The sequence below is a fragment of the Perognathus longimembris genome, chromosome 7 (genome assembly GCF_023159225.1).
Source record: "Perognathus longimembris pacificus isolate PPM17 chromosome 7, ASM2315922v1, whole genome shotgun sequence".
NCBI classification, from domain to species: domain Eukaryota; kingdom Metazoa; phylum Chordata; class Mammalia; order Rodentia; family Heteromyidae; genus Perognathus; species Perognathus longimembris.
This window is the reverse complement of record NC_063167.1, coordinates 61,655,806-61,787,073: the sequence shown is the minus strand read 5'-3', so window position 1 is coordinate 61,787,073 and position 131,268 is coordinate 61,655,806. Positions and strand designations below refer to the sequence as shown.

General features: G+C 38.1%; 4 protein-coding genes across 4 annotated transcripts; 2 read left to right on the top strand and 2 right to left on the bottom strand.

Annotated features, from left to right (window-relative positions):
- Positions 1–24,755: 24,755 nt before the first annotated feature.
- On the top strand, positions 24,756–41,471 carry Ctbs (chitobiase). The gene is made up of 7 exons (XM_048351671.1): positions 24,756–24,923; positions 28,460–28,598; positions 29,043–29,251; positions 31,924–32,095; positions 34,634–34,731; positions 35,045–35,206; positions 40,688–41,471. Exons 1-7 carry the CDS (start codon positions 24,801–24,803, stop codon positions 40,877–40,879), a joined length of 1,095 nt encoding a protein of 364 aa, XP_048207628.1. The 5' UTR covers positions 24,756–24,800; the 3' UTR covers positions 40,880–41,471.
- On the bottom strand, positions 31,765–86,952 carry Spata1 (spermatogenesis associated 1). The gene is made up of 14 exons (XM_048351670.1): positions 86,696–86,952; positions 82,112–82,283; positions 79,723–79,829; positions 77,239–77,356; positions 73,885–73,938; positions 73,566–73,794; positions 71,900–72,011; positions 68,060–68,117; positions 60,661–60,772; positions 59,700–59,825; positions 50,248–50,426; positions 48,229–48,327; positions 43,858–43,945; positions 31,765–32,075 (listed from the first exon to the last, which is right to left on the bottom strand). The coding sequence occupies exons 2-14, from the start codon at positions 82,211–82,213 to the stop codon at positions 32,047–32,049; spliced, it is 1,413 nt and encodes a 470-aa protein (XP_048207627.1). The 5' UTR covers positions 82,214–82,283; positions 86,696–86,952; the 3' UTR covers positions 31,765–32,046.
- Positions 86,953–87,124: 172 nt separating this feature from the next.
- Positions 87,125–93,870, top strand: Gng5 (G protein subunit gamma 5). The gene is made up of 3 exons (XM_048351669.1): positions 87,125–87,305; positions 90,474–90,618; positions 93,650–93,870. The coding sequence occupies exons 1-2, from the start codon at positions 87,225–87,227 to the stop codon at positions 90,597–90,599; spliced, it is 207 nt and encodes a 68-aa protein (XP_048207626.1). The 5' UTR covers positions 87,125–87,224; the 3' UTR covers positions 90,600–90,618; positions 93,650–93,870.
- A 597-nt stretch (positions 93,871–94,467) lies between these two features.
- Positions 94,468–106,727, bottom strand: Rpf1 (ribosome production factor 1 homolog). The gene is made up of 9 exons (XM_048351668.1): positions 106,458–106,727; positions 104,898–104,954; positions 102,835–102,915; positions 101,051–101,146; positions 100,381–100,534; positions 96,362–96,444; positions 95,869–96,050; positions 95,263–95,389; positions 94,468–94,697 (listed from the first exon to the last, which is right to left on the bottom strand). The coding sequence occupies exons 1-9, from the start codon at positions 106,686–106,688 to the stop codon at positions 94,656–94,658; spliced, it is 1,053 nt and encodes a 350-aa protein (XP_048207625.1). The 5' UTR covers positions 106,689–106,727; the 3' UTR covers positions 94,468–94,655.
- Between the last annotated feature and the right edge of the window lie 24,541 nt (positions 106,728–131,268).

Here is a 131,268-nt window from a genome sequence, read left to right as displayed (position 1 = left end):
TTTATTAATGCACTCATCTGTTGTAGGGCATCTGGGCTGTTTCCATAAATTGGTGGTTGTGAATAGTGCAGCTACCAACATGAGTGTGCAAGTGTCTTTACCATATTCTGATTTGTAATGATGTGGGTGGATGCCCAGGAGTGGTATGGCAGGGTCACAGGGAAGTTCTATGCTTAGTTGTTTTTTTTTTTAATATACACATTTATTTAATATAGCTTTTTTATTTTTTAATGTATATTTTATTATTATTATCATTTTTGCCAGTCCTGGGCCTTGGACTCAGGGCCTGAGCACTGTGTCCTGGCTTCTTTTTGCTCAAGGCTAGCACTCTGCCACTTGAGCCACAGCACCACTCCTGGTCATTTTCTGTATATGTGGTGCTGGGGAATTGAACCCAGGGCTTCATGTATATGAGGCGAGCACTCTTTGCCACTAGGCCATATTCCCAGCCCCTATGCTTAGTTTTTTGAGGGACTTCCAAGTCTTCCAGAGTTGCTGAGCTGGTTTACATTGCCACCAAGGCACAGTAGTGTTCCTTTTCCCCCACATCCCCACCAGCATTTGTTCAAGTTCTTGTTATTTGGCCAGTCTGACAGGTGAGTTGGTATCTCAAAGTTGTTTTGATTTGCATTTTCTTTATGGCTAGGGATGTCAAGCATTTCCTCATGTGTCCATTTGCCATTCTTCTGAGAAGTGTCTCACCTGTCACCCCACTACGACAGGAAGCCTAAAATAGGCGGATCACAGTCCATGTGCATGCCTGGGCAGGAAATGAGACCCTGTCTCAAAAATAACCACTGCAAAAATGGCTGAGCAGTAGAGGCCTTGCCTAGCAAGCATAAAGCCCCGAATTCATACCCCAATACTACCCAAAAAATGAAAAGAAGAAAAGGAGTAGGAACACTAGTATTATTTTAACCAGACTAAGCCTAGATAATGGCTGAATTGTGTTGGGAAAATGTCAAGACCTGACTCTGCATTGCTACTGGGATGGTATTCTTTACAGCTGATGGCTGTACTCAGCATTCAGTAAGTACTTGGGGTGGGGGAGGCCAGACATTTCTCCTGGGCAAGCTTGGGAAGCACTGGCAGCCCCAGCTGTGTGGAAGCCTCCCACTGGTGGAGCTTGCAGTCAGTGCAAGGTGGCAGTTAGGCAGAGAACAAGCTTCTGCTGGCAGCTGAAGTCCACAGGCGGCTTTTGACATTTTGACCCTTAGAAGGAGATGCTGATACCGGCTACATGTGACCCAGCAGAAAGCGGAATGCACTCAGCATCTTCATGGGTGTTATTTCCCTTTGTGCAGATGGGTTTTCTTTTTTTTTTTTTGGCCAGTCCTGGGCCTTGGACTCAGGGCCTGAGCACTGTCCCTGGCTTCTTCCCGCTCAAGGCTAGCACTCTGCCACTTGAGCCACAGCGCCGCTTCTGGCCGTTTTCTGTATATGTGGTCCTGGGGAATCGAACCTAGGGCCTCGTGTATCCGAGGCAGGCACTCTTGCCACTAGGCTATATCCCCAGCCCCCAGATGGGTTTTCTATAGGGGATGCAGTGTACAAATTTAGTCACCAAATCTATGTTTTCTGTTACTTTGTAAAAATTAAAGCTACATAAAAATGTCTGGAGCTAAAATGAGAAAAAAAATTAGATTTCACTTAGCTATAGAAATGAAAAACCCAACAAGCTCTATGACTTACAGAAATAGTAAGAAGAAATATGCACATATATACATATACATGCTTAAATTTTTCCTGTGATGTGCACTTCATCAGAATGATAGAGTCAAATTTATTAAAATCAGGAGCATGTTGATTTGAGTTCCAGGCTGTGGTCTCCACCAACGGGGAAGGAAGGGAGGGCAGGGAGAGATGGATTTGGACAGATGTAAGCAGGCAGCTGCTGCTGAACTTGTGTTGAACTCTTGCTCTATACTTCAGAACTAGCTCTTCTCGCAGGCTGGGGACCCGCTGGGAGAACATCCATCACAAAGCCAAGATGACTGTGACCTAGCCTCCACCTGACTGTAGATCATTAGTTTTCGTGCTGTGGACTGTCACCTTTCCATGAGTCACACTGCAGCGGGTAAAATTAAACATGAAATTCCTTTATTTGAAATCAATTTTAATGTGTTTTCTTTAATCCAACATAGACATAGCTGAAGTTACTTCACATAAAATGTGTGTGTACATTTTCTGGAGATACTTGTGATTGAACTCAAGGCATCATACTTGGTTAGACAAGCATGGTTGCTTGAGGTGGTTAGAGCCCTTTTTTGCACAGCAGCTGGCTGAGACCACTAGGGATGTAGCATTGAAGCAGGCAATGCCTGCTTAGTGTTGAAGCTTAGCAGCAGACAATGCCTGCCAGTATTGCAGCATCACTGGCTCGTGCCTGTAAATCTAGCCACTCAGGAGGCTGAGATCTTAGGATCACAATTCAAAGCCTGCCTGAGCAGGACATTCTGAAACATTTATCTCCAATTAACTACCAAAAAGGCAGAAGTGGAAATGTGGCTCAAGTGTTAGAGCACTAGCCATGAGCAAAAAAGCTCAGGAACAGTTCCTAGGCACTGGGTTTAATCCCTAGAACTGGCATGTGCAGGGGCACACATGTATGCACACACACACACACACACACACACAGAGAGAGAGAGAGAGAGAGAGAGGAAAATGTACTGTTAAGGGCTAATTGTTTTCCAGCATTACCTATTAGGGGAATTAGTCCTTCCTCTTGAGTATTAAAGCCCTCAGTATATATTTCAAGCTCTACAGAAGAGAAGCATGAGTTCTGTGAACCTAACAGGCACTAAATAGGCGATGATCATCCTCTGTAAGTCAAGTCTAGTACCAAAGTCAAGGATAGTAGTCTTACAAATGCTTTCTGCATCTGGACACAGCCAAGCACTTAGTTCTGAAATGGAAGAACAAACTGCAGACTGGCAAGTGGTTAGCATTGATCTGGCCAGAGCATACTTTGAATAGACAGGCCCTGAGAGAGAACTACTTTCCTTGTTCTGAAAAACAGACAAGAATGTTTATTTGAAGTGACTCATTTAATGTAGGAGCAGCCCATTAAAGTCATCTGTTTTGAAATTCTACTCTATAAAACTTGTAAAAGGCTTCCAAATACATGTTTCAGCTTTGTCATGACATGTAAAAAGCACTGTTAAATAAAAAATAAAGAATAATGGTCTTTTCCTCCTTTTCCTGAGCACTTAAGAGTCTGAGATTATCTTGGGCTCTATGTTCCCTGCATGGCAAGGCTGGTATGGGATGTAGTAACATCTCAGTGAGGGACAGGTTCCTAAATTGGTTAGGCAGTGAGGAATAGAAGAAGGTGGCTGCAACAAAGGCCCACATGGCGGGGAAACAAAGAAAGGACATAACTCACCTTTCTTCTTCCTGCCTGGGGGCAGCAGATTCTAAGTCTATCACAAGTGCTTGGAACAAATGCAAAAGCAGAAGACAAGACTTCTCACTTTCCTTCTCCAGCTCCAGAATGGAAGGGGTCCAACCAGGCAGGAACTTATGTCCAGTCATAAAGGCCTTTGACAGTGAGTGACCACCGCTTAACAAATCAAACCAGAGGTACATCCATCCTCCAAGAGGAAGAGGACTAGAGACCAAATATCTAGTGGCACCAAGAAGCCTTGGACTTACCCTCCTGAGGTGACTAGGAAATACCACCTCCCCCCCTCCAACTCAGCAAGTCTGAGGATTCTTTTTCTACTTTCAATTCACTTTTAAATAAACTTACTCTGTTTACCTTAAATACTTCCCTGCCTTTATGGTTCCTTTTTTTTTTTTTTTTTTTTTTTTTTTTTGGCCAGTCCTGGGCTTGGACTCAGGGCCTGAGCACTGTCCCTGGCTTCTTTTTGCTCAAGGCTAGCACTCTGCCCCTTGAGCCACAGCGACACTTCTGGCCATTTTCTGTATATGTGGTGCTGGGGAATTGAACCCAGGGCCTCATGTATACGAGGCAAGCACTCTTGCCACTAGGCCATATTCCCAGCCCCTGTGGTTTCTTTTTTGAAACCACCACTTTTAATAATATAAACAGTGGTAGCAAACTATTTTAGGACGATAAAAACATCAATTTTATAGTTGCAAAACATACAAGTTATTTATACCCTTTGGTGGTAACTGTGGGATTGTGTTAGAAATGTATGGAGAGTTTCCCTTTGATCTTATTTTCTCCATTTAAATTCTTCACTTTGAACCTGTCATCTTTCCAAGAAGCATTTAACCACATCTTTGTAGAAGGATTATTTGAATTATGGAGGATGGAAAAATTAGATTAGTAATTATCACTAGTTTGGCAAGGACAAAAATCGAAACAAAGTAGTCTTGGTTCAGAGTATTTCAAGTGGAATTAAAGGATGAACATTGTCCATCAGATCTGACTGAGGCATGTCCACACTGAACATTTGACCTGGGCTAAACATTTGAGGCCAAACCTCAGTTGCCTTGAGCCTAAGTTTTTTTTCTTTTTTTTTTTGCTAGTCCTGGGGCTTTAACTCAGGGCCTGAGCACTGCCCCTGGCTTCTTTTTGCTCAAGGCTAGCACTCTACCATGTGAGCCACAGCGCCACTTCTGGCCGTTTTCTATATATGTGGTGCTGGGGAATCGAACCCAGGGCTTCATGTATGCGAGGCAAGCACTCTTGCCACTAGGCCATATTCCCAGCCCCGAGCCTAAGTTTTTTTTAACCTCCACTGAATTTATGTAAAATTGACCTCTTCAATCAGGAAACTAATTACTTTCTTACAGGAGAGCTTAACTATTTACAACACCAATCATAACTCCGAACAAGTGACTCAATTTCCAATCCCCATTTCTGGCTCATAGTTACAAACACAACTTCAATTTTGCAAAACTGAATAACATTTTGTTTGGGTTTTTTTTGGCCAGTCCTGGGGCTTGGACTCAGGGCCTGAGCACTGTCCCTGGCTTCTTTTTTTGCTCAAGGCTAGCACTCTGCCACTTGAGCCACAGCGCCACTTCTGGCCATTTTCTGTATATGTGGTGCTAGGGAATCGAACCCAGGGCCTCATGTATATGAGGCAGGCACTCTTGCCACTAGGCCATATCCCCAGCCCTGAAGAACATTTTTAAGATTACATTAGTCTTTGTTTTCCCAGTTTGCAATACTAATTAACTCCAAAAAGGTAATTTTCTTTGTGTTCAATTAATTTCATCTTATTCTTTTTTAAATACATGATTTGTTATTATAAAGATGATGTACTGTTTTATAAATCAGGTAATGGGCACATTTCTTTTTGGACAATGTCACCCCTTCTTTCACTCTCTGAGTTTTTTCCCTCCCGTCCCCCCACACAAAGTATTATAATTTATTTTCAGTATAGTGTTTAGTTAGTACCACTGCTGCATTTGTTCATGCTTTGTCTCTCTAATTTCTGTATCCCCTATTAGCCCCCCTCCAAAAAATAGACAGATGAACAAACAAGACAAACAAAAGAGAAAAATTCTCTAGTTTCCATTTGATGGAGTTCATTTTGATAAATATTATTTTATGGGGCTGGTAATATGGCCTAGTGGCAAGAGTGCTTGCTTCGTATACATGAAGCCCTGGGTTTGATTCCTCAGCACCACAAACATAGAAAACGGCCAGAAGTGGCGCTGTGGCTCAAGTGGCAGAGTGCTAGCCTTGAGCAAAAAAAAAAAAAAGAAGCCAGGGATAGTGCTCAGGCCCTGAGTTCAAGGCCCAAGACTGGCAAAAAAAATTTTTTTATTTTAAATATTACTGTAGTGCCTTTTTGTTCTTTAAAGGGCAGAGAAAAAGAACCTGTGCCTCTACACCATGTCCCAGGGACAGTCCCGAGGGAACACTCCTGCCTCTCTCAGAGACAGTGAGAGGACAGGATGGTGAAAGCTATTAGGCTACATTGCAGTCCTGGTCAAGCTGGGATCCTTGAGCCAAGTTGTTCAATCTATCTGAGTCTCAGTTTTTCAACTGCAGTAAGATCAGTTCCAGGACCAAGATTTTTGATAAGTATAAGACACTGCCGCTGCATGGTGGGTATAAGGTAGATCAAGGCTAAGTCGCATCTCCATCACGCTGCCCACATTGTCAACTTCGACACTTCACCGCTGATGCACCGATGATGTCCTTTCCAGATTAGAAAATAGGTGAATGCTGCTTTAAGACAATTCCTGCCCTTCTAGATCATTTGAGTCTCAGAACAATTTTGGAAGCCAAACCTTTCGGGTATCCCATTTTCCCCTTTGGAGTTGAAGAAAGCAAAATGGCGCCGAGCTGAGTGAGAGTAGAAAGTGAGGTGAGATAAAAGGGCTGACTCTCGAGCCCACACCTAATAAGTGCAAGAAGAACCCAGACCTCCTACTCTTAGGACGGTACACGCTCTCCCTTTCTTGCTGACTAGAAAACAAACAAGCAAAAAGCCTGAAGTGACCAGCTTATGCAGCTTATGTCAGCCTCCGCAGGGTTACCAGGTGCCCGCTTGTACTTGCTGAAGCTTTATTTTCACTCAAGCAGAACTTGCAGTGTGCTTCAGCCTTTCCTTGTTTCTCCAGAGGAAAATGTTATCTAGTAGGCGCTGCAGAGAAAGGTAGATGTCAGGAGATTCCATTCCGATTCATGGGGATGCAATGGCAAGAGGTGCGGCTTTCCCCTCCCCACTCTCCATACCATTGCATTCACACATGGGTCTTCTCATGGTCTCCTCTCCTCCTCAGCCTCTGCCAGTGTGCCAGTGACCAGAGGAGGGAAGGAAGGAGGAAGATGGTGGTTGGGGGGGGGGGGCAGGATGCTACATGCAAACTATGAAATGCCACTCTACACCAAAAAGACTGCAGTCCAAACCCTCACCGCACCTGACAGAGGGGCAACATCAGACTTCCCCCTAAGAAGGCTCTTGCTTGGGGAGCCACATTAACTGGAAGGAAAAGCTGGAGGTTGTTCTAGAGCTAGAACTGCAAACCTTTATTTACGTATGCCCTTCTGGGATGACAGTGGTGAACTGGCCATGAGAATACATGAAGTGGATGGGCTTTTTTGTTTTGTTTTGTTTTAATATTGGCTACTTTTACTTCTTTTGAGAAGTGTCATTTGAGATTATTTGCCCATTTTTATTAGATTACTTATTTTTGTTAATTTTTTGAGTTATTTATATGTATTAATAGCCATTTCACTGATTAAATGGCTATTTTTTAAAAATGACAAGGCTGGGCGGCAGTGCCTCACACCTATAATCCTAGCTACTCAGGAGGCCGAGATGAGGATTGTATTTAAAGCCAGCCCAGGTAGGAAAGACTGTGAGACTCTTTATATCCAATTAACCACCAAAAAAATGGAAGTGGAGCTGTGGATCAAGGTGATACAGCACAAGCCTTAAGCAGGAAAGCTTCAGAAACAGTGCACAGGACCTGAGTTCAAGCCCCACAATTGATTAAAAAATAATAAAATATAATAATATTATTATTAAGGTGTTGTACAGAGGGGCTTCCATTCCATAAGTCCAGTAATTACTACATTTCCTTTTTTGTTCTTTGGACATGGTCACCCCTCTACTGTCCTTCAGTTTCCTCTTTTCATCCCTGCCCACAAATTACATAGGTCATTTCCACATAATGTGCTAAATAAGATGGTTGCATTTGTTCACCCTTCTTCCCTCCCTTTCTGCATCCCACTTTTATCCTCTCCTAGAAGAAAAATTCCAAGGAAAAAACATATCCCATTACCACCACAACCAACAATTTAAAAAGCAAACATGTTTCCATTTCCTGGAGTTTGTTTCAATAAATAGTACTTTAAATGTTCAGGAAAGTTACACCTTTGTGTTTCCCTAAGGGTATCCTCCTCTAACCTGACTGTGTGTGAATGCCTAGTAAATGCACTATACTCAACTAGTCTGGTCTCCCAAAATGCACTTCATGTGTTTCTTCTTCTGAATTTTTTTATTAAATCTATTCTTAAATTTTATTCTTAATTATTCTTAATTTTATTAAATCTATTCTTGTCACACATCTCTCATTATATACTCCTCTCTGTGATATACTTTAATGGTTAATTTGATAAAAACAAACAAACTGATTTGTATGGTTGCCAGTCCTGGGACTTTAACTCAGAGCCTGGGCCCTGTCCCTGAACTCTTTTGGTCAAGACTAGCATTCTATCACTTGAGCCATAGTTTGACTTCTAGCTTTTGTAATAACTAATTGGAGATAGGTAAGAGTCTCACAAACTTTCCTGCCCTGGCTGGCTTTGAACTATGACTCTCAAATCTCAGCCTTCTGAGTAGCTAGGATTATATGTGTGAGCCACCAGTGCCCAGCTGAAAATTATTTTTTATGAGTTGAAGGCATGTCTTAAGTGGTAACTTTATTTCTTAAGTGGCAAGGTTATTTCTCCCACAAGAGAAATACAAAAATATGAATACAGTAACACCAAATGGAGAAGGTTAGCCACTCCTTGTACAGAGCTTTTATTGGTGGTAGACATGTGGGCATGGCTTATTGGCCACTTTTCTAACTTACTCTCCAGTCCCTCCAGATGTCTGTTCTATACCTTGTGGTCTAAAGCCTCTGTCATACATCACATTGCTGCAAGAGGCAATCTTGTATGGTCCAGGGCCATCAGGTAAACAGGTACAATCTTATCAGACATGAGTCTCAAAGGAAAGATCTTGGATTCCAGGAACTAACCAAGTACCAGATTATTCGAGTTAAAAATGGTTGTGTAATTTACTGCAGCTTGAGGTTATAATGGCACACTTACACTAAGAAAAACAGAACTCCAAAGATACTTTGGAAAGCAAAGCCTTAGAAAGATAGTATTGGTGGACAACCAGAAAAAAAGGCTGAAGCAGAGATGTAGTTCAAGTGCTAGAATGTCACAGAGATCAGAAGTTCTATCTAAATAATAAATAGTATGGAATAAGTATAATGTTGCATTAAATATTAGATCTATATTGATTAGCTAAGTGTCATATCCTTAAAAAGAATGAAGGTATTGATTTACTATAAATAATGATATACAAGAAAGATGTCTAAAGGTAAAGCACTTAACTACTACACACAAATGGATGCTGTAAAAGGGAGGAGAACCAAAGACATTATCAAAACATTTCCATCAGGAGTCAGAACTCATTGAAATAAAACTAAAATAAATCAACACCCTTCTATGATCTATCAGATCTGTACAACTAAAAATCTACTAGTCCTGGCCCCTAGGTCTTGAGTTAGACAGAGGCTTGGTCAATTGTCCACTTCTAGGCCTCAGCCAACCACATGTTGACTTCAGCTTTCATAAGCTAGGAGATGGAAAGGAGAAATTGTAGAATCATTTTGAACATTATCAAATATTCCTGTGCCCATATTGCTGAGTAACCCTAAAATCGTGAAAGGGAAATGTCATGAAGAAAGTATTTATTGAAATCTGGATTTGAAGAAAAAAAATAGTTTCTGGGTTTCAGATCAACTAGAGAAAAAGTGCAGGGATCTCAAAGAGCTGGTAGGAATAAAACTGGACTCCACACCTGTCAGTCTGATCAGTAAATCTATAAATGATTGTGTTGTTTTCCTAATTCTCAATGTATAAACGGAGAAGGTATACTAACAAACACTCAGAAACTCTGCATTATCTTCCTCAATTTTTTTTTCAGTAATGGATTTGGAGTTGGGAGTTGGAATTGCTTGGCAGGCATTTCACCACTTAAAGACCTTTTGCTTTTTGTTATTTTTTTCAAACAGTTTCTTGCAAACCCCCTCCCCCCAAATCAGCCTGGACTGCAAATGCAAATGTCCTATTTATATTTAGAACACAGGTGGGATGAGAATCACACACCACTGTACCCATTTTTCTATGCTGAGATAGTCTCATGAATTTTTTTTGCCTGGTTTGGCCTTGAAACATGATCTATGTTCTCCACCTTTGAGTAGCTAAAAATACAGACCAGAGGCTCAGAGGAACCTTAAGTACAGCGCCCAAGTCTCTAACCATAAGGGCCTTATCTCAGAACATCTAGACTCTGGGAGACTGGCAGGTGGCACCTGGTAGCCCAGACCAGGAAAACACCCATCAAGAAACCACTTTGAGATCTCCAAGCTGATCTCAGATGTCAATTACTGAGGATACCCAGTGGGCTATGCCCATGTCACTGAAGATAAACCTATCTCAAGAGCCACCATGGGTTCTAGCTCCTGTGGATGCCAAGATGGCTGTGTCTATGACCTCTCAGAGAGACGGATCTCTGAGCCCACCAAAGAGCCACTACATCTGTGTACCCATAGACATCTTCTGCTGGATCTGCCCACATCAGCAGAGGGAACTACCTCCACCGGAAGTAGCAGCTGATGGAACTTTCTTCGAAATATATCCTATTTTAGGCAATAAAGCAAATCTTAACAAATGCAAAAAACTGAATTAGTTTCTTGTATCCTATCAGACTATAATGGAATAATATTAAACATCAATAGTAACAGAATCTACAGGAACTATAAAGCAAATGGAGATTGAACAAGACCCTTTTGGTCACTGAAGAACTCACAGACATTTGAACAAGGTGACTATGTTGGGAGGAACTCCAGGAGGCCATGGGCTTTGCCAGCTTCTGCTTGCCACCTACAACTCGCTGTTTGAGTCCCTGAGACCCAGGAACTGGCTGAGCCATGGGACAGTATTTTCTTCAATAATATTTGGAGTCTGGGCCTCTGAAGTGAGGTGAAGTGCAGTGAAGTCCCTGCACCTACCAATGGGAGGGGGACACACATGCTGCCTTGTAGTCTCAAGGACACCCCTCATCTTTCACTGGCCTCTGCAGGATGACTCCCAGTGCCTGCTCAGCCCCACTTCAGATCCTCCCAGCTGCATCCTGTCTGGGCAGCCACAAAGGAGGGAAGCCATATCACAGCACTGAGCCCTCACATATTTGGAAGATGTTGCCTTATGTGTGATTTCTTAGTCATGCCCTGTGGGAAAGACCTGCAGATCAGAAATCTGAAGGTGGACATCAGGAGAAGAGGTACTCACCCGCTAGTAGTTCTATTTCTTCTGTGATGGTCTTGAGTTAGAAAGTGTTCAAACAAATGGCAAGGTCGGGTCTCTGTAGAGTTCCTGTACCTTACCAGCCCTTGCCTAGCATTCCCCCAGCTCTCCCATACTTGAGACACAAACCTGGCCTTGCCAAGCCAGCAGTAGGTAGAACTGAACCAGGAAGCAATGGCAGAGGCATGCTGGAGTACAACCTTCTGAATGACTCACAGGATACCCTGCAGGAAACCAAGGAGGGTACCAAATTCTGAGCCCCATAGACCTCAAGAAAGACATAGTCAAGACCTTTAAGGAGAATCAGAAGTCTGAAGTGGAAAATTCAGGACCTGTCTGATGTATGTAGTTCACTCTTAATAGCCTCAAGAGAAAAAGGAACCTACAAACAAACATAAGAAAGTAAAAGACTTCAACAATTAAAATTATAAAATCTTGAGGAAATAAAGAAGACACTAGAAGGTAGAAAGACTTTCTATGTTTATGGATCAGCAAATTAATATAGTGGAAATAACTATCTACAGATTCAACACAATCCTCATCAAAATTCCAACGAGATTCTTCATAGAAATAAAAACAGAAATCCTAAAATCCATGTGGCAGCACAGCAGACCTGAAATAGCCAAAGTAAACTGGAGTAAAAAGAACATGTTGTGAAGGTATTACAAGACCTGATATCAAATTACACTACAAAGCCATAATAACAAAAACAGCATGGTGCTGGTACAAAAACAGTCACACAGACCAATGGAATAGTATAGAGGATGAAGAAATAAATTTACACAGCTATAGCCTTCAATTTTGACATAGATGAGTTAAACAAATGTTGGAGAAAACAATGCCTCATAGACACATGGTGTTGGAAAAACTTGGTATGTGTATGTAGAAGACTAAAACTAGATTCCTATTTCTTACCCTGTACAAAAATCAATTCCAATTTGTGGAAATACAGTTTTTCTCCTCTGTGATGAAAAAACAATTCCAAATGGATCACAGATCTTAATATAAGACTCCAAACTTTGAAACTACTGTAAGAAAACATGGAGAAAAATCTTCAAGACACATGCATAGGAAATGTTTCTAAATAGAACTCCAGATAAGGTAATAATAGATTTAGTAAATGAAATTATACCCAATTAGACAGTTTTTGTACAGCAAAGGAAACAATTACCAAAGTAAAAAGATGGCTTACAGAATAGGAGAAAAGTATTTGCCAGTTATTCATCTGAAAAAGAACTGATATTCACAATATATAAATAACCCTAAAATTAAATACCAAAATAATAAGTAATACATTTAATAATAAGCAAATGAATTAAACAGACAGCCCTCAAAACTTATAAAAAGAAGTACAAATAGGTGCATGAAAAACATCTTAACAGCTCTAGCCATCAAGAAAATGAAAATAACACTGAAACCCATCTCACCACAGTCAGAATTGCTATCATCAATAGAACATACAGCAAAAGCTAGCGTGTTTGTGAAGAAAAGAAAGAACATTTATGTATTGTTGTTGGAAATGTAAATTAGTCCAGCTGCTATGGGAATTATTATGGAGGGTCCTCAAAAAACTAAAAATGGAACTAGCATATGATCCTGCTACACCACCCCTAAGTATGGAATCTAAGTAGATAACACTATGCTTCCACACTGGTACACCCATGTTTATTGCAGCATTGCTCACAATGACCAAGGGATGGAGTTATCCTAAGTACCTATCAACAGATGAATGGATAAAGAAAATGTGATACACACACACACACACACACACACACACACGGAGAGAGAGAGAGAGAAATTTATTCAGTCACAAAGAACAAAATTTATCCCACTTGCTGAAAATGAATAGAAGGGGAGATTGTCATGCCCCCATACTTGGAAAGAGAAATACTGTATGTTTTCTCTCATGTCTTGAAGCTAGCATTTCAAAAATACATGAAGATGGAATGATAACTACCTGGAAAGAGGAAGGTGACCAGCCGGAGTGGGGAGGGGGAGGGAAGACAGAAGAGCAATATTGTATAAATGTATGAACATGTCAAAACAAAATATTACTTGATATCTTGGGTTCAGGTTTTCCGCTTAATGTTACAATATAGAGTATTTTTTTTGGTTCAAAGATTCCTCCTGAGACCTACTGATTAAAATTCAAATTGACCCATAAACACAGAGTTTATTCCTTGAGTGAATTCTAATTTTGTAAGGAACACAACTTCCATTGATGAAGAATGTAAGCTTTAGTTTGGATCACTCAGACAATAAAGATAGCATTTAAGCTCTATAAGCGCTACCTATCTATCTATCTATATATTTTTAATGCCCAAACAACTAATAGTATTTTCCTAGCAGCGGTAAGGATATAAGGCAAATTAAAAAAACAAAACCCAGCAGCAAGCCAGGATTTGATAACTCTCATTTTGGGTCTTGAAGTGTAAAATCAATTAAGCACTTTAAGACAGGTTTTTTTTTTTTTTTATAAAAAATAGTATGACTTTAGCTGGGCCCCAGTGCCTCGTGCCTGTAATCCTAGTTGAGTAGCAAGGAGGCTGAAATCTGAGGATCATGGTTCCAAGTCAGCATAGAGGGAAAGTCCATAAGACTTTACTTCCCACTAACTAGCATGAAAGTCAGAAGTGGAGATGTGGCTCAAGTGGTTGAGTGTCAGCTAGTCTAGAATGAAAATGCTAAGGAACAGCACCTGGGCCTTCAGTTCAGACCCCAGGACCAGCAAAACCAAAACAAAAGCCAGTATGACATGATATTGTAAAGTATTTTTACTTCCTGGTAAAGACAAACCAAAAGTTTTTTAAAAGTTTGTTTGGCAGTACTCAGTTGCAAGGCAGGCACTCTATCACCTGAGGCATGTTTCTAGTTAGGTGTTTGATCTTATAGAAGGGAAAGTGCTATTTATGTTTTAAAAGTGTATCTTTATTTACAGTACAAAATTCCACTCTTAACACTTAGAAAAATGAAACCGCTTATACATATAACACAATCTGTGTCAAAATATTGGCAGACAGTGACATTTTAGTAATTTCTGTGAAAAGATTTTATATTCTATTATCTTTTTGAAATTATGTGGGTTGTTTCAGGATTTAAAAAAATAAGCAACGGGCTGGGAATATGGCCTAGTGGCAAGAGAGCCTGCCTCGTACACATGAAGCCCTGGGTTCAATTCCCCAGTACCACATATATGGAAAACGGCCAGAAGTGGCACTGTGGCTCAACTGGCAGAGTGCTAGCCTTGAGCAAAAAGAAGCCAGGGACAGTGCTCAGGCCCTGAGTCCAAGGCACAGGACTGGCAAAAAACAAACAAACAAACAAATAAATAAATAAGCAAGGAGAATAGCAAAAGCAGTAGCAGCATAAAAACAGCCACAAAGCCAGGTGCTAGTGGCTCACCCCTGTTATCCTAGCTATGGCAGGGGCTGAGATCTGAAGACTGTGAGGATTGCAGTTTGAAGCCAGTCCCTTCAGGAAAGGCTATGAGATTCTCATCTCCAATTAACTGCCATAAAACTGGATGTGGAGCTATGGTTCAAAGTAGTAGAGTGCTAGTCTTGACCAAAACAACTCAGTGACAACAGTACTCAGGATCTGAGTTCAAGTCCCATGACAGACAAAAAAAACAACAACAAAGAGCCTCAGCCACAACACCTATTCTGCTGAGCTCCAACACTGACCACAGCCATCTCTGTCAAGGATATGTGTTATGTTCTGTTTACAATTTTATATTATTTTTTCTTAAGAGATATTATAAAAAAAATAGAATGCCAATTTTTCACACAAACTGTTTTTCATTATATAGCCCAGATTGCTGGTCAAGTACGAGAGAAATGTTTTCATATTAATAGCACCTGATTATGGCATTGAAAAATATATGCTATACCATTCCTTTACTGTTTCTGTCATCATCATAATATTAGTTATTATAATTGTTTTCTTATTAAAATATATAACCATTTTTGGTAGCCTTGTGTATATACACAAGCGTGTATGTGCATGTATGTGTGTGTGTGTGTGTGTGTGTGTGTGTACTGGTACTGGAGCTTAAACTCAGGGCCTGGCATTCTTGTTCAGCCTTCTTGCTCATAGCTGATAATCTACCATCTGAGCTAGGCTTCCAGTCCAGCATTTTGCTGGTTAACTGGAGATGGGATCTCACAGACTTTTTTTTGCCCAGATTGGCTTCAAACCATAATCCTCTAGGTCTCAGCCTCAGAATAACTAAGATTACAGGCTTGAGCTCTTAATCCTAACTTTTGGGGAGGGGGAGATCAGAAGATTCCTGTTTAAGGTTAGCCTGGGCATAAAAGTTCATGAGCCTGCATCTCAAGTTCATATATTAGTCTTGGTTCTTAGCACTGTGGTAGGAGGTGGTGGACCTTTGAGAGGCAGGGCCTGGTAGGAGGTTCTCATGTCCTCCTTTTGGAGGAAACATAGGCTCTGGTGTCTCTGGTTTCCTGTCTTTCTTCCTCACATACACACACACCTGCCATGTGATATGATATAGCCAAGAAGGCCTTATCCAGAGCTAAGCATGGCCAGTGGTGTACCCTTGAATCTCCAGAATTGTGAGCTAAATAATTCTCTCTTTTTTTTGGCAAAGTTATCCTGCCTCCAGTATTTAATTGTAGTCCAGAATATGGACTCATAGTTGCCTCAAGTGAAATGTTTCAGAGAGACTGACTCATGTAACTGAATCCAGAAATGGATGCATAACCCTTAGTATTAATTTCTATCTTTCCTCCTTTTAACAAAAATGAGGTTAAATAAATTCGCTAGAGCCAAATAGCTGATAAAGACATAATCTTGGAGAGGAACTCAGGTCTTTTCGTTCTGTATAAAATCAAAAGTGCTGCAGGATTGACAGCAGTGAAATCACAGTGATGGGCAGAATCGATATACTAAGAACCAAAATGCTATTAGTAGGGCATGTTAGCTTTCTATAAAATGAAGCCTGATTAATTGATCTCACCTTGACTTATGTTTCTGTCTGTGGGAACAGGTGACACATAGTACTTTTAGACACCATTTGTACTATTTTGTGCATTGCAGTGAAATTCAGTTCTCAATAAAGTTGCCACCAGTATTCCCATCCCAACCCTGGGCAGTATCACCTCAAGCTGTCATCACAGTCTATGTGACAATTAAGTCAAAACTAGAACACAGGAGAGTTCCACCCCATATCTTGAACCCAAAGCCAATACACTGACATTACATGCTTGTGTTATAAGGTGAGAAAACAGAAGCCACATTTTGAGAGGTCAGATCTTGGAGTCTTTATTAGAAAGCCAATGACTGCAGGTGGATTCTTGTCACAAAGATCTGCAGTCAGCAAATACACTTAACAATGTGAGGAAACAGGCCAGAGATGAAAGAACAACAACAATACCAACAACCAGTTCAGCTCCAATGGAGAGTTGAAGTGGGATGCTGTGGTGACTGGAGAAGAACCGGGAGACAGGAGACAGGAGACAGGACACAAACATGGAGACATAAGGCATGATATAATGGCACCTGAGCTGGTCTGGTCCTAAATAGGGTCAGGTTGGGGCAGGGTCACAGGAAACTCCCAGTCCCAAGCACTAGATTGACAGGTTTAGTAACCTATCAGCCAAGTGCCCACCCCTGCCTCCAGGGATTCAGGCAAGCTCATCAACTGGGGAGGTGGGGGGGGGGGGGGCTTCACCTTCTTCTACCATGAATATAAGATGCCAGACCCTACCATCCACCATATGGCCAAGATGGCACTGGCCAGACCCAATCTCCCTATTTCAGTAGCTAGTTACATGGATGCTGCTATGGTTAGATTGTGTCCCTATTGGCCAAGTTACACATTGAATTCCTAACCTATTACATCAAATTATCAAATTAATTTTAATCTTGATCAAGTTAACATTAGGGAGGGCTCTATCCCACAATGGTTAGTATCCATATAAAAATGAGAAAAATCCAGACATACACACCTGCAGGGTGAATACCATACAAACATGAACATGACCATCTGCCACCCAGAGAGAGAGGCCCAGAGCATTTCTTCTTCTACAACACTACCAATGTCTTGTTTCTGAACATCTGGCCTCTGAAACTGAGAGATTATACATTGTTCGAATCACCAGTGTGTGTCACTTTGTTGTGGCAGTCTTGGTAAATGAATATAGACATCAAATGCAATATTATGGGCTGAAATGAAAAGTCATAACAGGTTCTACAATTGGTTTCACCAGCTTTTCAATCCAGTCAGTCTTGGCACATTGACAGGGAGACCTGACCACATGACCAGTCTGCTTGGCAGCTGATAAATGGCAGCTGATAAACCCTTTTAGTAGTTATCCATAGGAACACAATCCATTTTTAAAGCATCAAGTTTACAGACCTTTTTTAAACCTCTCTAATTGGAATACATGAAGATTTGCCTCAAAGTTTTCTATTCAGAATCAACTAGATCAAATACGGTACAATTTCAAGGGATGAATGCAAACTCTTAGTTACACACATTTACTGTGTGGGTGAAGGGAGAATGACAGCTAGATGAGCAACATTTCCAGTCAGTCAGGCATAGCTGGGAAGCTAGGAATTTTAATTGATCCTGAATGAAGTGGCCTTATCACTGGGATATCACTGCTGAGAAAGCACCATGGCGCCCAGCTCACAGGAGCAGTAATTGTGCTTTATGTTGCATAGGTTGGGTCATGCTTTCCTTGGAAGGTACAGATGAGCTTCAGAGTTCATACCATCCTCAGATCTCATCGAAAAAGGGCTGTGAAACTATGTTAGATCAGGAATGGTTGATGGACTTGGATTTATTTAGCCTGGAAAATCAGAGTTGGGAAGCAGAAAAGGAGGAAATACCAGGCATCCATCTTCAAACATGTGAATGGCACCTGATTGAAACGAGATCATGGCTTTCCAATGAGTCCCTAAGAGAAATAATCAGGAACAGTAAGGGTTACTGTAGACAGATTCCAGCTCAAGATTAGGAAGATATTTGTAAGGCAGGCAGTGCCTAACACTTGTCATCTTAGCTCCTCCAGAGGCTAAGATCTGAGGACTGAGGTACAAAACGATCCTGAGCAGGAAATTCCATGACACTCATACCTCCAATTAATCATCAAAAAGTCAGAAACTGAGGTGTGGCTGAATTGTAGAGTGTCAACCTTGAGCACTAAAAGGTCAGAGACAGTGCCCAGGCCCTGAGCTCAAGCTCCCACACCAGCACACACATGCAAAGAGGCTATTTGTAATTATTAGTTTCATTGAATAGTGGGATACAGCCTGGGAAACCCATTTAAAAATGTACCAGGGCCTTATACATTCATGTGGCTGACTAGAGTACCAAGAATGAAGAGCTTTTAGGCACTATTACAAAACATTCAGGTGAATGAGCTACTGAAGTCATTCTTTAGGAGATAAGGGATGTCCAGGAGGGCTGCTGGAAGGTGTGGATAGCCTGAAGTCTCATGCTAAGGTGTTCACCACAGGAGCCTCTCTTCCTGATTCCTGGAGTGTGCTGTTTGCTTGCACTCAAAACAGAAGCCTCTCGTGATAGCAGTTCTAGGCCTCACATCTTTCTTCACACAGCCACAGTCTCCACATCTTCCCTGGTTGTCAACCCCTTGTGAAGGGTCACAGGCCCCTGATCTGGGCCCTGGGATAAGGAACCCTGATAGCTTAATTAACCTTGTTTAATCCAACAGCATTGTTCTGTTTATATAAGAAGAGTTTGTCCTGTTCTACTTCAAGAATGGTAGGGCTCAGGTGTGCCCAGAACTGTTTGCTTACTTTCTCTCTCTCTCTTTTTTTTTTTTTTTGGCCAGTCCTGGGCCTTGGACTCAGGGCCTGAGCACTGTCCCTGGCTTCTTCCCGCTCTAGGCTAGCACACTGACACCTGAGCCACAGCGCCCCTTCTGGCCGTTTTCCATCTATGTGGTGCTGGGGAATCGAACCGAGAGCTTCATGTGTGGGAGGCAAGCACTCTTGCCACTAGGCCATATTCCCAGCCCGTTACTTTCTCTTTTAAAAATACAATAACACAGAATAGTTAAAAGCAAATTCCTAACCAGGTAGAATTAATGTTATATTCAAGACTATCTTTTAAAATTCCTTTTCTCAGACAGGATCTTTTTACATAGACTTGCCTTCAACTCACTGTGTAGCCCAGGTTGCATTGGAATTTTCAATCCTGCCTTTGCCTCCAGAATGCTAGGATTTACAGGCATTTGTTACCATTTTGTTTTTGAAAGGTAAATATCTATTTCACAAAAACAAAAAGGGCAAGTTGATTAGTAGGAAGATATGCTTGTGGCTCTGGAAGGCCACAGCAAAAGCTGGAAACTAAATTTTTTTGGGGTAGGGGCAGTCCTGGGGCTTGAACTGAGGGCCTGAGCACTGTTCCTTACTTCTTTTTGCTCAAGGCTAGCATTCTATGACTTGAGCCACAGTGCCACTCTGGCCTTTTCTGTTTATGTGGTGCTAAGAATCGAACCCAGGGCTTCATGCATACTAGATAAGCACTCTGCCGCTAAGCCACATTCCCAGCCCTGGAAACCATTTTTTATGGATGGAGAGATGATTGTGCAATGGGACTTCAAGAACCACTACGCGGGCTGGGGATATAGCCTAGTGGCAAGAGTGCCTGCCTCGGATACACAAGGCCCTAGGTTCAATTCCCCAGCACCACATATACAGAAAAAACGGCCAGAAGCGGCGCTGTGGCTCAAGTGGCAGAGTGCTAGCCTTGAGCGGGAAGAAGCCAGGGACAGTGCTCAGGCCCTGAGTCCAAGGCCCAGGACTGGCCAAAAAAAAAAAAAAAAAAAAAAGAACCACTACGCAAAGATGCTATAAGGATAACCTGGGAGATTCTTGAAGCTTCCCTGACCCTGCTGCTGATATTATGCATGGCAATTTTAGGCTGTGTCACTCTAATGGTGATTCTCTTTTCTCCATTCCTATAAAACAGGCTTGTTAACTAACTCAAATGACCATGTACCAAAACAGGGTTACTGTGCTTTATGAAAATGTTCCTGGGATGCTGTGTACTTCCATTTGGGCAGAGGTGGTAAGGGATGGGGATTGGCTACTGTGAGCTGGTCCCTGCTACTTAGTGGCATAGTCGTTAAGACCATGAAGCTACATTGTCCAAGCTCAAATCCTAGCTCCACAACTGACTACCCCTATGAAATTAGCTTTAACCTGAATTCCTATTTGTCTATCAGCTAGAAATGTAAATAATGGAATCTGCTTCAGAGGTTGCTGTGAGAGTTAGATGAGCAAAGAGAGGTCACATACTTGGTAAGCAGATGCTCTACCACTTCAGCCACATACCCAGTTCTCTTTCTCTCTCTCTCTCTCTCTCTCTCTCTCTCTCTGTGTGTGTGTGTGTGTGTGTGTGTGTGTGTGTGTGTGTGCTGGACCTGGGGCTTGAACTCAGGGTCTGGCATTTCTTGCTCAAGGCTGGTGCTCTACCACTTGAACACACCTCACTTTGCATATATTTGTGGAAACTGAGTGCACTCTGGTTCACACTTTACAACACCTTGGTAACCTGTTTAGCTCCAGGCTGACACCTGCACTAAAATGTTTACTCCAACCAGCCTTTGACATGATCTCAACACATGGAGATGATCCCTAGAGTCAACACCTGAGGTGTCATCTCACCAAACTATAAGAAATCCAAATCAGGTTTATTTTTATTTTTAATGGAAAGCCACCTAACTAATCAAGTTCCATGCTCCATGCTCCATGCTAAGCTCAGCATTAGCAGGCCTCACAGTGTGGTCCCTGAGTAAGCTGCATCTGTCATCCTCCACCCTAACGTTTCAGAAGTACAAACTCTCTGGCTCTATGCCAGACCTACTAACTTAGGATATCAGATAGGAGGACTCAGCTATCTAAGCTTTAGCCAATACTGCTTGATTTTGATGCATAAACTTTGAGAGAGTTCTTGATGCAGTAGATATGGAACAAGATTAATGAATGCCTAGGTAATGGTGATGCTTCAGGTTTAAGCTCACACTTTGAGAATGTGTGTGTGTGTGTGTCCGTGTGTGTGTGTGTGTGTGTGTGTGTGTGTGTGTGTGTGTGTCCATCCTGGGGCATGAACTCAAGACCTGAGTGCTGTCCCTGAGCTTTTTTGTTGTCAAGGCTGGCACTCTATCACATTAGCAATAGCTCCACTTCTGGCCTTTTGGTGGTTAATTAGAGCTATCCCATGGACTTTCTTGCCCAGGTTTACTTTGAAGTGCAATCTTTAGACCTCAGCCTCCTGAATAGCTAGGATTACAGGCATGAGCCACCAGCATCCAGCTAGAGAACCACTGTTTTGTAGGCTATCAGTCTCCTCTGGAGCTAAGACAGACACATGAAACAGCTAAAAGTTAAGTCCTTTTGGTTGTGTGGTGATAGCCAAGTATAACAGGGGGAAAAAAAAAAGCAAAGATGACTGAAACTCAGGTAAAATCAGGATGAATGGCAGCTACTTGGCAGGAAGAACAAACAGGAGGAAAGATTCACTGGCCTGGGAGAGTATAGAACCTCAAGAAACAAGTGGTGGCAGAGGAATTTGGGCTTGATTTAGGAGTTCTAGAGTAGGAAAGTGATGACTGCCTCTGATTACTACTCAGTCTGGGTGCATGCAAAGTGAAGAAGCAAAGATGGCGGCTTCAGCTGGACAATCTTGGAGCAGCAGGGTGCGATGCCAAGATGCCAAGTGAGCTTTGCCATCAGACCATCACAGGCCAAAGCTGAGACCCAACTTCATCATGTCTGATAAATTGTTCCTCAGGCTTTGGGCCTATGAGCTTTAGATTCATTTTCTATAAAATAGAGCTGGGAGGCATCTGTGCCTTCCAAAGCCACTACTATGATGGAAGGGCAAGGGTTTGGATGAGCCACAGAGCAGGTAATGGAAAAGAGAAAATTAACTTTAGAACAACAGCCTCTCAAACTAGGGAACCTTGGAGAATAACGACTAGGGCCATGGAGAGTACTTGAAGATGAGGAAGTAAATCGAGTGTCCTATCAGAAACACTCTTTCTAACCCAAATGTGTCCAATTTATGAAGGGTAGAAATATATCAACTTATTCTTGTTTATAGTTAGCTAAAGTACTATCTTCTCCTGGGAGAACTGGAGTAAGATCTTCATTTTGAGAGTATTTTGGTTCTGGGAAGGAATTTACACTTTTAATTTTTTTTTTATTGTTGCTGAAGGGGCTTAAAATAAATGTCACCTCATATGCTGTCATTAGTGTGTTGTTATTACTTTATGAGGCTGGTGCTATTCAATTTAGTTTACAGCCATGAAGATGTTTATTCCTACTGATGTTTAAACAGGAGGATCCCCAAAGACATACAAAACTTTCAAAAATACTCTTTTCTTCTAGGACCTTGGTGGCAAGTAGAGCAACTCAGACCATGTGCATGAGGTAAACTGTTAAAGGTCACATACTATGCTCCTTGGTAAACAAAGGACATACCTGAAGTTATAATTTACATGCCAAGATCACTAAGCTTATTTTCCTTAATTTATATTTGTATTCATTTTATTTTGACTGGGAAATGACAAAACGTGCTTAACTCAATATTTAGTAATATGAAAGTAATATTGTCCCATCTATTTTACAGTTTTCAGACATCCTGTTTTAAAGCTTGAAAAGAATGCCTTTAAGTGCCTATGTTAGCCAAACCCTATCAAATTTGAGGCTTTGTTAAACAATAAAAATAAAAATGAGTACTTTAAATTTTACAAATATAAACTTACTAAGCACTTATTATGTACCAAGTACTGTGCTATTGGTGGGAATATTGAGCAAGTGGTTGCAGTCACTAGAGGTGTTTATAGGCTCATGGGATGGGCAGATCGCTAAAGGAGAAAAGCCCACCTAGGTTTCCCCACTCCCTGGCCCTCCAACCAGCAGCAAACGTGCCTTAAGTCTCTTTTACTGTGCTAAGTTCTATCCTAAGCAGTATAAGCCATCCTCACCTAGGCAGGGAGCCTACAAAGGTCATGATGCCATAAGCACAAAGGCAACAGAATATGGTATTGCTACTCCATTACCATACTGCAACACTGTTTTTTTTTATTCTGATTTGCTTTGTTAGCACTCCTAGTACTATTTCCCACTCCTTAAGCCCTTATTTCTTAAGTTATTAATATTCTGACTCTACCTCAGGAGTTGGGCTTCCTGATCCTTGTAACCTACTGTCTCCCAGAGTCTCCTCCCTGCTCCTTTGTTTTGTTTTAACACATACCTCTTTTTCAGTTACTAACATACATTAAAAGTACAAGTTTCATTGTGTTAAGTCCATAGATGATGCATACTAGATACTCTGAACAAGTCCCTTCTCCATTATACTCCTTACTTTTTTTTTTTTTTTTTTTGCCAGTTCTCGGGCTCAGGGTCTGAGCACTGTCCCTGGCTTCTTTTTGCTCAAGGCTAGCACTCTACCACTTGAGCCACAGCGTCATTTCTGGCTTTTTCTGTTTATGTGGTGCTGAGGAATTGAACCCAGGGTTTCATGCATGTTAGGCAAGCATTCTACTGCTCAGCCACATTCCTAGCCCTTAGCCCCTTAATTTTGCCAAATACGATTTGCCCCAGCCTTCTCCTTCCCTCCCTCCCTCCTTTCTTTCTTCCCTCCCTTTTTTCCTCCCTCCCTCCTGTCTCTTTCTCAAGGCTAGCATTCTACCACTTGAGCCATAGCTCCACATCTGGCTGTCTGGTGCTTGATTGGAGGCCTCCTGAATAGCTTGAATTACAGGCATGAGCTCTTGGTGCCCAATCCTTTTTTTTTATTTTATTTTTTTAATTTCCTTAGTAAACTGGGTGCCAGTGCTTCGTGCCTATAATCCTAGGTACTTGAGCGTCTGAGAATGAGAGAATCAGATTTTGGTCCTTGTGAGAATATGGGTAAGAGTTCAAGGTACTTTCTCCTGGTTTAGGTATAGTAATCAAATTTCACCAGAGATCAATGCCCTCTCCAGGGAACTGAATCTTCTAAACTCAGCATGGATGGAAGAAAAGGGGAACGTGGCACTCTGACTGCTCTCATTTATTCAATTTCTGCTTTGTAGCTAGCTATCCACATTTTGTCGTCACCCATCTCCATTTTTTTTTTCAGGAGGATAAACAAGCAATAAGCAAAATTAGATGTATTAAAGTCACCATCAGTCTTCATATAAAAATCTTTCTGGCCACTTCAGCTAGGTGATCATTTATCCCTCCAAAGACGCCCTACTTCTCCATTGTGGAGATTCGCTCTACTTTCAAAGTCCACAATGAGCGGAAGTTGAGGCAGAGACAGAGATTTCGGAGGGAGGTGGGGGATCAAAGGCACTTCGTAGAAATGACAGTTATTTAAATTAACCAGCTCCTTTCTGGGCATCCTGGGAGTCGCAGCTAAGGGAGACTTTGCTGGCCCCCAAGCCTTTTACCTTCACTTATCACTTATTGGCCAGCGGACCTCCAGACCTGCATCCCTAAGTGTCAGGCTCCGTCCCTGCCTCCTGAAAAGCAGGCTCCGCCCCCAAGCGCGATAGGCTTCTCCCACAGCCTCCTGTACGACAGGCTCTGCCTCTTGAGCGCCAGGCTCCGCCCCAAGCGCGCTAGACTCCGCCTCCCTCCCTCAGCAGCTGGTTCCAGTTGTCTGCTGGCCAGGCAGGAGCCTGTCCCTTCCTGCTCCGCCCCACCGCGCTTAGGCCACACCCCCTGCTCGCCCAGCAGCCCGGCCCTGCGAGCTCTGGTGGAGGAGTGTGGTCGCACCGCCCGTCAGGTCAGCATGTCCTCGTTGGGGCTCTCTAGGCTGCTGAGGCTGCTGGCTCTGCCGCTCGTGGCCTGGGCCCACTGCCCATGCTCGGAGCCCGCGCTCTGCCGCCCGATCCGCCACCGCCCCGACTTCGAGGTCAGAACTTTCCCCCTGTCTTCCAGGCAGGCAGAGGGAGTTAGGAGTGGAACCAAGGTGTGGGTGCTAACGGGAACTTTAGCCAGCGCCATGGGCCTTCCTGTTGACAAGTTGCCTTCAGTTTTCGATGAGGAAGCTGCACCCCGAGGTTGAGTGACTCCTCCCAGGCATCCCGGATGCCTACTCTTGCCTCACTACACAGGCACGATTCTTCTTACCCTGCCGCAGACAGCACTTGTTTCCAAGGGAATGGGGATTCGCTATGAAAGAATCTCAGCACTCCAAAAGTATATTAGAAGACAGAGTGGCTTGCTTATCTTTACATTTTTAGGTCGGTCGTGAGGCTTACACTCAGGGCCTGGTCACTGGCCCTGAGCTCTTTGGCTCAAGGTTAGTGCCGGCTTTGAGCCACAGCTCCACTTTGGGTTTTCTGGTTATTAATTGGAAGTACGAGTATCAAGGCCTTTCCTGCCAAGAGCTGGCTTTGAACCGCGATCCTCAGATCTCTGCCTCCAGAGTAGCTAGGATTACAGGCATGAACCACCAGAGCCCGGTTATATATATATTTATATACCTGTTATTCTTTTCCTTTATGGCACCTCAGTAAAAACAGGTCTCAGTAATTTTTCTTTCTAATACAACAGTTTATAAGGCGTTGGGCAACTTTAACCCTTTTGAAACCCTTTTGAAAGCAATATTAAAAGCACCTGACTGCAGTTTGATGATTTGCACAAATTAGACGAAGTCACGGTTTAGTCTAAAGAAAAAAGTATTTTGTAGACCTAGGTGCAAGTCCTAGATCTTAGTCCAGTAGATTAATTTTGACGCACAGACATTTAGATGTCCATGTTTTCTTTTAAGTATGTACACCTTGTTTTCGAAGAAATAAAACTGGTTAATTGCCGGTCTCAGGTGGCTGACACCTGTAAACCTAGACAGAAGTCCCAGTAAGTACCAAAAAATGCCAGAAGTGGCGCTGTGGCTCAAATGGCAGAGCATTAGCCTTGAGAAAAAAAAGGCTCAGTAACAGCATCCAGGCCCAGGAGCAGGAAAAAAAAAAAAGGTTAAATGTTTTGGAGAATCTGCCTAGTGTCATTAAAAAAAAAACAACAAAACTTATAAACAGTAGTTTGATTTGATTAGAGGCTCAGAGAGGCCCAAAGCCTGAACAGGCTGAAGTGAAAGCCAAGTAACTTGACTAGCTGTAGATAGGTATTTGGCTTATTTGAGAAGATCTAGTGGGAAATCCCTACTTAAGCTTTGTGATTCTGATTAGTAAAGTCAACATTTCACTTTGCTGTTAAAACTAGTTTACTCTTTAAAAATTCAAGGCATTGGTGCTTTTGGTCTAATGGCCTCCCAGTTCATTGTTTTGCTTGCTTGTCTGTTTTAACAACCTGGAAGATTTATTGTAGCACACTGTGATACAGTATTTACTGTAGTACATAGTAAGTTATGTAGTATTTGTGGCCATTTTGAAAATCAATTATGCAAAGAAGCAAAATTATGCTCCTTATAGTAAATGGGTCATTTACTGGCTTTTCCTGTATATTTTTCAACACTAGATTATATGATCTCCCTCCATTTAAACATTTGTGTGTGTGTGTATGTTTGAGGATTGTGCTGTGAATCAAGCCCAGGATTTTGAGGATGCTAAGCATTACTACTAAGATACACCTTTCAATTCTTCTTCCTTTATATTTTCAGTTGGTTTACCCAGTTTTCCTTTTTTAAGGTTCCAATGATATCACAGGCTTCTAGCATTCATCAGATTAATCTTTATTGTTTTTATTTTGCCTGTGCTAGCTCTTAAACTGACCTGGGTGCTGTCCCTTGGCTTATTCTGCTCAAGACTGGCATTCTACCACTTGAACCATAGATGACATTCAGACATTTTTTGGGTGGTCAATTAGAAATAAGAATCCCATAGACTTTCTTATCAGGGATGGCTCTGAAATGTGATTCTCAGATCTGGGCCTTTTTAGTAGTTAGGTGTGAGCCATCAGCACCTGGTTTAACTACATTTGGGATCAGAACTAAAATTGGGATAAGGTTTAAAAAATATGCATCCAGTGGGCCATTCAATTTCTCATTCCGTAATTACTTCATTGGAACGTTGCATAGCAGAAAACTAAGTTACCTTGTTAATTCTGAAAAGGAAGAACAAGGAGGAGGGTGAGACTGAGAAAATGAAGAAATGGCTGCTTAAACTTTTATAGTTAGCACTCACACTGTTCCATCTCCATCCAGTCTCCTTACAGTGGTTCCAAGTCTGTCCTTTTATTTTTATTTTATTTTTTTCCAGTCCTGGGGCTTGAGCCCAGGGCCTGGGCACTATCCCTGAGCTTCTTTTTACTTAAGACTACAACTCTACCATTTGAACCACAGTGTCACTTTTGGCTTTTTCAGTTTAAGTAGTACTGAGGAATCAAACCTAGGGCTTCATGCATGCTAGGCAAGCACTCTACCTCTAAGCCACATTCCCAGTCCTCCCTTCATCTCTTCCAGTCTGTCTTTTCAATGCAAATATTATGACTCACTCCTACTTGTGGAGATCCATGGATCCCAAGGTAAAATTCACAAAAATCCATGATCTACGAAGTACTACTGGATCTTGTCACTACTTAACTTGTTCTGTGATTCCACACACTATCAGGATTGCTGTGCTTTTATTACCTCTCCTGTTAGCCTCTCTGTCCCTAGGGCCTAGCTAAATACCCCTACATGACTGGAATTAAAAAAAAAAATTTGCCAAATCAATATAAATAGCCCAGGATAAAAGAGTTATGAATGAGCCTTTTATGCTTCTAGAATTATGTGGGGAAAATTGCCACAGAAGTGTAACACCAACTGTTTTAGAATTAGACTGTACTCTAGCTGGAACTGCTAGAAACTTGCAAACTTCTTTCTCTTGCCTTAATTAGTCCCAAAGCTCTGTTAATTTTACCTCCTTAGAACTTCCAGGTCTATTCACTCAAACTCTTACACTCCAGTTTTAGTTGAAATAATTATTGTTTCTTCCTTGGATTTATCCAACAATTTCCCTATTCTCACTCCAGTTGTGGATCATCTTTAATCCATCTCACACTTCAGAAGGCATTTTTCCAAATGCATGCCTTTTTCTTAAAAAAAAAGCTTTTATTCCTGAAGTACAAACTTCAACAAGGCTTTTTATAACTTACTCCCTATTTACCATTCTTGTACTTCCCTCTGCTCTCCAAATTCCATACTAAATATGTACATGTTGGTCTTACTAGATATTTATAAGGCTATATGTACAGCTTTATATATACTATGTATAGCTATATATACACTCTGCTTTCAGGCCTTGGCACTTGCCATAATTTCTTTTTGGCTCATCGTTCCCCATGTCCCAAGCCTGGCTAATTACTCCTGTTATTAATTAACTTGAGATCCCCAAGTCTTATTCACTCTGTCAGAGCTCAACCATAGTGCCTGGCATATGCCGGTGGCAAATTTATTTAGATAGTTTGCAGGTTATGGATTTAGGTGATGTTCTTTGCCCTGTTTGGCAGGTCTTTGTATTTGATGTTGGACAGAAAACCTGGAAATCTTATGATTGGTCACAGATTACAACTGTGGCAGCTTTTGGAAAATATGACTCAGAACTGATGTGCTATGCTCATTCAAAAGGAGCCAGAGTAGTGCTAAAAGGTATGTTCTTGTCAGATTCATAGATCTGCCACATGATAAATCATTTGCTATAGTCCTTGACTTAAACATTTCTTAAAATACTGCTTCTTTTTCCAGTAATAACTAAAAAAATTCATTTTACCAAGATATTTAATTTTTTATTGTTACTATAAAGGTGATGTACAGAGGGATTACAGTTATATGTCAGGCTTGAACAAAATGTGACTAATTAGCATGCAGGCCTTTATAAATTTCTGCTTCTAATTTGAGAATTTTATATTTTAGATTAGTGAGCAATGGATTTCTATCATTTGGCATATTTCTTCACTTGGGAAACTTAAGTTAGAGGCTTAGTGTAGCAAAATAACGACATGTTTTCAAGACATGATCTCTTTGGAAATGTGCTTGTGAAAGAAATGGCATTTAACAGAAAAGTAATTAAGAAGATACAAATTCTTTCTACAGGAGATGTATCCCTAAAGGATATTGTTGATCCCACTTTCAGAGCATCCTGGATAACTCAAAAAGTTAATTTGGCTAAAACTCAGTATATGGATGGAATTAATCTAGACATAGAACAAGAAGTTAATTGTTCATCACCCGAATATGATGCATTAACAGCTTTAGTCAAAGAAACCACAGACTCTTTCCATCGTGAAATTGAGGGATCCCAGGTAAAAAATTCATTTTTCTTTTAGAACTTTATTATTTGTATTAAATGTATTATGAAGGTCTGATTAATTCTAGTTTATAGTAACAAAAATAAAATATTTCAGCATGTATTCATTGAAATTATTTTTTGATCTTTTGATGCTTAAGTAATTTTTTGGTCCTAAGTGTGTTCTCTATTCATTTTTTTTTCCTCTGCCAGTCCTGGGGCTTGGACTGGGGCCTGAACACTGACCCTGGCTTCTTTTTACTCAGGGCTAGCACTCTACTACCCCTCTACCACTTGAGCCACAGCGCCAGTTCTGACTGCTTCCTATATATGTGGTGCTGGGGAATCGAACCTAGGGCTTCATGTATACAAGGCAAGCACCCTTGCCACTAGGCCATATTCCCAGCCTGTTCTCTATTCACCTAACAATACCACATTGGGATTGTTCACCTACTTGCCTTGAAGCAGGGTTATCAGTATTAAGTAGTTGGACACGGTGGGTGCATACCTGTAATCACAGCATTTAGAAGGTAGAGGGCTGGGGATATGGCCTAGTGGCAAGAGAGCTTGCCTCGTATACATGAGGCCCTGGGTTCGATTCCCCAGCACCACATATACAGAAAATGGCCAGAAGTGGCGCTGTGGCTCAAGTGGCAGAGTGCTAGCCTTGAGCAAAAAGGAAGCCAGGGACAGTGCTGAGGCCCTGAGTCCAAGGCCCAGGACTAGCCAAAAAAAAAAAAAAAAAAAAAAAAAAAAAAATGGGGCTGGGGATATAGCCTAGTGGCAAGAGTGCCTGCCTCGGATACACGAGGCCCTAGGTTCGATTCCCCAGCACCACATATACAGAAAACGACCAGAAGCGGCGCTGTGGCTCAAGTGGCAGAGTGCTAGCCTTGAGCGGGAAGAAGCCAGGGACAGTGCTCAGGCCCTGAGTCCAAGGCCCAGGACTGGCCAAAAAAAAAAAAAAAAAAAAAAAAAAGAAGGTAGAGGATCCAAATCTAAGGCTAGTCTGGCCAAGATATTGAAACCCTATCTGAAAAACAAACTAAAAATAAATGGACTTGAAGCATGGCTCAAACTTGCCTAGCAAGTACAAGGCCCTGAGCAGGCCCTGAGCAGTTCAATCCCCAGTACTGCCAAAATATGCTACAATGGTCCTTAAACTGGTGACTAGGAAAGAAAAAGACTAAAAATTGAGTATGGGGTGGGAAAATTTGATGATTTACATTTACATACAAGTTAAAAGCTAGAAGGGTTGGAAGCATGGCTCATGTGTCATCTAGTATTGCTTGGTTTCAAGTCTGGGTCTTGGTCTTAGACAAAAAAAAAGGTGAGCTAGAAGAGTTGAAGAGTTCTTTCTAAATGATCATTTTATATTCATATTTTTGTGTTCATATTCATACTGAAGATTTCATATACAGATGCCTTAAGTGACTTAGCAGTGACATAGACCAGGTTAAAACAGAATTGAAGGCTGGTGGCTTAAGTGGTAGAGCATCTATCTATCAATCAAGTGCCAGGTTTGAGTCTAAACCCTAGTACTATGACCAAATAAATAGGTAAAAGGAGCACTTTAAAAAATAAGAGCCAAGACTGGAATCTAAGTCTTTTGATTTCTTGTCTAATATAAGATAAAATGCTACTTTCTCATAAATATAAGATCAACTATAACAGGAAGATATTCTTAGCATTCAGAAAATTGTAAAGGAATAACAAAATAGAGTTGAAATGGAATACCAAAATAGATTTGAAACATCTGCGTGAGGTAGTCATTTATTTTTCCTATTACTATAATATAGCTTCTGTTTTATAATTGTAGGCAATTTTGTTGTAGAACTGAGAAAAGTTGGTAGCCTTTTTTTAAAGGATAATGCCTGAGGAATTATAAAGAGAACTTGAGAAAGTACTGAGTTTTGCTAAGATAAACTAGCCAAAATATGAAAAATTTACTTAAAATGTCTCATATTTTTATTGTAATTAGCTAATAAGAATTTTGGGATTTTAAAGTATTTCTTTCATACATTAAAATAAGGTATATTAGTATTTAAAGCAATAAACAGATATTTTGAAGAGGTTCTGGCTTATTGAATGCTTAATCACCATTCATTTGAAAGATAATATGTCACTTCTGTTTTATTTGAATAGTTCTATAAATAAAACTGCTGTTCTCAGCATTTTGAGTTGTAACTGTGCACCATAAAATTCCACAGTTCTCTAACTGTAATACTAGACTAAATCTATGAAACATGATTGTGAATCAGACTCACAGTGCAGTCAAGTTGTGTTAACGTATGTCCTACTTGCCCTGCAACTAATTTCAATACGTTTTATATTTGCATTTATTAGTGTGTCTCTAGTCTCTATTTGCCAGAAGTCTTACTATAGCATGTTGTCATTAAACCTGTTTTGTTTAATCAGTTGCACTACTACTCCAGGTTCTCAAGATATTTGAGTGTAAAACTCCTCTTCTGTGTAATGCCCTGCTCCTGGCAATTGTACATCCAAATACACACATGTAGGCCAGTCTGATGTAGTCAAAAATATATTTCTTAGGGTCAAATTTTACATTCATATACTGTAAGCAGTTCTTTTTTCCATTGGTAGTATACAGCAAGAAAATACATAGTAAAAATCTGGTGTCATATGCCATGTTGGTTTACGTTATATGACATATTATGTTTTCCAAAGGTAACCTTTGATGTAGCTTGGTCTCCAAAAAACATAGACAGAAGATGTTATAATTATACTGGAATTGCAGACGCTTGTGACTTTCTCTTTGTGATGTCTTATGATGAACAGAGTCAGATCTGGTCAGAATGTGTTGCAGCAGCCAATGCGCCCTACAATCAGACATTAACTGGTAAGAATCCACAGAATGATCATTAGATTAACAACAACTGCAGACACTAAGATATCTTTTAATACTCCTAAATTATTTGTATATCCTTTGTTATCTGTAATGTGTGCTTGAAACATAAAATCACTTATTTGAAGGACTTTAATGTTTGCAAAATGTTTTAAAACTTTGAAGTTTTCACTTAATTCTTATAATAACCTTGTGGAATAGGTATATTACCACTAACCCTCTATTACAGATGATATTAAAAGAATTACATCCTCATGGTTGCACAACTATTAAGTATTATATAGCTGGGACTCTAATTTCAAGTCTAACATTTTTGCCATGCAATCACAATGAGGAAAATATTTATCTAGTGACAGTATATTTTTGTTAAAATAATCCTTAAGTAGTTTAATAGAAAGGATAATTATGAGACCCAACCACAGATCAACAGGACTGGCTTTATCTTTTTGTTATTTTGATGTGTGTGTTGTGAGCATTTGATTTTGAGACAATTTCTCACTATTTAGCCCAGTATAGTCTCTCTTGATTCTGTTTTAACATATCAAGTGTTAAGATTAGAAATGTGCCCAGCAACTTTATCTTACTTAATACTAGTATTTGCAACATATTAAAGATTGTATTCCTATTAGACCTGAGAATACCAATGACCTATCATTCAAATGATTTGGTCTTTGTATTTTTCCCTACAAAAATTGGATTGGCTCAGGAGACATAAGTAGGAAGTTTTCAGTCTAAGGCCCAACTCTAGGCAAAAATTTGGCTCTCTGAAAAGTAAACTAAAGCAAAGAGGACTGGGTTAGAATAGCAAGTGTGAGGCACTGGTACTGAGTTCAAACCCCAGTACTGGCAAAAAGAAAAGGTTCAGATTGGGTTGTATCCCACCAATTGAATAAAATATTATGTGCTCTCTTTTGAATCTAGATGAAATTTCTAGGGCAGTTATTTTTTTATTGAGTTTAAGGTTCTACATATATTTCATAGTACATATTTTAACCTTCACAACGATGAAAATTACCATTCTGCTCTACATAGCTTAAGAAGTCTATGAACTTTAACAATAAAATCATTTCCTCCATTTTGGGTCATATGTACATTATTTTCCTTTTGTTTAGTAACATCTGTTTGCTCTTTCACTCTCATTCCCTCCCTCCCATCCCTAACCCATGAATTTCTCAGTTCACTTTCATCACTGTCTGATGTAGCTGATGGTCCTCTCTGCTTTATTATTATTTTTATTACTATTATTTTTACCCACTTTCCACTCAGTCTGTGCCCTCCTCCAAACCTCCCTTGGGTGTGCTTTTGTATATCCCATATATGAAGCAGGAAATACAGAGTCATCTAAAAATAGTAAGACATTTTCAGATGAGGATTTAGGGCAGTTACTTTTAACTTACAAATAATTTTTTCTTTCTCATATATTAGTTGAAATGTTAGAATCTGGTCTCATTTTTCATTATATCCTAATTATTTGGTTACAACAGTCTGGTCATAAACATATTCTGTTTGAAAACATCATAACATATAACAACTTTTAACTTTATACATTTTAAAATTATAAAGCAATTATTTAATTCAGGAACTGCAACTGTGTATCACCCAATGGAGAAGATACTATATCCTATGAATAACAGGTTAATTATCACATATGCCTGGAAATGAAGCATTCCCCATCCCTCTTTTAAAATATTTAACAGAGCAAGTAACATCAAAGGCTCTGAAAGACAATAAACTTATTTAATTCAACACTCTGGATAGTAGGGGAACATTTCATGGTAAGACAGGAAAAGCACTGGACAGGAAAAGGATTGGTAATAGTCTAGCATTTGTTCATTTTTCTTTTTGTTTCCTACAACTCTAAATTATTTAGTACAGGATCACTGCAAGGACATTTATGATCTCTATCTACCATTAGGATACTTATATAAATTTGTTAAACATGGGACACTTGTACTTCCTAAAATTGGAAATTTTGAATGCATTGCTGCCAAGAAGTTTATGATTTATAGAACTTATTGAAACTTTAGAATCTAGTTAAACAACATATCATCTTTATAGTTAATTGATGAGATCAAGATGCTTTCCTGAAATATACCATTCTTTTTAGAGAAATATATTCTGAATTTTGTTTTAATATAATCAGAATTCCTTACACTCTTTGAATTTTGTTTTAATATGATCAAAATTGCTCTGGATGTTTAATCTTACTCCAAAGAAATAGTTTAGAAATCAAGATATAATAAACCGAGTTCATTCATTCATTAATTCATTCACTCATTCTCATAAGATGCTATGAGTTGAACCCAAGGCCCCATGTGTGCCAGGCAAGCACATTTACCACCAAGCCACACTCCTAGCAGAAGTTATAGTTCTTAAGTGTTGACTTTTATAATATAGTAGAGAAACACAACTGGAATTTTGCATAAATGTACCTGTTCTTACAACCTAAATTCTGAGTGGTTGCATAGCTTGTATGAACACATTCATAGATATAAGAAGGGAAAACTAAGTTTTTTCTATTCCTCCTACTAGGATATAATGAGTACATCAAGATGGGCATTAATCCTAAGAAACTTGTAATGGGTGTTCCCTGGTACGGTTATGATTATACCTGCCTGAATCTCTCTGAGGTAAGAAGAGGTCATTTGTTATGTAATTTCCCACAATTATATAGTTTGTTTTACTCTATTTAACCAATTTATGTAGAATTTTTGAAATGCAAGTTGAAACTAAATATTTGTTTTAAATTACTTAGTCCAATATGTGCTTCTGAATTTACACTTTTTTTTCAGTTAGGAATTATTTAACTTTTATTCTTTAGAGATAGTTTGTCTATTTGTAACTTTTATTTAATTTCTAACAATGGGTTTTGATTATTCTTCTGATTTGGTCCTTAAGATTTGCTTGATGATCTAGATTGAAAACTTTTTTTTGTATTTCTAGGAGCACATTTGTACCATTGCAAAAGTCCCTTTCCGAGGGGCTCCTTGTAGTGATGCTGCAGGACATCAGGTGCCCTATAAAACCATCATGAAGCAAATAAACAGTTCTGTTTCTGGAGGTCAATGGAATACAGATCAGCAGGCTCCTTATTATAACTATAAAGTAAGACTTTGAAGATATATTTATTGGTTTTCCTAACTGTAAGTTTTTAAATTAAATATTTGGTATTATGGAGTTCTGTCATTTTAGAGCATAACAGACAGACTGCTATGAACATGAGTAAACTTGTCTGTGAATCTATGCAATCAAGAACATTAGTTTCGGGGCTGGGGATATGGCCTAGTGGCAAGAGTGCCTGCCTCATATATATGAGGCCCTGGGTTCGATTCCCCAGCACCACATATACAGAAAATGGCCAGAAGTGGCGCTGTGGCTCAAGTGGCAGAGTGCTAGCCTTGAGCAAAAAGAAGCCAGGGACAGTGCTCAGGCCCTGAGTCCAAGCCCCAGGACTGGCCAAAAAAAAAAAAGAACATTAGTTTCCTGGGGAGCAATTCAAGTTGGGCTAATAATACAACACCCTTCTTGGGCCACTTCATTTTAGATGATGCTATAAAAATATGCAAATCACAAATAGGTCTCAATAATGGACAGTTAAGATGTCAGCTTTTGAAAAAGTTTTAGGCTAAAACAGGTTACTAGCTATAAAAGCCTCCATTTCAAAGTACCCTAAAGATTCTCATGAGATTCAGGTAGGGCCGAATAGGGCCAAGAAGAAGATATGCTTCATCATAAACTTTACAAACCTTTTTGTCTTTCAAATGAATTTAATTGTTAAAATAAATTATACGTGATCTTAAAAATTGGGGGGGGTTAGAGGCATGGCTCAGGTTATACAACATCAGTGAGTGAAAGCAACAGATACTAAGCTTGAGTCTTCATCTTGTGGGAGAAAAAAATGTAGAAGAAAGACTGAAGACTAAAGAAATACAGTAAACTATTAGTGGTGTGACAGGTAAATTTGAATACTACATTTCTATAGTGTTGAATGCTAAATTACTATACCAAATAGGCAAAGAAACATTTCATTTTTCAAAATTAACATTTAGCATAATAAAAACATTTTCACATCTCAAAAATTGAAGTACAAATAATCAGAGCATGTTGGATTGTTACTTTAAAAGAAGTCCTGAGATGCTATAAGTTAATTTTTGTAATATTTCCATTCTGTGTATGTGTGTTATGTGTGTGTGTTATGTGTGTGATGTGTGTGTGTGTGTGTGTGTGTGTGTGTGTGTGTGTGTGTGTGCCAGAATCGGGGCTTGAATTCAGGGCCTCATGTTCTCTACTTTCTCACTCATGGATGGCATTCTACCACTTTATTTATTTTTTATTTTTTATTTTTGGCCAGTCCTGGGGCTTGGACTCAGGGCCTGAGCACTGTCCCTGGCTTCTTCCCGCTCAAGGCTAGCACTCTGCCACGTGAGCCACAGCGCCGCTTCTGGCCGTTTTCTGTATATGTGGTGCTGGGGAATCTAACCTAGGGCCTCGTGTATCCGAGGCAGGCACTCTTGCCACTAGGCTATATCCCCAGCCCGCATTCTACCACTTTAAACCATGCCTTCTGTTCTAAGTTTTTTCCTGGTTAGCTGGAGACAGTGTCTCCTGGATTTATTGTCCCAGCTGGCTTTGACTTGTGATCCTCAGATCTCAGCTTCCTGAGTAACTAAAATGATAGGTATATGTCACTGGTGATTTATGAGTGCAGCAGTTTTTGCTGGAGAATTGGAGATGGAGACTCATGGATTTTCTGCTCAAACTGGTATTGAATCAAAATCCTCAGATTTCAGCCTCCTCAGTATGAAGGTGGCATGAGCCACTGACACCTGGCCAAGATGAATATTTTTGACTTATGATCTTACACTCCTTTATAAAATATGAAAACCAATGCACTATTATATAGAATAAATTAGAATTGATATACACATTTATGCCTGTGTATCAATTATATAGGATGTTTTATTATCAAGCTTTCCAAACTTCAGATTCAAAATTATATCCCTATTAGTTAAATTCGGATGTATTATAACCCTTTCTTTGTCAAAGTCTTTGTTTATAGAACTCTGTTCTGAGAACTGTTAATATTACACACACACACATACATACACATGCACACATACATTCCATGGTCAAATATATTCAAGAAAACACTGTATACTATATGTCTCAGAGATTTCTAATGAGTTAAGGGATTTTAAAAGTGCTATAATACATAAGGCCACTTAATTATTTAACATAGAACCCCTGATTTTATAGCTGTGTATGAAACACATAGAGGAACAGTGTTTCGTGAGTATAATTTAGTAATGACTGATGCTCAATTACATTTAATTTAAAACATAATTGTTACAATTATATAATATGAAATGATAGTGCATACTATAATACACTGTTTTTGAAATACCTGACTTATTTTCTTTAATGAGTTAGAAGATACAGGAATATGTTCTTAAAGACTTTAATGAACAAGAAAAATCATATATATTTACAGTATATAAATGATTTTATATATGCATATGCTGTGAAATGGTTAAATCAAATTGCTAACATACATTATTTCACATACTTTTATGGTGAGCTCACTTAAAATTTAAGCAATTTTCAAGTCTGTAGGTAATTGCTATTAACTGTAGTCATAATGATGTACAAATGATCTCTTGAACTTATTTCTTATGTCTACTGAAGTATTGTGTCCTTTGTCCACCCACAGCCTCTGATAACCATTTTAGTTCTTGCCTACTTATTCTTGCATATTCATTTAATTTCACATTTGCACATTTAATTTCCCAGACACATCTCTCCATTTAAAAATTTTTGTGACTATCATGTATTAATTATATATATATTAATGGAGTTTAATGTGATATTGCAATCCATGCATACAATATGCACTGAACTGGCCTTTCTTTCATGACTTATTTATGTAAGGAGCCTTTGAGCTTCTGTCCTCTAGATCTTCATAAAGTACATAATAAGGTTTTTGTGAACTATATAGCTATTATTTTATGCTTTCAAACACCAGCATGTACTTTTTCTATCTGACTGTGTTTTGGTAACTATAATCCAATCAGAACATATCCTTTGGGGTCAAAGAATTCAGAAAACATTCTAGTGAGCACTGGAGGCCATTTAATGGCACTTAAAAAGAGAACCTAGCTTATAAATATTACATTTCTCTTTTTTATTCATTGCAGCATTATGTGGTAGTCAAAAATCAAGTTTCCATTTTGTTTGAAGAGATTCATTCTGCTTTCATATTCCATTCCATCAATAGCAGTTTCATCTTGGATTAAATATTATAGAAAGCATATGTTTTAACAGTGCTTAAATCAACCAATTTACTGTTTGATCATTCCATGTCTTGAGATACTAGAATGATGGGAAATTCAAAATTTTGTTTGCCTTTGAATCTTCAAAAATCTTTCATATTATGTACATACTCTACAAGTTGCCCTCTAGTCATGAATAATAAGTTCCTACAGTATCATGTATGGTTACATGTAAAAATGTTAAAGGATGGATGGGATACAAGTTCGGTGTGGTGGTAGTGACTCGACTAATTCTAGCCCAAGGGCTAAGGCAGGAGGATGGAATTGGAAGTCAGCCTGGCTTACATAGTGAGACATAGTTTTAAAAAAAAAGTACAAACCAAAACAAATAAAGAATGGAGTACAAGATGTAAAATGAGATATTCTTGTATCTAAGGAGTCTGCTATACTTAAATATACCACAAGTTATTCATTTACCAAGTTCCTTTTGTCCTCCGAAGTGGTCATCTTAAAAGACCACTCTAACTCTAGTAGTGCTGCCATAAAACATTTGGGCTGGAGGCATGGCTCAAGCAGTAGAGTGCCTACCTAGCAAGCATGAAGCCCTGAGTTCAAAACCTAGTAAGTCTAAAACAATATTTATATTACTGGCATTCATTTAGTGTTGTCTTTCAGCAGTCTCAGATGTATATAAAATCAGAAAATTATCTTTAGTCATAGCCTTATCTATGTTTATCTTCTTCCTTTACTCTTTTTTTCAGATCTGTTCTTTTCCTTTGTCTTTCTTTTTTTTGGGTGGTGGTGCTGATGCTGATACTTGGATTCAGGGCCTGGGCACTGTCCCTGAGGATTTTTTTTTTTCTGCACAAGACTAGCTCTGTACCACACTAGCCACAGATCCACTTTGGTTTTGGCATATTTTGATCCTTTTGGCATTTTGGTGGTTAACCTGGAGATAAGAGTCTCACAGGCTTTCTTGCTTGAGCTGGCTTCAAACCTTGATCCTCAGATCTCAGCCTCCTGAGTTGCTAGGATTATAGGTGTGAGCTACCAGAGCCTGGCTGTCTTTTAGCTCTTGCCCAGTAACACATGTGCTTCCTGAGAGGAAGTTTTATAAGCTCTAAAGCAGTATGTATTAGTCATCAATAGAGTTACTTCTAATAGTCTTTTAGAATCAATTCTGTAAGACCTACAAAATGAGGTTCTTTCCTCTCCCATTGCCATTACCTTTGGCTGATTCATCATAGATAAAATCATGCCTGGGGGGCTGGGGATATGGCCTAGTGGCAAGAGTGCCTGCCTCATATACATGAGGCCCTGGGTTCGATTCCTCAGCACCACATATACAGAAAATGGCCAGAAGTGGCGCTGTGGCTCAAGTGGCAGAGTGCTAGTCTTGAGCAAAAAGAAGCCAGGGACAGTGCTCAGGCCCTGAGTCCAAGCCCCAGGACTGGCAAAAAAAAAAAAAAAAAAAAAAATCATGCCTGGAGCCCCTAGCTAGGCATACTTCCAGAAATTGTAGAGAATACCAAACACTATATAAGCTGGTTTTAGTGGACCACAACAGTGATTCCTAACATTGATTGCATGTCACAATTACCTAATGGAACATTAAAACACAAAACAAACACACATACACACACACACATATCCTCAAACCAACTGTAGACTATGCTTTTTATAGGTGTGGTGTGGAGTAAAGGAATCTGTATTTTTAAAGTCCTACAAAGATTCAGATGTACATGTTGGTTGATAATCATTAGACCAGATCAAGGAAAGAATCATAGGACATGAGAAAGATCTTAAATAGACTATACTAGAATAAGTGGAGCTGTGGCTCAAGTAGTTGGAGTGCTGTCTTGAGTGCAAAGCTAAGGGACAATGCCGGGGCCCTGAGTTCAGGTTTCAGTACTGACATCAAAAAGAATGCTTCTCCTTGGATTGAAGGCATGGCTCAGGTGGCACAGTGCCAGCCAGTGAGCATCAATTATTTCCTTGAATCTTTTGTGTGGTGTGTGTGTATATGATGATTCAGGAGCTTGAACTCAGGGCCTAAGTGATGTATCAGCTTTTTCACTCAAGGCTATCGCTCTGCCATTTGAGACACAGCTTCACTTCTGACTTTTTGCTAGTTAATTAGAGATAAGTCTCTTGGGTTTTCCTGTCCAGGCTGGCTTTTAACATAAGTAGTCAGGATTATAGGCCTGAGCCACTGGCACCCAGCCTTGTATCCTTTTCTGAATCATAGAATATAAGAAACTTCTTTCCTCTTGCTGTACTGAATACTTTAAATTTCCATTTTAATTTACTTGTATAGGATCCTTCTGGCCATTTTCATCAAGTATGGTATGATAATCCTCAGAGCATTTCTTTAAAGGCAGAATATGTCCAAAACCATGGCTTACGGGGAATTGGCATGTGGAATGCAAACTCTCTTGACTACTCAAAAGATACTGTCGCCAAACAGCAAACTGAAGACATGTGGAAAGTCTTAAAGCCAACGCTATGACAGAGACGAACATCTTTTGTCTATTAAGATTTAGAAAAATGTTCTGTATAAAAAGACCTAATTTCTTAAAGAGAAAAAATGTATAAACTTTTGCCATATTGCTATAATTTTAGTTATTAGTGTACTCAAAAAAATAAATGAAAAATAAGAACTACTTTGAGTTCAGAAACTCTACATTTTAAGTATACAGGAAAATATGGTAAGAAATAACATCAACTTACTATATAAATATTCTTCTATGTTCTAACATAATATAATTAAGAACACTTTCTAAAATTGCTTTGCTAAACGCTTCCCCTGATATCAGACATACTCTTAAAAATGTGTGCACACAAAAATGTGTGCCTGGGAATGTTATGGAAATGGAGGGGTGAATCTGTTAAAAGGTATATTTGAATAAATATGTCATAATGATACTCACCTTTGTCCAATTAATCTATACTAATACGAAGAATGAAAATGTATAATTTGAAGTGGAAATTAAGAAGCAGTTTGCTTTGTGGGTTTTTTTCCCCAATAAATCTTATATTTAAAACCTAGAATTTTGTCTTTACATCATCAAACTGGTGAAAATAAAGTTTGGCTTGCTGACTCCTTATAGTATGTATTTGTGTTCTGAGTGTGTCCTGTAGTCACTTAAACCTCAAGACAGTGAGTGAGGGGAAAAAGGAATGAAAAAGATCAGATTTATTTAAGAAGATAACTTAGTAATTCTGAATTTGTAAATTCTAGCTACCTCATGTTTTCCAAGTTATTTTATGAGGTGTACATGTATTTTTGAAATAGGAATAAGTCTGTATTGAACTTGGTTCTTTTCACTGTTATTTATATTGCCAATTATCCATATTCATTTATTTGTGCCCATCTGTAATTCTGTTTCTTGGTTAGCTCCTTCTTCTTCTTCTTTTTTTTTTTTTTTTTTTTTTTTTTTTTGCCATTCCTGAGGCTTGCACTCAGAGTTTCAGCACTGTCCTTGGCTTCTTTTTGCCCAAGGCTAGCACTCTACCACTGGATACAGCACCACTTCCGGCTTTTTCTGTGTATATGGCACTGAGGAATCGAACCCAGGGTTTCATGCATGATAGGCAAGCTCTCTACTGCTAAGCCACATCCCCAGACCCCTAGCTTTCTCTTCATAGCTAAAACTTTCTTTTTCTCTAGCTGTATTTTTACTTTTAATTGTGTAAAGACTAAGTATTTCCTCAGCTAGTCTAGTTCATTTTTCTAAGATTAATTTTATGCAAGGAATTTTTCTAAAAGTAGAGTATATTCTCTTAACACATACAGATTAAAAATACACAGTTTACATCCTTGCTCTCTAAATAAATCCTGTCTTGTCTGTATATAACCTCCAAATTGGAATAAGTGATGTTTCAATAATTTGTTATAAGAGCATTCTATTTTCTGTTTATACAGTTTGTAACTGCAAAATAAACAATTTCCCTGGTATTTGTTGAATTACTTTAAATTTCTAAAACTTTACATTTTAAAATTATATTTATAACATATAGTAGAAACACATTTCTTTTATACCAATTTCTATCACAGATTTATATACAATTACTTTTACTCAAAATACAGTGAGTAGCCAGGCACTTGTGGCTCCTGTAAAATCCTAGCTACTCAGGAGGTGGAGATTGAGAATTGTGGTTTAAATCAAGTCCAAGCAGGGAAGTCCATGAATCTCTCATTTTCTATTAACCACCAAAAAAAACCCTAGAAGTGTAGCTGTGGCTTTAATGATAGAGCACTAGGCTTGAGCAAAATAATAGCTCTTTGACATCATCCCTGAGTTCAAGCCCCAGGACTGGCACATGCACATGCATTCACATACACACGCACACACACATATACACATATACAAATATTTTATAAATGTGCAATTAAATCCATGGATTATGTATGTATTCCATATGGGTTATATAATCTATATAGATTATTATATTATCTAATATATTATCTAATCTAATATAGATTATAATACTATAAAATTGCATATAGATTGTAAATTATATATAGATTATAACATTGCCTATATTATAATCTCAATATAGATTATATTATAGATAATATAATTATACAATCAATATGATTAAATCCATTTTGATACAAATATACTGGTATTTATTTATTTATTTTTATTTATTTATTTATTTATTTTTTTTGGCCAGTCCTGGGCCAGACTCAGGGCCTGAGCACTGTCCCTGGCTTCTTCCCGCTCAAGGCTAGCACTCTGCCACTTGAGCCACAGCGCCGCTTCTGGCCGTTTTCTGTATATGTGGTGCTGGGGAATCGAACCTAGGGCCTCGTGTATCCGAGGCAGGCACTCTTGCCACTAGGCTATATCCCCAGCCCAATACTGGTATTTATTAAAACTGTATTTTCCTTGTAATCAGATTTTATAGTTCATACTGACTCAAAATGGATTTAATCAGACGCAAAACCAAAATACTCTTATAGACAGACATGAAGGTTTTTTTTATTGTTTTTGCTGGTCCTAGGGCTTAAACTCAGGGCCTGGGCTCTGTCCCTGAACCTCTCTGTGCTCAGGGCTAGCACTCTACCATTTGAGCCACAGTGCCACTTCCAGCTTTTTCTGTTTATGTAGTACTGAGGAATCAAACCCAGGGCTTCATATATGCTAGGCAAACACTCTATCACTAAGCCACATTCCCAGCCCTAGGCTTGAATTTTTTTTAAATCTTTTTCAAATATGGGTTCAAATCAACATGTCAATTTATGTGTACAATGCACTACACTTGAAATTGCAAAAGACAAAAGAGCAGCCACTATTTAGCTTTATATTACATCTAATATTTCCTAAAACATTCTAATACTCACATGAAAAGTAGAGAAAGCAAAACCATTTTTACTTTATTTTTAGCCAATTCATATAACTTTTAATATATTATAAAAAGGAACAATGTTAATCTGTTTAAATATTTTAAAATTTAAAGCCATATGTCAGATGAACATACCTAACTGAGAGTGGAAAGCTGGAGTAATTTTCTTCTGGGTCAGTTCGGCTTTCAATGTTCGTAAATCAGAAACTGCTTGTTTTCTCATCTAAAAACAAAGAATTACCTTTCAAAAGTGAACTTCATCCTATTCTTCTAAGAGTATATCTGAATTGTCATTTTTGTACTACTTTAACTGTCTTCTCTCCTTTGCTTCTTTCACTCCTACTGGCTTACTACAGCAAGTGTGTTAGTTATGATTCCTATCTATCTATCTATTTTTATTGTAAAGTTGATAAAAAAAAAGGTTACATAAGAGTTACAGTTACATAAGTTAGGTAATAAGTACTACATTTCTTTGTGAACAGTGTTACCTCTTCCCTCAGTTTCTCCGAGTTTTTCCCTTCTCCCATACAAGTTGTGTATTTCATTTTCAACAGTGTCTGGTGTCTGGTGTCATTGCTGCATTTGTCCCACCATTTCTGTGCTCCCCTTTACCCTCCCCCAAACAGATTAACTTACATACAAGACAAAAAGTACAGAAATCAAAAACAGTGACAAGGGCTGGGAATGTGGCTTCGTGGTAGAATGCTTGCCAAGCATGCACAAAGCCCTGGGTTCGATTCCTCAGCACTACATAAACAGAAAAGGCTGGAAGAGGCACTGTGGCTCAAGAGGTAGAGTGCTAGCCTTGAGCAAAAAGAAGCCTAGGAGAGTGCCCAGGCCCTGAGTTCAAGCTTCAGGACTGGCAAAAAAAAAAATATATATATATATATAAAAGGGATCATCCAAGCTCCAAAATTAGAATAACAATGCTGGGAATATGACCAAGTGGCAAGAGTGCTTGCCTCTTATAGGCACATTCAAATTACTACAAATGAGGGAAACCATGCAACCTATGTTTCTTTGGGTCTGACTTCCTTTAATATTTTTTTCCAAGTCTTTCTGTTTCCTTATGAGTGGTGCACCAGCTCTTTCTGATGGAAGCAAAGAATTCCATTGTGTATATATACCACATTTTCTTGCTTCATTCGTCCACTGAGGGACATATGGGTTGATTCCATATCTTGACTATGATAAACAATGTTGCAATGAACATGGTTGTGCTGGTGGCATTACTGAGGCCTTGCCTGTTGTCATTTGGATAAATGAGTAGAATTGCTGGGTCATAGGGAAGCTTTATATTTAGTCTTTTGAGGAACCTCCACACTGCTTTCCAAATTGTTTGAACAAGTTTGCCTTCCCGTTGACAGGGTAGAAGCATTCTCTTTGGCTATATCCTCACTAGCATCTGTTATTGTTTGTTCTCTTCATAATGGCCAGTCTAACTGGGGTTAGGTGGAATCTCAGTATTGTTTTGGTTTGCATTTCTTTTATGTCAAAGATGTTGAACATTTCTTCATGTGTCTACTGGCCATTCTTGCTTCTTCTGAGAAGTCTTTAGCCCATTTTATTAATTGGGTTGTTTGTTTGAGGGTTTTTTCGGGGGGAGTAATATTTTGAGCTCTAAGTATATTTTAGAGATGAGGCCCTTGTCTGATTCACAGCTAGTAAAAAATACTCTCCCATTCTATGAGTTTTCTATTTATTTTGCTAGCTATGTCCTTCGCCTATGCTGAATGTCTTCAGATTGATGCAAGCCCATTTATCCAGTCTCTTTGATTTGTTGTGATTCTGGATCTTTACTTAGGAAAATTTGACTTGTGCCTACTGCTCTAATGTTTCCCCTACTCCTTCCTGTAATAATTTCATGGGGTCTGGTTTTTACATTGCAGTCTATGATTCCTGTTTAGTAGGCATGGTTATCTAACTAGATGTGCCATGAGATAGTTTTCTTTATTAGTATATTCAGACAAACTGTCCTAAAAAGTAGAAGGAATTTTATTTTTTTACTTGAACTTATGCATTGTGTTACTTTCAATGTAAAAAAGGAAATAGTAAAAAAGAAACTTGAATATAGAACATCTTAATTTCTATCCTTTGGAAACAAGAGGCTTCGTTCTGTGTCAAGTACTCTGCTACTTATGCTAGCCCTTTAATTTTTTTAAAAGAAACTTCTTGAGGCAGACTGTATTATTCATGTACATTTTAATATTAAGGAAACTTTTGACCCCCTCAAGAGGGGTAAGTATCTTGGCTTAAGGTAAAACTAAAAAATGAAATAGCTATCTGATCTCAAAGCTCTTGCTATTCTGAGTAATTATGTACCAATAGTGTTAAATGTGATCTGTAGGTTTGTTTTTAGAAATAACGAATCCCAGGCTCTCTCTAGACCCTGAGAAGTCAGATGGCTCATTTTTTTAAACAAATTCTACAGTAGTGTTAGTGTCATTTGTAAGTTTTTTAGAAATAAGGAATCTAAGGCTTTCCCTAGGACTAGGGTGTAAGATGGCCCATTTTTACACAAGTTCTGCAGGTGAGATGTCACATTAAACTCTGGACGCACTTATGTTATACTATTTTGAATAATATGGATACAGTGAAACAGGATTTCACATTAGTTTTGAATGTTACTGGTGGGAATATTTTCATTTGGAAATAAATAAATCCATAGAATATGTTATATGTCAATGAAACACAGGAATTTTTTCCCCTGACAGCTGAAAACTTTCATTGTTTTCATTGGCTATTTTTATTGCTTTTATACTAATAATTAGGTTCAAAGTAAGTGATTTTTAAAGTTAAAATTAGCAAAAAAGGTAGTATTTAATATGCAAGCTTTGTAGAAGAAAAGAGCATGAGGAAGTCATAATGAGGGCCCAGGGTATTTTCTTATTTCTCCTTCCTATTCTCAACTATCAGGTGTACAAGTTTCCCTCTTGCCTTTTTCTACATGTATTTAATATAGTTTTTTTTAACAGAATAAATTATTTTGACAGTATAGTATATAAGAATGCATAATTCACATTTAGTTAAACATTGATCTTTGGAGTTGGGCGCTGGTGGCTTGTAATCCTAGCTACTCAGGAGGCTAAGATTTAAAGATTGGGGTTTGAAGACAGACCCAGCAGAAAAGTCTGTGAGACTCATATCTCCACTAAACTACCAAAACAAAACCAGAGTGGAGCTGTAGCTCAAGCAGTAGAGTGCTAACCTGGAGCAAAAGTAGCTAAGAGACAGTGCTCAGGCCCTGAGTTCAAGTCCCCAGACTAGTACGCGCGTGCACACACACACACACACACACACACACACACACACACACAGAAAACTGACCTTTATTTTTCTGTATTTAAAATTTTAAGCTTAGCTTTGAAAATTCTGTGAAGTAAAAGATTTAGACCTGTAGTGTCTAAGGTAGTGGCCAATTGCCATAGCTAGTGAAATTTAAATTTAATTAAATAAAATTTAAAATTCAGTTCCTCAATCACTCAAGTTACATTTCAAGTATACAGCATCTGTAGGTGATAGTGGCTAACACTACTGTTGGAGGATGAAGTATAGAACATCTCCTCCTTACAGAAGTTCTATTGGACAGTGCTAATTGTGGGAGGGGTGATTCTGTGCTCTAAATCTATCTCTGATAAAGAGTGACTAGCAAGCGTTTCTATAATTATTGATCGTATTTTCCAGTTCTGTGTATATATAAAATTATGTGGATTTCAGAGGAGTGCTCAGAGGCTCACTATAGACTTAATTTGAATCAGTCTAATATAGAAAAAGTACTTTAAAATATTTTTGGGACGGTGCTGACAGGGTCAGTATATATATTTGTATAAAATATGTACTTTTCATGTTTTCTGTTCAACAAGGAGTTTTTAAAGACATTTAGGGGCTGGGGTAGTTCAGTGGTTAAGAATTTCCCTCATGCATGAGGCCCTAGATTCTATCCCTAAAGCATAGAAATAAAAAAGAAGACAGGCAGACAGCAACTGGCAGAGAGGAAGGAAGGAAGGGAGGGAGGGAGGGAGGGAGGGAGGGAGGGAGGGAGGGAGGGAGGGAACAAATGAAAACATCTATACTTTAGAGTTTCTATGGTGAAATAATTATATACAATTTTGTCAAATAAGTAAAGCATGCCTAGACCATCTACTAAGTATCTACGATGTGAAAAATCCAATGTGAGAATTATGTGGATTTCAGAGGAGTGCTCAAGGGCTCACTATAGACTTACTTATGAATCAGTCTTAATATAGAAAAAGTACTTTAAAATATTTTGGGGACTGTACTGACAGGGTCATTTTATCTTTAATCATTTTTAGTAAAATTTCACTAAATTTTCCTCAGGCTTGTAACATGCATAATTACAAACAATTATTTTTCTTCTTGTAATAATACTCTTTATTGAAGTTAATCACGACTACCCTTACACTAGTGACATACATATTTTGATTAAAATACCAAAATAATTTATTTCAAGATGAACAGGATTTGAATAGGAGAAATACAAGTTACCTTAACTTCTATTATGAGTTTCATTTTATCAGTATCCAATTTTCTCTTAAGTTGGTCAATTGCATGTTGTACCTCAGTGATTTGGATTATTAGATTATTCTGTGTGACATATAAATAGAGAGATGTATTTATTTAATACAATATCCATACATTTTAGAATAAATTGCCTTGCAAGCATTACTTGAGATAGTAAATGTCAAATGAGAAAATCATGAAGATAATCTATTCTATAAAATAAATATTGCTTTGGCATATATCACTATGAGTTTGTTTATTTCTTATACTTTAGAGACTATCTCTTCAGTCTTACCATCGTTCATTTATTATTAAAATATTGATATTTGTAAAAGTTGCCACTAAATTAGTTCTATAAAAACCAGTAACTACAAGTATGAATGGAATAAGCCGGGTTTAAGATAATGGCAAGATATTAGAAATTGCCACAATGTTTTATTATCAGAATCAGATTGGAGTTTTTAAATATTTAGAAAGGAAACTATATTTTATTTAAGAAAGCCTACTTAAAATAAGAAGACTGTTTGGTTCCTTCTATTCGGAGAAGTTTGTGAGTTATAAGTGGTCTTCACTGAGTAAGTTATTTAAGAATCAGAAACTTCCACTGGGCCACCAGTGGTTCACACCCACCTGTAATCCTAGCTACTTAGGAGGCAGAGATTTGAGGATCAAAGTTCAAAGCCAGCCCAGTCTATGAGACTTTTTATTTTTTTTTGGCCAGTCCTAGGCCGTGAACTCAGGGCCTGAGCACTGTCCCTGGCTTCTTTTTTGCTCAAGGCTAGCACTCTGCCACTTGAGCCACAGTGCCGCTTCTGGCCATTTTCTGTATATGTGGTGCTGAGGAATCGGAGGGCCTCATGTATACAAGGCAAGCACTCTTGCCACTAGGACATATCCCCAGCCCCTCTATGAGACTTTTATCTCCAATTTACTACGAAAAAAACTGGCCATGGAGCTGTGTCTCTGGAGGTGGCACCCTAGCTTTGAGCACAAAAGCACAAGGATAGCACATAGGCTCTGAGTTCAAGCCACAGGACTGGCACACACAGACAAAAACATAAATTGTAAACTTCTATGTGCAAAAGTCCTAACTGAAACTTAATAAAACAAGATGCTTTAAAAAAAACCCCAACTATATAGACAAATAATTATTTGAACCTATTTAAATTTTACATTAAATTTATCCAAAATAATAAACTAGTCTAGTAATTCTTGACTAAAATAAAAACCTTTACTCTCTATAATAGTGTATTTTAAAATCTTTTGGATGAATGAAATCAAGCTAACAAAAGGTAAGTTGTTAAATGGACTCTGGAATTATTTTTTCTGCTGTTTTAATTATATGGTAGGGTTAGTCAATAATAAGAAAATTAAATCTCTAAGATTCAAGACTATCTCAAGAACAAAATGAATTATTAAAATTTTCATGATAATACAAATACCCTAATTTGTTTGTAATAATGCCCCACCTCCTTAAAGACATATTGTGGTGAACACTGTTAGTACCCTGCCCTACTACTTTCCTTTTTGTGAGGAAATGTGGCCCTAATTCCTATGAATAGCAGCATATACTATATAATCTAAGGCATAACACTGTATAAGTTTATTCTTTGGCAATAATTATTGTCTAGAGTTAGGTCTAGTTGATCCCCCACTAGGCTAAAGTGAAAGATATGTACATTTCATGATTCAAGTGAGGTTTCTCTTGTTTTGGAGATGTGTACCTCTAATTACAATTGGCAATTTTACTTAGTAAAAACAATCATAATGAGCCAACACTTAATAGAGAGGAGGTATCAGAAGCAACTAAAACATCATTAGTCTGCTGTTAACTTCTCAGCAGACTTCCACCTATAACATGATTCAAGAATTTTGTTACTGTGTAAACAAGTTTAAGTCAAAGTTTTGTTATGTAGTTCAAAGTAGCCTAAATTTCATAACACCAATAATTATAAAGCATGTTTTCTGAACAGAATATTTCTAGTAGGAGAGCACATGTAGTACCTTAGAGTCTGAGATGTTTGCCAAATTCTTTGGTCTCATCTTGATCTCCCTGGCTTCAAGTTGCATGAGCAATTTTTTATAGTAAAGTTCCAAATCTTCTCGAAGTTTTGTTAAAACCTCTTCTAATGATGCTGTGACTTTCTTTGTTTCCAAGTATTTTTTCTTCCAGCTATCACAGGCTACAGAAACAAAGCAAATACAAAAACAAAACAAAGGCTAAACTAAAAGAAATTTAGGAAATGTGTACAAGACTTCTTTTTTCTTTTTCTTGTTTATCTGTCTTTGGGGGTTAAGGGAGATAAAGAAATGAGAGACAATGGATGAACAAATGTAGTAGTGCTACTCTGTAGCACTGAAATGAACTATACAACTTGTGGGTGGGGTTGGGAGGGAAAAATTGAGAGTGAGGGAAGGGGATGACACTGTCCAAAAAAAGAAATGTACTCTTATGAAGTGGCAATAACTCCTTTGTACAATAACTTTTACAATAACAATAAAAACATAAACATATAAAACCAAAGGCTATAAGTTGAATATGGCTAAAGAATTATACTTTAAAAAATTTTTAACCGTAATTGTACTATCTTGTACAAAGGAGTTTAAATTCAACGCATCAGTTTATGAGTACAGTGTATTTCTGAAATTATATTTATTATCTTTAAGTAGTTGAACTTTTTAAGGTGGAAAGGATCCTTGAGTTAATGTCATTTAAACCATTTTCATCTCCTTTCCTCTTCTTCAGCCTTTCCATGTTTAGCACATCTCTTACATGTTCAGTAGAGTTAGAAGAGAAACATGTTTGTTAAATAATAAAATAAGTTTCTTAGCTGGTTTTGTTGGGACATACATGTAATCTTAGCCCTCATGAGGCTAAGGCAGAGGGGCATGAGTTTTAAGGCCAGTCTGGACTATATAAGCAAGATCTTGTCTCAAAAAACAAAACCTCTAATAACCCAGGACCCCAAACCAAGTTTCCCTTTGAACAGTGTTTCTGAAAAATCATTGCAGTGGTTTATGCCTGTAATCACAACTGGTTAGGAGTCTAAGATTAGGAGGAACACCAGTTTGAGACCAAAAGAGACAATATAGTTCATAATACCCGATCTCAACCAACAAAAATCTGGTGATAGTCACTTGTTACTCCAACTATAAGGTAAGTGTAAATAGGAAGACCATGGACAAAAATATTATAAGTTAAGGACTACTAATTTAGAAAATCACTTTGATACCTGTGAGATTCTAAATACAAAAAATAGAAATACAATCTGCATACTTGTATCACCACAATATTATTGTTCAGTTCTTTTAATATTATCAAAGAAATAAAAACTCCAAATTTAAAATTTTACTTAGTAAGGTGATTCGATGACATTTACATAGCTAAATGGAACGTCAGCTCAGAGTTCAGCTATTATTTCCCTGATACCCTGTTATCCAATCTGTCAGCAACTTCAATTATACTACTGCCAAAATACTTCCAGCACCTAACATGTTCTATATTCTTCAATGCTACAACTCTAATCAATACGCTTTTTTTTTAAGGCAAGAATGCTCCATTGTCTTTATAACCTGTCTCTCTTTTCCATTCTTACCATAGACAGACAGACAGACAGACAGTTCTGGAGCTCAAACCCAGGACTTGGTAGGCAAGTGCTCTGTCACTGAGCTATACTCCCAGCCCCTAAAATGCTTTTTAAATCAAGTTCATTCCTAGCTTAAAATTAACATCTAGCTCCTTACCTTACTTAGAATAAGTAACTCTGATAGCCTATCTTCTACTTGCTGACCACTTTTATTTTCTGTCTGTAAACCTCTTTATCATGCCCCAGCCACAAACTCCTTAATTCCATCCTGGAAACACAAGGTCTTATCTCCGGGCCTTGACAGTTAGGATACTTTCTATTCAGATTGCTTTCGCCTTGTTTACATGCCAACATCTTTATTAAGCAACTCTTATATCTGTTCAAAGGTATCTTCTTTGAAAGCTCTAGCTGAAACTTCTCCTGTCCCATATCATTCTTTTAAAAAATATTTCTTTATTGTCAAAGTGATATACAGAGGGGTTACAGTTTCATATGTAAGGCAGTACATACAATTCTTATCCAACTTGTTACCTCCTCATTCCCCCCCACACACGTGTGCCTTCCCTCCTCCCCATTTCCCTCCCCACCCCCATCCATGAGTTGTACAGTTGGTTTACAGCATATAGTTTTGTAAGTATTGCTGTTGCATTGGTTTGTCTTTTATCCTTTGTCTCTCCATTTTGATATTCCCCTTCCCTTCCCTATAAGTAGATGAGTGGATTAAGAAAATGTGGTACACATACACAATGGAATTCTATGCCTCCATCAGAAAGAGTGGCATTGCCCCATTCGTAAGGACATGGAAGAACTTGGAAAAAATCATACTAAGTGAAGTGAGTCAGATCCAAAGAAACATAGACTCTATGGTTTCCCTCATCGGGAATAATTAGTACACATCTAGGACAATCCTAGCCCATGATCACAATAGTTCAATAACTATGTACATATGAACACACAAGATGATGCTGAGCAAAATGAACTCCAAGTTATGGGAATAAGCGGTTTATCGTTGTTATTTTCAACATACCATGTGAAATTATGCCTTTTTCTTTTGTCTTTTTTCTCCATGATTTTACCCCTGATATCACTGTAACTTATTTTGGTACCATATCATTCTTTATTAGGCTCTATAAGTAGCTTCTCAACTCTGATCAGTAACTAGTACTATCTTATTTATTGTTTACTTCCACCCACAAGCAAGCTTAAGGGTGAAACCAGATCTATTTTATAAACTGCTGTATCTGCAGCATTTAAGACAATTCTTTGTACACAGTACCCTTTCTAGCTAGTTGATACTTTGTTTTTTTTCCTTAGTGGGGCTTGAACTCTGGGATTGGGCATTATCCCTGAGCTCTTCAGCTCAAGGCTACTGCTCTACCACCTTGAGCCACAGGGCCATTTCCAGTTTTCTGGTGGTTAATTGGAGATAAAAGTCTCATGGGACTTTCCTGCTCAGGCTGGCTTTGAACCTCGAGCCTTAGATCTCAGCCTCCTGAGTAGCTAGTATTACAGGTGGGAGCCACTACACCCCTCAGACATACTTTTTTAAAAATCTTGAATCACTCTCCTTGAAGTAGAAGGGACTGATCATCCCATTGTATATATACACAAAGTGCCAGGTATAGAAGGAGAAATAATTTGCCTAGGTAGAAGATTGATCTGGTGCTGAAATCTAGGCCCTGTCATTTCTAGTCCATTGTGCATACTTGGCTGACAAGAAAAATCACTCTTATAACATTACCACAAGACTGAGTTACTGGTACTATGTCTAGGATAACAATGTGACATTATGTGGCAGAATCTCTAGAAAAGTCCGACATGGTGCCAATGGGGAATGTTTGAACCATGGGCCCTCTAAGGCCTGTGAGTCATTTAGTCTGGCCCTGCCAAGGCAATCACAGGTGGGACTTGAAATCTAATAAATCTAGGAGCTTTTTCATAGCAACATACATTTACATTAAATGAATCATCATCATCATAGTCTAAATGATTTAAAGTGTGTGTGTGTGTGTGTGTGTGTGTGTGTGTGTGCGTGCACGTGCTTTGCATGCTAGTTAAACTCAGGATATCTTGCTCTCAACTCAGCCTTTTCCCTTTTGGGTGGTGCTTTTCCACTTGATCCATGCCTCCAGTCCATCTTTTCTGCCAGAATTACCTAAATTTTGAAGGATAAGCAAGGAGCATCCATTAGAGGATATCAGGACTCTGCATACATGATGGGTCAGACACTGTTTCTGGTCAGCTGCCTGTCACCTGTCAGCCTGTATTACAGTGATTCAGGACAAACAGTACCGATGTGTATAACAGGCTGATGTGTACACATGACAAAATATTAATACATTGTGTCAAAACTACATGCTTTTGCTTAGCTGAAAAGGCTGTGACACTTTACCACTTGAGATACAATCCACTTCAGGTTTTTGCTGGTTAATTGGAGATAGGAGTCTTAAACATTAGTCTGTCAGGGCTGGATCTGAAACATGGTTGCAGATCTCAGCTTTCAGTACCTAAAATTAGATAGTCATGAGCCACCTTCACTCAGCTTTCAGTTCTTTACTGACAAATGCAATTAACCATTTTGTGAGCCACTTATGGCTAGGAGCTCTATCTGGTAAGGCTACTTAACTTTTCAAATGTTAGCTCAAATTTTTTGATCAATGAAACAAGTGCCTCAAGTCCTTACCTCTTGTGCTATGCATGCCTTCCAGTTCTTCTTGTGTCTAACTCTGCAGTTAGCCCACAAACAAAAATAGCCAACTGGGGGCTTGCTTGAAGTAACACATATACTAAAAATAGCTAGTTGGGCAGTATTTCTTATGACCATTGTTTCATCACAAGCCAGAGAGAAAAATTAAAAATCTCCTATAGAATCCTTCAATGCATTTTCAATATATCGTAGTAAGTCAATAATCTCATCTGAGATGGTTCTCCAAGACAAACAGACTCTGAAACAATTTTACTTGGTGCTAACAACTCCTTAGAAGCCACCAGGCACTCTTTCACAAACTCCCTCTACATAAGGCTTCAGCTTCTTTGCAATTTATTCCCTTGAAAGCAGTTCACTTGTTTTGATTTCAATTTCTGCTGAAGAGCATTGCTTTTTACCTATTATTTTATTATTATTATTCTCTAATATTTTATCTATTAATTTTATCTATTTTATGTCCCAATTGAGTTGAGCATGATTTGAGCTATAATGATGCCCCAGGTTGGCTTTTTTCATTATCACTATCACCACAAACTAGGCACACAGAGTTTGCCTTTGACTTCAACAACAACAAAAACATCATTTGTCCATTTGTCTTGGAAATATCGACATTCCAATCAACTTTCTTTGTAGTTGCCATTTGTAGGATGTCACACCACTTAAATTTTAACTATTCAGTGAGTGTTATGGTATCATAGCTGATGTGACTTTTCTTTGATCATTGTTCTATTCCTAACTTCTTTTAATAGTGTAACAGTAAGAGTGATTCTCACCTGTGAGCACAAAGAGAAGCAATACTCTTATGGTGAATTTGAGTCAAACTTCAAACTAATATTGCCCAATAAATACATAGCATTAAATAAATAAATAGCATTCATTTTACTCATTATCACGTGTGGTGGCCCCCATGTCAGAATCATGTACTATGGGTCTATATTTACTTTGCTAATAAGCTTTCTTGATTTTCATCTCAATGTGTCCTCAAGTTCTTTTTTGGACCAACATCAAGAACTTAGCATCCAAGGATCTCCCTTTTGTAGATTCCCCTCCCTGAAGTATCACCAATCCAGACACACTAGTACCAAAACAATTTTTCTGTATTGAGAATCCTAAAATCAGTTAATTACACATATTTTAATTTTTACAGTTCCCCCCTAGGGCTAGTGGTAAAGTGCTTGCCTCACATACATGAAGCCCTGGGTTTGATTCCTCAGCACCACATAAATAGAAAAAGCCAGAAGTGGTGCTGTGGCTCAAGAGGTAGAGCTCTAGCCTTGAGCAAAAAAGAAGCCAGGGACAGTGCTCAGGTCCTGAGTTCAAGCTCCAGGACTGGAAAAACAAAACAAAACAAAACACTATGTCAGTTCCCCAGCTATAACCCATTATGCAGACCTTTCAAATGAACATCCTTCAAACTATTTTCCTACACCTTCTTCCCCCTGGCTTGTCTTTGTTTCTACTGTTTTAATAATACTATTTATAATTCTATTCAAGAAAACAACTTACACTTTCCCTGATATTCCTTTTTTTTTTTAGTATTAGCAAGGCAGAGACACAAATAAATCCAAATTAATCCCACAAATAAATCCCAAATTAAACACACAGAGAGATCATATAACTCAGAGGCAGCTCCTAAAGTTAGTGATAGTTAAGCTGACCTCAAATGATTTGTAGAAAATAGTCATCCCAGGGATGCAAAGTTGGTTTAATATATGCAAGTCAATTAATGTAATCTACCACATCAACTGGAGCAAGGTAAAGAACTACATGGTTTTATCTCTGAATGCGGAAAAAGTGTTCGACAAAATCCAGCACCCATTTATGCTAAAAGCCCTGGAAAAACTGGGATTCCAGGGAACATTCATGAGTATAATCAAGGCAGTTTATGACAGACCAACAGCAAGTATAACTCTAAATGGTGAAAAACTAATGCCATTCCCTTTAAAATCAGGAACAAGGCAGGGATGCCCACTCTCACCCCTGCTCTTCAACATAGTACTAGAATTCCTAGCCAGAGCAATTAGGCAAGAAGAAAATATAAAGGGGATCCAAATAGGAAAAGATGAAGTTAAACTTTCTCTCTTTGCAGATGACATGATCCTATACCTAAAGAATCCCATAGACTCTACCCCTAAGCTACTAGAGCTGATCCAAAACTTTGGCAAAGTTGCAGGATATAAAATAAACCTTCAAAAATCAACGGCCTTTCTCTATGCTAATGACCTGAAGACCGAGGCGGAAATCAGGAAAGCAACTCCTTTTGCAATAGCCCCCCAAAACATAAAATACCTAGGAATAACCTTAACCAAAGAAGTGAAAGACCTCTTTGATGAGAACTTTAAAAGCTTGAAAAACAAAATTAAGTCAGAACTAAGGAAATGGAAAAACCTCCCATGCTCCTGGATTGGGAGGATTAATATAATCAAAATTGCAATATTGCCAAAGGCTATCTACAAATTCAATGCAATCCCCATTAATATCCCAACACCATTTTTTAATGAAATAGAGGAAGCAATCCAGAAATTCATATGGAACAATAAAAGACCTAGAATAGCAAAAACAATCCTAAGCAGAAAGAACAGTGCTGGAGGAATTACAATACCCAAATTCAAGCTATATTATAAAGCTATAGTAATAAAAACAGCTTGGTATTGGCACTGAAACAGACCTGAAGACCAATGGAACAGAATTGAAGACCCAGAAATGAACCCACAGAACTATGCCTACTTAATCTTTGATAAAGGAGCTAAAAGAATAGCTTGGAAGAAAGACAGCCTCTTTAACAAATGGTGCTAGCAAAGCTGGTTCAACACATGCAACAAACTAAAACTAGATCCTTATATATCACCCTGCACCAAAATCAACTCCAAATGGATTAAAGACCTTGAAATCAAAACAGACACCCTGAAAACACTAAAGGAAGGAGTAGGAGAAACACTTGGGCTCCTTGGCACAGGACAGAACTTCCTTAACAAAGACCCAGAAAGGCTACAAATCAAAGAAAGGTTGGACAAATGGGACTGCATCAAACTGCAGAGCTTCTGCAGGATAAAGGACAGAGCTCACAAGATTAACAGAAAGCCCACAGACTGGGAGAAGATCTTTACTGGCCATTCAACAGACAAAGGCCTCATATCTAAAATATATGCAGAACTAAAAAAAATTACCTTCCTCCATAACAAAACCGCAAAGAACCAATAGCCCCCTCATCAAGTGGGCTAAAGACTTAGAAAGAGACTTCTCTGATGAGGAAATGAGAATGGCCAAGAGACATATGAAAAAGTGCTCGACATCACTGGCCATAAAAGAGATGCAAATCAAAACAACATTGAGATTCCATCTCACCCTGGTATGAATATCATATATCAAGAAAACTAACAATAACAATTGTTGGAGAGGATGTGGCCAAAAGGGATCCCTACTTCACTGTTGGTGGGAATGTAAACTGGTTCAGCCACTCTGGAAAGCAGTATGGAGATTACTCAGAAGGCTAAAATAAATATAGAACTCCCCTATGACTCAGCAGCCCCACTTTTGGGTATCTATCCAAAAGAACACAAACGAAATCACAGTAAAGCCACCAGCACAACAATGTTCATCGCAGCACAATTTGTCATAACGAGAATCTGGAACCAACCCAGATGCCCCTCAGTAGACGAATGGATCAGGAAAATGTGGTACATATACACAATGGAATTTTATGCCTCTATCAGAAAGAATGACATTGCCCCATTTGTAAGGAAATGGAAGGACTTGGAAAAAATTATACTAAGTGAAGTGAGCCAGACCCAAAGAAACATGGACTCTATGGTCTCCCTTATTGGGAATAATTAGTACAGGTTTAGGCAAGTCACAGCAGTGGATCACAAGAGCCCAATAGCTATATCCTTATGAACACATAAGATGATGCTAAGTGAAATGAACGCCATGTTATGGAAACAATTGTTATATCACATTTGTAACTACTTTCAACGTCCCATGTGTATCTGTAGCTTCTATTATTGATGATGTTCTTGTATCACCTTGCTGTGGTTGTATCTACACTATCTCTGTAATCTTATCTGAGTATATTGGAAACCGTGTATACTGGTATTAGAACTAGGAAATTGAAAGGGAATACCAAAATTGAGAGACACAGGGTTAAAAAAGAAAAACAACTCCAAAAGCAATACTTGAAAAACTCTTTGGTCTAAGTGAACTGAACACCTCATGGGGGGAAAGGGAAAGGGGGAGGAGAGTGGGGGGGGGTATGAGGGACGAGGTAACAAACAGTACAAGTAATGTATCCAATGCCTAACGTATGAAACTGTAACCTCTTTCTACATCAGTTTGATAATAAAAATTTGAAAAAAAAGAAAGAAAAGAGTCAGACAAAATGGAAAGAACAGAGTAGGAGAACGTAGGAAAAAAGAAATACATTGCAGATGGAAAAGCATGGTTGAAGGCCTTTAACCAAGATTTCCAAAAATACCCACCATTTCCTGGAAGCCTCTCTAAGTTACCTGATTCAGGTGTTCTTCCTAGTATTTCTATTCATAGAACTCTGTAGTTCCTTTACAATACCATTAAATGGGACATATCATTAATGCTTAATTTGGTTATCATTTCTCCACTGGACCATAAAACCTATAATGTCAGGGACATGATTATATCTGCTATTAGAATCACTTCAGGCCCTAGAGCTAGATTCAATAAGCATTTAATATTTATTAAATAAATGAATGGAAGAATTAAAATAAATTTCAGTTATAAATAACATTTAGATTTTAATTTGCAAAAAGTTATATAAAGCATTTATTATATAAAAGTTGAATAATGACCTTGTTTTCTATATTACATCTCTCTAACCAGGTATTACTTAAAATATAACAGTAATATAGTAACATAAAATTATTATTATCATTATCACAGTACTGGTCATTAAAGGCCCCAATACATGCTGGGTAAACTCTCTACCACTTGAGCTGTGCTGCCAGTTCCTTTATTTATATTTTTGAGATCTTAGTAATTTTTCCAGGATGGCTTTCAACCCATAATCCTCCTGCCTAGGAGGATTATAAGAACTAGCTAGGATTATGCAATAACTTTGTTATTTATCTTAAAAATATTCTTTAATACTTAAGTGTTCTTTACAATGATAAAATCTATGTAATAGTCTTTACCTTGGTATTGTTTCAATTTGCTTTGTTCAAATAACTTTTCAATTTTCTTATTCAGTTCTTCCCTAACGTTTTCCAGATATTTTCTTTCTTCCCTTACTTGTCTCATTTGTTCAATAATCTTCTGTCCTAAAGAAATTACAATCCATACTTATTAATGCTGAAAGCCTAAAAGATGGTTCATATCCTAAAAGAGTGTACTTTTAAAAATTTCTATGAAACAAGAATGAATTTTACCAGACTCTTCTTTTTGCTGCTCTTAATATTATGAAGAATGTTTGGTTTCTAATACTAAATTTATAAAATAGAGCATCTCTTACATTTACATATATATAGAAACATAATTATTAATTTATGCTTGTCTTGGGCAAAGTTATTAAATTACTATCTTACATTGAAAATGATACTTTAGAATGAAACAGTATTTGTGACTGAATATATGCAATAAACAAAAAATTATATAATTTAAGTTTTATTATAGGAAAATATACAAAACAAAATTGACTGTTTTAATCATTTTATTTTTCATGCCAGTCCTGGGGCTTGAACTCAGGACCTGAGTGCTGTCCCTGAGTTTTTGTGCTCAAGAATAGCACTCTACCACTTGAGCTACAGCTCCACTTTCAGCTTTCTTGGTGGTTAATTGAGCATAACAGTCTCGCAGATTTTCCTGCCCAGGCTAGGTTCAAAGCATGATCCTCAAGTCTCAGTCCCTGAGTAGCTGGGATTACAGGCATGAGTCACTGGCACCTGGCCATTTTTTAAAAAAAACAACAACATTTTTAAGAGTATAGTTCAGTGACATTAAGTATATACATATTTTGCAATCTGTACTACCATTGTTTCCAGAACATTTTTCTTTTCCTGAACTAGGAACTCCATGTGACCATTAAGTAATATTGACACATTAAAAATATTGACACATTTACCTCACAGAACCATTTTCCAGTGTTACAATACTTACTCTCTATTCGTAATGAAGAGCTATCAGTTATTCCTGAAGAAAGAACAGGTTGAAAAGGAAATGAAGGAAAATCAATAAGATCTGGCAGGATGTTGTGTTCTTTTTCATCCAGCTGTAAGAAAACATGAAAATCAATTGGATCTGGTAGGATAACACTTTTTTTGCATTTGTTTTAAAGTATTTATCAGTGTATATTAGTAATGTGTTCATACATTATGAGCATATGTGTTTACATACTGATGGCTCTTGATTCTGTATTCACAGTTACAGATTCTCCCTCATACTCCTATTATGATTAATTGTAAATTTTACATACTAAAAATACAAATTTTAATAAAGAATAAATTTCTTTCCTTTTTTTTTTTTTGAGTGGTACTGGAGATTGAATTTAGGGCCTTGTTCTTGTAAGGTAAGTTGTCTACCACTGTGCCATACAAAGAGTCCCACTTTGGTTTGGTTATTTTCAAGGTAAGAGCTCACTTTATGCTTGGCTGGAATGAGCTTAGAAGGGTAACATTTTAGTTTTTTAATATTTATTTTTAAATCTATATTCAATGTTAATAAATCTGCCTAGAAAATTAGTCACCATATTTTTTCAATTTTTAGCATGGGTTTATATTTATGTATTATGTGTTAATTTATGTATGTGTATTTATGTATTATGTATTAATTTTTTTATGTATTTATATTTGGTGGTATTGGGTTTGAACTCAGGGCCTTGTAATCACTTAGACTTGCTTTCTCTGCTGGTGTTCTGCCACTTGAGCCACCACTCCAGCCTTACATTTTAATCTTATATGCTTTATTGCCACTTCTATGTTTATATTACCTTTATATTTTTAATTTTTCATGTTTCTACCTTTTGACAAACTATATTAAGCCTCATCTTGTTGCTGTTTTTTTCACTATTTTATAAATCATAAATTATTTTCAATTCTGCCATTGTTTTTCCTTCCATAATTCATTAGTTTCTAGTTTTAATTAATCAAGTTCTCATTCTTATCTTGTTTTAGTATTATTTTTCTAGACTATTATTTTATTAAATTTATAGAATATGTTTCCACAAGGTAATAAAATATGCTTCAATTAGAAAAAAATCACTCTACATACCATCCAAGGAGGGAAGATAAAATCACATAGAGCTTATGCTTACAGCCTAACCAGGACACAGAAGCTATTCAATTTACATGTAAGGAGGAAATATGACACTTAACCAGATTGTAACCAGGAGTTTACCTCTGAGCAGACAGATATGGAGGGGCATCATAACTACTCACAGAAAACAGGAAACGTGAACCACTATTCAATGTGGAAGGAATGGGCCATATTGTGGTGAAGGCAGAGAGCAAGGTACATTACAGCAGTATCTATGAGAGGGCTTGAAAAATGTAGGTTAGGGGCAGAGGCAGTAATCATGGAAAACCAGTTACTGAGAAAGAAGAAAATATTTTGGGAGACATGTCTCTTGGAGGGATAGTTTTGAAAAAGGGAAGAAGTGGCCAAGGTAAGAGCTCTACTGGGTAAAGTTAGTAGAAAAGAACCTCTCCAAACCCAGATCAAGATCTTCCCTGCCCCCCAATGCCTCATTACTTATAAAAGAGTGAATTGAAAGTCACTATAGCAACAGAAGACGGTGTTCCTGATTTTAGAAATACATTTAAAAAACTTGGTCTACCAAATGATCTCAACTGTTATTACTGATACAGAAAACCTCAGCACAAATAAACATGCACAATGTGTAAAAAGTAATTTAGCATCCAATTTTGAGGAAAACTTCAAAATTAAAGTGTAAAACAAGCTTAGAAGCAGAGAAAAACTTACTAATATTCCAAATATAGATTAAATATAATTAAGCAAGTACTTGCATATACCTATGAACTCTGAAAAACAAAAATTTTTAAACTTAGAATAAAAATTGAAAAAACAGCAGGATAATGTGAAATGGAAATTGGCCAAACTCAAGAAACTTGACTATAGTCACAGCTCAAGTGGCACAGTGCCTGCCAAATTCCAGGCCTTGAGTTTAATCCTCAGTATAACCAAAGAGAAAGAAGGGGAAAAGGACAGGGTGTAAGAGGGTAGAGGAGAAGGGAGGAAGAGGAAACAAGAGGGAAAAGGAGAAGAAATGAAAGAAAAAACTATCTGAGAAAGAAAAAAAATTACCAAGTGTCTAAGAGGAAACAACTATGATCAAATTTATAGCAAGAATAATAAGGAGCCAAGTACCAGTGGCTCATACCTGAATCCTACCTATTCAGGAGGCTGAGATCTGAGGATCGCAGTTCAAAGCCAGACCAGGCAGGAAAGTCCATGAGACTCTTATTAACCAGCAGAAAACTGGAAGCATGATTGAGCACTATCCTTGAGCTGAAAAGCTCAGGGACAGTGCCCAGTGCCAGAGTTCAAGGCTCAAGACTGGGGGAAAAAAAAGGAATAAGAAATACAAATACAAAGAAGAAAATGAAACATAAAGTAAACACATAGATCAGAAAGAAAGTGATATCAAGGTGAAGAGGATCCAAGGTAATACTAATTGTGGCCTCTGTAAGAGGAAAACATAATAAAATAGACATACTCATTAAATAAGTTACAATTTTGAAAAATATTTTCCCACTGAAAAAATAGGGTCCTGTGTATCCCTAGAAAAACCTGATCTAGAAATCTCAACTGACATAGAGTCTGAGAAAACTGTTATATATTAAAGGAATCTTTTGATGTTCTAATTTACAATGAAAAGAAAATAAAGTTGACCTCATATTTCTAAAGAGTGTGTGTGTGTGTGTGTGTGTGTGTGTGTGTGTGTGCGCGCGTGCGCGCATGCCACTATTGGGGTTGAACTCAGGCAAGGTCTTTTGCTCTTGCTTTGCTTTTTAACCACTCAATACTGGCACTCTATCACTTGAGTCACATCTTCACTTTTGCTAGTTAACTGGAGATAAGAGTCTCACTGATTTTTCTGCACAGGCCACTTCAAACCTCAATCCTTAGATCGTAGCAATGCAAGTAGCTAGGATTACAGCATGAGCCACCAGTGACCAGCTTTTTAAAATTTTTTTTTGTAAAATGTAAAAGTCATTTTTACTGTGAAGATTTACTAAGCAGACTAGAGGCCTTACTTGTTCTTTTGTTCTAGAAAAGGTTTGAAGCATACAAAGAACTAATTGAATAGTGGACTTAAGCTTTTCCTACTACAAGTTGTGCTCCAACCAAGAGATGATTAACAAATCTTCCATAAAAGAAAATGGCAGTTCCATGTCAAATATATTTAGTTAAAAATCTGAGATGAAAACAAAGGTAAAAGGATAGGATTATAAGAATAGCACAGGGACGTTATTTTTTTTTTATTGTCAGTAAGTACAGAGAGGTTACAGTTTCATATGTAAGGCAGTGAGTACATTTCTGTTCAACTTTGTTACCTGCTCCCTCATTTTACCCCCGCCTCCCCCGCCCCTTTTCCCTGGAATGTTATATTTTCAAAACAGAAATAACACAACTAGAAATAAATGAGAAAGAAAAGAGAGGGAAATTTTTTAAACTAATTTTTTTGATTACCTTGAAAATAACTAGTCTGAGTTCTATTTTAGAGGTAACAAATCTAAAGGGAATAAGTTTAAAAAATAATACATTTTTTAAAGAAGAAAAAGAAGGGTCAAGACTACTAGCATAACTTTATTACTATAAAGGTAAATATTAAGATAGACCAAAGTCTCAAACCTTTCTGAAAACTAGGAACAAATATAAAAACAAATTACATGGTATCAGACTCACACTAACTGTAACATCAAAAAAATGGCACAACTAGTGAGACAAAGGACAAAGGGTGAACCAATTCAACAGTGATACTCACAAGACAATATGTTGGAAATGAACTTTACAGCTTTTGGGAGGGGAGTTGGGGGAAGGGAAAGTGGTAGGAAAATGAGGGAGGGGGTTACAATGTTCAATAAGAAATGGACTCTTTATGTATGTAGCTGTAACCCCTCTGTTCATCACCTTGACAATAAAATTAAATTAAAAAAATGACAAATTGGGGCCAAATGTACCAAGTCTGTTAATAGGCAAGTAAGTATAATGCCTAAGTATAAAAGCTTTTTTACTAAGTAAAAAGGCTTTTGGAAAGCTTACAAAGTAAAATTTAATTCTAGGCTGTACATAGGAGATACTTCAAACAAAATGATTACGACAGGCTAAAAAAAGAGTAACATAAGGATTTTACCAAATAAATACAATTTTTTTGAAGCAGAGCATATTGATATGTAAAAAGGAAAAAATCTAGACCCCCTCCCGAAAATTACATGAGTTATTTAAAGTAGACCTCTATTTGCTAAACAAAAATTAACTATTGGTGACTCAGACCAAGAACTTACTGGTGTGCTTATCCATTTCAGTCTGAGGAACAGCACACTGTGAGCTCTTAACCTTACAAATACCTTGGCCATGAGCTATTATTCTCAAGGATTTCATAATCAAACATTGTTATGACGACTTTGGTACAGCTTTTAATTATATAATAAAATGCTATAAATTGACTTCTGCCACTTAGATCCTGTTATAAGGAAGTCAGGGAATGCATTCCTGTCTGCATTCTAGGCTGCATAAAAGACATTGTAGGGGATTTTCATTTCTGGTTTTCCATCTAACACATTCTTCCGGGATTAAAGGAGTGAATGCTATGTGATAAACCCTCACTTGTCATTTTTATCTCCTGAAACAGTTGGATTTCTTGCTTTCCTTTTTACCAAGAAATTTCTGGCATTCTAACTTTAGTCGTCCTGAGTCCCATATATTGCAGGTTCTTGTCAATGGAGCAAACTGTTTTAGCTCTCACAGCTGGGGACGCTAGCAGGCTAAATTTAGACTTTTTGACAGGTATAACCTTACTGTCCCTGGTCTGAATTCCAAATAATACTCCTCTAAATTTCTACTAGTATAAATTAGCAAAGTGTTTCAATATGGTTGTAATACTTATTTTTGTAAAAACTAGTTTCTCCACTTTAAGACTTAGTTGCCCACATTTCATTTTTTGAGGGGAGGAAGGGTGTTACTGTGACTTGCACTTGAGCCTCATCTCCAGTCATTTTCGCTTTTACTTATGTAATTTCATTTTTAAGATAGTGTCTTAGCTTTTGCCTAGAACTGACTTCAGATGACAATCCTCCTTCTTCTACCTTCTATCTACCTGAGTTTACAGATTTGTACCAACATGCCCACATTGGTTTTTTGAAATAGGGTTTCACTAACTTTTAGCTGAGCTGGACTCAGAACTTGAATCCTCCCATCTCCACCTGTCATGTAGATGGAATTACAGGGCTGCACTACCACGCCTGGCTACAGCCATCTGAATCTGTTCAGTATAGGTTTAAGCAAGAAGGAATAAAGGAAGTTAGAAACAATGGAAATATTAAAAGAGCAGGTTTTAGGCATGGTTTCTTGAAATGGCTTTTCTTCTAGTGTAGTTGCTATCTTGGGGGTCATTAACAGACTGACTTGCTGACTTCATTTGGAAACTTTACACTATCTGATAGCAAGAAGTACTACCAAGTCTCAATAATGAAAATGTACTAGATAAGGATAGAAAAATGGTCACTGAAGAGGAAAGCAAGCCAAAAACTGCCAGAGACATTATAGTCAGTTGAATTTTGAATAATTCATGAAGAAAAAATAAAATCTTTATAGTATGAGAACAGTGGATATTTAGGAACAAAATTGAGCACCACCCCCAGCTTTACTCTGAGATAAGATGGTACTTTTCAAACAGCTTCTATTTTCACAAAGAAAAATTACCAGTAAGACTGTATGAGGAAGGTTTGGTTTGAGCAGAAAATAGGACAGAATTGTCTAGAAGTATTGGCTCCAGGAAAATTTAGTATATAATTGTAGGCAAGGCTGAATATTCATTTGAAGTGTATTATCTCTTAAGTAGTTTTAGCGAATGAGTGTAAAACATTTTAAGTTAATTTAATGTTGTGTTTTAGTCTGCTTGTCCAATAGATAAGAGTACCTTATCCAAAAGTTGTTGAACTGAATGACCTAATATATGTAAGGCAATCTAATGCTCTAGTCAATAAATGCTGTATCACTGTTTGCTGTTATGCTGTTATTCCTATTGCTTTTGGTGTTAATTATTATTATGCCGTACTGCACATAGAAAACAGGGTCTCACACCCTACCACTAAATTATAGTTATCTCTTTTAAAAATTTGTTTTTGAGGGCTAGGAATATGGCTTAGTGGTAGAGTGTTTGCATGCATGAAACCCTGGGTTCAATTCCTCAGTGCCATATAAACAGAAAAAGCCGGAAGTAGCCCTGTGACTCAAGTGGTAGAGGGCTAGCTTTGAGCAAAAAGGAAGCCAGGGGCAGTGCTCAGACCCTGAGTCCAAGCCCAAAGACTGGCAAAAAACCCCAAAAATTTGTTTTTGAGACAAGGTCTTGCTAAGTTGCCTGTGTTTGGCATCAGATGTAGATCCTCTTGCCTCAGGCTTCTGAATAGCTAAGATAACTAGCAGGTACCACAACAGAAGACAGAAATTGTTATGATTAAGAGCATGGACCCTGGGGCTGGGGATATAGCCTAGTGGCAAGAGTGCCTGCCTCGGATATACGAGGCCCTAGGTTCGATTCCCCAGCACCACATATACAGAAAATGGCCAGAAGCGGCGCTGTGGCTCAAGTGGCAGAGTGCTAGCCTTGAGCGGGAAGAAGCCAGGGACAGTGCTCAGGCCCTGAGTCCAAGGCCCAGGACTGGCCAAAAAAAAAAAAAAAAGAGCATGGACCCTGAACGGAGTCTGAATCCCAGCTTTACTTCCCATCTAACTTGTTCATTGTTGGCTATTATTAAAATTAGTATTGTTAGTATCTTAAAGATGTCTTATTCTCATAAATATTTACGAAATTCTCACTCTCTCCAAAATTTCATGAGAATAGGCAATTTGAATAGTAGTCATTAGTTCTTTTAACTACTGTTATTCAAATTAGATAATACATCCAAAGCTACACCATTAGAAACTAGACTGATGAAAAAAAAACAACAAACAATTTAAGCACTAGTATAACTATTTCCTCTAAATACAGTAGAGAAATCTGCCCTAAAGACCTAAGGTAAGTGGCAATATTAACATGTTAAATTAAAAATTAGCTGCTATAGATTCCAGTTAAGAATAGTACACCTTTAAAATAGTAGCATTTGAACATATAATCCCAATAGCTACAATTTTTTCCTCTCTCATATTTTGGCATATTGTTTGTTTAGTCACAAAAGCGGAAACACAAATCAGACGACTGTTGACAATATTGATATTAGGATAACATACTTTTGGTATCATAAGCAGAAAATTTCATTTCAATTTCTGAAAAAAATATTATGTCTCAACAGTACACTTAAAATTTTTACTATCATACCTGATTGGTCTGTTTTCTATTGATAGTTATATCATCTTCGTTTTTCCAAAGTAACTGACTTTAAAGAAAATGACAGATTAGAAAATCACAATAAAACCTGATTTTAATATTAGCTTTTATACTCATATGTGAATACTTCAGACCTTTTCTTTGATGTTCTACAAACACAAGTATAACATTAACAATGTTTAAAGTCAGCCTAAAAAGCAAATTGGGTGTCAGATACCTGTACTGCTCAGGAAGCTGAAGCAGGAGGATCACTTGAGACCAGAATTAAGGATTAGGTAAAGTAACATAATGACCATGACGCTTTAAATAAAACAACCAGCCTTACAGAACTAAGGAAATGGAAAAACCTCCCATGCTCCTGGATTGGGGGGATTAATATAGTCAAAATGGCAATATTGCCAAAGGCTATCTACAAATTCAATGCGATACCCATTAATATCCCAACACCATTTTTTAATGAAATAGAAGAAGCAATCCAGAAATTCATATGGAACAATAAAAGACCATGAATAGCAAAAAACAATCCTATGCAGAAAGAACAATGCTGGAGGAATTACAATACCCAACTTCAAGCTGTATTATATAGTTATAGTAATAAAAACAGCTTGGTATTGACACCGGAACAGGCCTGAATATCAATGGAACAGAATTGAAGACCCAGAAATGAACCCACAGAACTATGCCTACTTAATCTTTGAGAAAGGAACTAAAAAAATAGGATGGAAGAAAGATAGCCTCTTTAACAAATGGTGCTGACAAAACTGGTTCAACACCTACAACAAACTAAAACTAGATCCTCTTTTTAAAAAAAAATTTTATTGTCACACTGATGTACAGAGAGGTTACAGTTTCATACTTTAGGCATTGGATACATTTCTTGCACTGTTTGTTACCTCCTCCCCCATTTCCCCCTCCCCCCTCCCCCTTTCCCTTTCCCCTCATGAGTTGTTCAGTTGATTTACATCAGTTTTGCAAGTATTGCTTTTGTAGTCGTTTGTCTTTTTACCATGTGTCTCTCGATTTTGGTATTCCCTTTCAGTTTCCTAGTTCTAATACCTGAAACTAGGTCCTTATATAACACCCTGCACCCAAATCAATTCCAAATGGATCAAAGACCTCAAAATTAAAGCAGATACCCTGAAAATACTAAAATTAGGAGTAGGAGAATCACTTGGGCTCCTTAGCACAGGATGGAACTTCTTTAACAAAGACCCAGAAATGCTACAAATCAAAGAAAAGATGGACAAATGGGACTGCATCAAACTGCAGAGCTTCTGCAGGGTAAAGGACAGAGCTCGCAAGATAAACAGAAAGCCCACAGATAGGGAAAAGATCTTTACTGGCCATACAATGGACAAAGGCCTCATATCTAAAATATATGGAGAACTAAAAACATTAAATTCCTCCAAAACAAAATCATAAAGAACCAACAGCCCCCTCAACAACTGGGCTAAAGACTTAAAAAAAAGAGATTTCTCTGATGAGGAAATAAGAATGGCCAAGAGACAGATGAAAAAGTGCTCTATATCACTGGCCATAAAAGAAATGCAAATCAAAACAACATTGAGATTCCACCTCACTCCAGTAAGAATGTCCTTTATCAAGAAAACTAAGAATAATGTTGGAGAGGATGTGGCCAAAAGGGAACCCTACTTCATTGTTGGTGGGAATGTAAACTGGTTCAGCCACTCTGGAAAGCAGTATGGAGATTCCTCAGAAGGCTAAACATAGAGCTCCCCTATGACCCAGCAGCCCTACCTTTTGGCATCTACCCAAAAGACCACAAATAAGAACACACTAAAGCCCCCAGCACAACAATGTTCATCGCAGCACAATTTGTCATAGCTAAAATATAGAACCAACCCAGATGCCCCTCAGTAGACGAATGGACCAGGAAAATGTGGTACATATACACAATGGAATTTTATGCCTCTATCAGAAAGAATGACATTGCCCCATTCGTAAGGAAATGGAAGGACTTGGAAAAACGTATACTAGGTGTAGTGAGCCAGACCCAAAGAAACATGGACTCTATGGTCTCCCTCATAGAGAATAATTAGCACAGGTTTAGGCTAGTCACAGCAGAGGATCACAAGAGCCTAACAGCTATGCCCTTATGAATGCATAAGATAATGCTAAGTGAAATGAACTCCATGTTATGGAAACAACTGTTATATCACTGTTGTAATTACTTTCAATGTGCCATGTGAAACTGTAGTTTCTATTGTTGATGATCCTCTTGTAACCCCTTCCTGTGATTGTACCCACATTATCACTGTATCTTATCTGAGTACATTGGAAACTATATACTGGTATTAGAACTAGGAAATTGAAAGGGAATACCAAAATTGAGAGACACAGGATTAAAAAAGAAAAACAACTCCAAAAGCAATACTTGCAAAACCATTTGGTGTAAACCAACTGAACAACTCATGGGGGGAGAGGGAAAGGAGGAGGGGGGAAGGGAAAATGAGGGAGGAGATAACAAACAGTACAAGAAATGTGTCCAATGCCTAGCGTATGAAACTGTAACCTCTCTGTACATCACTTTGACAATAAATAAGAAAAAAAAATCAAAACAGCCTGAGGCCATTATCATATTTGCTTTTAAGTTATTGATCAGTATGAACTATAATATGAGTAATAAAATTACATTACAATTAAATCCAATTATAGTTCAATATCTGTGACAAATGGTAAAAGTATTTTTTATAATTTCCTTTAGAATTTTTTTTTATGGTACTGCAGTTAGATTTCTTGGTATATGCTCTACGATTTGGACCATGCTCTTAGCCCTCTTTGCTTTCACTATTTTTCACATAGGTTCTCATGTTTGAAGGTCTGGGACTATGGTCCTCCTATGGATGTCTCCCAGTAGTTGGGATCACAGACATGTGCCACCACTAGATGATGTTTCGCTAGCTGTTTACCCAGGCAAACTGTGATCTGCCTGATCTCTGCCTTTCAAGTAGCTAGGATTACAGGCATGAACCACCATACCCATGAATATTTTTTAATAAAAACCTTGTGTTAATTCAAGACAACTGTAAGCAAATATATAAATATTATCATCTTGAATTAAATGATACCAATGAAATACTCAAAACATAATGATTAATCTATAGACAAAAATTTTAAGGAGGCAGAATTAAATCTAATAAAGACCTCTTGCTATCATAAAATCATCCCCGATAAAAATAGGTTAACAGAAAAAAAATTTAAGTAATAAACTATTCCTTATTATATTAGAAAGAAATGTTAGTATAATCAAGGTAATTTTAATTAAAGGTATTACTAATTTCATTCATGTTCTTGTTCTTTTTTTTTCTTTTTTTTTTTTGGCAGTCCTGGGGCTTGGACTCAGGGCCTAAGCACTGTCCCTGGCTTCTTTTTGCTCAAGGTTAGCACTCTGCCACTTGAGCCACAGTGCCACTTCTGGCCATTTTCTGTATATGTGGTGCTAGGGAATTGAACCCAGGGCCTCATGCATACGAGGCAAGCACTCTTGCCACTAGGCCGTATCATGTTCTTGTTCTAATTAGAAGTTCTTCTAGGGCTAGGCTGGGTAGCATGCTCCTGTAATCCCAGGGGAAAGACAACTATCTCAGTTGAAGACCAGTCAGAATAAATGGTGAAATCTTACCTGAGAAACAAACTAAAAAGTCTGTGGCATGGCTTAAGTGGTAGAGTGCTTGCCTACTCAAGTGCAAGACTCTGAGTTTAACCCTTAGCACTTCCTCTCCTCACAAAGTCTTTCTAATAGTACTCTGAATATCACATTTTTTAATGGTCTGAGCGATGATATATAAAACCAGCATCTGTATTAATTACCTTTGTTCATTGCTATAGTAATCACTTGACTTTTCCAAAGATCCTGGTTCTTCAAAATTTCCAATGTGATTTTTTGCACTCTTATTTTCATTTACAGTGACTTTTTCCTCAGCTGATGTTGATGTTCATGAACAGCAAACAAAATTCAGAATATTCAGAAAATACCAAAGTAAAATTTATTTTTATATTTATATATGCTAGTCTTGTCCTATATGTCAGAATACTCATGACATGTACTATATAGATACAAAGCAACATTTTGGGAAACTGTCTTCAGAGATGTTTTTCCAATAGCATCTATTGAAACATGGTTCTAAGGAAACAAAGGTGTAAATATAATTTGTTATTTCACATAGATTTTCATTTATAAAATCTCCTTTCATTTAGCAGTATTTTTCCTATAGGAAAATTTTATATTATTAAAACACCAAACTAACGTTCTACATGATCAATACATTGAAAAAGATCCATAAAGCTGACGATATTGATGTGGATTTCCCCTGTAGGAATTATTCAGAAAAAAAAAATTGAGTCAAATTAACATTTGGAAAGTCATTCTATAAAGGGTGTCAAAATGCATTGCAACTTAAAGCCCATATTGACCTAATTTTAGTTTGACTGCTATATTTATTTATCTTTTTATATCGGCAAAGTCAGACAAAGTTTACAAATAATCCACTCAGTGCAAAATGAACAAAACTGGAAACAACAGCTGTTTAAAACTAACAGCAAAATATCACTTTCCCTACCCAACTCCAATCAAAAACAGTGAAAAAATTAGCAGATTTCTAGGTGTATTTTGACATTTATGTCATTCCTAGTAACAACTCAGAACATGAGATACTGCTCAAAATCTAACACTTATGCAACTTAACAACAGAGGAGAGCAGAATCAACTTTGGAAAACAGTGTTCAAAGAAAAAAATATAAAAGCATATATTCAAAAATTGGCATGATAACTGAAACTAAGTTTTGAACTGTGAGTGGTTTTGTTACAAAGTAGACAAAAATAAATTTAAGGAAGGTATGTAGCTTTCTTTTTTTTTTTTTAACAACTATGAGTTCAGTAGGACTGTAGCCCAGTGTTGTAAAATATGGAAACACACACTGCTTAAGTCTTGGCAGGTATGACTTTAGGTATGTTATTCTCTAACTTCAGTTTCCTTATCTCAAAAAATGACATAGTGCATGCAAAGCATTCGCCACACTTAGTTTTATGTGGTACTTCATTTCTCTTTCCTATAGTCAACTTTATCTGAAATTATCTTCTCATTAAAAAAGACACATTGAAAACACAAAAGGCAGTGGGACAGATTTCTAAAGTTAGAGCAGTGTGGTGAGCACTTTGCAAGCACTGTCATTTTTGAGATAAGGAAGCTCAAGTTAGAGAGTAACATCCCTAAAGTCATACCTGCCAAGACTTGAGCTGTTTGTGTTTGACTAAAGCCCATATTTTACAACACTGAGCTAGAATACAGTTATTTGGTTATGGTTTATTTTTCTCTTCCACATGGCAATTTGTTTGAAATTTCCCAGTTGTGAAACAAATATGAATTGTGGCTTTTCTTTTATCTTGCCTAAAATTGTAAAACTAGGTTTGCCCAGAATTTGCTCATAGATTTGATTGCTAAAACCTCATTGTCTTTTCAATTTTAATTGAAATCACCTTCTTCCGGATAATCGTTAAGGTCTGTCAAAGTGTTTTCAAGGGAACCAGGATCGCTTCCAGGTTCATCCATTGAGAAAATTACATTAGCTGGCCTGTGGATTGTTTCATCAACCTCAGCAGTATCATTATTAATCTGTTGCTCCTCTAAAGTAACTGCTGATGGCTCTGAATAAACATTTCCTAAGTGGTCCATTACAGGAAGCAAATATAATTCTGATTGAAGAGCCTAAAACACACCAGAAATTACAAGAAAACAATTACAACAATTAAAAAGCAGAATGAGTTTTAAAATCAGCATGAATTTAAAATGTCATACGTATGGAGAAGCAAATGATTTCAGTTTCAGTTCTGATTCTTGCTTTTCCTTCACCTAAAAGTAAATAAGAAAAAGCTTTTGTAACATTTACTACTCATTTTAAGGTCTTTTTTTTTTCTCTGCAGAAGGCACATCTATATATCTATCTACCTATCTATCTAGCAAACACATCAAATGAAAAGTTAGAATCATGGCTAGATTCTAGAGTGCAGAATATAGTCCTATTTCTAATTCACTGTAGCAAACATGATAGTTCTATTTTTTTTTGGCCAGTCCTGGGGCTTGGACTCAGGGCCTGAGCACTGTCCCTGGCTTCTTTTTGCTCAAGGCTAGCACTCTGCCACTTGAGCCACAGCGCCCCTTCTGGCCATTTTCTGTATATGTGGTGCTGGGGAATCGAACCCACTGCCTCATGTATACGAGGCAAGCACTCTTACCACTAATCCATATCCCCAGCCCACAGAAGTTCTATTTTTTTGATCATTGTTTTTAAGGAATTTACCATATGTTTGGCACTATTCTGTATTACACATATTAGCTGAGTATAACCTCAGTTTTTCTTGGGGCAGGCACTAATATTATCTACTGTTTATAGCTAAGGAGAAGCAGCAAAGATAAGTTAAATAATAACTTGCCCAAGTTGCTATACTAGAGTACCAAATGGTGACTCAGACACAAGGAACCGGACTGATCTAACTCAGAGTCAATTTGTGTGCTTTATGTCCCATTTACCAATCCTTAAAGTTCATTTATTATTTATTTAATTTAAATTTTGCTTTCTTTTGTGTTTAAGATAGGGTTCCCTAACTTTCCCTGGTCTAGCCTGGAGCTTAGGATCTTCCTGCCCTTGCCTCCAAAATAGCTGGGATTACAGCCATAGGCCATTACACTCGATATGAATATGAAAAATCTTAATGAAATAAACTTTATATAGATGTGAGAGAATAAAAATTTTGAAATTCTATGTTGTGTGTTCTGTTGCCTTTAGTCTGTTCATCCAAGTAAGAAACAGTCAAAACAGAGACACACCTTAATTTTGCTATGTCCTTACAAAGTAGAAACTATTGACATAACATACTCAATAATTGTTCAAGTACATAGGATGGGCACTGGTGACTCATATCTCCCTCTCTTTCTACATATATATACATCTATATGTATATAGACACATACAAATATATATACCAACTACATCTATGAATATACCTATATCTAATATATATCTGCTATATATAACATTACATAATATGTATATCATGTATAATATATAACATATATATAGTGTAGGTACAATTAATATATAACATATTATATCTAGTATAGGCATATAATATATGACACATATTATATCATAATTATTAATATAGTAGATTAATATAGAACTATTATTGTATATTAATATGAAAATATTATATTACCTATATCATATATAATTTAGATATGTTAGAATACTAATGACAGGTCTTATTCAAATCTAGCTTCTGATTAACTGCAAAGTATAGCAGTGCTTGCCGAGTTTTCCATTATCAATTCATTATTTATTTGATATTCCTAGTTAGGTACTGATTATAAAAACAATGGTGAATAAAACTGTCTGTCCACAAGGAACGAAAATCTATAGTAGAATTAGATGCTAATTAGATGCACACATGTGAGCATTTGATAACGACAATAAGTTAACTTAAGCCATTACATTTTTATTAAATTTTATTTTACTATAAGGGTGATGTCATAGGGGTTACAGTTACATAAATAAGGTAATTAGTACATTTCTTGTTTTCTCTCACTTTCCCTCCTTCCTCACTTCCCTCCTTGCTAAGTTGTAAAGTTCATTCATACTGTCTTGTGAGTATAGCTGTTGCATTGGTTCACCCTTTGTCACCACTCTGTTATTCCTTTTCCCTTCTCCAAATCAAGTAAATGTACATACATACAAGACACATGGTACCAATGTCAAAAACAGTGACAACAGCAGATAAACCAAAAGGAAAAAGAAAAAAGAAAAAAAAAGAAATAACGTCACACAGTACATTAAAAAACAAAAACAATGAAACAAAAAAAAAACCCTCTTGTTTCCATATCTTGGAGTTCATTTCTATTAGCATCATTTTACATGGTCATATGTACATAGCTATTGAGTTACTGTGATCCTCTGCTAGGACTATCCTAGGCCTACACTAATTATTACAAATGAGGGAAACCATGGAGCCTATGTCTCCTTGGGGATATAGAACCATTGCGTTTTAACATAGGAAATCTTGATGAAATAAACCTTTTTAAAATTGTTACGATAAAGATGGTGTATACAGACAGGAGTTACAGTTACATAAGTCAGGTAATGGGTACATTTCTTTTTTACCCCTTCCCTCACTCTCTCCCAGTTTTTCCCTCTTGTCACCACCCACAAGTTGTACAGCTCATTTCCAACATAGGTCTAGTGAGTACCACTTCTGAATATGTTCACCCATTTCCCTCTATTTCTGGGCTCTCACTTGCCCTCCCAATGACAGATAAATGAACAAGCAAGACAAAAAGAAATCGACAACAAACTGGCTTTGTTTCCACTGGAGTTCATTTCAATAGAAATATAATATGACAGTGTAGACCCTCTGAGAATAATGGTTTGTTAGATTGGAAATATCAACTAAGAATATTCTCAACTTAAGAGAATTCTGTAGGAAATAAAAAAAAAAAACACCCCCAATAGCAGTTTATGACACTAAATAAAGCCAGCTGTGGCCCAAGCAAATAAGAAGACACTTTTTCTCTAGAACACAAGCATTTTTCAAAACTATTCTCCAGTTAAAAAATCTAGGACCAGGAGTTGTGGTAATGCCTATAATCCCAGCTACTCAGGAGATTAGTATAATCACAGTTCAAGGCCAGTTGGGAAAAAAAGTTCATCCTCCATCTCAATCAATAAGTCAGCCCAACCATAAACATTTGTAATGCTATGCAGGTGGCATAGGTAGGAGAATTGTTGTTTGAGGCTGGCCTCTGGCAAAAATGTGAAACTCTTATCTGGAAAAATAGCTAAAGCAACAATAGCAAATGGCAAAAGCATCTATCTGCCTAGGAAGCACAAGTTTTCTAGTAGTGCTCAACATTAATTAATTTAAAATATATTGCCTATAAAATCACATTTTAAATTTGCTTCCTTTTATTCTCAAGGAATTATATTTCAATGCCTGATAATATGTTAATGAACTTCATCTTTTATAATTTATATGCTTAGTGATATTTGCATTTCATTATTACTTCCTATCTAATAATGTGTTAAGGAACTGAGTTGATAAGCATTTAAGAGACACAATTTGATAAGGCACGCTTTCCTTAAGTAGAAGGAAAACTTACCACAGCTAAATTGTTTCCAATGCATTTCAGAAATAAGAATTTTTCTGCAACAGCATCTTCACCAAGAAATTCACCAAGGCGCTCCCTCAGGGCTTGTAAGGTAAGTTGAGGAGATACTCTGAAATATCATGAAATTCCCTCATAACATAAAAGTAAATAGACTTTCATGTATTAATTATTCAGTAACTGTAGTTAACTATCACAAAAATTATTTAATGTGTCAGATGTATTGTAATGTAGTATGTTTATACAGAACTCGACACCTAGATCTGCAGTAACTACTTTTCAAATAAATGGTTAAAATGTCTATTTAAATGACAAAAATAAGCTGCAGGCATGTCTCAAGTAGCAGAGCACTTGCTTAACAAGCCAAAGGCTTTGCATTCAACCCCCAGTTTCACAAAAATTATGCAAATGAGTACTGCTTATGGAAGTCCTTTTTACATTAAAAAGGAAAATGATTATTTTGCTAATTCATCTGCAAGTTTTTCAATTAGAACAAACCTTTGCCAGGGAATTTATAGACTTTTACACTCCATGTATCCAATAATGAGTTAACCACAGACATTTATTATAAAAGTTTAGTAGAAGCTAGTCCTCATAATCTTTTTAATGATCAAATACTGCAGTGCAACCCTTTGCTCATAGGTGACACTTTCCTCAGTGTATAAAAGGTAAAGCTACCATTTCTGATTTTTTTCCCCTAAGCTCTTGTTTTTCTAGGATCTTCTGGAAAATATGAGAGAATTCATTCATTGAACCACTGTTGTAGCAAAAAACATTTATCAACCACCTATCATATATTAAACATTGTTCCAAAGGATAGGGATACAAAAATCAACCAAATAGTCAAAAATTCCTATCCTCATTGACTTTATAATCTAGGGGTGGGAGAGAAAAGTTAGCAGAAAAAAAATTCTTAAGTAATATAAAAAATAAAGTGGGGGAGAAAAAAGGTGACTATATTATTACTTAAAATACAGAAATTCAAGACTATAAATACAAAAGAGTGATAGCTGAGTAAAGTCCTGAAAGTAACAAAGCTATGGTAAGCACAGAAAATGCATTCTATACAAAAATAGAATGTTCCTGAGGTAGGATTGTATCATTTGTGTTCCAGAATACAAATTAGGCTGGTGTGGTTCAGGAAAGTGGTGAAGAAGTTTAAAAAATGATGCTGGGCATGGTGGTATGTGCATGCAATACCAGCTACTAGAAAAATAGAGATTGCAAGATTAATGAGCTCCTGCCAGGTGGGAGGGCACACACTTGTAGCTAAGCTACTCAGGAGGCAGAGGACAGAAGGATCAAGATCTGAGAATGGCTGTGCAAAGTTACTATGAGATCTTATCTGAAAAACAAACTAAAAGCAAAAGGCTGTGGTTCAACTAGTAGAAACACTCTAGTAAGTGGAAGGCTGTGAGTTCAATTCCTGTATTGTGACAGGAATAGAACCTAAATATGCTTACAAATTTAGTTTTAACTCAACTCACAAGTCCTTAAAGATTTTCTTTCCCTTTTCTCTGTTGCTCTCTAATCTCTTCCATTCCCTCTCCCTGCTCCCACTGTCTCCACGATGAGAGAACAGATCCAGGCAGGGTCACCATGTTCCTAACTTTATCTTGCTGACCATGGTAATGAAAGACAATTGGCACAGCAAGAAATACAAACCTAAGATCAACGCTAGAACATCAGAAAACAGTGTACCTAAGACTAGTATCTTGCCCAAAGTCATGTCCCAGTGCATATATCAGGAAGCCCAGGCTCCTGAGCCTTTTTTCTTTTTTTAAACCAAACTTCTCCTTTTTGGACTGTAACTCTTTCTGAAATAATAACTCAAGCAGTCCTAATTTTGCCTGGCAAAAAACAAACCTTCATTTGCCTTCTCCAAAACTCTGACCTCATTATTAGTGAATTGACATTAAGTTCAGTGGATTGAATTTCTAGTAAAAGAAAGAACAGATGGTCTGATTACATAACATTTACATGAAAATTTAGTCCTGTGTGTTTCTGTGACTATCAAAATATACACATACGTATAAATACAAACAATACACATATGTATATGTTTTAGTTCTTAAACAAGTAACAATAAATACTTTTTCTCAACTCTTTTTTTTTTTTTGAGTCGGGGCCTCACTATATAGCTGAGGCTGACCTCAAACTCATAATCTTCCTGCCTCTCGATCTTCCTAATGCTGGGATTAGAGGTGTATACCAGCTAACTTCTATCTAAAGTCCTTTAGTGTATATTAACATATGGGTTATATTCTATTTTCTAGCTGGCAGTATTATGGCTAAGTGACAGCTGGTTCTACAACAATGTTTAGCTTAACTGTGTTTAATAAGTGTGAATCTATCACATGGACTAGATATTTTTCCCTTATAATTTAATTTTTTCACTTATAATCAACAGATAACGCATTTCTTTTCAGAAAAAATCCAAATATTAGGTATCTTATTACATGGCTACAAAATACTTACCTTATAAATCCAGCAGAAACAAATTCATTAATAGCTTCTAGTGAAATTGTATTTAACTTATAGTTCCATGATCCTTCAGGGACATAAAAAACATGAAGTTCCACCAACTAAATGAAAAGAACGTTAAGTTAAAATATTTCTAAAGTGAAATAAAATGTCCTATAGAATTTTAAATTTACTAAACATAATTGAAACAAATAGGAATCATATGCCTCCCATTAAACAAACAAAAAAAGAAAAGCCTCCCCCCATCCCCAAATCTGTTGTTAGCTTCTTGGCACTTGGGTACAGTTCTCTTGCAAACCATGTCATAGAAAAAGCCCCTAGATCATCCCACACCTTTAACAAGTGGTGTTCTTTCGGTAACCCCCAGTAGAAACACTACACAACGAAGGCCAGTTTTCTTCTCACCAACCTTCTTCCCCCTCTATTTCCCCCACATTCTCAATTCCATTGGCATGGTCTTCTGGAATCCTACCCTTTGTCTCCCCACTGGAGTTGTGAGTGATGCAGGTTCCCAGCAACTGCAAAACTGTTTGGGAAGACTGTTGGTGCCCCAAAATTTCACCAAGAACTTATTTCTGTTAATAAGGTATGTCTATGAGCATATATTGTCTTGTTAAAAAAAACACCTACTTTCATTTAATATTTTGTTTTATAAATAACTGGAGACTCCTATTTAGGTGGTCATGACAGGAATAATTATGGCAAATCAAACCTCAGCTTTTAGTCTGAAGAGGATTGATATTCATTGTCCATTGAAACTAGAAGGACTTAAGCTGGGTGCCAGGGGCTCATGCCTGTAATCCTAGCTAGGAGGCTGAGATGTGAGGATCACAGTTCAAAGCTAGCCTGGGCAGGAAAGCCCATGAGACTCGTATTAACCATCAGAAAACTGGAAGTGGCTCTGTGGCTCAAAGTGCAGAGCACTAGCCTTGAGCTAAAGAGCTCAGACAGTGTCCAGGCCAAGAGTTCAAGCCCCACTTCTGACAAAACAAGACAAAAAACTAGAAGGACTTTAATGATTACACTGTAAGTGCAACATTAAATATCAGAAAACTTAAGAAAGTTAAATAGTACCTACTATTCTTAAAATTAGTAATTTTTAAAAGAGATAAGACTGGATCTTGAACTTCTAGTTTTGCTTGTTGTGCATAACAAATAAATTATTTTGGTTATAAAATATTAACCAATAATTTGAATCCTTGCCATATGTTGCATTTTGAACAACATAAAGTTGGTATTTAAATCTATTAGACTGGATAATATCCCTAAGGAATGAGTGAAGATAGAAAAACAAAAAGCTGAACCCTGAGATAATACAGTATTAAGAGATTAGGAAGATGAAGATTCCGCAAAAAAAGACTGAGAATGAATATACAAAGAAATATACAAAGAGGGCTGGGGATATGGCCTAGTGGCAAGAGAGCTTGCCTTGTATACATGAGGCCCTGGGTTCGATTCCCAAGCACCACATATACAGAAAACGGCCAGAAGTGGCGCTGTGGCTCAAGTGGCAGAGTGCTAGCCTTGAGCAAAAGGAAGCCAGGGACAGTGCTCAGGCCCTGAGTCCAAGGCCCAGGACTGGCCAAAAAAAAAAAAAAAAAAAAAAAAAAAAAATATATATATATATATATATATATATATATACAAAGAAATCCAAGACAATTTGCATGCTCAATGCAAAGTCAAAGAATTACATCAAGAAAAAAGTTTATTGTATCAACTATGGTAAATAGATATCTCAAGTATGGTTAGGGCAAGAATCAACCAACAGAATCAGTAATGAAGGAGTAAGTTTAAGAACAGCAGTTTTATTAAATATGAAAGCTAGATTGGAAATATTATGAGACAGAATTGGGAGAAGATAGTGGGAGTTTGAGAAGGTATGACATACTTATGTAGGAAAGGGAAAGCATATGTAAATGTGGCAGGCTAATATGATTGCCTAACAAAAGTTTCACTTGAGAATGATAATTATGAATTTAAAGTAAGAACAGTCCTTATGCTGATGTCTCTTTCTCCAGCCATATTCAGCTACTCAGGAGAATAGAATAAGAAGAAGAATGAATTTAACCAATGTTGCTGTTTTAAATAGGGGTACAATGAAGCAAGAGAGAACAAGAGCAAAGGAATGAGTGATTTAACCTAAGCCGAGAGCATAGTCAGTTGATTATTTTTTTTTTTTCTTTTTTAAGTGACAGGATCAGTTTACTGGCAGTCTCAATACAGTAGCAGAGAAAGAGTGCAAGAGATACAAGAATAGTCTGGTAATAGGATAAAGAAGGTGCAGAACATAGTGGAACAATCATCTAACACTATACATACAGCTTACAACAAACAGCTTTATTAAAACTTTTCAAAATTAGTAAAAATATTTTTTTCTTACCTCTGATGAGGAAGGACGACTTGGATTGAGTAACATTCTCTCCAATGTTTGAATGGAATAATTAACTGTTGGAATTTTGGTTGTTTTTCTCTCTCTCTTCATTTAAATGGTATTAAACAAATGTTATAATAATAGATTTTTGACTTAAGATAGCATTCTCCTTATTTCTGGCCTGTAATTTTTTCAAGAAAAGAAACATATAAAACTTTTAAAAGAGACTCAAAACTTTGGAATGTATACAATCTTCTATTAATGAAATAAAAGAATTAACTCTTGGGTAAGTAGGCAGGTGAATGAAATAAAATGAACATAAATCCTAAACAAGCAATTCTCAACTTAAGATAGTATAACAGCAATATCATATTTCACTTTTACTTTTCCTGGGCTAGAAATATGTGATTTGATAATCCTTGCAATGCTGGAGAACAATAGTGGGCATGGTTCTCAGTCACAAGAGTACACAGCTGATATTCTACAGTGTAATATACTGCTAAGCTATACTATTCAGTAAGTTATGTCACCAGCCTTTGGGAAGGGACCACCCACACTAAGCATTCTCCAACCCCTCTCCCCTTAATTAATGTTCCCTGGAAACATTCTTATGGACATATCCCAGGTGTGCCTAATCTAATCTCCTAGTGCTTCTTAATCCAATTAAGTTGACAATAAAAATGAACTACAATAGACTCCATGGCCACATCTGGCTTAAGTAAAAAAAAGAATACAGAAATTATCATAATGACTGTGGGTTTGGGAAGATGAGTTTGAGGGTTAGTGGCAGAGCTAAAAGTCAAATTCAAGAATATTTTGCGTTGAGTGCCAACACTTTATGCTTGTATGCCCCTGTAGGAAAGTCTGAGACCCCCTAGCTCCAGTTAGCCACCAAAGAGCCAGAAATAGAGCTGTGGCTCATGTGACAGAGCACTAGCCTGAGCAAAAAAGTTCAGGGACAGCACCCAGGCCATGAGTTCAAGTCCCAGGAGCAGGAACCAAAAGGAAAAAAAAAAAAGATTTGATATTCTGTTCAGTAATTTAGTTCTTGCTTTATCTGATAACAGAGCATATATAGAGACGGTTAATGAACTTTAGAAATCCTAATTATTCCAATTAGGAACCTAACATTGTATTTAAACATACAACTATAGTAGAATCTCACACATAGTGATCATATTATTTGGGAACCAGAAAAGCAGATTTCTAGTCCTATGTACCCTAAAAAGTCATTGTCTGGACTAAGATTCAATTTCTTTGTCAAGAAAACAATCTTGACTCTTTAAGATGTTTTATAGCTCTATAATTTTTTTATTATTTGATTGATCAGGGAGTAGAAAAGTAGTAAGTGATAAGGATAGTTGTTATTATTATTATTATTATTATTATTAGGAAAAAAGAAATTAGAATACAGTCAACTTGATACCAGATGATAGTAGATCTTGACATAATCCTGATTCTTTGCTTCATCAATGGAATTTGATTGCCTAGTTACACTCTAGGTCTAAACTTCAAAAATGGAAGAAGTTTAAGATTGAAAATCAGCTTCAGCAATGAGCACTATGACTCAGAGTGGAAGCATGCTAGCCTTGAGCAACAAGAGCTTCAGACAGGCCCTGAATTCAAACCCTAAAGCCAACAAGAAAGGAACAAAGAAGGAAGAAGGGGAGGAGGGAGGGAAGGAAGGAAGGAAGGAAGGAAGGAAGGAAGGAAGGAAGGAAGGAAGGAAGGAAGGAAGGAAGGAAGGAAGGAAGGAAGGAAGGAAATAAGTCAGTCTCAGGAATAAAGCTGAATACAAAAACAAATCTTACTCTTCTATTGATTGAAACCGAACATATTTCCTTATGAAGGAATATAGTTTTTGAAGCATACCCATGTTCAGTAACTGACTTTGACTTCTTGATGTACTTTTAGGAAGTCTTTGAAAGGGATTACAGAATTATAATTACTGAGCTGAGCTAATCTGCTTTGACTATGACAAGATATCTGAGATAATTGACTTATAAGGCGATTTATTTTGGTTCAACATCAAAGGCTTCAACCTATATTTTTACTTAGCCATGTTGTCTTGGGCCAGTGGCAACACAGTATTCCTTGACAACAGCACATGCCAGAGGAGGTAATCACCTCAGGCAGGTAGAAAGTGAAAGAGGAAGGGACTCGCCTTAGGGACTGAGTTAAGAATATCCTCTTCAAGGTCACTCTTCTAGGCCCCATCCCTACAGACTCTACCACCTTCAAATATCATCGCTGCTAATTTATCATATGGAACTTTGAGGAGCTGATGTAGTAAAATAATAATACAGATTTTATTATTGTATATCTAGTTCTACATTCAGATGTGAAAACTATCATTCTAATATATGAGCAGTGTCATGGAAAAAAACATCACCTGTATGTAATAGGATAAAAGTTAAGAGGTCTAAGTTTTAGTTTAGCTTTTCTGCTACATCTAGCTGATAGACAGAAGCACGTCATTTGTTCTCTCCAAACTACAATTTCCTTAGCAACTATACAAACAGAAAAATATAAGTTTGTTAAATTGAGATAGGAGTCACTATTGTGAAATTCTGCTTTAAATTTTCTCCCAGAGATTTTGTTTCTGGTTAAATGACAAAATAAGGCATATTCATATTGTATTGTTGAAATATTAATCTTAGACCTTATGAACTAAAATACAAAGAGTACTAATTGAATAATGTGAAGGTCCCAGATAAACTTAAACTGACAAAACATAAAATGACAGATTTCTTTCTTGCTATCCATTATTTCACATCCTCTTGGTGTCAAATTGTCTTTATAGCAGGGTCTTTTTTTAACCTCTTAAGACAGTAACTCCTGTAAGGTCTTTAACTTCTTAAAGATCTCTGAACTCTGATAAGGCCTATTGGCATGTTTTAGATCATTGTGGAAAGTCAAAGAACAAAACTTGCTAATTTAGGAAATACTGGTAATTCATGAACTCCAAGCATTTCAGATGCAATTGAAATTAAAGGGGCTCTGGTCTGTTTGGTACTTTACTGACTGGATTGTTCTGAGATCTGTGTATTTTGGATTCCAAAGTTATTACTCAATTTATAAATGGCAGATTTCCTTCTATTTTGTACATTCTTTTCTTTCCTATCCTAAGTTGCATACTAAATCAGACATCATTGTAAGACAGTATAAAAATAAAAATAGTATCTGGTGTTTAAGATAGCAATATACTCCATAAAACTTAAAAACAATTTCTGAGACTATTTAAAACTAAGAAAAAAATTAAAGACTAAAACAAACTTTTTCCTCGCAAAAGGAGGCAGTAAAGGGTTGGGCCATGTGTTCCTTTAACTCCTTTCTAGCCTGATGTTTCCAGTTAATGCCTTAAGAGTTTAGGGCTTTAGTCTACAACTACTATTAAATAGAACCATCTTTTACTAAAGTTACTTGTGTTTAATCTTACAAATCATAAATTATGAACAAGATTTAGCATTTTATATAGTCAAAGCACACTTACAGAGGAAATAATTCAAACTACTACTAGTGAAAAGAGAACATTTTTATTGCCATTTCTTTCATATTCTTTCATTCTCAAAAACAATCTCGGGAGGTTTTTTACATTTTTATTTTGAATGAAGAAATAGATACTTAGCAGTTTAAAGGGCTTGTTCAAAGCTATTCAAGGACATTAGTGGAACCAGAATTCAATCACTGGTTTCTAATCCCAGACATTATACCCACCTTATGAATTACTAAAATTAGACTTCAGACTTTTGTAAACTCATATACACTGTGCTGTAAAGTTGGGATTTGCTGGCACAATGCAAATCGCACGATTTTCCTACTACATAAACCTTTTTTTGTTTTGTTTTGTTTTTGTTGCCAGTCCTGGGGCGCAGACTCAGGGCCTGAGCACTGTCTCTGGCTTCTTTTTGTTCAAGGTTAGCACTCTACCTCTTTAGCCACATAGCCACTTCCAGCTTTTTTCTGTATATGTGGCGCTGAGGAACCGAACCCAGGGCTTTATGTACACGAGGCGAACAATTTACCCCTAAGCCATATTCCCCAGTCCTACACAAACCTTTTAAAATGCATTTTTTGGAAATGATTTATGATGAAATGATTCATGCTCATAGACAACTCCATGTATTCGAAGAGGGACCAACCTAACAGCAACTGGAAACTTAAACACTGTGATTCAAGGTGTGTTTCTGTGGGTCAAAGACACATTAGCAGGGTCTGTATTATTTCTGATTAAATCGTATAGTCCGTCTATCCTAAACACCGCTTTGGGATTCCAAAACAAGCAGGAGGCAATGGACCACAACCGGAATATAAGAATCAACGTTCCCAACACACATAAACAAGTTTTATTGTAGGCAAAGTACAGCGAGGGCTTATTCCCCAAACGACGTGGTGCCACCGCCTGACCGCACCGGCTCCCGCACGGCGTCTCAGTGAAAACCCATGCAGGAGGTCCGCGGCAACGGAGGCGAAGTCCCGCGGAGACCCTCGCCCTCCCCGAGGTCCTGCTCTCCGCCGGTCCGTTACCGCCACTCCGCGCCCCGCACGGAAGGACGCCGGTTGGTCCCGACCTTCAGGGGGCGGGTGACTCACCTCGGCGGCGAGGATCCCGGCCGGGCTCTCGCCGTCCTTGACCTCTCCCCGCAGCCGCCCCACGAGGAAATCTAGGGCCTCGCCATTCCTCGGTCACCGGGGCCTGACTCCCTCAAAGATCTCATTTCCTTTCGACGTCTCCCTTCAAAGCCCCTCTCGGGTGTGGGCGGACGACGCCGGACTCATTCCTTACCTCTCCCAAACCAGCATCTCACCGGGACCAAGGGGACGACTGGCGAGCGGCCGCACACGCCCACCGCCGCCGCCGCCGCCGCCGCCGCCGCCGCCGCGCCCACTGACGGCCCCGCCCCTTCCCCCCCTCCTTCCCAGGCCCGCGCTCCGGTGTGGGGGGGGGGGGGGAGGGAAGAGGCGGCGGTACGCATGCGCACCGAGGGTGGAGTCCCAGACACAGGACCGGAAACTTAGAGACAAAGTTGGGAGCTCCGCCCCCGCCGCGCGCTGCCCCGTCGTCTGGCACCGTCGCCCGCCGCCCCTCGCTCCGACGCGTCGGCCCCGGCTCCCGTGCGCCATGTCTGGCTCCTCCAGCGTCGCCGCGATGAAGAAGGTGGTTCAGCAGCTCCGGATGGAGGCTGGGCTCAACCGCCTGAAGGTGAGGGGGCTAGGGGTGACGGCGGGATCCGGCCGGCGGCTCGCGGCCTGAGGCGGCTCTGGCTTTTCGGGAGGACACACGCCGCGAGGCCGCCGTCCCGAAGTCGTCTGCTTTGGAATCGTTGCCGCGTGGGATGGCGCCGAGGTGTATGTGTGAGGGGGCGGGGGTCCCGCTCAGCCCCCAGACTTCTGTACCCGGGCTTTCCACGGCTGGCCTTGGCGGGGCTGAGCCGAGCCGCGGCTCTCTCTAGTCGCCTGATCCCCCCCCCTGCCCTCGGCCGGCCTAGCCCGCAGCTGCTCCGCCGCCCACGAGCGAGTCACGCCCTTCCCCTCCGCCCCGCCCGTGGCCTCCACCTTTCCAAGTCCTAGCCCGGGTGAGTTCCAACTTTTGATTTGGAACAGACTTGTTTCTGTTTCACTCGATCGTTCCCAAACCTACTGCCACGACTAGATTCTTCCGTTGCTGTCGTTCAAGGAACATATCCTTGCAATTTTTGGATAACTTAAAGTAGCAGGTTTGTCTTCGGAAAGTTGTTGGAGCTGAAGGTCCCTTTCTTTGTCCTGTAAGTCTAGAACAAAGCCTGCATTTCATACTTGGCACTATTTGCTCCGATCTGACCTTAAGGATGTCTATTTACTGACGCACACGTTCGAGAATGATTAGGGTTGGCCACTGTTGGGCTTATTTTGGCGTTTGGTTAAGATTGGCCTTGTCTTGGGATATTTACTTTGGGGGGGGGAAAAGGCATTTGTGGGTGCTGATATGACAACCACACATTCAAGTGCTATTCCAAGTGATTTATCTTTTAAAGTCTGTTTATGGTTGGCTTCTTCCTGATGCAATAGGTCAGGGTTACAAGTGAAAGGAAACAGGATGAATCACATATTTTGCTACAAGCAGCCAGGTTTGAAGGTGATTTTGATTTCACCTTCATCAGGCTAGTCCTTATTCTTGAAATGTTTTGTAGAGGAAGGCCTCCTATTTAGCTTCCTTAACAAGTAGTGTATAGGACCTAGCTTACTTGGTTGTGGTCAACCCGAGAGGGTGGGAAACTCCTGTCAGTCTTGGTTTGGAATCAATTTCTATGATCTAAAATTCTTGCCTTATCCCAGTGGCTAAGTCCAGCTTTGGCTGGATTTAGCTCTGTAATTTAATATCTTTTTCTTAACCATTATACTGCCATACAGGTGTCACTAGATTTAGGTAAGCTAGGAGAGAAAAAAAAATGACGGTTCAGGAAGCCAAAAAAGGCTGGTGAGAGCAGTGATTATGATTATTGTAGTAGTATTTAGTTTTTCTGGGTTGCCAAATGAGTTGAATCCCTCAGACTCTAGATCTTCCTTCACCTTGAAAACCCTGTCTCTTCTCCAGCTCTCTTCTCTAGGTTTCTGGTTGGGATGGTTAAAATTATCATCTTATTCTTAGTGCCTAAAAGGAGAGCTGGCACATAATGGTGCTTGATATGTTTGTGAAAAATGACTCCAGTGGGACATTACATTCTTTTTGTATTTACAAACAAAATTTAATAATGTGAAGAGTTCACCCACAAATATGCTAACAGCACATGGTTTCATTTCAAAAGCATTTAGTTCTTGAAAAATCCAGTGGGAAACTGGGAGTGGTGGGGCAGGTTGTAATTCAACCACAAGAGGCGCAGGCTGAAGGACTGCAAGTTCAATGCCAGCCTGGGCTACACAGGGGTACTCTGTCTCTCCAAAACAAACCAAAACATAAATGAAAACAAACAGTCCAGCAGGTAAACAGCAGTGCTCTGAGTTTATCTGGGATTGTCCACAGCTACTGGCCAACTTCTGCCCAGAAGGTCTTGTTTACATTTTAAGGAAAAAATTAACAGGCATTTTTTAAAAATTGCTGGTTAATGTGAACGAAACAAAATAATGCAACATCATGAAAACTAGTATTACCCACTAAGCACTACTTGTGTTTTAGAGGAGACCAGGTTTTTATAAAATTATTTGGTACTAGTATTTAAAGAGTACAGGGAACCTTCTACAGTCAACAAACTGTAGAGTCATTATGCTGGACTGCTGTATAAACTGAACACTTATGATAAGATTCTTTAATTCTTGGAAATAACTAATACTAGTAATTATTAGACAATATTATTCTTAGGCCATATAGTAGACGAGAGCTCGGAAATAAGTGATTTTCGTTTAGGGATGGCTAATATCAAACCAAATGATGAAGATATTACATGTCATTGGTGTACTTTTCATTCATTCGTGGTCTACATCAAGCCACTGAATTGTTTTGGTACTAAGAGTACCATCGGGCTGGGAATATAGCTTAGTAGTAGAGTGCTGGCCTTGGCATGCATGAAGCCTGGGTTCGATTCCTCAGTACCACATAAACTGAAAAAAGCCAGAAGTGGGGCTGTGGCTCAAGAGGTAGAGCTCTAGCCTTGAACACAGAAAGGCTCAGGGACAGCCCAGGCTCTGAGTTCAAGCCCCAGGACTGACCAAAAAAAGAAAAAAAGAGTACCATTATTCTGTTTGTTACAGAACTGTAAATAGTGAGATCTACTCCATATCACATGACTTGAAAGGCTAATTAATTAGCAAATCTTTAAGTCCCTTTCTAAGTGAGCAGACTGTCTTTGAGACTGTAATTGCCTAAGTGTGATTTAATAATGTTCACATATGTATGCATTGCTACCTACACAGGATCTTAAGGAATTGCTGTGGCCTTTTGGTTATATTGCTTGTAACCTACATTACCTAATCAGAATGTATACAGATAATAGGTGTTTATGTGAATGAATGCATGAGTTTGTATAAATTTGAAGAGGAGTATAATGGATTATTTCAGTGTTTTAACATTCTAAATCCTGTATTAGTTATTTACAGCAGCATTTTTCCATCAGTATTACTTTTAAGACAAATTTACTAGAATTTAACACCTTTTAACCTCTAATACCATGTACTGCTTTTAATAAAAAAACAAGATGTTATAGATTGTACTTGAACAGCCTATTATTAAGCATGATATTGCTATGCTGTGTAGATAAATGTATTAGTACTTTGTACTGAACCACATGATGGCTTCTACTAAGAAAACATACTATAGTTCAGTGTTCAGTCTTATTTCAAGTGTTTTGGGAAACCATTAAAACTTTACCAACTGACATTTCCCTTATCTTATGTATAGGTTTCTCAGGCAGCTGCAGACTTAAAACAATTCTGTCTGCAGAATGCTCAACATGATCCACTGCTGACTGGAGTGTCTTCAAGTACAAATCCCTTCAGACCCCAGAAAGTCTGCTCCTTTTTGTAGTCCAGTAAATCTTTTGGAGGTAAGTTGGAATAACAGTCAAGTGTTTTTGTTTGCAGCTTTAAGATCAAACCGTATGTGTGGCTCCAATAATTTATTATGAAACAATTGTGTCATCAGCCATGTGTTATTTTTTTCATAGCTATGGCCAGATTCCTATTGTATTAACTTTACAAAGTGGCTTATTTCTCCTTTTTAAAAAAAATATGGCTAAGTGGCCTGACTAGGCTTAATTCAAGTATCTTAAGTAGGACTTGGATAAGAACCCGTATTTCATAATAGAAGCTATATCTCAGCCATATAAGAAAAAACTTTGTGGATATAATTCGTAGCAATTTAGAATAGGAAGGGATATCAGATTGTATAAGCACTGCTTCTTAAGAATTTGAATGCATCTAAAAATTAACTTCTTATAATGCATATTACAATATAGTAGATCTGAGGTGAGGCTATGGAACATGCATTTCTTATAAGCCCTCTCATTTTAAGTATAGATGCTGATGTTCCTAGTCTGGCCCTGAGTATCTTTTTTTTTAAATTGAGCTCTGTACTTAGTTTTTAAAAATCATGTGCTTCTTAGCATAGGTAATTTAGTAATAAGCAGTACAGGAAAGAAACTTCCCTTGATCACTTAGAATTTGTCTGTTAACAGTATTTCCTCTAAAGAGGAAAATATTTTTTTGTGTGTGCTGGTACTAGGGTTTGAACTGAGGGGCTGTCATTTTCTCTTAGCATTTTTGCTTGAGGCTGGGTCATACCTCCACTGCCAGTTTTTTTCCTGGTTAATTGGAGAAAGTCCACAAGCTTTTCTGCCTCAAATTTCAGCCACCCGAGTAGCTAGGATTGCAGGCATGAGATGCCAGTGCTCGGCTAAAGATTTTTATTTTTAAAAAATGGACTATCACTGAGCAGTTTTACATTCTTCTGCCTTTTAAAAATACTGAGCTGTGCATCCGTGGTTTACACCTGTAATCATAGCTACTTAGGAGGCTGAGATGTAGAAGACAGTAGTTTGAAGCCAGCTTGGGCAGAATCCAGCACCAAAATAGGCAGCTGGAGGTGTGGCTTAAGTGATAGTATCAGTGGAGCAAACCTGAGACCCTTAGTACAAACTTCAGTACGGATTCTCCTCCCTCCCCACCAAAAAAAATCACTAATGAGTTTTCCTGTGTTATTTATAAATAAGTTATACTATAATAGTGCATCGTTTAATATTTAGGCTTCCAAGTTTGAGATTATGTGAGGCAAATATCTTGGTGATTTATTCTTTGCTTCTAAGATAAATTCTTAGAAGTAACTCAATTAACAAGAAATAGACATTGAAAAGCTTGATATTTGAAAACCAGTCAATTTATTTTGTCCAGTAGCATGAATAAGTGCTGAACTCTTGCCAAATAAATCTTAGCATCTTTTTGCTGTTGTTTTCAGTGAATTTTTCATGCTTCTTTTTCACCTTAACATTACTATTGTTTATACTTCTTGCATATTTGTGGTGAAATGCCTCAAGTTTTCAAATAGCAAAAGTAGACTGCCATTCTGAGTTTAAATGTTTTACTTTGTTCCTTTTTCAAAATAAAACTGATTAGTATACCCTTTTTATCTTTTCATTACTAATTAATGCTGCAATCAGTATGTGGCCTTGGGGTTTGTGTGTGTTTTACTTTGTCCTGCACTGTATTTAAGTTTGAAAATACTTGTTTCTGAGACATGTTTGTATAGTTAAGTAAACATTAATATGTGCAAGCACTTATTCAGTTTACCATAAAGTTACATTAAGGCTGTTTATCTTTCTATGCTGTAGAAGCACTACTTACGGTCAATAACCTTGAACATTTCCTGTGTAAAGGTTTAGGTAAACAGACTTGTGATTACATCCTCTCCAAATATTATCAAACTGTTCTCCTAAATACTTTTATCCATTTTTCAAGAGATGCTCAGATTTTTCTTGATACTCTTTCGCTAGCCTTTATTATGACAATGTGTCTTAGCAGTAGTCTAAGTCAACTGGTAAGTTTTAAGTGTTAAAAATAAGGCTAGGTAGTTTAGAGTGGTTATGAATGTGGAAAAATAATTGGATTTACTCCACATTACAGGTTTTTCCTACCCTATTTCTCATTCTTCAGAATCCTGTAGTACTGGTTTAAAAAAATTTTAGATAAGGAAACAAGCTTAGGCTTGATGTAACTGAAAACTATTGATAAAAAAAAAAAACTGACTTTGAGGTGAATCCTCAAAGTAAAACAGATGTTCCTTGACTTGCGAAAGGATTATTGAACAACGAACCCATTGTAAGTTGAAAATGTAGTTAGTATACCTAACAGAAACACAACAGGCTGGGAATGTGGCTTAATGCTAGAGTGCTTGCCTAGCATGCATGAAACCCTGGGTTCCATTCTTCAGTACCACATAAACAGAAAAGGTTGTGGCTCAAGTGGTAGAGTGCTAGCCTTGAGCAAAAAGAAGCCAAGGACAGTGCTCAGGCCTAGAGTTCAAGCCCCAGGACTGGCAAAAAAGAAAAAAAGGAAAGAAAGAAAGAAACACAAGAGCTTAACTCTCAGTGTTCTGTAGGGGTCAGGGCACTGTCTCTTGAGGGTTTTGCTCAAGAGTAGTGCTCTATCACTTTGAGCCACAGCTTCACTTCCAGTTTTCTGGTGGTAATTGAAGATAAGAATCTCAGGGATTTTCCTGTCTGGGATGGCTTCGTGATCTTCAGATCTCAGCCTCTTGAGTAGCTATGAGCCACCAGCGCTGACTGGGAGGTGTGGCTTGCTGCTGCCATCAGCCATATGGAGAGTACAATCTCTAGCCCAGGAAAAGGTTACAGTCAAAGTCTGAAGTGGTTACTAATAATGATTGTCTGTAACTCTTACACTGTCATAAACTTCGGAAATATAGTCCAGTCAGGAACCTTACACTGTTACAACTGTTCAGACAATGAGCAATTTATAAAACGTCTGAAATACATAAACAAGGATAAAGATAATTGTTCCGTATATATATATATTTTTTTTCTTTGATACTTCAACCTAATTCACCTTTATTTCCCCTTTCAGGATCTCCAGACCATTTCCCATGAACCAATGAATAGTCAAGAGAGATAAAGTCGAAGCCTGTACAGAAGCTTCTCTATAACACATGTGCCATAATTACCAACTTCTACTTTTGTCAGTCCTTAACATCTACCTCTCTGAATTTTCATGAATTTCTATTTCACAAAGTTAACTGTTTTATATACACTGGCAGTGGCATACAATAAAATACTTAATGTAAAGGGTTTCTGTTTTTGTCATTGGTATAAAATACACTGCACATTATTCTATTTTCAACAAGGAAAGGGGTTTTTAGTGTTCCAGTTAGCTAGCTTTGTTTGGAAGCAGTACTGGGGTCTGAACTCAGGGCCTGGATTTTAGGCAGGTGCTCTACCACTGGAGCCACACACCCACTCCTGTATCCCTAACTCTTCTTTTTGTAGAAGTATTACCAGTTATATCCAGAAATTACTTCAATAAAAGATGACATCATTTAATAAAGTTAGTAATGGAGGAACCAGGGTTAGCTTCAGTAGTTTGTAACTTCAAGTCAGAAAATCAATTTTGCTTTTAAATTTTACCTTCTGATGAAAGGTGTTTGAAAAGAATTACCTTAGAAATTTGACCTTCAGTTTAATTATTTAAGACTATGTGCCAGACACTTGGATTCAATATTTGCCTAGCATTTAGTCAAGAATTACATGGTATTTATCTCTGTAATTTCTTGCAAGTTCTTTGAATATGCAAATGGGAAAATTAAACTGCATCTTGATCCCAATTTAAACTATTCAGTTACCCCAAAGCAAGAGAACTAAGTATTAGTAAATGTAATAACCTCTAAGCCCATACAAAAAATACTTTTATTTGTTCTTGCTAAATAACATACAATACAACTTATGGGCATTGCTATTCTTACATGATTGGTGTAGGAAATCAAGAAAGACCATTTGAAAAGGATGTTGGATCAAGTAATTGCTCCAAGTTCAAGATAAGCTTTTACAGCAAAACCTAATAGTGTCCCTCCAGTACTTTATAAATGGAACTTTCTTCGACTTGTATCCATTTCACGTGGCTGAAAATTAGGAGGAGAAAAATAAAATGAACAATTTAGGGTAAGGATCTTCATAAATAGAACTAGCACTGAAAAACTCGTTTTGTCTGAGATGATTGAATTCTCATCCTAGATCTGACAAAGATGTTGCAAGTTAATCGTTCTATGTTTGTAATATTTAATTTAAAATACTAAGTATGTAATATCAGACAAAAGGTTTATAAAACAGACATTTGCATTTTTAATTTAAGATGGCTTCTACATAGGTTCTCAAGAAATGTGTAGAAACACTGCAACACAAGCTTAAAAATACAATGTTGGGCTCTGTTCTCCGTGTCCAGTACATATGAGACCCAAGAATTTCCACTCCTACAGTGATAATGCTTGTCTCATTTGAGATTTTTGATCGTTAGGTTGTTTAAATTAATGGTTAACCAGGAAGACAAGATACCACATCAAATTGGTTCTTTTTAGTCCATGGGGGAAGAAATGCAGAAGCCTACCTTACGGCATCAACATGTAAAGTGTAAGGCATATTTTTCCTTTTAAAATTATTAAAATAGGGCTTCAAACAGTGAACACATACCTTGTGGACCCATTCATACTCTCCATATTTAGAATCAAAGGTTCCTTTCTGTAGAGACCTTAGTTTTAAGGTAAAACGTGGTCCAAGTTCCTGAATTCCCACTTTCTTTTCACTCTTGAATATGTATCTTCAAAAACAAACAGTTAATAAGTAACAGATGGAACCAGGTGCAATGGCTCACACCCATAATCATAGATACCTGGAAGGAAATTTATTCAAACAGGCAAAAACTTCCAGACCCTCTTGACCACTGTACTGGTATGTGCCTGACATCCCAGCTGTGATGAGAAATATAATACAGGAGGATCATAGTCCAGGTGCATGCCTAGGGAAGTAGTGAGATCTGATCTGAAAATAACCAATGCAAGTAAAGGCTGGAAGTATGGCTCAGTAGAGCACCTGCCTAGCAAGTACAAAGCCCTGAGTTAAAAAACACCTAAGTACTACCACATGGGGGAAAACAGTTGGGTTCACCAAACTATTCCTGACAGAGCTTAACGCATTAAGGATTTGTCATAATACATTAGAAAATAAGTGTATGTGGAAAATATTTCAACATGTATATGATTGACACTAAGGTCCGAGAAGTTAAGAGACATGCCTCACCTGTGAAATCTGAAGAAGATATAATCTCGCTGATTGTGGAATGTGGCAACCTGCCTTCCAATAAATTGAGGATTATGGGGGAAAAGAGAAGCAAACATACGTCCAATTGAATGACCCAGCCGTGTAGTAAAATTATTCAGAATTATCTCAGGTATATGTTCAGTGGGGTCTTTCCCTCTTCTCTAGAAAAAATTAAAAAATCACAGCCAGTTAAGCTAACAAAAGTGCATATAAATGCAATTAAAATTAGATTTTAATGACAAATAATAGATGGCTTATCAAACCTACAAAGGTATATCTAATATTTCAGTATGCAGTGAACACACCAAAAAGAAAGCCCTACTATAAATCAACATGCTTCACAGTAATGAATTATAACTCAATCACAACCCCATAAGAACAGTCAATAGATAACCTTGCTTTAATCAGAGCAAATATTATTAAAATTCATTAAATCTAGAAGATAATCTAATCAAGGAACACAAAAACTCACCTTAATTTCTTTTCGAAGTCGAACGCTGCTCATTTTAAAATGAGCAGTTGGACCATTTGGTAAGTGACTCAAAATAAGTCCATCTGTTCATAAAAGTTAAGAAACACATCAAACTGTAATTGTAAATCTAAATTCTTTAAATACTTAGTGTGTGTGTCCAACATTCCTAAAATCAGTTGATTTTATTTTATTCCTCTGGGTTTAGTGAACTTTTAATTCCATATCAAAAGCTCAAACGTGTCAGCCTAAATATTAAAAAAACAAAAAAAACCTAGAATAGTCCCTCTTTCTTTCCTTTGTTTCTGTCCTCTTCCCTTTTCCTCTTTCTTTCCTCTCTGATTGTTAGGTAGTTCAGGTTTGTCTGGACCTCAAGATTTTTCTTAACTCTGCCTCCTGAGTGCCTCAATTTTTTTCTTTTTATACAATGATAAATACCCGGCCATCACCACCAACAGGGAGGGGTTCCTGGGCTTTCAACTAAAGTGTGTTGGGGGTGGGGGTCTATTTGTACTACATAAGCAAGAAGAAAGATATGATCCTAGAATGCAGAGTACAAACAGTATGTAAATTTATCTCCATCTCCAGAAGATTTTTAACCCACTTTATGGTTGTATAGTTATGCTACCACCTTTGATATTATCCCACAAGAGCAAAAAAGTGCTCCTAATGAAATCAAGGTTATTAATATTTCTCAAGAGATGATGAGCTCTCTTAGGATTTCTATACTGCAAATCATATCACTAACCAACTATTATAACCATTTGACTGTCTACCACGAAGAGAAAATTAGGTTAGACATTCTAAATTACAAATAAAAGATATTTATTTACAATTAGCAAGATAGCAGCCCAAGCACTAGATGCAGCAAATGAGGATAAAACATTTAAGTCTTTGTGGCACAACTTGAATTTAACCTCTCCTTCGATTTTCACTGTTAAGTTTTGGTCATTGTCGGCAGAATTGATGGTAATGGCCCAGGCTTTCAATTTATAGTATTTTTTAGTTTAAGAAAAGAAATTCAAGCTGGGTACTGTGGCTCATGCCTATAATCCTAGCTACTAAGGAGGCTGAGATCTGAGGATCATGGTTCAAAGCCCGAATGGGTAGGGAAGTTTGTGAGACTCTTATCTCCAATTAACCATCAGAAAACCGGAAGTGGCACTGTGGCTCAAAGTGGTAGAGTAGTAGCCTTGAGATTCAGAGTTCAAGCCCTATGTCCAGCAAAAAAAAAAAAAAAAGAAAAGAAAAAAATTCAAACAAACATTTCATCTGTCTTGAGACCATTTCGAGTTTGCACACAATATTTAAAAACCAGATCCTGCTTTCTTATGTTATCTTCAACTTCTCCCATCCCACAAAATCCTCCTCTTTCACCTTACAAGTTTGCACTTCTGCAACCACTTCTCCACCCTGACTTTTTACTGTCATAGATGAGAGACTTTGAGAATTTCTACCTAGACTATTAAAACAGTATTAAGGTTGGTCCTACATCCTACTAAGGACTGTAAATTATGTAGATTTAGGCCTTGGTTCTCTAATAATCTATGAGACTGGGAACCGTGCTATTTTATACCATAGCTTCCAGCATGCTAAGTGAAAAACTAGATACCGTCATAGTCCAACAGCTGTACCTAGTTCCCTATTATTGTCATTATTGACTCACCTACATGTAAGGACATCTATCTATCTATCTATCTATCTATCTATCTATCTATCTAATACTACTTATCTACATTGCTACAAACTGCCTTTTTAAATTTCCCTTGTGCCCCAAAAACTTGACAAACACAATCTCACCATCTATTTTTTGCTCACATATTTTGACCACCTAAAAGCCCATTTCAAATCCCACTCCCCCCACCCCCGTACTAGGGTTTGAACTTAAAGAGACTTGTGCTTAGGAAGGCAGGTAATCTAACACTTGAGCCACAACTCTTTTTGCTGGCAAATTTGGAAACGAGTCTCAAGAACTTTAGTGGCTGGACTAGCCTTGAACTTTGATTCTCTACTGTCTCCTGAGTAGCTAGGACTATAGGCAGAAGCCACTAGTGGCTGGCTCAGGTCCCACCGCTACACAAAACTAAGCTTTAAGTATTATTATCTTTCTTTGGTCTTATTATAGCACTGGTCACTTGAAGTTAACAGTCATGAATATGCGTTTCTTCACAACTTAAGAGTCTTAGAATTAACCTGAATCATGTATCACTTAGTGTCAACTGCATTGTTGATTGCCAGCAAACATTTGAATTCTTTTTAAAGATTCACAAAAGGTTCAACTTCATGAAGTATAGCCAAGTATTTCTGTATCAACTGTACATTGAGAAAACTCACAAAAATGAAAGTGGCTAGATGTAAAAGTAATTTTTTGATCCAAATAAAGGCTTGAGTCTTTTCTAGAATATTAATATGTGTGGTTTGTGTACAAAAATCTAACTTCATTGGTTCCTAAGCCATGTGCTTTCCTGGCATATACACTATGCAAGAAGCTCTCTGTTATTGCCTATTCCAGAGATCAATAATGCAAAACAGGAGTCATTATGCCCATTTCAGTAATGAGGAAAGGTACCTACAAGTTGTCTAATATGTAAGGCAGAGCAAAACAGTTGGATACATTTTAGGTAAAAAGTACAATTTTACAAAGAAAACACTACATGACTTTGGAAGGCTATAGATTGTATAAGTGAAAATCGTGTGCCTTTACAAAATATCTCAGTTAACAAGAGGTTTACTGATACTGAATCGATAAAGCCTTGCTCCTTAGTTTTAAGCAGCCTTGAAACAATGTTTGAGGTTTTTTTTGGCCAGTCCTGGAGCTTGAAACTCAGGGCCTGAGCACTGTCCCTGGCTTCTTTTTGCTCAAGGTTAGCACTCTATCACTTGAGCCACAGCGCCACTTCTGGCCTTTTCTATATATGTGGTGCTGAGGACTTGAACCCAGGGCTTCATGTATACACGTCAAGGCAAGCACTCTACTACTAGGCCATATTCCCAGCCCTGAAACAATGTTTTTGATTGCTAAAAATAAAAGAGAAACAAGCTAGGAGCTGGTGGCTCACACCTACAATCTTAGCTACTGTGCAGGAGGCTGAGATCTGAGGATTGTAGTTCAAAGCCAGCCTGGGCAGGAAACTCTGTGAGACTTATCTGCAATTAAACACTAGAAAATCAGAAGTAGAACTGTGGCTAAAAGTAGTAGAGGTCTAGCCTTGAGCAGAAAAGCTCAGAGATAGCCCCCAGGCCCTGAGTTCAAGCCCCATGACCAAGGAAAAGAACAAAACAAAAGACAGACTTTGCAGCTATAAACAGGATAGTAACTACCTTAATAGATTTTTCTCTAGAAAAGTAAGGTGTTCAAAAGATTCTAGTGTAGTGTACTAATCTTGCCAAATTATAATAAAGCAACAAAACACATGAACAAGCTGTGCTGTTTTAGTTTCTGGAAAAAAGTCATAAAAATCACTTAAGTTTTTAAAAACATAGCTTCATAAACATTATTTAAAATGACTAATCTTTTCACTAATACAAAAAGAATGTACAATCCTATTAGTTGAGGAAAGTCCTTTTGTTATCTCTTATAATTCCTCAATTTCAGATTAATAATTCTGACTCATCTAATTGGTCATTGTAGCTACTGAATTCACAGGTACTATTCAATAAGTAAAATAAGAGTAAAAACAAACCTAAATATCTTTCATATGATCTCATCTCAAAACAGAAGTGTGAGTTATTTTTGATACTATTTACTTCAAATCTGAAGATCATAAAAAAAGTTTTACTGTTACTGTCTTCTAAAACTCTACCAACTTGATAAGTTTGTTTGCCTATAATCCCAACTTCCTAGGAGGCAGAAATCAACTTTTGGTTTTCAGCTAGCCTGGGCAAAAATGTGAGACCCTATCTGAAAAATAACTAAAGACGAGAAGGGCTTGGACCTTGGCCTAAGTGGTAAAGTACCTATCTAGTAAGTGCAAGGCCCTAAATTCAAATCCCAGTATAGCCAAAACAAAAAAGTAGGATACTTGGTATTTTACGATCTTCATTGATAACAATCAGATCTGTGAAGTCTCTTGAGATACACTGTGGAATAATTTTCTTCAGAGCCAGTCCTCTTCTATAATAAACATGTGAATCTGGTATAACTGTGGACAGTTGTTCACAAAGTCGCACTGTTCTCTATAAAACAAAGTAACAAAAACTCTCAAAAGTGAAAAGGAACATTATATGGTGAACACTAATAGGAAATGAATAATAATTACTGTAAGACAGTATCACCAGAGAAAAAAATCTGAGAGAAGAATCGTATCAGACAACATCTCATCTTTTAATAAAGGCTGTCAAAACCAGTAGTTCTCAACAACAGATGACAAAGGAGATATGACAACATCTAGAGATATTTTCACGTAGGGCAGAAAGAAGAGGTTGGAGTAGTTGCTACTAGCATTCATCTGATACAAGCTGGGGATGCTACTAACATCCTACAATGAGGAATATAGTGTGCTATAATAATAGCACGGAGGTTGTGAAACCTTATCCTGAAGTCAGGCTTAGTGCTCCTACATCATATCACCAGCTACTTTTATTTAGCTTATCATAGGCATTATCTAATTAATTAATTCTTCTGAATAGAACACTTTAAATCACAGAATACAAGAAAATTAACTCAAAGCGTGAAATAATCAATATTTTTACCCCATGAGGTCTATCTGAAGTGGTGATGAGAATTTTGGGAGAAGTTTGTCTGTTGAAATAAGAAGAAAATTCATCTGTGGCTTCATCATAAGCAACCTGAGAACAGAGAAGAGTGAATTATACAGGATTGTCCTACAAGATTTAAAGAACCAGGAAGGAATGATGCTAATGGCAATGTGAAGAGGTTGAATGATTTCCTTCCTGCAAGCATACCAATATAAAACTGGTTACACTGTAAAAAATCATTTCAAGACACATTCCTTTTTGAAAAATGGTTAAGAACAACTAGAAGCTTTCTTATGCTACTTCTATTTCCCTTATTCGCTTGGTTGTTACAACCAAATTTAAGGGTGACAATAAGAGCTAGCAGGTGAGAGACCAAAAGGACAAGGAGAGTAAATGATAACAAAACCAGGATTGCAAACCAAGTTCAGGGTAAAGGTAAAGGCCAGCAAGGAAATTTAGAGAAATGCTGGAGGTAATAGGGCCATAGAAGGGTTAAGATATTTTCCTCCCAAATTGGTGGCTGACATTAACCTTACACATGAGCTGGAGAAGATCTGAAAACTGACTGAATGTGAAAGGCCAGTTTAAACTTGAAAATTGGCTGCAACTTTGAAGGCATTCCTAACGTACCCAGAGTTCACATGGGAAATGTTGTATATGTCTTACGGGCTTAAGGTGTCTCAACAATCTCTGCCTAATCATTGGCTGACCATGAAGCCATCCAAATACAGAAGTAATTCCTAGGCAAGTACACTGAAAATAAGAAAAATTAGCTGGTTGCTCACGCCTATAATCCTAGCTATTTAGAAGGCTGAGATCTGAGGATCTTGGTTCAAAGCCACCCAAGGAAGGAAAGGCTGTGAGATTCTTTTCTCCAAATAACCAGAAGTGGAGCTGTGGCTCAAAGAGGTAGAGAGGTAGGCTTGAGCAGACAAGCTCAGGGACAGCACCCAGGCCCTGTGTTCAAGCCTCCCAATCAACAACAAAAAAAGGAGTAGGGCTGGGGATATAGCCTAGTGGCAAGAGTGCCTGCCTCGGATACACGAGGCCCTAGGTTCGATTCCCCAGCACCACATATACAGAAAATGGCCAGAAGCGGCGCTGTGGCTCAAGTGGCAGAGTGCTAGCCTTGAGCAGGAAGAAGCCAGGGACAGTGCTCAGGCCCTGAGTCCAAGGCCCAGGACTGGCCAAAAAAAAAAAAAGGAGTAATTATTAAAAACAAAGGTTTGAAGCATGACTCAAGTGGTAGGGTGCTAGCCTAGCAAGGTCCTAAGTTCAAATGCTAATACTGTGAGAGAAAAAAAAAAAAAAAAGAAGAAACCAACAGCACCTCCCCTACAAAAAAACAAAAAGCAAAACTGATCAAAGAGTTATTGTCTAAGAGGCACATCCCAATTTACAAAAATAACACCAAAAAATAAAATTAGTGCCCAGAGATGCTACATTATGTTTTCTAAAATGTGTTTCACGAAGAAAAAAAAATGGCTAAAGCAGTAGAGCACTTCCCAAACAAGTCCAAAAAGAAGGTGTGTCGATGTTCACACATACATGCATAGTAACCAAACTACTCAGAGACCAAAAGACAAATCAGAAAATTACCCAGGCCAAAAGCCCAATACATTTGTAGAAAATGCGTAATGCATTTTCCCATAGCATTATCAGGAAGGTCACTGTATTAACCTGTATTAAATGAGATAATAAGCCAACATTATACAGCAGGATCAGTCCATTATGTGACTTTGCTGGTCTGCAGTTTCACTTAAGACTTCTAACATTACCTCTTCATCATTAGGGTCTACAGTGGTTTCATCATAAACTCGTTGGTTGTCAATGGTCTTGGGTATAGGTTTTGGTGGAGCCTAAATAAAAAAAGGATTAAGTTGTACAATCAATTTACATTAAAGTTACAAACATACTTCCTTTTCATTTAGGGTTACAAATAGCTCCAAGACACAATCTATTCTTCATTTAAACTCACTGTGACTACCACTGCAGCTATATCAATCTCAATTAAAAATTTTTACTATTAATATTGCTTTGCAGCTATCTGAGCAGAGACATAAACATGACTGGAAGAATGGCTAATATTAAACAAAATGGCTTAAAACTAAGCAGAAGCCAGATGCCAGTGGCTTAAGCCTATAATCCTAGTTACTCAGGAAGTTGTGATCTGAAGATCCTGGTTCCAAGCCAAAGTCCATAAGATTCTATTTCCAATTAACCACCAAAAAAAGCCAAAAGTAGAGATGTAGCTCAAGTGGTAAAGCACTAGCCTTGAGCAAAAAAGCTGGAGCAGGAATAATGGATATGTAAGGATCACAAAACTTAGTCATCACTGAGAAAAATATCAAGCTATAAAAAGAGAACATAGAACTTAAAAAAAAAAGTACAAAACATGTGACTGTTTCAGTGCTTTCAGAAAACTATCAGGATATATAACCAAAGTTTATCCAGAGACCTACTAATTCTCATGCCTGTGACCCTAGCTAGTCAGGAGGATGAGATCTGAGGATCAAGGTTCAAAACCAGCCTGGGCAGTCTGTTAGACTCTTATCTCCAATTAACCACCAGAAAACCGGAAGTGGCACTGTGGTTCAAAGTGGTACAGTGGAAGTGTCGCTATGGCTCAAGTGGTACAGCATTAGTCTTGACCTGAAGAGCTGAGGGACAGCTCAAGCCCCACAACCAACAAAATTTTTTAAAAAGTAAAACTTAATAAAAATAACTTTGTTGTCCAACAATGTACTTATGTTTTTTGGTTTTAGCACTGGTCTTGGGGTTGAACTCCAAGCCTGGCACTGTCCCTGAGCTGTTTTACTCAAGGTTAGTGCTTTATCACTTGAGACTCAGCTCCATATCTGGCTTTTTGGTGGTTAGAGATAAGGGTCTCAAGGACTTTTCTAACCTAGACCGGCTTAGAACCATGATCTTCAGATCTTAGCCTCCTGAGTCTCTAGGATTACAGATGTAGGCCACCAGTGCCTGGCCTTTTTAGTATTTCAAAGGAAGATTTCCCTGCTGTACAAATTACAAAAATAGCCTAATTCTTTCTTGACACATTCTCTACGTTTTTTGCCATAGTCCATCCATGTCCCACCCAACTCCCATTCTTTACCAGTTTTGATTTGCAGTGTTAGATTCATTCTTATATTATGCCACTGTACTACTAAAGAGGATCTGTCCTACAGATCCCAGCTTTGCCAGACAAAAAATCTTTGCTTTAAGTTATAAAAGCTAAAGCTGGGTAGATTCTCTGTTGCCAAAGTAAGGGAGAGTTTTCTTTGCCTGTCAAACATATAAAGTGACATGCAGAACAGCATCATTGTGCTTACTGTTTAGCTAAACAGCCTTTCTTTCATAGTAAAAGCATAATGAAGTATATGGAAATATAAAGTTTCCTGGGGTGATCTTTGGAGGGGAAAGCAATCAGAAGGAAGCAGGTTAATAGCTTCCAACATTATTTGTTGGGTGAAAGACAGAAAAGGGTTTATGATACTTTTATAAATCTAAAATATTTTATAGGGGCTAGGAATGTGATTTAGTGGTAGAGTGCTTCCCAGCATGCATGAAGCACTGGGTTGGATCCCTCAGCACCACATAAGCAGACAAAGCCAGAAGTGGCGCTGTGGCTCCAGTGGTAGAGTGTTAGCCTTGAATAAAAAGAAGCCAGGGACAGTGCTCAGTCTCGGAGTCCAAGCCTCAGGACTGACAAAAAAACAAAACAAAACAAACAACAACAAATAAAAACAACCAAAAACCAGAACTAAAGTATTTTATAAACATTAGAAGTAATCAATGTAATATCAGGAAACATTATTTAATTTTAAATATTTTTATTTACCTTATCACCAAGAGCATCTCTCTCCTTTTTAAGCTTCTTCTTTGCTGCCAACTTTTCCTAAAGGGTTATAAACAAAAGAATATTAAGAAACCACCAATTCCATCACAAACATGTATTGAAGCTACAGATTTCTCACAAATATTTCCACTGGGAAAGCTCTGTAATCTATTAAAATAACCATCCAGATACGTTTTAATTTCACTTTATTATTACTTTTAAATGCAGTCCAGGATAGCACAAACTCTCTACCTTCTGCTTTCCCATTGCTGGAATTATAGGCCTGTACCACCAAACCCATCCAGATATAAATATGTATACGTAAGTTACTATAAGGCAAATGGGCACTCAAGTCAGTAAGGTTTACTTAACAAAAATCTTGCTTCTTCAAAAAAAACCCTAATTTATCTAGTTTGAACTTTCTCTGGCTTTAATTTTCCTTCAGCTTCAAATTAAATTAATGAATAGCAATGCAAAATGTGTATTCAAATACATTTTAAAGGTTTTGCCTTTCCTTAATGTTTACATTCTAAAGATGGTGAGGATTATGAGGACTGCTTCTCTTGGGAAGCACGAAAAATAAACAGAAATGGGAAATGGGCTTTCAAGTTGTTTGTAGTAAAATTACCACTAGGTCATTCTCATGTTTTAGTATCAAAATATGCTCTTAAAATTAGTAAGAACTTGAAAGGTTGATTAAGATTATTTGCTACAAATCTCTATTTTCTGAATTCGAGACAGAATACTTGATTCACAATAGAAAATGTATTTTTTCTTGGTGACTACGGACTCAATGCATCAGGTCTCTGGTGGGAAATAGTAGTCCTAACAAGTCATGGAGGGCATCCTCCCTTATACTACTGGCACTTCGGAATGGTTCACTTGTCCCTCCTATGGACTCCAGTTGTACCTTGACAAATTTATAAGATTTAGTTTCAGGGCTCCTAATTTGTGGAAATCAGCAAAGAAGAATACACATGATATATGTATATGCTTTTTATGATTTCCAAAACCACTCAAATACTTTCTTCCCATTGCAATTTAATCAGAATTGAGCACTGTGACTTTTGGCAAGTCAGGATGAAGCTCTCTATCTACATTTCAGTGTATGCTTCCTTCCCAGAACAGTGTGGATATAAAGTTGTAAGAGGCAAATACAATTGGTAGCAACTTTTCAGACTTAAGTACATTTCTGTGGGAGAGAAAAGATTTCGAATATGTACTCAAAATGTCATGTATTCCTGCTTGTGTTACATGTTATGGAGATTAACCCAAGCTGGGTAGGTAGACTGAGAAAAACAGGAGGATTTAAAAGAGTTGCTGTCTAGGTAGAGGGGTAGTTATCACCGGAAGAGCAGGACTCCCGGCTTTCCGGTGAGCTCAGGACCCCGGGAAGAAGCTGGCAAGGAAGTGAACTCTTTACCTAAACGCGTCGTGCGAGGAACCCACGCACCCAACACTCAGCATCCACCAGACCCGGGGGAAAGCGAGCACCGGCCCGCGCGCCACGGCGTTCCCGGCGCGGGTGACCGCGCATGCGTCGGGCCGCCGGCGCGCTCCTACCTTCCGCTGCTGCTGTTTCCACCGCGTGAACATCAGGTGTCGCCGCTGTTTGTTCTTGATCTCTGAAATGCTGAAGCCGGGGGGAAAGGCAGCTGCCTTTGGGGGTTGGACCCCGTTTTCCGTCGCCGCATCTCCAGCAACGACCTCAGCCTCCGGAGACTCTTCGGCAGCAGCTTTCCTTTTCATGCTTTTCTTCCCGCCGCCGCCACTCTTTCCGCCGGCCTTCGCCATGTTGTGTTTGCTCCTAGGCTGCTGGACGGAAACGGAAGTGCCTTTCCTCTCTGACCCGATCGTTCTACTTCCGGGGTGGCGAAGTTTCTGCAAAAGGAGTGTGTTTGGTGAGTTTAAGATATGAGGAAAGTGCTGAAGTTGAGGCTCGAGGAGAGCCTAGCTGTATGAAAAGTGAAAAATACATGCATTCTTTGAGCGTCTGTTTTGTACGTTCTGCAGAATAATAGAGCAAAACAATCCTTGGGGTCTTAACTATTTTACTTTAAACAACTTTAGCAGTTATTATAACTTTATACATTATAATTCCACTCATCTGTTTGACACATTACCACCCCGGCTTGTTCTTTGACATATGGTCTCACTAATCCTCCCTCCTACTCTTCCCCCTTCCACCCCAGGTTGACCTCAAACTATGATCTTCCTACCTCCGCCTCCCAAATAACACCTAGTATTACAGTCTTGAGTCACCACACCCAGTCTTTTATATTGAACATTTTGATGTTGATACTAAATGTTTGCACCTATTTTAGTTATCTTAAAACAAAATCAATCCCTTATAGAGAATAATTAGTACATGTTTAGGCTAGTCATAGAAGAAGATCACAATAGCCCAATAGCTATGCCCTTATGAACACATAAGACGATGCTAAGTGAAATGAACTCCACATTATGGAAAAAAGTGTTATATCATTGTTGTAATTATTTTCAACATGCCCTGTGAAACTTTACCCTTTTCTCCCCTCTTGTATTCCCTTCCTGTGGTTTTACCCCCACTATCACTGTATCTCATCTTAGTACCCTGGATACTGTAATATATGTGTATTAGAACTAGGGAAGGGAAAGGGAATATCAAAATTGAGAGACAAAGGAAAAAAAGACAAATGATTCCAAAAGCAATACTTTCAAAACCATTTGGTATAAACCAACTGTACAATTCATGGGGGGAGAGGGAGAGAGAAACAGGGAGGCGGGAGGGGGAAAATGAGGGAGGAGGTAACAAGTTGAACAAGAAATGTACTCATTGCCTTATGTATGAAACTGTAACCCCTCTGTACCTCACTTTAACAATAATGGGGGAAAAAAAGAAATCAACAACAACAAAAGACCAAGATGTTGAAAGCATCAATTCTGTCTTCTAGAAGTCCTATCATTACCTTTCAGGCTACATCTCCAAAATTGTGATTTAAAAACTCAAGCTATTATGTTTAGATCCAAAATTGAATTTTAATTTTACAATACAATAAAAAGATAAAGGTGCATTTAACGGTATTGAGTTTGAAATTATATATGAATTTGTTGTAGTAATCATATAATGTCTTATATTTTATTCAAAGAAGGATGATCAGACCAAAAATAGGGAAGGGGAAGAAGGGCAGTAAGGAAAAAAGGCACAAGGGACAGAAAAACTGTCATCTGAAATAATATAGACTACAAAAATCCTTTGAAAGCTGTAGCCTGTCAAACCAAAGTAAATTTGGTTGAAACTAGTCTATACTTAAGGGATAAATTTGGCCTAAAATAAGTACTGAACAAAATGGTTTTTTCTATTTTGTTTTGTTTGACACTACTGAGGTTCAAACTCAGAATCTCATGCTTGCTAGGCAGCCACTCTATTACTTAAGCCACTTTGCTTCACACTTTTTTTTACTATCTTTATTAGGATAATTAATGTATAAGTGGATCTCATTATGATAATTCCATGTATGTGTACAGTGTACTTTGAACAAGTTCACACCCTTTCTTATATTCCATTATCCATCACTTTTTGTCTCCCATCTTTTAAACATGTTTGGTGAGTTTCATTCTGCTGCTTTCATATACTTCACATACTATATATACTAATGTGTGCATGTTTGATGAAAGAATTTCTATGATCAGAATAAAATTCTTATTCTGAAGAAGTCACAAAAAACAAGCTTGAAAGATTATATACTTATTATAGTTTAATGTTTCTGGAATAACTTCCAATGCACCATATGTTAAAGGCTTGTATAGTTACATAACATTTAACAACTTAGATGTTTGTCAGTAAGAAATGAATAAAGAGTTATATACAGACAAAGAAATAGCAGTCTCAAAAATAAAAGTAATCCTGCTATTTATGACAACATGGACAACATGGGGCTAGGAGGAAACAAGTGAAATAAGTCAGTCAAGCAAAAGAAGTATTAGATGACCTTATTATGTGGATATAAATCTAGTAAACTCATGAAGTAGAGTAGAACAGTGTTTACTAGAGAGTTGAGGGAAAAGAGAACAGGAAGATGTTCATCAAATGATTTCTGTTAGCGTGACAAAATACCAGAGATAGTGAAAAAGAAGAAAGTTTATTTTGGTTTACAGTTTAGAAGTTTCAGTCCATAATCATTTGGTCCCGTTGCTTTGGGTATGTGGTAATTAATGAACCACAATTTGGCAGAAATGCATGGGCGAGCAACCTGCTTAACTCACAGCTGTTGGGACACAAGAAAGGAAAGAACTGACTCCCAATATCCCCCTCAAGAACACAAGAATCCTGTGCTCATCATACACACACATACACACACAGTATCTATTTGAGATGATATGTTACTAACTTGATTATATAGAGTATAATACATATGTACAACAAATCAACAAGTTGTACATCTTAAATACATACCTAAAAGAGAACAAAATAAAATCAGCCAATGTAGAATTAATACAATTTTATGAGATGATGTGAGAGACATTACACAACCTCTCACTCAAAAGCCAACGAAAAAACAGAAAATCTGAGGAACAATTATGTAATAAGTATTGTAATCCTCAGTAGGAAATGATATTATATACCTGCTGGCCTTTTCAAAAACCCAAATTAGGAAATCTACAGATAGATCTGCAGATTCTCCCTTACTCATTTCTCCTCATTTTTTTTCAGGCTTCTAACTGTTTCAGCAGATTTTAAGATTGCCATGACAAGTTTCCAAGTAGCTCTATTCTTGCCAATAAAATGAGCTATTTAGAGAAAAAGGAATTTTATACTTGATAATGTTTACATAAAGCATACATATAATTTCCACATATACATCTCATATGTCCTAAGCTTCTCACTAGAGAAATCAATTCCATAATTAAATTGCAGTTCCATTCACATATCATTGCTTAAAACTTGTTTGTGTTGTGTGAACTTACGAAAGGATCTCTTTTTTTATACTTTTGGAATATATTTGGCTCTCTAAATAGTGTTTCTGAAGTTGATAGTACCCTTACTGCAACACAGTGTAGAGGAAGGGTTTAGAGAGTGGAAATTATGAGTCCCTTGTTGATGTAAATTTCCAATCTATTTCTCAGGTGGGGATCTCTCTCTCTCTCCCTCCTTCTCTCTCTCTCGCTCTCTCCTTGTTTCATCTATGAATCTTTAAAAATTGGCTTACTTTCTATTGCTATCACTAATTAAAAAGAATAATCTTATAAAGTTTTCATATAGTCTGGGAGTCTACTTATTAAATCAGTATGAATGCTTTGAGATTCCCTCTAGTTCCTACTCAGTTGTGCAGTATGCAAGCCACACTTCACCATATGATAGGTTTTAATGGAGAACCAAAGTTTATACTATTAAACTTGAACTAATCAATAAATGTTTTAAATTTTGTCCTGAAGTCCATTGTTTCCCTTTATAGCAAAGAAATGAAATAGATAAAAGTCTCATTATCCCTTTTTCCTTTGTGGGTGAAAATGTCTAGGATAATGCTACTTTGGTTCCGTAGAACATTGAAAGAAATTTAAGCTTTATTTAAGGAGAAAAATAAAATTCATATGTTTCCTGCTATTGCTGTTATACACAAAAAAATGGGGGGAGGGGCTTCTCCTGGAGAGGAAAAGGAAAGAGATGAAGAACAAACAGCCTGAAGAACTGAAGATATGTTTCTGAGATCCGTATTAAAAGTAGTGATTTAGAGAATTGGATTGCACTCTTACCTTCTGTTTCCTTTGGTATGTCACTGCTATTTACTAGACTGTCATTGGATGGACTGAAGGAATAAGAGTTTGTGATAAAGAAATTTTCAGTTTCAGCTACAGGAAGACTTTTTGATTGTGCTTCTCTAAAATGATTCCCTTTTTATTCTAAATCCTATATTTCAGGATAACAGTATATCCCAATACCTGTCCTACTGAGTAACACTTGTCTGTGACAGAAACATGCGAGGAAGTTCCAGAGATTTCTATATGCTAGACCAAAATGAGTTTTGCCAAAACCTTTCAAAAGGCCTTCAGAGCTACTTGAGGTATAAATCGGGAGGCACGGATGGATGCTTAGTGGAAATATAGAATCTCAAGATTCTACCACCAACTAAAAGACCTCTAGGTAGTTAAAAACATTCAAGATTGACAACATCAGACCTGAAACCTTGAAACTACTGAAGGACAGAGTACAGAGACACTAGAAATTATAGGCACAGGTAGGAACTTCCTGAACATAGTCCCAGAGGCACAACAGATAGGGGAGAGACTCGACAAATGGGACCACTACAAAATAAAAAGTTTCTGCATAGCTAAAGACATAGCCACTAAACTAGAAAGACAGCCAACGACATGGGAAATGATCTTCACCAGCACAGCAACAGACAAAGGCCTAATATCCATCATCTACAGAGAACTCAAAAAACTAAGCCCCTCCACCAATTATTAAATGAGCAAAGGAGCTAAAGAGAGACTTCACAGAAGAGATAAAAATGGCAAACATATGAGGAAATGTTCAACATCCCTGGCAGTAAAGGAAATGCAAATAAAAACAACCCTGAGATACCACCTCACCCCAGTTAGAATGGCCTATACTCTGAACTCAGGCAACAACAAATGTTGGAGGGGGTGCGGGGAAAGAGGAACCCTTCTCCATTGTTGGTGGGAGTGCAAATTAGTACAACCACTTTGGAGAATAGTATGGAGGTTCCTCAAAAAGCTCAGCATAGACCTACCCTATGACCCAGCCATACCACTCCTAGGCATCTATCCTGAACAACAGGTCTCAAGATATCATAAAGACATTTGCACATCCATGTTTATCGCTGCACAATTCACAATAGCCAAAATATGGAAACAACCCAGATGCCCCACTACAGATGAATGGATTAATAAAATGTGGTACCTATACACAATGGAATACTACATAGCAATTAGAAATGATAAAATATTGGTATTCGCAGGGAAATGGTCAGAACTTGAACAAATAATGTTGAGAAAGACAAGCCTAGAACACAGAGAACAAAGGGGCATGGTTTCCTTGGTATATGACTGTTAGGGAGGGAGGAGGTCTGCAAAACAACAAACTTCGTTTCAAATGGTATTTCCACATTTTTGGGTCAGCGACTTTACATTATGTATCTAAAACCAAACAACGGGCTGGGAATATGGCCTAGTGGCAAGAGTGCTTGACTCGTATACATGATTCCCCAGCACCACATATACAGAAAATGGCCAGAAGTGGCGCTGTGGCTCAAGTGGCAGAGTGCTAACCTTGAGCAAAAAGAAGCCAGGGACAGTGCTCAGGCCCTGAGTCCAAGGCCCAGGACTGCCAAAAAAAAAACAACTACTAAACATAAAAACGTCTAGAATAAACCTATTCGTGGATCACAATAGCTCAACAGCTATGTACACATGATCATATAAGATGAGGATAAGCAAAAACAACTCCAAGAGAAGGACACAGGAGGATTCTACTGTTGACATTATCTTTAAAGTTCTAGGTAAATTTCCTGTGGCGTACCCTATGTGGTTACTGTATGTAATTTTGGTACACTGGATATTGTATATATGCCTACCTGATATAGGGACGGGAAAGAAAAACGAGTGTGTAAGATATCACAAGAAATGTATTCACTGCCTTATTATGTAACTGTACCCCCTTTGCACAACATCTTGTCAATAAAATTTAATAATTAAAAAAAAGCATTCAAGATTGAAGATCACTGTCCAAGATAATGTGTGTTTATAGTCCTCATGAAACTCAATAACTTTACTCATCATTTAGGGACCTTTTTGGAGGCCAAGAATATTCTGATTGGCTTAAAACAGTATTTTGTGGTTGTTAAAAGCAGTGTTTTATTATTATTATTACTATTATTTTTGAGTGTGTGTCCTTATTAGATATTGAACTCAGGGCCTTCACACTGTCCCTGAATTTTTTGGTGCTCAAACCAGGGGCTCTACTACTTGAGTCACAGATCCACGTCTTATTTTTTTGGTAGTTAATTGGAAATAAGGGCCTCATAGTCCTTCCTACTTGGGCTATCTTCGAACCACAAACCTCACATACCAGCCTTCTGAGTAGCTAAGATTACAGGCATGAGCCACCAGCACCCAGATTTGTATTATTATTTTTAAAATGATTTATTGTCTGAAAGTAAGACAAACTGGTAAAAGTAAAATATTATGAGAAATGGACGTGTTTCTCTTTCTAATGTATTCTTTGCACATGATTGAAGATTTAACAGATCCCTTATCCCTTATCCTTGACCTGACCAGTAGGCAACATACAGATATTAGGGACAGTACTATATTACAATTAAACCTTGCCAAGAAAAAGACTTTCTCTTTTAGTCGTGTATATTTGTAAAAGCTTGCTTAGGGAAGATCTAGTCAGTGATTCTTGCATAGGTCCCAGATGAGGAATATTCACATTAGCTGAAAATTTATAAGAAATGTAGCTGCCTATGAATCGGAGGCGGGCGGGGGGGGGTGGTGGTGGTGGTGGTGGTGAAGGAGGAGAATGTAGAAATCTGCAATTTAAGAAGCCTTCCAGGTGATCCTGATTTATACCCACGATAAAGACCAAATGGTCTTTATCTGTTATTTTATGACATCCATAAGCAAACATTTAAGGGGTTTGTTTTTGTGGAGTCTAAAGTAATATTATCTGATGGACAGATTTAGTTACCAAATCAACCTCTTTCCATGTCTTCATGCAGAAAATCTAGATAATGCTGAAAGAATCCATGCAACAAAAATAGTAATTAATAGCAAAACTTGGAATAATTAACTGTAGATAAATAAGTGCAATTAATGGTACTAAGCCTCATTAGCTGCATTGCCTAGAAACTGCTGATTTTTGAATCTTAGTCCTACTGCTGAGATTTTAAAGTCTTGTCCTGATAAATTCAATGTGCTATCCTGGATTGAACTCTGGAACAGGTAAACAAATCCTGGTAGAGAAAGGATAAAATCTAAATAATATTCAAAGTTTATTTAATAGTAATATAGCAATGTTAGCTCTCAATTTTTAAAAAAAATTATTTACGACAATGTAAGGTGTTAATATTAGGGGGAACATGGGAAGGGTATACAGAGAATGCTTGCATTGTTTTTATAGTATCTCTGTGCATTTAAGACTATTCCCAAATAAAATATTTCTTTACAAAATATTTCTCTATGATACTACACTTAACAAAGCCCTTTAAGTATTGCCAGGTCAAAGAAATTAAAGGACTCCTCTGCACCAGCTTAGTCTGCCTGTTTGTAGCAATACTAACAATTTTAATTTGTTTTGTTGGATGCCCACAAAGCTACTGAAAGCTATAACACAAAAAGCTACTGAAAGCTATAACACCCATTTACTAATTATATAGGATAGACAACTAAAACAGGGAAGTGCTTCTTTTACTCTCTATTCGTTGAAATTTTTATATGGCATTTCTACACAAGCACTTTGCACTTGATGATATATTGTTTTAATAATAATCCTTAAATCATTTTATGGGTGACTGTTCCCATCCTCCCCCGCCCTCCTCCAGAGCACTTAAGGCAGAGGGGCTGCAGGAAGTAGGCATTCACAGAGCTCAGATCTCTGACTAACTGACTGACTCAATGTGCTACCTGTAATTATATTTTAAATTTTAATCAGGGCAGTTCTAGGAACTCAGGAAGATAAAGTCAAAATCAACTATTCAAGTTAGGTTTGCATAAATTGTCTAGAGTGAATAGACTTCATCAAAACTTGTCAAAATGCAGAATTTGTCAGTAGAAACCAGAATATCAAAAAATTCAAATCATCCACATGAAATACTCAAGACTGAAGGTGAATAGTTCGTGCTGAAGTTAATATTTCTAGAATCAATTTTGGGCAGAGAACAAAATTACTAGTCTTCTTTCATATTGTTTGCTTAGTTTTAAATAATCAAGATGCACAGTATTATCTCAATATGACTGTTGCTATATCTTCAAATATTTTGAGAAAATAATTTATCTCTCTGATCCCCTTCAGTATTACCAGAAAGTATCACATTAAAAGTGTTTCTGACTTATTGTTTTAGTCTTCTAAAATAGATGCAAGATATGAATTATCTTTATTTTTCCAATGGGAAAATTGAAATTCAAGGAGATGACAATACAGTGTTTTTTTGTTTTGTTTTGTTTTTTTTTTGGCCAGTCCTGGGCCTTGGACTCAGGGCCTGAGCACTGTCCCTGGCTTCTTCCTGCTCAAGGCTAGCACTCTGCCACTTGAGCCACAGCGCCGCTTCTGGCCGTTTTCTGTATATGTGGTGCTGGGGAATCGAACCTAGGGCCTCGTGGTGTATCCGAGGCAGGCACTCTTGCCACTAGGCTATATCCCCAGCCCCGACAATACAGTTTAATTAAACTGTAAATTACAATTCTTAAGTCATTGATTGTTCTTTTAACTAACCCTGTAGTATGCTCTCCTGTTCATATTATTCAGGGCAAATAATCAGATCGGCACAATTTCTTTTCTTCAGTTTTTTTTTTTTTTTTTTTTTAAAGAAAAACAACGTGAGAGGGGAAGGGAGGGGGAGGGGGAATGAGGGAGGAGGTAACAAGTAGAAGAAGAAATGTACTCACTGTCTTTTATATGAATCTGTAACCCCTCTGTATCACACTTTGACAATAAAAAAACAAAACATGATAAAGTGCTATTTGGATTTTTTTTTTTTTTTTTTTTTTTGGCCAGTTCTGGGTCATGCACTCAGAGCTTGAGCATTGTCCCTGGCTTCCTTTTGCTCAAGGCTAGCACTCTGCCACTGGAGTCACAGTGCCACTTCCAACTTTTTCTGTTTATGTGTTTATGATAGGCAAGCATTCTACAGCTAAGCCACATTCCCAGCCCCTATTTGTTTTTTTCAAAAGAGCCAGATGCAGTGAGTGGAGCAGTGAATTTAAGAGCAGTTTTCTGTTTTCTTATTTAACCATTAAAACTCATGTAATCTATTGCTCACAGTAGAGTTTGATATAGTTTGGTAAAATTAATTTGAGAAAAACATATTTGATGTATCATTTTCTGTTTTTGTAAATAAACTAAGGAGATATATCAGGTATTTCTAGTTATAGACAAGTGGGAAAGAGATATTTTATAATTTCGTTAGGTGAAGTAATAAATTGAAAATGTTTGGTTGATAAAATTACAAAATGGTTAGAGGCCAAGAGAATTACTGATTCTTCTTTTGGATTTTTCTCAGAAGTAAAATAGTGAATAAGATTTTACATTTATGCATATCAATGGGGAGAAGAGAGGTGGACAAATACAATCATATTTAATGTAAAAAGATTTTATATTCAAAGGGCTCACAGAGAAGTTGGGGTGATTTGATTATGTATAAAAAAACAGCTCATAACTCCATCTGTCTAGCACTCAGTATGTTTTTTTTTTTTTTTTTGGCCAGTCCTGGGCCTTGGACTCAGGGCCTGAGCACTGTCCCTGGCTTCTTCCCGCTCAAGGCTAGCACTCTGCCACTTGAGCCACAGCGCCGCTTCTGGCCATTTTCTGTATATATGTGGTGCTGGGGAATCGAACCTAGGGCCTCGTGTATCCGAGGCAGGCACTCTTGCCACTAGGCTATATCCCCAGCCCCTGCTCAGTATGTTTTAATGATGTAATTCTTGTTATTTTAGTTTATTAATACAAGCAGAAGGTATTTCAAAAGAAGTCAAGAACCTGGTAGACTTGTTTGGAGTTTAAGCTGAGTGCAAACTCTACCTCATTTGCTGTTGATACTGAAAAGAAGAGATTAATGTCACTTATTTAGGTATTTATTAGTTTATATAGCAAATATTTCTTGTGTGCCTTCTCACTATTGGCTACTGTCCTTGTTACCAGGAATACAAACAGAAGTTGAAAACACTTAGGCTCCTCTTTAAGCCTACTGGAGAAAGCAGACATTTAGCACAGTTACAGAGATTATTATAATGGATGTTTTGAAGGCAGTATGCTGTGTCTGAATGTGTGTAACAAGGGGACACCTGCCAAGGTCAGGAAATCCTTTCCTGTGTATATAGCTTACCTAGTTAGAAGCTGAACTCTTATGGACTTGAAAGTGGAGGATAGAAAAGGTACGTGGGCAGGAGATACAACATATGTAGAAACTCAACTTTGTGTGCATTAGGCTCAGAGAAAACAGTGTGAATGGAAAGCATCAACAAGGAAACAGGGTCAATGAATTATGAGGGCACTTGGGGCCATTGGTAAAGATACATATCTTCATTCTAAGTATATTAAGGGTAAAGTCATTCAAGAGTGTAAGTAGGGGCAGGATGTGATCTGATATGTGTTTTGATAAAGTCCTCTGGCTATAGTTGGGGGGAGGTCGGAGAGTACAGAATTAGGTATCTCTTTAGTTGAGTGAGAAATCAAGTGATTGAAGGGACTAAATTCAGTGGGGTACCAAAATGAAAGAATCTACTTTTGCTGCTGATTACTGACTCCAGCTGTGCTGATAAACTTTCCCTTCAAATTCTGTAATGTTTCCAACAGATTGTCATATCTTTCAGATGAATTTTTGCTATTAAAAAGTACAGTGTTTCCAGGTGCCAGTGACTCATGCCTATAATCATAGCTACTCAAGAGGCAGAAATCAAGAGTATCATGCTTCCAAGAGAGCCCAGGCAAAAGGTTTGAGTGAACTCTTCTCAACCAATAGCTGGGCACTGTGATGTATATCTGTCATCCTAGCTGGAGAATCATAGTTACAGAATAGTCAGGACAAAAATAATGTTCATGAAACCCCCATCTCAAAAGAAAAAGCTGGGTGTTATGGTATGTGTTTGTCAACCCAGCTATAGAAGGGTTATGGTCTTGACCAGCCTGGGCAAAAAAGCAAGACTTTATCCCCAAAATAATCACAACAAAAAGCCCTGGAGATGTGGTTCAAGAAGTAGAGCACTTACTTAATAAACCCTGATACTACCAAGAAAACAACAACAACCACCAAAATTCAATCTGCTTCATTCTAATGCTCAATTTAAACCTCCTCCTGTCATCCAATGCTTTCTGTCCAGTCATGCATTGAAAATGGAGAGACATCCCTGGAAGAGACATTTCTCACTCTGCTCTGTTGTAGTTTTTTTCTGGTTTTCTGGCCTGTAGTGCCTGAGTAGGCAGCCATGGAGAGTTCACAGATGTCCCTCTGATATGTGATTGTGGGTATAATCCTAATACCTTTACCTGTGAGGTAGCCTTCAAGAAGCCATGCAAAAACTGTAGATTTCTCTAATGTGTGAAAGAGACCACTTAGCATGATATCTTCTGTAACAATTTGCCTCATTGCTTCTTAGTGTGAGATCCCCTCATTTCATGTGTACACTTCTTGACTAACAAGTTTGGCTTTGTTCTGTGTTGCCTTTTGGGAAGCCTAAACATGGTGCTATCCTAACTGGTATCATGTCTCCTTTTTTGCAATTCTTGCTTTTCACCAGCTCAAGTTAGTATATCTCAAATTAGAGAGCAGATCAGCAGGTCCCACTGCCTACATGGATACCTAAACCAGCATTGAGATACTATTATCTTCTTCAGATATCCAGTTCTTGTCTTTAATTTGATTTGATTCCCTAATTTGTTTGAGGGGAGGGTAAGAGTAATGTGATTTACCCCTAAGGATTTTTTCATGTCCCCTCCAGTCTATAAGTAATGTATAATATAAATAATACAGAAAGTCAAAGAGGCTAGTGGGCAGATGCTTAGAAGAGCTCAGGTTGTGGCTGATGCCTCTCAATAATTCACTGGCTCTCTAGGTGAGGTGGTTCCTCAGTGCTTACTGTCCTCAGCTTTGGAGTGTTGACAGAGCAGAACAGTTACCTTCTTGAAATGCTAAAATGAGGGCTGGGAATGTGGCTTAGTGGTAGGGTGCTTGCTTTGCATGCATAAAGCCCTGGTTTCAATTCCTCAGCACCACATGTATAAAAAAGGCCAGAAGTGGTCTGAGGCTCAAGTGGTAGAGTGCTAGCCTTGAGCAAAAAGAAGCCAGGGACAGTGCTCAGGCCCTGAGTCCAAGCCCCAGGACTGGCCAAAAAAAAAAAAAAAGAAAGAAAAAAAGAAGAAAAAGAAATGCTAAAATGAGAGACAAAGGAGAAGATAATCAAGGCCATTTCTCCATCTGATCTAGGAAACCTATGGAAGGCAAACAAGAAAAAGCCAAAAAGAGCATATAATTAATTAGTTCTGAATTTTGTTGTTGCTCTTGTTTTGCAGGTCCTGAGCCTTGAACTCAGAGCATGGGCTCTGTCCCAGAGCTTCTTTTGTTCAAGGCTAGCACTCTACCACTTGAGCCACAGTGCCTCTTCCATGGAGCATATAATTAGGATAGTGGGGAAGCCCCGAGTGTGGTTTTGCGCATTTCAAATGTGAGCCATCTTAAAAACATTTAAACTGGAACTAGCAGGCACTTGTACATATACTCTGGAACTCCAAGAAGTCTGAGCTAGAACTATGATTTTTATTTTTATTTTTTTGCCAGTCCTGGAGCTTGAACTCAGGGCCTAAGCACTGTCCCTGGCTTCTTTTTGCTCAAGGCTAGCACTTGAGCCACAGCACCAACTCTGGCCTTTTCTATATATGTGGTACTGAGGAATTGAACCCAGGACTTCATGTATATGAGGCAAACACTCTACCACTAGGCCATATTTCCAGCCCTAGAACTGTGACTTTTTGTATTAGATAGAAACTAGTAAGGATGACAGTATGCATGGAACTGCCCATTGAGGAGTAAGTATAGAAAACAAAGAATGGAAGGTCTAGGACTGGTCTTTAAAGAACTCCAATAGTAGAAAAGTGAATAGAGGATGACAAGCTGAGGCTTGAATTAAAATTATGGAAGAAAAACAAGAAGTGTAAGATAGAACAGAGTCTAAAAGAAAATGTTTCATAAAGGAGGGAGTCATCAGCACGTCAATGCTGCTGAAAGGTCAAATGAGCTGAGGACCAAAATATCTATTAGATTTTGCAAGCCAGAGACCATTTGGTGACCTTAGTGATAGTTAATTCGGGAGAGCAGACATGGTGAACAGATCAAGTTAAAGAAAAAGAGCATAGACAATGTAGTAGCAGAGGACAGACGTAGAATGGTAGTGAGAGGAAGAAGGGGGCTTGAGGGTAAAGAGGGGGAATATGTTTGAAAGCTGAGAGGATCTGATACAGAGAGAGTTAGAAATGGAACACACAAGAGAGAAGGCATTGGTGACATACAGAACACAGAAAGAGAAATCGACCTTACATTGGAAAAAAGGAAATACAGAGGGATTAGTACAATTCTGTTTCTTTGTTTCAGTTTTTGGAAATTCAGAGTTTTTGACTTTCATATCACTAAAGGTGAGGTTTAATATTTTGCCTGCATCTAAACCAAAGAGTATTCATTATTATTCTTTACTATTGTCTTAAAATCTTTTAGATTTTAAATTCCATTTGACCCAAGACTCTTTCCAAGGCAATAGGTCTCTCCTACTCTCCAAAACACCCCCACATTTTGTCCCAAATATGCTCAAATAGAAATTAATTTTTATAGGTAGTCATTTTAGTTTACATAGGAATGCCCTTTCAAAATAAAGGCAAGCAATGTGTAATTTTTTAAAAAATCTATAGAAATAAGTGAGTTTGTAAACATCTTCCCAGATAGTGATGATTTGGAAATTCTCAGATAAGCTTGAACTATATAACCATTACTTATTGGCCAGCATGCTTTAAAAAACAGGAAAAATTTTCACATGCCACCCTATGAACTTATGGGTTTACTGGTGAGAGGATAAATTATTTGAATTTCTCATAACACTAATCTGTTTTTGAGTAAATGAACAGGGACTCTGACATATGACTAATTAGTAAACCTGGTAACTGTCATCCCAGGAAATAAGACTGATAACTTAAACTACTATTTCATGAATTAACTAGTTTCATTAATTAGTTCTCCAGGGTAAATGAGGTAAAATGTTTGTTTTTCTTCACAAATATAAAGATTTTCTTTTTCACTGCTGTCTTTCTCCCAAATTAAAAGACAGCTCCTTTTCCTGTGTTGGCTGCTTCAAATTAGGTAACCTCTTTCCTTAAATACTATTTGCTGTTGCAATTATTTACATCCTCCAAATTACTTCACCAAAGACCCTGAATCCTACTCTGATGGAAGCAAATGCTTGCATTCTGTTACTATACTTCTCATTTACTATGTTATTGTAATGACTCAAATTTACTTGTAATATAGTATGTGGTATTACTATATTACTGTAATTTACAGAATTACTGTATCTTATTATAATAATAGAAGCAAATATTTGGTATTTTTACATGCCAAGTCATGTTCAAAGTGCTTGGCATTTATGGCTCATTTAATCCTCTTAATAACCTAGTGCATTTGGGTACTATTATGGGCCTCATTTTTTTTAGACTATGTATGTGAGGCACAGGGATGTTAAATACTTGGCCCAGAGTCACCTGACCAGAGGCAGATCCACAACCAGGAAGTCTGACTCTTGAGCTCACACTCTTAGGGGTTGATTCACCATATAAATCCAAGGTCTCATTAGTGACCAAACATGTACATATGTATATATATATATATAAAGAGAGATATATACATATATATGTATGTATATATATGACAAGTGTAAGGTTCACTGGAAGGGAAACCTGCCACATAGTTCACGCAAAAAAGTTTATTGGTGGGAGAGAAAACTGCCAACCCGCACAAGATGGAGGCACATGGAGACAGAGGGGAAGAAAGAAGAGAAGAGAAAGAGGAGAAAGGAAAAGAGCAAGAGAGAGTAAGAGAGAAAAGGAAAGAGAGCAGGGACTTGTGTTGATCCAGATTATACAGGGAAAGGCAGGAGGTATGGCCAGGTGTATTGGATGTAACCTCAGAGAAGAGGGTAGGTAACTGCCTCCAGGTGTGCCAGTTACCTCGTTAACACAGGAACTAGGTGCAGATTTAAACAGGTGAGGGGCATCTGCACGGAGCCCTTCTGGGAAGAGGGGGTTGGACCTTACAAGGAAGGCAAATAAAAGGCACATCCTGCTTGCCAGAAGGTATGGGTATTAGGACGAATGAATATTTGAAGATTCCAATAAAAACCTTTGTACTACCTCCACTGTCTGTCCTTCTACATGCCCTACTAGAGCACTATGCTTTAGAAAAACATTATACACAACTGCTAGATATGAGGCAGCCTAAGCACAGTGATCCTTGAAGAATGTTAGTCTCATTTAACAAACTTTTTTTCAAAATACAGACCCAAGGTTCACAAATCTATAAGGGAGATAAACATGTAAAGAAATAATTATATCACAGTACAATAAAGAAAGAGGCATGTGGGGGGAATGTGCCAGAAATACAGTGAGGATAATGAAATGAAGAAGGGTAGTAGGGAGAAGGGACCTGGGATGGATCTTTGTAAAGGAAGTGCTTGCATTGAGAAGGCTTTCTCCAGATAGACAAAGAACAGGGAAGTCCATTGCAAGTAGAGGTAGTTGTATGAATATGAAATAGGATAATATGTTCAGAGAACACATTAATATTATGGAGACCTAGTGCAGGGAAAGAAAGGAATTGAAGATGAAGCTGGATGAATATGGCAAGGACTGGAAGAATATAAAGCAATTGGAGGGTATGAGTCAATAAGCAGGGAAATGACATCATGAATTTAGTGTTCATACAAACTGAAGTCTTCTTCAAATTGATTATTACATATGAAGTACATGAAATTTTTATTATTTAAAATGTAGTTATCTGTAGTGGGTACATATTTTTTGTCTGTCCATCATTTTCCCCCTTTTTAAATAAATAACTACTTTTAACTTACTTGGTTGGTTAATGGCACCTGGTTTTTCTTTGTGGGATTACCTTTAGTCCCAGTGTCCGTAGTTTTTTACATCTGTCAAACTGTCTTATTGAAAAAAGTTTGTGCAAAATATCTGAGCAAGGATCTTCCTACTGCTCTAGGAATTTGTTTTGTGAGGAGTGACTTAGAATGGGACGAGATTACAATTGATCCAACTGGCTTCAACACCTAGAAAGGACAATCCAGTACTTCCCTTTACCAAGTTATCAAAGCTACTCATCTCACTCTTACCTTTTCTGAAGCTAGTGTTTCCAGATTGCCTTTGTGTCTCTAAACTTTCTCCCAAAGTCCCAGTAAATTCCATTTGTGCTATGTGTAAAGATTATTTTTACTTCCTAGGACACAAGTAGGCAGCCCTTTTTCTTTGCAGATCCTGCTGCTTTGCTCTCACAATTTGCAGAGACCTTTCTCACTCTCATCTTCTCCACATAGCCACCTGCCCAAAACAGAAGGCCTGTGCATTTGTGAAAGGCTTTTTCACTTTATTTCTGGCCAAGACATATGTTCTATGCTTACCATAGAAACTCACCCCCTTCATAAAATACCTATGTTCTCCTAAGTTCAAGGAAGAATAATGAAGGCAAAAAGACTATGGGCCTCTTTTGTTTTCCATCTTGCACCATAGCTATTCTTGAGGGCATAAATACATAATTGTGTACTTAAATGGAGAGAGAAAACGCAGATAGAGGAAAGATCAAAAGATCAGATGTTGGTGGCTCATGCTTATAATCCTAGTTGCTCAGGAGGCCACGATCTGAGGATCTCTGTTTGAAGCAGAGCTCAAGAAACAAAGTCTGCAAAACTTACAGGCAATTCGCCATCAAAAAGCTGGAGATGGGGGCTGGGAATATGGCCTAGTGGCAAGAGTGCTTGCCTCCTACACATGAAGCTTTCGGTTCCATTCCCCAGCACCACATATATGGAAAACGGCCAGAAGGGGCGCTGTGGCTCAGGTGGCACAGTGCTAGCCTTGAGCGGGAAGAAGCCAGGGAAGGTGCTCAGTCCCTGAGTCCAAGGCCCAGGACTGGCCAAAAAAAAAAAAAAAAAAAAAAAGCTGGAGGTGGAGCTCATGTGGCAGAGGACTAGCCTTGATCAAAAAAGCTCAGGGGCAGTGCCCAGGCCCTAATACAAATCTCAGGATTGGCACAAGGCCATAAAGAAGGAAAAGAAAAAAGTGAATATTTCAAAATTCCTCACCCTTTAGTAATAATAACAAAGGTGTTTATATTCATTATCATTTATTATTTTTACAGATGTTTTGCTTATTTATTTTATTTCGTGTTTTACTAAAAGATGGATAATGCAAATTTATTGCTAGATGTGTTAGATTCTTCCCTTTGGTGACTCCTTCAATCATTGATTCCAGCAGTGATTATGCTTGTAGGTGGCTACTCTCTCTGAACTCTTGCTTAAGGCTAGACCTCTACCAAGTGAGCCATAGCCTCACTTTTGGCCTTCTGTGGTTATTTGGAGATAAGAGTCTCAGACTTTTCCTGACTGGGCTAGTTTCAAACTATGACCTTCAGATACAAGCATCTTCAGTAGCTAAGACTGGCATTAGCCCAGCTTCCCTCTTTGCTTTTATGTCATAACTAATTCAAGTGTCAAAAGGTAAAGAAAGGGGTGCAGTAAACAACTGAATGTTTTAGAATACTCTTGGACGGGGGCTGGGAATATGGCCTAGTGGTAGAGTGCTTACCTTGTATACATGAAGCCCTGGGTTCTATTCCCCAGTACCACATATATAGAAAACGGCCAGAAATGGCACTGTGGCTCAATTGGCAGAGTGTTAGCCTTGAGCAAAGAGAAGCCAGGGACAGTGCTCAGGCCCTGAGTCCAAGGCCCAGGGCTAGCAAAAAAAAAAAAAAAAAGAAAAGAAAAAGAAAAAGAAAGAAAGAAAGAAAAAAAATTGCAAAAAAAAAAAAAAAGAATACTCTTGGACGATTATACAATGGTGTTTCTTTTCTGAGTCTCCATACTTGCTACGTTTAATAACAACTTTCACCAGATTAGGTAGATATTCTGATTTTGAATTTTTTTTTTTTTGCTAGTCCTGGGGCTTGAACTCAGGGCCTGAGCACTCTCTCTGTTTCTTTTGCTCAAGACTAGCACTCTATTTTTTTTTTTTTTGCCAGTCCTGGGGCTTGAACTCAGGGCCTGAGCACTGTCCCTGGCTTCTTTTTGCTCAAAGCTAGCACTCTGCCACTTGAGCCACAGTGCCGCTTCTGGCTTTTTCTGTATATGTGGTGCTAAGGAATTGAACCCAGGACTTGATGTATGTGAGTTGAGCTCTCTACCACAAGGCCATATTCCCAGACCTTAGGTAGACATCTTGATAGAACCAGTGCTGAAGAGAATGAAATGATTCCGTTTCCCATCTGATCATGTTCTTATTTTTCCCTTCTCAAGTAATTTTTTTTCTTTTTCATTTCAGGTGCATGTGTGTGAATGTGTGTGTGTATGTATGTATGTATTTAAATAGTTTTTTAGTATAGAGTAGTTATATAAGGGAAGTTTCCTAGTGACATTTCCATGCATGTAATACAGTGTAACCCCTCTATTACTCTCCCTCTCTCGCTCTCAGCTTCTTAAATTTTTTTCAACAGGTTTCATTGTTCTATTTTCATACATGGGAATAAACTGCTTTGGCCATGTTCATCCTCATTCATCCTCTCCATTAGTGTCTTCTATCTCACGGGTACTTACTCCCCTCAACAGTTTAGCTCGAAAATTCTTTGTTCATTCTTTTTCCCCATCTCCAACCCCCTACTGATCAACAGCTTTCACTGAGATTCCTTATGTTGTCTTCATAATAATTAAAAATATTTTGAAATTATTCACCCTCTATCTTGATTTTTTTCTTCTCCCCTTCCCTTCATCCAACTAAATAAGTCCCATAGTTAGAATCATGTTCTATGTGTGTGTGTATGTTTATAAAGTTTATATGTATTTTATACAGGTATATACATAAATATAAGTAGATATATAAATGTATGCATATATTTGTCTATATGTATACATTAAATATAAGGATGTCCATGTCCATCTGTACCTATGTCTTTTCAGTCTACCTCCCACAGATAAGTGGAAAGTCATCTCATATCATTTCTTCCCTTGCCACAGAAACTTGGAGCCTTATAGTACACAGAAGGCAGATTAAAAAAGGAAGAGAAGAGTGACCAAAAAAGGGAAACCCAATATAAGGAGCTGTAGAGAAGACTGAAGACTTTAATGTGAAAGAGGAATTGAAGGATTGACCCCCACCCTATTGCCCCAGGCTCATACAGACACCAGGCAAAAACCCAGGTAAGAGCTGACCAGCTTTAATGTGCAGGCAGGGCCATTCACCTAAGCCCATCTGTAAACAACCCATCTGTAAACTATACGTACTTCTCCAAGGGTTCTGAGAGCCCTATTATTTTGGTCAAGCCTTACAAAAGAGTTTAGAGGGGAGGGGGGATGGAGGGGGATTGAGGGAGGAGGTAAGTAGAACAAGAAATGTACTCACTGCCTTTCATATGAATCTGTAACCCCTCTGTATCACACTTTGATAATAAAGAAAAAAAAGAAAAATAAGATGTGCTGAAACAAAAAAAAAAGGATTTAGACTCATCAGACTCATCAGCTCTCTCCCCCAGCCTCCTCCTTCAAAATGTAAATGACCTTCTCAGCAGCCCTTCTTCTGACCTAAACCTGAAACAATTCTACTCTCCTTCTTAACTCCCTTGCTTCCTGGGGTTATAGGGCCTCCAAAGACAAAGCCTAGATATGCCAAAGATCAGTTATGTATTGGGGACTAGCCATTTCCCAAAAGGGATGAGCTATACCCCCTCCCCCATAGGGTTCAGGAGCTCCTCAACTATCCCCCCTCCCCCTCCTCAATCCAAGAAAGACCTCTTGGCCCTCCTTGGCCCCTTTAGCTTCTTTTGTATCTGGATCCCCAACTTTTCTCTTATAGCCCAACCTCTGTACTCTGCCAGTAAAGGGCCCCTAGAGTAGCCCCTCCTGTTCCCCAAATCTGCCTCAACTCCTGTCCTCCTCAGCTCCTATCTGCCAGTTTAAGCTCTCTCTGTCCAAAGCCTCTAACCTCTACCTCCCTGACCTTAACAAACCCTTTTTCTTTTCTATTCTCTGTCAAAAGGGAGAAGACACCTTTTACACACAAGGGTGTTAGTATTTCCCCCACCTCAGGTGCTCAGCCCCTCCCACTGGCTCCCAGCCCTACCCATACCTGAACTCCCTGCCCTAGACCTACAATTGGCCACTCCCACTCACCACTCTGACCTACCTACTTCCTCTCTAGCCCCAGAGTTACATAAACTACCAACCAGGATTAAGGTGCAGATGCCATAGGAGATTTGGCCCCATAAATAAACCTTCTTCTCCTGTCCACGACTATCTCCTGACTATCTCCCCATAGTCCTCAGGGGTGGCTGGGACATATTCTTTCATAAGGTACCTATCCAAACAACTGGATAAGCTGACACAGGGGTGGCCCCATTGTCGCCAGGTTCCAGCAGCTGTGGCACTCATATAAAGGCCCCCAAAAATTTTCCTCCACAGCCCACTCCACATCTTAACTTCTCGCTCCCTCAAGGATCTCCTTAGCCACAAAGCCTTTCTCTCTTTGCCTTCCTCCTGAATCCAGACTCTTCATGCCTTTCTCCTTGACACCACCCTATTCTTTGAACAAACTCCCCCGCTAAACCCTGCTATACCCTCTTGCCCACCTCAGCCCCTAAACCAGAACCTCTCATATATTCCTGCCCTGAAACCCTAGATCTCTCTCTAAACTCATTCTCCCACATCTCAAACCTGCCTATCCCCTGACTGGTTTATTGATGGCAGCTCTCTTAGATGCCCCCCTCCCTGTATGGCAGGATATGCCATTATTCAAGGTAATTCGGAGGAACCCAGCCATCCTGTAAGTAAAATCTTTGCCCATATCACCTCACAGCAGGAAGAGCTGGGCCCTCTAACACATGCCCCCCACCACTCTGCTACAAAAGGATCCCTTATTGTTAATGCCACCCTTATCTGGGACCTCCTGGATTCTGCACTGTTTCCCAAGCAGGCAGCCATCATTCACTGTCATAGATACCAAAAAGGGAAAAATTACATTTCCCTCCTTAACAGCCTTGTAGACTCACTAGCCCACAAAGCAGCCACTGTCCTGCAGCAGGATGAGCCCTCCCCTGAGCTGCTTCTCCCCAAGGCCCCTCCCTCTACAAAACTTTCCCTAGCAGAGGAGGCCTTGCATTATCTACACCACCTCTTCCATCCCTCTAAACTAGCTCTTCCTTCTTTCCTACTAAGTACCCAATCTTTAACTCCACAAGACAAACAGTACCTAAAAGAACTCTTCCGCCTCCTGTGATATTTGCCAAAAACAAACCCTAACTCAAACCTCCGCCCACTCCAGGTCCCCACACAGCAGATGAGGGGCTCCCTACCTGCATGGACTGGCAGGTGGACTTTACTTATCTACCTTCTGTCTCTGGTGACACAAATACCTTCTTGTATTTGTGGACACTTTTTCAGGGTGGGTTGAGGCACTTCCTACCACCAATAAAAGAGCCTCTACCGAAGCCAGATTAATTCTTATGGAATTGTGTACACCAAAGTTCACTTAAGTGTTTACTTATGTCAACCCTTTTAACCCAAATGCCATTTTTCCCTGTTTAATATGTAAGTTGCCTTGAATACAGAGCTAAAAGGACAACAGCTCTTGCATTCTTTACTGTAATCACAAAGGCTTAGTGACACCTACAATGTCTTAACCTCAGTTAGTATCCTAAAGTATCAAATACGATTAAGAATAACTGTATTTGTATTTGCTATAATTGGAAATAGAAAGGGTTTTGTGGCAACGACTGCAGTTCAAAGCCAGCCTGGGTAGAAAAATTCCTGTAGAGCTCCATCTCCCAATTAACCAACGAGGAGCCAGGCTGGAAGCAGGGCTCAAAATGAACCAGCCAAACATTGGAAGTGGCACTGTGGCTCAATGTGCTAGCCTTGAGCAGAAGTGCTCAGGGTCAGTGTCCAGGCCTTGAGTTCAAAGAAATGCCTACTGAGCCATCCCAGCAACAAGCACCTGGACCTTTAGGCCAGTCCAGATAACCAGGAATCATGGAGAGGAGTAAGAGGGTCACATCCTGGTGTCACATACTAAATGGAGTCATTCTGTGCTTACCCTTTCAAAAGTAACCAGAGCTGGGAGATCAAGGGAAATAAGTTAAGAGGCTTTTCTATCTAATGTCCATGCCTGTCTACCTTCTAACTGGACAGAAATTTACATTCTTGCCTTTGTTACCTGCTATTTCTGTTTCCTATCCATACTATATCTCCAGTTATGGAAATTTCTCCTTCCCAGTAATAGGCCAAACTGAGTTTATGCTCCAAATGTGCCAGGGGTTTGTCAAAATCTAGAGATAAAGGATAAGAAGACAAATGACTCCAAAAGCAATACTTACAAAACCATTTGGTGTAAATCAACTGAACAGCTCATGGGGAGAGAGGGAAAGAGAGAGGGGGAGGGGGAAATAGGGAGGAGGTAACAAATTGTACAAGAAATGTACCCACTGTCTTACGTATGAAACTGTAACCCCTCTGTACATCACTGTGACAATAAAGTAATTATTTAAAAAATAAATATAAGAAACAATTAGAATTGATAAAAATGTACTAAATAATGTGAGATAGGCCAGCTCTTCCTCCTGCTTCCTGCAACTTTTTAGATACAGTATGTTTCAGCTGTTTATGTTGTGTTAGAGGCGGAATCACAAATGTCTATGTACACATTCTTTTGAGATATATCTTAGAGTGATTGCTCCTTGTTGTTTGGGTTCCTTTCTGTAATTAAACCAAGAGCTGCTTCTAACTACTTTATCTTTGTTGTATGTAGTAAAGTTATCTTTGTAGTATGTAGTAAAGTTATCTTTGTTCCAAGAGACTGCCTAAAGAGAATGAGCAAACGTGGGAAGATTTAACCCACCTCTTTTTATCCTCAGAATGGACATAACTTGCATTCCTACCAACCTAGAACCATCACCTACTCTTACTTATGTTTACATTTTGTCTTCTATGATTTCTTTTCACCTGAATAGGCTTACTGATATTTTTAAACCTTTGTTTAGTTTTAGAACTTGTCTTTGAATATGCATATAACTAATAGTAATCTAAATGATAATTTTTCAAGAGTAAAGAAAAACTACTTTTATGAGACACTTTTTTCTTTCTTTTTTGTGAATTTTAAAAATTATCATAGGGGCTGGGAATAGGGCCTAGTGGCAAGAATGCTTGCCTCCTACACACCACATATATGGAAAATGGCCAGAAGGGGCGCTGTGGCTCAGGTGGCAGAGTGCTAGCCTTGAGCGGGAAGAAGCCAGGGAAGGTGCTCAGGCCCTGAGTCCAAGGCCCAGGACTGGCCAAAAAAAATTATCATAAAGATGATGTACAGAGGGATTATAGTTACGTAGGTCAGGTCATGAGTACATTTCTTCTTGGACAATGTCACCTCTTCCCTCATTTTCTCCAAATTTTTCCCTCTCATCCCCACTTGCAAGTTGTATAGTTTATTTTCAACATAGTATCTAGTGAGTACCAATGCTGCATTTGTTCACCCCTTGTCCCTCCATTTCTGTGCCCTTTACTTATCCTCACAAGGAGAGATAAATGAAAAACAATATAAAAATAAAAGAAAACAAAAACAATGAAGATTCCCGTTGTTTCCATTTCCAGGACTTTATTTCCATAAATATTATTTTGTATGATCAGAGGCATTTAGACTTTGTGCCTTTGTGTTCCTCCAGTGAGGCAAAATGCTTCCACATATGAGAGAAAACACGCACCTTTTGTCTCTCTGAGTTTGCCTTTCCTCACTTAACATGACTTGTATAGGTCTATCCATTTCCCTGTGAATGACATAATATTATTTTTTCTAATGGCTGTGTAAAATTCCATTGTGTATTGGTACTATATTTCAGATTTTCTTTCTAACAGGAATTTACCTGAGATGAAGGTATCATCATTTATGCTGCCAAATACTTATGCTGTTATGATCTTTCTTTTCTTTCCTTTCTCCCAACTCTCTCTCTTCCCTCCCTTCTTTCCCTCCCTCCCTTCTTTCCCTCCCTCCCTCTTTCTTTCCCTCCCTCCCCCCTCCCTCCTTCCCTGTTCTTAATTTCTTTCTTTCTTTCTTTTTTTTAATGTGTTTTTTTTTTTTTTGGCCAGTCCTGGGGCTTGGACTTAGGGCCTGAGCACTGTCCCTGGCTTCTTTTTGCTCAAGGCTAGTACTCTGCCACTTGAGCCACAGCGCCGCTTCTGACCGTTTTCTGTATATGTGGTGCTTGGGAATCGAACCCAGGGCCTCATGTATCCGAGGCAGGCACTCTTGCCACTAGGCCATATCCCCAGCCCCTTTCTTTCTTTCTTTTTTTTTTTGTTTGCCAGTCCTGGGGCTTGAATCAGGGCCTGAGTCCCTGGCCTCGTTTTACTTAAGGCTGACACTCTACCA

Bases quoted from the DNA above. Each gene is read 5' to 3' on its own strand.
- Spata1 (XM_048351670.1), bottom strand. From the start codon at position 82,213: ATGAAGAGAGAGAGAAAAACAACCAAAATTCCAACAGTTAATTATTCC. The intron at 72,012-73,565 runs GTGATTTCAATT...CATCAACATCAG, and splicing joins TAACGATTATCCGGAAGAAG to CTGAGGAAAAAGTCACTGTA. The intron at 48,328-50,247 runs GTACTACATGTG...TATGTCACACAG, and splicing joins CAAACATCTCAGACTCTAAG to AATAATCTAATAATCCAAAT.
- Ctbs (XM_048351671.1), top strand. From the start codon at position 24,801: ATGTCCTCGTTGGGGCTCTCTAGGCTGCTGAGGCTGCTGGCTCTGCCG. The intron at 29,252-31,923 runs GTAAAAAATTCA...TGTTTTCCAAAG, and splicing joins GTGAAATTGAGGGATCCCAG to GTAACCTTTGATGTAGCTTG. The intron at 32,096-34,633 runs GTAAGAATCCAC...TCCTCCTACTAG, and splicing joins CTACAATCAGACATTAACTG to GATATAATGAGTACATCAAG.
- Gng5 (XM_048351669.1), top strand. From the start codon at position 87,225: ATGTCTGGCTCCTCCAGCGTCGCCGCGATGAAGAAGGTGGTTCAGCAG. The intron at 87,306-90,473 runs GTGAGGGGGCTA...TCTTATGTATAG, and splicing joins CTGGGCTCAACCGCCTGAAG to GTTTCTCAGGCAGCTGCAGA.
- Rpf1 (XM_048351668.1), bottom strand. From the start codon at position 106,688: ATGGCGAAGGCCGGCGGAAAGAGTGGCGGCGGCGGGAAGAAAAGCATG. The intron at 104,955-106,457 runs GTAGGAGCGCGC...ATAACCCTTTAG, and splicing joins GGAAACAGCAGCAGCGGAAG to GAAAAGTTGGCAGCAAAGAA. The intron at 94,698-95,262 runs GTATGTGTTCAC...CCTAATTTTCAG, and splicing joins AGTATGAATGGGTCCACAAG to CCACGTGAAATGGATACAAG.